The sequence below is a fragment of the Stegostoma tigrinum genome, chromosome 14 (assembly GCF_030684315.1).
Source record: "Stegostoma tigrinum isolate sSteTig4 chromosome 14, sSteTig4.hap1, whole genome shotgun sequence".
Taxonomy (NCBI): Eukaryota; Metazoa; Chordata; class Chondrichthyes; order Orectolobiformes; family Stegostomatidae; genus Stegostoma; species Stegostoma tigrinum.
In genome coordinates this window covers 43,373,800-43,493,136 of record NC_081367.1, presented here as the reverse complement: position 1 = coordinate 43,493,136, position 119,337 = coordinate 43,373,800, and the positions used below count along the sequence as shown (strand labels likewise).

The following is a 119,337-nucleotide window of genomic DNA, read 5'->3' as shown; positions in this document are numbered from 1 at the left end:
GGGACGAATCGAAGGAGAAGTTGTTGAGGGTGAGGACGAGTTTGGCTAGGTGGATGAGGGTGTCGGTGGAGGGGACTGGTCGGGCCTGCGGGACAGGAAGAAGCGGAGGGCCTTGAGGCCATCTGCATGTGGAATACAGGTGTACAGGGACTGGACGTCCATGGTGAAAATGAGGTGTTGGGGGCCAGGGAATTGGAAGTTCTGGAGGAGGTGGAGGGTGTGGGTGGTGTCACGGACATAGGTAGGGAGTTCCTGGACCAAAGGGGAGAAAATGGAGTCCAGATAGGTGGAGATGAGTTCGGTGGGGCAGGAACAGGCTGAGACATTGGGTCGACCAGGGCAGGCAGGTTTCTGGATTTTGGGAAGGAGATAGAAACGGGCCATGCGGGGTTGGGGAATAGTAAGGTTGGAGGCTGTGGATGGGAGGTCCCCTGAGGTGATGAGGTCACCTCCAGTTACAACACCACACACACCACCCTCACCGTCACATCCACCACCGCCGGGCACACCACTTCGGGGACTGCGGACGCGACCGCTGCTGCAGTCACCGTCTCCACTTCCAGTTACAACACCACACACACCACCCTCACCGCTGCGGCTGCCACCCACCCCGCTCCTCCCACCGCCGGCGGAACCCCAACCACGGCCGATGCCAATGGAACCCTGCCCACAGCCGACAACCTCATCGCTCCGCCCACAACCTCCACAGCCAGCAACCCCAGAGGAGACAGCCGCACTGAGCCCTGCCAAATCGTCACCATCCCTCCAGACCTCCCACTGACTGAGGATGAACGGTCAGTCCTAAGCAAGGGGCTCACCTTTGTCCCCCTACAACCACACATCAACGAATACCAGTCACATTTGGACATAGAGCAATTTTTCCGCCGCCTTCGCCTCCACGCTTACGTCTTCAACTGGGAACCTAACCCTCCCTCCATTGACCCCTTCATCCGCTTCCAACACAAGTCCTCATCCTGGACACCACCCCCAGGCCTCCTACCCTCCCTCGACCTCTTCATCTCCAACTGCCGTCAAGACATTAACTGCCTCAACCTCTCCATCCCTCTCACCCACTCCAACCTCTTCCCTGCAGAACGGGCAGCCCTGCGCTCCAACCCCAACCTCACCATCAAACTCGCAGACAAGGGTGGCGCAGTGGTAGTATGGCGCACTGACCTCTACATCGCCCAGGCCAAACGCCAACTCTACGACACCACCTCCTACCGCCCCCTTGATCATGACCCCACCCCCGAGCAGCAAACCTTCATCTCCAACACCATTCATGACCTCATCACCTCAGGGGTCCTCCCAACCACAGCCTCCAACCTTATTATTCCCAAACGCCGCACGGCCCGTTTCTAACTCCTTCCCAAAATCCACAAACCTGCCTGCCCTGGTCGACCCATCGTCTCAGCCTGTTCCTGCCCCACCGAACTCATCTCCATCTATCTGGACTCCATTTTCTCCCCTTTGGTCCAGGAACTCCCTACCTACGTCTGTGACACCACCCACGCCCTCCACCTCCTCCAGGACTTCCAATTCCCTGGCCCCCAACACCTCATTTTTACCATGGACATCCAGTCCCTATACACCTGTATTCCGCATGCAGATGGCCTCAAGGCCCTCTGCTTCTTCCTGTCCCGCAGGCCTGACCAGTCACCTCCACCGACACCCTCATCCGCCTAGCCGAACTCATCCTCACCCTCAACAACTTCTCTTTTGATTCCTCCCACTTCCTACAGACAAAGGGGGTGGCCATGGGCACCCGCATGGGCCCCAGCTATGCCTGCCTCTTTGTAGGTTACGTGGAACAGTCCCTCTTCCGCACCTATACAGGGCCCAAACCCCACCTCTTCCTCCGTTACATTGATTACTTTATCGGCGCCGCCTCTTGCTCCCCAGAGGAGCTCGAACAGTTCATCCACTTCACCAATACCTTCCACCCCAACTTCAAGTTCACCTGGGCCATCTCCAACATATCCCTCACCTTCCTGGACCTCTCAGTCTCCATCTCAGGCAACCAACTTGTAACTGATGTCCATTTCAAGCCCACCGACTCCCACAGCTACCTAGAATACACCTCCTCCCACCCACCATCCTGCAAAAATTCCATCCCCTTGTCTGCTTTCCCGAGAGAGCATTCTCTCCGTGACTCCCTTGTTTGCTCCACACTGCCCTCCAACCCCACCACACCCGGCACCTTCCCCTGCAACCGCAGGAAGTGCTACACTTGCCCCCACACCTCCTGGCTCATCCCTATCCCAGGCCCCAAGATGACTTTCCATATCAAGCAGAGGTTCACCTGTACATCCGCCAATGTGGTATACTGTATCCATTGTACCCAGTGTGGCTTCCTCTACATTGGGGAAACCAAGTGGAGGCTTGGGGACCGCTTTGCAGAACACCTCCGCTCGGTTCACAATAAACAACAGCACCTCCCAGTCGCTAACCAGTTCAACTCCCCCTCTTATTCTTTAGATGACATGTCCACCATGGGCCTCCTGCAGTGCCACAATGATGCCACCCGAAGGTTGCAGGAACAGCAACTCATATTCCGCTTGGGAACCCTGCAGCCCAATGGTATCAATGTGGACTTCACCAGCTTCTAAATCTCCCCTTCCCCCACCGCATCCCAAAACCAGCCCAGTTCGTCCCCTCCCCCCACTGCATCACACAACCAGCCCAGCCTGTCTCTGCCTCCCTAACCTCTTCTTCCTCTCACCCATCCCTTCGTCCCACCCCAAGCCGCACCTCCATTTCCTACCTACTAACCTCATCCCACCTCCTTGACCTGTCCGTCTTCCCTGGACTGGCCTATCCCCTCCCTACCTCCCCACCTATTCTCTCCTCTCCACCTATCTTCTTTTCTCTCCATCTTCGGTCCGCCTCACCCTCTCTCCCTATTTATTCCAGAACCCTCACCCCATCCCCCTCTCTAATGAAGGGTCTAGGCTTGAAACGTCAGCTTTTGTGCTCCTGAGATGCTGCTTGGCCTGATATCAAGGTCAGTATATGCTTCAGATAGTAAGAAGATACTTATTGACTTAGGTAGAGAAAGGCAAATTATCAGCAAAATTCAGAAAATAAAATATTTGGAGCTTGGTGTAATGGTCGAAAGAATTTCTAAAAGTGAGAGAAGGAACAGTTAAGTCTTCACTTAATTGGGGGGAGGGGAACTTTTGAAGCTGGTTAAATATTCCACTTGGGAACCCTGCAGCCCAATGGTATCAATGTGGATTTCACCAGCTTCAAAAATCTCCCCCCCCCCACCCAATGCATCCCAAAACCAGCCCAGCTCATCCCTGCCTGCCTAACCTGCTCTTCTTCTCACCTATCCCCTCCTCCCACCTCAAGCCACACTTCCATTAGCTACCTACTAACCTCATCCCGCCCCCTTTACCCATCTGTCCTTCCTGGACTGACCTAACCTCTCCCCCTTCTATCCCCGCCCACCCCCGCCACCCACACTCTCCTCTCCACCTATCTTCTCCTCTATCCATCTCCAGTCCGCCTTCCCCCTCTCCCTATGATCTCCCCATCCCCCTTTTTCTGATGAAGGGTCTAGGCACGAAACGACAGCTTTTGTGCTCCTAAAGATGCTGCTTGGCCTGCTGTGTTCATCCAGCTCCACACTTTGTTATCTCTGTGCCTGCTGAGACCCTGGTTCCCTTAGAACATCATCTCCAAAGCACTATGGCTCTACAATTTTCCTCCTTCCCATCCATCTATTATGTCCCATGCCAGCACCATCATCACATTTTTGCTGCACAAAAGTCACCTTTGTACAAGGACTTTATCCAGCAAAATATCCATTAATGCAAACGAAACAGAGATACTCATCCTTCTGTATTCATTTGCAGCCTCTCTTCTGTGTTGTTCTCCATCGTTGTATCCTTCGACAGTGGTAACCCAATGACGAGCTGGTTAAAAGCTGCTGACTTTGGAGTTTTTCTAGCCTTTTTACAATGGTATGAATTTGTATGTGAATTGCATGACTCTTGCTATGCTAAGAAGCAACAAGAGTACTGACGGAGTGGCAGTGATGTGAAACTGAATGCTGATATTCTGAGAGGAATGAAGCTGGCACACAAATGATCTTTTCCATCTGGCTTGGTTGAAACCCACTTGTTGCTGGTGATAAGTGATGATTCTGACTTTCTATGACCCTCCAAGGTATATACTAAACATCTTAACTTGTGGCTGTAAATATGAGACCAAGCGATGGTGCTTCATTCTCAAAGACCTGTGGCAGTTCCTGCATTTCCTTGTGAGGCTGCAGTGCCCGATCAGGAATAGTTCTTGAGAATTTGGAAGCAGAAAATCACAAGTGGAGGAAGGTGGGTGGGTAAAAATCAACTGATCCATGATCACATGATTTTTAGCTTACAAATCATGGCAGAGTGCAGTAATGACAGGGTGTTCTGATATGAGATGAATTTCAAGTGAACCTGAATCTTACCAGGTGCAACAGCTTCAGTCACAGTCTGATCCAAAACTTTGAGCTCAGTCTCTTTCACTAGGCTTGGGTGATGTAGGTTCAAATGTCCCATCCAGTTTCACTCCACTTTGGCAGTTTTCGGCCATCTTAACTCCCAAGAATGTCAGTGATTGTGTTACACTGTTAGGGGATCTGTCTGACAAATGAATAGCTAGAGTATGTGTAAGCCGAGGGAGATGGGTATGAGGTTGCCTCATTGGCTTTTGGACATGGGTGAGGAAAATCTGAATTATAGTACAGAATTCTAACAGTAAGGCACTGCTGATGGTTGAATGATGGGGAAGAGTGGTATATTAAGCAGTGCAACAGGCTAGTGGTGCAGTGAACTTGAGATATCATTTGACTACCTGTGTGAGATTAGAGAATTTCTTGAGGCACTGTTGCTAGGTCCTTGGATGAACTCACTGTGAATTGGAAACTCCATGCACAAAGAAAGGGAGTGAACCAGTTTTTAACCTCTTTTCAGCACATTTAGCTGAAATGGTTTGATTTGATCTGATTTGACATATAGTCACACGTACCTAAGTACAGTGAAACATTTGGTTTGTGATCAGTACAGGCAGATCATAGTAGCAAGGACTTAGATTATAGGGTGAAAATGAATTGGACAGTGTAAGGCATACAGGTTACACTGCACAGGACGTAGGCAGGGCAAGATCAACATGAAACAAGATCAGCATTATTTGATGTTAGAGAGTCCATTCACCTCTAATAATGACAGAAGAAGCTGTTCTTGAACCTGCTGGTGTGTGTGTTCAGGTTTTTGCATCTTCTGTCCAATGGAAAAGGTTGTAGGACAGCATTACTGGGGTGGGATGGGCCTTCAAAGATGTTGGCAGCCTTTCTGCAGCAACAGGACATGTGAATGGAGTCCATGGATGGAAGGTTGGCTTCCATGATGGTCTGGGTTGTCCACACAACCTTGTGTAGTTTCTTGTGGTCCTGGGAACAGCAGTTCCCATGCTAGGCCATTATGCACACAGTCAGTATGCTTTCTGTGGTGCATCCATAAAAGGTGGTGAAGGTCCTTATGGAAATGACAAATTTCCTGAGTCACCTGAGGAAGAAGAGGTGTTATTGTGCCTTCTTGACCATCACATTTATATGGGAAGTCCAGGACAGGTTGTTAGTTATCGTCACTCCTAGGAACTGGACGCTCTCAAACCTCACAACCTCAGCTCCATTGATGTAGATGGGGGTGTGTTCTCCTCCTTACTTTCTGAAGCCATTTATCAGTTCTTTAGATTTCCGGACATTGAGACAGAGATTGTTATCATTGCACCACATCACCAAGTCCTCTGTCTTGCTTGTCATTGTTTGATATCCACCCCACAGTGTTGTCAGCAAATTTATAGGTGGCATTCATTTGGAATTTGGCATCACAGTCATAGGTGTGCAGGGAGAAGAGTAAGGGGCTGACAACACATCCTTGGGGAGCTCCAGTGTTGAATGTTATCATGGAGAAGGTACAGTTTCCTACCCTCACTGACTGCAGCTTATGGTTTAGGAAGCTGAGGATCTAGTTGCAGAGGGTGGAGCTGAGACCTAGGTAGCATAGTTTTGAGATTGGACTGAAGAGGGTTATGGTGTTGAAGGTGGAGCTGTCGTCAGTGAGCAGGAGCTTGACATAGGTGTCATTGTTGTCCAGATGTTTCATGTTTTGAGATCATAATTGATACCTGCATGGTATCTTGGCTGCGGATACCCAAGAATCAACATTACAGTTTGTGGACTATGATAATATTAATGATGAAGGGCCTCATTGACTCTAATACACGATTATAGCACACTGCAACCAGCAAGTGTGGATTCTGGAGATAGGCCATAAGCTACATGTAAAAATAAAACAGATCTAGACTACAACTAGTTGCTTTGCAGGGACAAAGGGAGGAGATTGTCATAATATAAAAGAAAAATGATGATAGTCCAAAAGCTAACAGTCACAAACCATGTGGCGGGTTTCTGTATAAGTAACCAAGAACAGATTAATGGACCAAAAACTGTTGTATTCTTTAAGGCAATAAGAATCCATGAATTCTGATAACATATGCCAAGTCTCTGACTCCAGCATCTGCAGCTCTTGCTATCTCCAAAAGGTAGTATAGTGAGATGCACTGCTGGCAAATGATGCTACCTGGCCAGACAGAAGTGTGGACCTACTTCTGTTCTGTGAGTTGCTTAAAAGTGACAGCTGTCAGAGAACAATATACTTTGTAACTGAAGTGAACAAGGACCCACAGTATTTATCTCCAATGATTCTTTTGTACCCTGATTGCTACACAATTCATTCGAGAGCAAAACAATCCCCCGTATGAACCACCTGTTTTGATTGACAATCTACAAGGTGAGGTTTAAAAAAGTACTCTTCTACCAAGCAGTAGATTGTAGATTAACTGTGAAACTGAGTAAAACATGAAGTGGTTTCTAGTACTTTACCGCTTCTGCAGGAACGATTTAGTCAGCAATTCACAGCCCCAATAATATCGTCATTGCCTGAGAGAATGGGAGGTAGTCATATGACCAGTCACATGACCCAGACTGGCTCTCTCCCTGTGTAGCAGCCTGAGTTGCTTTTGTTACGGTGTATGTCCTGACGGTTCTGCCCAGGGTTGTACGCTCTTCCTTATGTGTGACAGCTATGGCTGAGCGGACACCCTTGCTCAATTATAGGCTGTGCGCTGTGCCCGAACCCGGCGGCAGCAACCCCAGCGCTGGCCGGACCAGGAAGGAAGTTCAGCATCCCGCGCCCAAAAAGCTGTCAACTTTCTTTGGAGTGGTTATCCCCACCCTGCTGTCGATGTTCAGTGTGGTGGTGTTCCTACGGATAGGTGAGTGCTCATTTCTCTTGGGATCGAACGTTCTTTCTTGAGTTTGTTGCAGTTTGATCTAGGTTAATATCCCGAAATTGGGAATTCCTTCCTGACGTCAGCTGTTGCCTGAGACTTGAGTTTGAACAGTGTTGATTCAATGTGCTCCTGAGATGCTGCTGGGCCTGCTGTGTTCATCCGGCCTCACATTTTATTATCTTGAAATCTCCAGCATCTGCAGTTCCCATTATCTTTGATTCAAATACTGTCAGGCTTCACTTCAGACTGCCCCAAAATGGTGACTTTGAGCCATGTATTGAATTAAAAAGCGATGTAAGTACACCGTCATAAGTAGAATAGGATATCTGAGGTGACAGCCTCAGATACCACGGAAGTTGGAAATCTGTAACAAACATAGAGATTGCTGGTGAAAAAGAATAGTCTGGCAGGCACTAAACTTGAAATGAAAACTGTTTCTGTTTCCACACATGCTACCAAATTTGCAGTTTCTTCGTATTCTGTTTGATTCAGGATATCTAAGTTATGGATTCTCTAGGAAGCAACGTGTTTATTTATTCTGCTCTCTGGTCCTCATTAAAAGACCACTAGACCCACTCACTTAGTTTTCTTACTACCATGCAGAATGCTTCTTTTCAAGTGTTTGTCTGATTCCCATTTGAAAATTGATTGAATCAGCTTTAACCAAACTTTGAAGTCTAGATCATCGCAATGTTCAGATTACTGATCTTACTGTCATTAGAAATACTTTCTCCCTACCTGCTTTATCAAAACTTATCATTTTGAACACTTACTAAACCTCTGTTTGACATTCTGCCTTGAGAACAGCTGCCTTGAGGACTCTCCTGTCTTCTGTTCATACTAGGTGAGGAGAGGTGAATTGACTTCCCTTTTGATTTGCTTCTCCCTTAGTCTGTTGCAGTTAATATCTTTATTCCCATTTAGCACTCAACTATCACGCTTCAATTAAAACATAGTGTGAGTCAAAATTCAGAAACCAGTTACAAAGTTTTCTTGTGAAATACAGAAGAATCTTGATACCCACAAATAAAAATGACATCTATCATAGCACACAAACACAAGTTTGAAGTTTTTAAAAAGGGTGTCTCTTGTACAGACAAAAAGATTAAAAGCTGATTCAAAGATAGTAGAAACTGCCGACGCTGGAGAATCTGAGACAACAAGGTGTAGAGCTGGATGAACACAGCAGGCCAAGCAGCATCAGAGGAGTAGGAAAGCCGTCGTTTTGGGTTTGGAGCCTTCTTCCAGAAGAAGGGTCCAGACAGGAAACATTAGCTTTCCTGCTCCTCTGATGCTGCTTGGCCTGCTGTGTTCATCCAGCTCTACACCTTGTTATCTAAGAATAAAAGCTGCATAGTTTAAAGACGTCAGACTCCTGGTGATGTTAACTTAAGGTAGTTTTATTTTTCAATAGTTGACTTTTCTCCAACAGTGGTGTTGTCTGTGGATGTCTTTGAATTCTCAATGCATGGTTATTTTTACACTTTTTAGTTTTCACCAGGTGCTGTTTTTAAGAGGCTAAGAGAAACAATTGGAGCAGAAGACTTTCTATTACATACCTCTTTTTTTTTCTTATGCTGCTCAAAAATCAGCTGCTGAAATGTCATTCCTTTGTGTAACCCTGAGTCCGATTTCATGTTTCTTGCAAATTGCTCCCCCCCCCCCCGGCTTTCATCTTCCAATAAGTGAATTTGTCTTAGGTGAAGTAGAACAAGAGATACAGATCTGACGATGTTAATTTTGGCTCAGATGGATTGGTCTATTTCACATTGAGGCAAACTTTGTAAAGTCAATCTCTAGTGAGGCCAACTCGGAAAGTTGTAAGGATATAGCTATAGGAATGTAGCCTTGTCACCTTCAAAGATTTTTGTGAAAATTCCAAGACCTCTTTGTTCCTGCTCCCCTTTGAGCTGCTGGTGACCTCATTCTTAAACTAATCACATCACCAGTCTGTGTCCTTAAGAGGTTTGCTACTGTCTTACTCACTGTATTAGCTTTCCAAGTTTGTCATTGCATTTAATACAAAAGGATTGAAAGATTTATCATGTTCATTGTTTACACCTTCACTAGATCAGTGAGGTCAGACTGGTATTTTCCTCCAACACAGTAGGCACTGATGCTGTCACAAGTATGTGTTTCTCATTCGTCTTGAACAAAATATTTATCACCTCTGCTGCTATCACAGTTGATTTATCTGATTGCTAGATTAAATCCTGCAATTTAAAGAATATCTAAGTTCAATCTTGTCCAGTTACTTGCAGTTTATAATTTCTTCTATTTCTTTCAGTGGCATTGGAGGTGACGAATGCAAAGTGCATTTTAGATATCTCGACTAAGCCTGTCGTAGGCATTCACACTGGCAGAACTTGTCTATAGAGTGATCACTCTTGCATTGGTGTACAGCTTAAAAATTCCTTGTTTCAACACAAATTTGGTTGTAAAAAGGCAGCTAAGTGCTACTTGAAGTTTAATGATTTCAAATAGCATTGCCCTGACAAACTTTAAAAATACATATCAAGAAGTGAAAATAACGAAAAAAATCACTCCACCTTGTGGTGACTGAAGTGTGAGTAGTGGTTATGGGGAAACACTGTTCAAATCTCATTGCTGTGGTGGTGTGAGAGATGTAAAATGATAGACTAAGTGGTAGATCCTTCCATAATAAATGCTGTAACTCGGACCTACACAACAAAACAAACAAACGGTGAGAGATATGGTATCAGGGATAATGGGAACTGCAGATGCTGGAGAATCCAAGATAATAAAATGTGAGGCTGGATGAACACAGCAGGCCCAGCAGCATCTCAGGAGCTCCTGAGATGCTGCTGGGCCTGCTGTGTTCATCCAGGCTCACATTTTATTATCGTGAGAGATATGGTAGTTGACTTCAAAAGGCATGACCGGACTAGTGAAATAGTACATGCACATGGCAGAAGGCAGTCACTGCAGAGAAATAATGCTTTTAAAAATGAGATGAATGATAGATGACATTGTTAAATCGTGCAAAACTAGAGAACCTTAAGCGTTTATAAAAGCGAATTCAGCTTGTCAAGCAATGTTCTATTTTAGCTGAAACAGAAAATAGAAATTGCAGGAGAAACTCAGCAGGTCAAATGGCATCTGTGCCATGTTCAGGGGCTCCGCTTTCTCTCCACAGATGCTGCCAGACCACCTGAGTTTCTCCGGCAGCTTGTTTTGGTTTCAGATTTCCAGCTTCCACAGTCTTTTGTTTATCATTCTGTTATAGTGATTGCTGATGATAAATCTACAAGAAATTGAATTTACTTCAGTTGTAGGGTCAAGTGGTTGTTGATCCATTGATCCCGCTGTGGACAGCCATTTGGTTAACTGTCTAGGCTCAAAAGTTTGCTTTTGATTTATTCATTTAAGGGAATGGGGCTTTTCTGGCTGGGCCAGCATTTATTACCCATCCCTAATTTCCCACAGGGCAGTTAAGAGTGAAGCACATTGCTGTGTGTCTAGAGTCACATGTAGGTCACATAAGGTCAGCAGTTTCCTTCCCTAAAAGATGTTGGTGAACTGGATGGGGACTTCTGACAATCAGCAATGGTTTCATAGTCATCATTAGACTTTTAATTATTGAATTTTATAATATTTAAACATGACGGGATTCAAACCCATCGATCACGCCTAGCACACACCCTGTGCCTGAGAGTCTTTTTGATCTGTACGTCCTTGTTTACTGTTATCTGCCCATACTGTTCATCAACAAAGCTTTTCACTGTACGTCGGTACATGTGACAATCAATCAGAACATTACCTGCATCTCTGGATTAATGACCTAGTTAGTATTATCACTAGATTATCCACTAGTCTAGATTTCCCTTCCAAATTTCTTCAACTGTCCCTTAAATCCTGGCTGAACAGGCAAGTTTTTGGTAATTTACCTTTGTAAATCCTTTGGTGATTTGTTGCCAAACTCTTTGAAAATGCTACTGTAACACAGCCTTGAACCGTTTATTTTGTTAAAGATGCGATATAGAAGCAAGTTGTTATATCTGAATTCTCCTTCAGTGGCTCTGGCATGTTTTAAATGTCCTCTTGCTTGTACAAAATTATAATTCTTCTCAGAGCTTCTGACTGGCTGTTCCAAACCAGATGTCAGTGGACATTCCAGGGTGTACACTCACCTGGATACCAGCCTGTGAGTTCTCATACTTAGGCCAAGTGGGACTCTTGCCGTCTTGAGTCTGCATTCTGACAACAACTAGAATGGCTTGCTGGCCAGAATCCTCGAACATTTTAACTGTTTGGCTGACGTTTGACTTTGATTTAGTGTTTTGCTGAGGGTTGACCTGGAACTCCTCTGTTCAAGCTATGTCCTGAGTGAGGCTATGCAATTGCTTTCACTCAGTTGGTGCTTCCCAAACTCAGTTGGCCTGGCAAGGGTGTCCACTTCCTTAGGAATTCACTGTGACTCCATTTTCTAATGATAAATCTAGTTGTCATGTCTGCTTGATGTTCAGCTGGGCATCAGCTAGTGGAGGTTTTTGCACAGTCACATCATTAGTCCCACATACCAAATGGTGTCTTGGCATCTCACTTACGGTTCAGCCAAAATCACATGCCTCTGGCAGTCTTCTTAACCTCATCAAAAATCCTGATGCAGCTACCCCAGGTTCCAAAACAGCCAAGTAAAACCAATAGAATTAGAGGAGGCTTGGAATCATAATATAATATTCTTTAATTAAATCTGTCACTTCTTTAAAGGGTTTAATATCTGGTGCCTGAGGAATACTTAGTCTCCTAATAACTGAAAAAGCTGCAGGCTCACAAGCTGTCAGGAGAATTACTCGTTGCTTTTTGCCTGCCCTGATGTCATTTGCCTGGGAAGAAATTATGCATTCTTTCCACATACTGGGTCCAATCTTCAGTGGTAGGGTCAAATGAGTCAGGCTTCCGAAATAACTGCATGATGCCAGAAATGCTTACCCCAACTCAAACACTCTTGAAGAGATTTGTTTGCAGCAGTCACTTTGGAGTTTTTTGTTTGTTTGTTTTCATTGCCCCTGAAATAACTCCATGAAGGCTAGTATTCTGTTATTGAATCACACATGCCTAGTACATGACACTGACTCAATTAACTAAGAGCCAGCTTCTAGAATCAACAGAACCCGACACTTGTCTTTATATTGTTCAGCGAGGACACTCTGACCCAGGTTGGCAACCACTGCCACAGTCAGGGACCTCCGATTCTGAGGTCCACCCGGCTGACCTCATTCCAATCGCTTGACAGGGAGCTCCCTCAGCAACCGAGTGAAGATTTCTCAGGCATTTATATAATTTATTCCTCATGAGTGCTTTATGTTGCTGTTTTCTTTGGCTATAAGGCAATGACTCCAAATTTTTAAAGCAGTGAGGTGAAGATGTAAATTGTGTTTAATAGCTTCTGTTCCTTGCATCCATAATTACTAGTCTTGAAACAATTTAAATATGACTCCTTTCAGTCAGAAGCTTCCTCATTTTCAACAAGTATTCACTGTGTGGTGCTATTTGCTTGCTACTTTGTCCTTTCCATCTGGACCTTCTTAAATAAACAAGGATAAAGAATGTTTATGAACTATTTGATTTTAAGGTGCATTGTAAACTCAACTAGTTTATATTGGGATCATTAGTGACTTTAAACTATTAACTGGGTGATTTGAGCCAGTTGTAGTATGCCTACTCCCATCCTTATTGAGATCAGTGGCCTGGATTGAACTCCTGTTTATTTTAGGAGGCAATAAACATTGGAAGTTATCAGAAAATTATGAGTCATTTCATTTGTGAAGACTTACTTACTTTGTTTTGTTAACTTGATACGTGGTCAATGTTGCAGTTCATCTTCCTCTTTCAGTTTGAGTCAGTGAGTAGATTTGTTCTGAGATTATTTCCTCTACATCTGACAGTTATTTTTGTGTAGTACAAATGTATTTCTTTTATAAAATGAGTTTTTTCATTTGAAGGTTTTGTTGTTGGCCAAGCGGGATTATACCAGAGTATACTCATGTTCGTTGTGGCATATTTCATCATAAGCATGACTGTACTGTCAGTGTGTGCTATATCCACTAATGGAGCATTGGATGCTGGTGGTGCCTACTGTATCTTTTTGTGTTTTGATTTCAAGTTAATTAGCTCTTGTGTGTTAATTTTGAGCAAATCTAGAATCAATGTATTGACATTTAAATCGTAAAATAAATCAATTGCAAATACATAACAGGATGACGATAATGTTTCCAATGGCTGGTACTAATCGAGTGATGATCTGATCAAAAACATGAGCAGTGTTTTTTTTTTAATGCAGAGAGTGGTTTATGTGTGGAATGAAGTTCCAGAGGAAAAGATGGATTTTAGTAAAGTTAGAATGTTTAAAACTTAAATAAGGACATGAATAAGAAACCTTTAAAGGAACATTGGCCAAGTATAGGCAGGTGGGACTAGTTGGTTTGGAATTGTGGCTGGCTTGGACTGGTTCGATCGGACAGCCTGTTTCCATGTTGTATGACTGAGTAAATTTGGGTCAAGGAACATCTTTGATTAGACTAATAGTCTGTTGATCAATTCTACTTTATTGGTCTTTCAGTATCTACTTGGCGGATATTTCTTGTAGCATTTCCATTGATTTAAATTGGGAAGTTTGTACAGTATAATTATTGGTAGCAGATGTGGTACAAGAAGTTCAGAAGAGAATGTTGGTAGGAAAAGGAAGCTGGAGTAGGTTATTCAACCGCTCAACTCTGTTTTATTGTTATTTTTATCATGGTTGTTGTGTGCCTTTAATTAAATTTGCCTGCTAATGATTTTTTTATATCTTGATTCTTTTACCTTGTTTAAAACAAAAATCAATTCATTCCTGAAAATGTGGATTGACCCAGGAGAGAGATTTTTACTTCTGTACAATTTTGGGTGAAAGTTTTGTACCCCTAACCGAGGAAAAAGCTTCTCTGTCTACTCTGTGGAGATGTTTTGTTCCCTTAAATCTTTAAACTAATCATCTCTTGTTTAAAACTCCAAATTTGAATTAAGTAAATATTTTGGTTTGTTCTTTTTAAAAGGAAATCCACTACATTTGTGTGCTTCCGTCTCAGTGAGAGACCATCTCAATAATAACAAAACAGAACGAACTATAGTCTAGCAAGCCAGATTTAAGTCTGGCATCTGACTTGTCTAATAATAACATCAGCTGAGATCATCACTAATGGGCAAATCATGCATCTTCCCTTGAGACATTTCTCTGTATTTTTTTTTGTGTTTATTGTTGATTATCATAGCATTTCAAGGTAAAGCGAAAGATTTGTACTGCCATGATCTATTAGAATTCTACTGGAATTCTACATCTTTTACTGCTCAGATTTGAATGACATAATCATCGCTGTAAACTCTCCCAAATGTTCACAAAATCTGTAATCCTCATAATGTGCAAATACAAAATTACAGAACATGCACATATGCAACATGAAATTCCAATGTTGATGTAAAGTACATGTCATCAATATAATTTTCCTGTATTTATGGTACTTTTTGGCTAAGAAAGCAATTTTTTCATCATCATTTCAAACAACACAGCTTTTTCAAGATGTTGGAGATAATGGGAACTGCAGATGCTGGAGAATCCAAGACAACAAAATGTGAGGCTGGATAAACACCGCAGGCCAAGCAGCATCTCAGGAGCACAAAAGCTGAAGTCCCGGGCCCAGACCCTTCATCAGAGAGGCCTCTGATGAAGGGTCTGGGCCCGGGACGTCAGCTTTTGTGCTCTTGAGATGCTGCTTGGCCTGCTGTGTTCATCTAGCCTCACATTTTGTTGTCTTTTTCAAGATGTTTCTACTTTCCAAAACAAAAACTGATCACCTAGAATTTCCAGAATGAAACACAATAATTTGCCAAATGGATAATGGCGAAACACTAGTACAGTGTGCTGAGCACTTATCCTGCTTTGATCAATTAACTTGTATAACTCGGAGTTGAAGTAAGAAGGAGCAAATAGTTTAATTGAGGTGTGAAATTGACCTAAGATTGAAAGGTAAGGAACATGGGCCTCAATTTGCTGAAAACTTATGTCATAGGAAATGTGCATTTATGATATAATGGTGCAAAGATTGCAGAAGTTATGGAATGAGTGACTTATATTGGGACATGCACCACACCATTGTTTACAGGGAATTTTGCATTGCTGCACAGATACCTTTTAGACAATTATTACAGCATTATTTCCAAATAAAAGCAAGGGTGAAATCAAGTTTGCTGAATAAATACCAAATCATGATAGTCTCAGCCACTTTAAATGGAAAACATGAAATCTTGTGAAATGTTCATTCGATTCACATGTTTGCAAAATTTACACAAAGCTTCCTTCAAATGATATTCCCTGGACTTGGTGTTGCAAGGGAATAGAATTAAAATGAAGCTATTTTTAAACAACAATTGCAACCGAAGGACAGTACAATTTCATTAAAAACATAATGAGTCATAAAGGGACAAGAAGTTGCCTAACTTTATTGGTTACAGGTTAAACCAACCTCCATTTTCATTTCAGTTTACCTTAGGGAATTAGAAGCAGTTTTGTCAAAGAGTTATAGAGTCACATAGCATGGAAACAGATTTGTTTCGTCCAACCTGTCCATGCCGACTGTAATTCCAAACTAAATTAGTCCCGCCTGTCGGCCCCTGGCCCATGTTCCCTTCAAACCTTTCCTATTCATGTACTTATCCAAATGTCTTTTAAACATTGTAATTGTACCCGCATCCCCCACTTCTTAAGGAATTCAGTGAACCACCCTCTGTGTTTTTTAAAAAATTGCCTCGTGTCTTTTTTTAAATCCCTCTCTGCTTGTCTTAAAATTGTGCCCCCTAGTGTTGAAATCTCCCATCTAAGGGAAAAGACGACTGCCATCAACTCTATCTATACTTCTCATTATTTTATAAACTTCCGTCAGGTGGTGTCTCAACCTCTGACTCTCCAGTGAAAAAATTCCCAGCTTATCCAGCCTTTCTTTACAACTCAAACCTTCTATAGCTGGCAACATCCTGGTAAATCTCTTCTGAACCCTCTCCAGCTTGATAATATCTTTCCTATAACTAGATGACCAGAACTGGATGCAGTATTCCAGAAGTAGCCTTACCAATGTCCTGCACAACCACATGACTTCCCAGCTCCTATAGTCAAAGGACACATCAATGAAGGCAAGCGTGTCAAATAGGTTTTTAAACCACCCTGTTTATATCTGATGCAAAATTCATAGAATTATGAACCTACACCCCCAGGTCCTTCTGTTCTACAACACTGTCCAAGGCCCTACTGTTAATTGTGTAAGCCCTACCCCTGTGTTTTGGTACAGCAAACAATACCTTGCATTTTTCAGCTCAATGATCCATTTGATCAAGATCCCCCTGTAATCATGGAAAACCTTTTTGACTATCTACTATGCCACCAACAATCGTGTTGTCCGCAAACTTACTATCCATACCTTCTACATTCTCATCCAAATCCCTTAAATAAGTGACAAATAAAAGAGGAGTCAAAACCAATTCCTGTGGAACACCGCTGGTCACAGGCCTCCAGTCCAAAAAGCAACCCTCCACCATTACTCTGTTTCCTCCCGTTCAGCCAATTATGTACCCAAACTGAATCCCATGTGAGCCAACTTTACTAATTAGTCTACCATGTGGAACCTCGTCAAAGGCTTTACTAAAATCCAAGTAAATAATCTCTACCGCTCTGCCAACATCAGTCTTTTTGGTAACTTCCTCAAAAAACTCCAAGTTTGTGAGACACTACTTACAAAACCATGCTGGTGATCCTCAATCAATTGTTGGCTTTCTAAATGTCCATATAGCCTACTTTTTTACAATCACCTCTAACAATTTAACCATAACCAAAGTCAGACTGACAGATCTGTAGGTCCCTGGTTTCTCCTTAGAACTTTTCTTAAATAAAAGTACAATATTAGCCACCGTCCAGTCATCAGGCAACTCACCTGATGATAGATGATGCAAATATTTCTGTGCGATGTCTTATAATTTCCTCTCTTACTTCCCTGCAATGTTAGGTCCCAGAGATGAATCCACCTTTATGTTCTGTAAGATCTTCTGAACTTCCTTGTCTGTATTGTGAACTGTTGTTAAAACTTCAAAATTTATTTCTCTGCGTTCTCTAGACTCCATTTCTTTCTCCACAGTAAAAGCTGATGCAAAATATTCATTTAATGCCTCTCCTATTTCCTGGGATTCAACACAAAGATGGCCTCCTTGATCTTTTACGAAGTCCTACCCACTCTCTAATTACCCTCTTGCTCTTAATGTATTTGTAGAATCTCTTTGGATTATCCTTAACACAATCTCCTATATCCCCTCTTTGCCTTCCTGATTTCTCTCTCAAGAATGCCACCACACTCTTTATATTGACTAAGAGATTCAGTTGAACCAAGCTGCCTATATCTAAAATAGGATTCTCTTTTGATCTTGAATAGAACCTCGGTGTCTTTATTCATCCATTGTTCCTTCATCTTAGCAGCTTTACCCTTCAATCTAACAGGAACATAATACCTCTGAACTCTCGTCATCACACTCTTGAATGCCTCCCCCACTTGTCAAACATCCTTTTACCTGCGAGCAGTCTACTCAAATCAACTTTTGAAAGTTCTTGTCTCAATTCAAATTTGCCTTACTCCAAATAAAAACTTTAACTTTTTCGCAAGGCTTATCTGTTAGACCCAAAGCGTTCTCCCACTTTTACCTCAGTCGTCTGCCCTGCCTTATTGCCCAAAACAAGGTCTAGTTTTGCTCCTTCTCTATTAGGAGCATCCACACATTGAAGAAAATTTTCTTGAACACACTTGCCAAATTCTTCACCGTCCAAACCTTTAACACTATGGTATCTCCAATCAATATTTGGAAAATTAAAATCCCCTATTATTACAACCTTATAATGCTTGTGTATATGTAAGACCTCCCTACATTTTTATTTTCTCAATTTCCCTCTTACTGTTGGGGGCCTATAGTACAATCCCATCAGTCCCGTGTTGTTAAGGATGCCATGAGTTCATCAGCGTTACCTGTAAGAGGACTTGCAATGCAACAAATGCAGTTTAGCTCTTCAGATTTATTACATACTCTGACTCTCTCTGTCTTTCTTTTCTAATTGACCTGTTGTCCTCATATTCAGAACCTTCCCCAATAATCCTCCTTACTTAAAATGCTACTTAGAATTCCTTCACTCCCCCTCTATCTTAGAATAAAGCCTCCCTTCATGGAACGAGAAAATCTCCTTGCCAAGATATTGGTGCCTTTCCAGTTCAGGTTAGACGCATTCTTTTTGAACAGGTATTTTCTATCGGAAAAGATATTCCAATTGACCAAAAACATGAATCCCTGAACAATACGCCAGCTCTTCAGCCATTGATTTATCCCCTTTAACCTTTTTCTCCCTCCCTAATTTGATTTTGGCATTGGGAGTAAACTAAAGATTACTACTTTTAGGTTTTTTTTAATCTTCTACCAAATCTCTTAAATTCACTCTGTATTGCTTTAATCTTTTGTTTAAAGATATCATTCCTACCATGTGTGGAATAATTTCTGCCTTCTCAATCTCTCCTTTTAACAATATGCTTGTAATGTTTAGAGGCGTTCTTAATCCTAGCACAAGGAAAGCAGCAAACCAACCTAAATTTATGATCACTGCCAAAGAAACTCCTTTTATATGGCTCTGACAGAAGAGTCCCATATAACAATAATTCTATTAAATCTTCTCAAATACTGACTAACATAAGAATCATTCCAGGTGTCCAATAACTGGTTCTTCCATTTTCCTCAGAGACTATCCCTTTCGACAGTTCCAAAAACGGAATATCTATTTGATAGAGGGGTAGCCACTGGAAGCTTTTGAGCTATCTTCTTATCTTTCCCAATAGTCACCCTTTTTTTACTGATCCTGCTGTGTAATCAGTTTTCCAAATCTACGAGTCATTTCTCTCTGTACCTCATATGCTCTTAATAACATTAAACCTGAAAAAAGTTTCAATAATATGCTATTTAAAAAAAAACACCTTTCATTACCTACATAAAATAATATTAAAATGGAAAAAGTTTAAAAATATATATATTGCTTATATGAAACTTAAATAAAATCAACCTCTTAGCTGATTAATTGAATTAAAAAAATTCTTCAATAAATTCCTTGAAGGAAGAAAAATCTTCTCCAGAGTCAACCACATGTAGAATTCCCTGAAACAAAAACACAATTTCATATTGAAAACAGTTTGGTTTTCTCAATGTTTTTTAAAAAAAGCCCTCTTAAAAATGCTTACAATGTGAATTAACCCTCTAAAACACACACAGACTTTTAGAATTTGAAAAAGATTCAGCTGGTCACTGTCGTCGCTTAAACGCTCATTCAGAAAAAGTCTGTTTTTAAAAAATGTGGTTTTTTTTGAATGAAACAAAATGATTAAAAACCTTAAGTAAAATATAATGACTTGTTTGTTTGTTAAACAATCTATAATAAATCTTTAACTAAGCCTGCAATCCCGGGTGCGACGCATTTAATGTGTCAACTGCAGTTTGTAAATATTGGAACTTATCATCACTTGACCAATAAACCAGTTTGAACACCCAAGTAATGTCAGCACAACAATACTGTTTGAATATGGGAGTGAAGTAGGCAATAAACAAATGGGCACGTCAACTTTGAGCATTAAATGTTCAATGACATCACTACCATACTTCATTAAACCAGTCATCTTATTGCATTAAACATGAGTGGGCTGGGCAGCACAAGAACAAAACTTATAGTACCTTTCACCAATATTACCATTGCAGCAAATGCATGCCCCATGTTTTTGAAATGGTAAATTTCTCTTAATACCCCAAATTCACCATTTCCAGTAACAAGCCAGTTTAGAACAAGAAAATGATTGGTAAATAAGCTTCATCTCAAAATGTGAAATGACAGACTTAATCAAGTTTCTTCCCTGTACAGTTACTGTCTTTGTGTATATGTACTGTGGAGAATGTGAGCTTTCATTTGTGGATTTCTACTAGCGTATAAGTATTTACATTTTGATGTTCGTAGATGGCGATGCCAAACTTGCAAAGATTCCAAATTATTTTGTAAAATTCTTGAGTACTCATTTCAATTGGAACTTGGCTTTCAATAACATCATTTTGTGAAACAATTTCTTGCATGCAGTTATGTGAATTATGTAGATTATGAATAATCACTCAACTCCAAAAAGTGTTGCACTTTTTTCCTTTACCGATGCTTGTGGTCAGATATGATCAGTCGAGCTTTGGGTCCTGAATTCGGAGGCAGTATTGGAATCATGTTCTTCTTTGCTAATATATGTGGAAGTGCTCTCTATGTTTTGGGACTTGTTGAGTCTATTGTTGACATTTTTGGGTTGTCACCAACAGGTAAGTAGTAACTTTTAAATCAATGATCTAAATTCTATTTGTGACTTTGCATTTTCTTTTGGTTAAACATTACACACTTAATCATGGGGGCTGGTACTCATGTTACAATGATACATTTTGGCAAATGAGGTTGAAAAAATGAGAATTAGTCAGCTAATATAACAGTAAGGCTCTGCTTCCATGCTCTTAGTTTATACTGAAACCACAATTGAATTGAGTTACAGATGGAGCAGGGAAGCTTGTGTACCACAGGCTATTCTTATGTATCTTCTGAAATGAGACCATGAGTAGGGAAAAAAAAAGTCTTAGTATAGAAACAACTCATTCACAGAATTGGTAATGTTTTTGAAAGCTCCAGAATGAAGGGTCTATTTTTATCTGGGAAGCGCACGTTCATGACGAAGAATACAATGAGCTCTTCACTTTAACATGAGGGTGGAAAAGGCATCAGAGTGATGTAATGAATTGGTTACTATTGGAGAGAAGCGCATCCTATATGCAATGAAATTATCTGGGAGTAGTAGCTAGTTCTAGTAGAGAGCATTTTGGCAAGATGTATTATACTGGATGCTATTCAACCAGATCTGACAATGGGTGCTTAAGCTGGTAGTTGCCAAGTATGCTTAAATTTGTACTCTGTGATCTGAGGGACAAAAACGGGCTAGCCAGATTGACTAGGTGGATGAGAGAGTTGGCTGAGGTCAAGGGACAAAAGGGGGAAATAAAGGGAATTGCTGAATAAATCAAAAATGTCCACAGCACAATTGGACAAGGTGGTTGAAAAAGGCATATGGCATGCTTGCCTTCATCAGTCAGCGCACTGATGATCAAAGTTGGCAATTAGTATATTGCAGCTGTATAAATTTAGTTTGGCCACATTTGGAGTATTGTCCGCAGATCTGGCCACCACATTATAAGAAAGATGTGAAGGCTTTGGAGATGGTGCAAAAGAGATTAACCAGGATGTTGTCTGGATTGGAGGGTATTAGCTATCAAGAAGAGGTTGCATTTAATTGGATTGTTTTGACAAGAGTGTCAAAGGCTAAGGGGCAACCAGATTAGAAGTATATAAAATCGAGGCATAGATAGGGTGGATATTTTGGAGTTTTTTTTCCAGACAGCGAATGTCAAATACCACGGGGTGTCAAACACTAGGTTTAAGGTGAGTGGAAAAGTATGTCACAGGTTTTTTACACAGGGTGGTTGATGCCTGGAATGCACTGCCGGGGGTGGTGGTAGAAACAGATATGTTAGCCAAATTTGAAGCATTCTGACAGATACAGAAACAGGCAGGGAAAAGACAGATACAGTCCTTGTACAGGCAGATTCAATTAATTTAGAATGGCATCATGATCAGCACAGGCACGGTGGGCTGAACGGCCTGTTCCACATCTGTTGTGGCAGATACAAGTTGAAAGGCCAAGTGGTTATAACTGACATGTGATTGACAATCCTTATCTCAGCAACATTGCAGCAACACTTCTGCTAGTACCCTGTACTGCTGACAAACCAGTCATTCAGGACAGCTTTCATGTACCTGACTTCTATGGAAAGGCCTGTGACAGCCAGAAAAACGTTTCTTTTAAACTGTGGGGAAGAACAATTATTTTTGGGCCATTTCTGCATCGAAATGGGCTGGATGAATTCACTGGTAGATTGTGAATGCAATACACATCTTGCCACTCCATGTTTCGCTGCTGGCAAAGCCTGGAACGTCTTCCCAGATGGAAGTGTGAAGCCCATGGCATTCAAGTCCTGCCCTCAACAATGACGGCATGTGACAGCAATAACTCAAGAGTTGCATGTCTCTGTAGACAAGTTTCACATTTGCAGTGAAACATATGTTCATATTGATTGGGACAATAATGTCATTTTGTAAATTTTTACAAATGTTCATGCCATAGATGTCAAAGTACAAGTACAAATTTTACAGGAAAAAGGGCTGAATGTTGTATATTGCTAATTGAACCATTGTCTTTTTCAGGGCTAAGCACGAGCAGTATTCAGGTTCTCCCTCAGTCCTACTGGTATGAACTTCTCTACGGCACAGTGATACTTATTTTCTGCCTTCTTGTGTGCTTAGTTGGAGCTGACATCTATGCAAAAGCGTCCTTCATAATTTTCCTCATTGTCATTCTGGTACTTGGCACAATATTCATCAGCTTTTTTGCAGTGTCACCAAAGTCTATTAACATCACAATATCCTTGGGGAATATCTCAGAGGCTTCATTCACTGGATTTAAACTGTCTACTCTGAAGAGTAATCTTCCACGTAAGTTAATCTTAAAAATAAGTACACAGTCGTAACTTCATGCAAATGCACATAGGCTGAAGTCATGTTAGGGCAACAAAGGTTAGTGACTACTTATTGTGTCTGTTTCAGCTTCATTACAATTAAAATGATTAATCAAAACTTATAGCCCAACAGTTTATATATTCAGTCTAATTACTGAAAATAACCATCCACATTGATCTTCTGCTGGCTGCTGCAGAAAACAAATTGAAATTTTTCTTCAGTATATTACTGAAAAGTGTGTGCTGCCAATGCTTTTTACATTGGACATATCAAGGTGAAGGCAAATTACAAATTTTTGAACTATCACAATTTGAACTGCAAGAGGAAAGGATGCTGTTGGGTTATTGGTTCCCTGGGCTTCTAGATAATATATAAAAAAACGCACAAGGTTTGAACACATTCTCTGCAAACAAAAGTTCTCTGCATGCAAAGGTATAGCGCCCTTAGCAAATGTAAATGAGCCATGTTGTGAGTTCGACTGGTCCTAATTAGTTGTTAGAATAGCTATTAGCCAATGTGTGTGAGACAAAAAGCTATGGCTATGTGGCTCTCATCAACAGTCTTCAAGTTCTGTGCTATCAGTAAAATTTTTTCTTCACACCACTCAAGTAGTAATTTTTCCTTCTATCTGACTAATTTTAATTCTCATGTTACGGAATAAAATGTGATTAAAATTACTCACATCAGGATGAACAGACCCAAACCTTTTTGCAAAGATTGATAAAGTAATGTTTTTTTTTCTGGAAATTCATGTTATAGCGGTCAGCTAACTTGCAAGTTTGAAATGAGGTAAGCATACAAGCTGATACAGATTAGTTATATTGTTATTAATTTCTCCCAAGTGTAGCCATGTTATGCTGCATACTTCTATTCAGGATGTGAAATCATGTATTGTTATTCAATCATTATTTTTCGATTAGTATCCCTGAGTGTACTTGAGCAACATTCCCAGATTGGTCACGAACTACAAAATTGTAGCTGCAAGCTCATTCCAATTAGTGTCAAGCTAGTCTTGGATGAATCTGATTTCTTTGTTCATACTGAACCTGAAACCATTTACTTTTAGCTCGGGTGATTTCTTGAGGAACGGGAGTGGAATCTATTTGTGCGTTCTTTGTCATTCTAAATATGTAGAACTAGGCTGTGAAGGAGGGGAAAAGCATAGATGGCATTTGCTATTTTTCACCCATCATATGTGATTATACAAGTATTTTTTCTCTTCTGAAAAAAAGCTATGGTTTTGCCTTCAATCTCTTTCTGTAGCTCAATATGTAGAAGACTACACAACTGGCAAGGTGATGAGTTTCGCTGCTGTCTTTGCAGTAATGTTCAATGGGTGCACTGGTATCATGGCTGGATCCAACATGTCAGGTAAAGCCCAAACAAATACTTGAAGTGCAATATAGGTATAAATGTATCCATAAATTTGCTAACTACACATTGCATGCACATCAATATAAATGAATTTTGAAGATTTTGGAACATAGTCTCCTGCTCCGTGCCTCCATTCTGAAAGCATCAAGTTTCGAATGCCTTGCTGATGCCATATTGCATGGACCATAAGATTTATTACACAGTAGTTTGTAAAGATTGTGTTCTCAGTATATATTACCATGTTTATTATGGTTCTAAATCTATAGTGGCACATTTGTTGCTAAATCATTTGTTAATGATACTTGGTGTTTGCAGATATCTGCTTTCTATGCATCATGAAAAATTCAATGAAGTTTAGGTAACAAAAATGTTAACTGAAGCTGTAAATCCTTACTTTAATGTCATTTTCAGGTGATCTAAAGAACCCCAGCTATTCTATTCCCCGAGGCACTATTACAGCAGTAATTTTTACATACATCGTATATAATATTTTATGTCTCATGATCAGCTGCACTTGTGAGAGGTGAGTCTAATTTTAGTTACTATAGCTTAAACCCTTAATGATAAATAAAGTATTCCTTGGTGAGGCTAGTACAATAGGCACTGACACTCTGCCATTTTACATTTATAGTTAAGTGGAATTATGATTTCAAAGCAAAAGTGTTGCGAGTATGTTGACATTCGATGGTGTTACTATCACTGAATTTTCTCCCCACTATGAACATCCTGTGTGTGATCATTGACCAGAAACTCAAAGGATTCACTGCACAAACACAGTGGCTACAAGAGCCGGCCAGAAGTTAGGAATACTGTGGCGAGTAACTCACCTCCTCATTCCTCTAAGCCTGTCCACCATCTGCAAGGCACAAGCCAGGAGTGTGATGGAATACTCCCGACTTGCCTGGATGAGTACAGCCCCAACAACACTCTAGAAGTTTGACACCATCCAGGACAAAGCAACCTGCTTGATTGGCACCACATGCACAAGCATTCACTCCCTCCGTCACCAACGCTCAGTATTGGCTACAAGATGCACTGCAGAAATTCACCAAAGATCCTCAGACAGCACCTTCCAAACCCATGACCACTTCCATCTAGAAAAACAAGGGCAGCAGATATAAGGGAACATCATCCTCACTTGAAAGTATATTGAAAGTATCTTTCACCATGACTGGGTCAAACTCCTAGAATTCCCTCCCTAATAGCATTGAGTCAACCCACAACAAGAGGACTGTAGCGGTTCAGGAAGGCAGCTCACCACCACCAAGGGCAACTAAGGATGGGCAAGAAATGCTGGCCAGCCACCAACATCACATCCCACAAATGAGTGGAAAAAAAAGGCTCCATTGTTGCTGTGCTTGCTTTAAAAAAAATTATTGTAATAGCCACCTTTTTTAAATGTGTTCTTGAGACAGTGTGCTTAATTTTGAGGCACTCAAATTAATGTTGAAATGTGTCTAAGCGCTTTGATGTAAACCTAGATCCCCTGCAATGTTCTGTTGCATTTACTCCCAAACAATTCAGTTGATGTTGTACACAGGTCAGCAAATCAGACCCGCTAATGTTGGATTCACAAAACCGTGACATTAAAACATTCAATGGCCCTCAAAATTGCCCCGTTTGTTCTGAACCAGATTTTAAGAATAGGAAAATCAGATACCAAGGTAAGACTTGAAAAGAAATTAACAATTTATTAAGACTAACTGTAACAGAGTGAAGCTAAACAACATGGTGATCTAAATGGCCTCTCTGATTGTAACCCCCACAGACTGACACAGTTAAGAGATAAATTAAAAATAAAATAAGAGTTGTCATTTGCCAGTTGGGTAACTGTTTCAATGAGATCCTTGAAAGATGTGTTGTATTCCAGGCACATGGGATTGTATTTTGCTTGATTTCTAAGTCACCAGTCAATGCAGACAACATCTAGCAGGCTCTGAGGAATATTTGACTCATTTCTTATAAACTGGTGGCCTTTCCTCAGAACATTCAACAATTCTTGAACTGAATATGCGTAGATATAGTAAAATGGAAATACAGCTTCCCAGTCCAATAGCTTCTGAGCACATACCCTTCTGCCCCAAAAAACCCAGTCAAACTCAGTTCAATTTACAGTTTGTTTTTGCCACATTGTCTGTGGTTGCATGTCCAACACCGGCCTCCTATTGCTTGTCCAATGCAACATGCAAGCAGCTGCCAGTCCTTGAGAGTAACATGTCCTGGTGTTGAAATATCTGCAATATTCTTCGAGCAATAATAACCTGCAGTTATCTTTCCAGTCCAGTTCCGAAAAATATCAGTTTGTTTGTGCTCTCCTCCCTTCAAAAACAAGCTGCTGCCCAAAATTAGAATCTCAATGGCAACTCTCAATTCCAACCAAAAGTGGAACAAAAACCGGTGATGGTCACAACAACGTTGACAATGTAAGATTGCCAATTATTTTTAAATTTAAAAAAAAACAAAATAATGATATTTGGAATGAGCTGCTGTGTTCAAAGATTATTGATGTCCAGGTCCTCTGCAAAGATTCATTACCCAGCATATTCCCTTTTTAAAATGTGCGTGAGTGCGTGCGTGTGTGAGCACATGTGCGCGCGCGCGCACGCACGCGCACACGGAAAGAACCCACTGCTTTAATATTTATTGTGTTACAAAAAATTGTCATTTTAAACGGAGGTTGTTCAGTAATATTTTATATTGTTAACTCCTGTTATAGTGTTATCAAAAAAGGCATTGCATTGCAAAACTTTGTATATTTGGAAAGAATATTACAGATGTAACCATTTTGTGTTAATGTAATAACCTGAAAACCTTTGTGCAGCAGTGCACGTGGATGGATAGCTTGAGCAATGCTTGCACCCTAAAGCAAAGCAGTTCTACAACTATAAATATGTTGTGCAAAGATTATTGTTAGGACATGGCTAGATGTATGCACCAGTTTTATTGTGTTTTTTGTTTTTGTTTTGGCAAGTGAGTATCTCTGACAAGGCCAACACTTGTTTTACTGGCACCTTGAACCTATGTAGTTCATGTGGTGTGGGTATTCCCGCAGTGCTGTTAGGGAAGGAATTTTCAGATTTTGACCCAGTGCCATTAAAGGAACATGGATTGTGTTTCTGAATCAAGATGTTGAATGGCTAGGAGATAAACTTACAGATTGCAGTGTTCCCACGTATCTGTTGCTTTTGTCCTTCTGGGTGGTAGTGGTCATGAATTTGGAAGATGCTGTCTGAGGAAGGTTGGTGAATTTTGTAGATGGTATACAGTACTACTGAGCGTTGGTGGAGCGAGTGCATGTTTTGTGGATGTGGCATCAAACAAGTATACTGCTTTGTTCTGTTTGGAGTCAAGCTGCTTATGTTGTTGGAGCTGTACCCATCCAGGCAAGGGGAGATTATTCCACCACACTCCTGACTTATGCCTTGTAGATGGCAGATAGGATTTGGGAGGTGGAAGCCAAGCTACCTGCTGCACAATTATCGTCTGACCTATTCTTGTAGCCACAATATTTAGATGACTGAGTTTCTGGTCAACGGTATTCTCCCAGGATATTGCTGGTTTGGAGGAGTACTTATAGGTGATGATATTGCCTTGTCTGTTGCTCTTCTAGATGGTAGAGGTCACAGGTTTGGAAAATGTGTTTATGAAGGAGCCTTCTAGAATTTCAGCAGTACGTTTTTGAAGATGGTATGCCCTGTTAATTCTGGTGAAAGGGAGGGAATGTGAAAGAGCAGAGAGCCCTATTCACATGAGTTGCTTTGTCCCAGATGGCGTCAAGCTTCCTGACTCTTGTTGGAGCTACACTCACCCAGGCAAGTAGGGAGTATTCTTTCACACCCCTGACTTGTGCCTTGTAGGTAGTGAACAGGCCTTGGCAGGTCAGAAATGTGAGTTGCTCCTGACTTTCTTTTGCAACCACAGCATTTATGTGGCTGATATAGTTCAGTTTATGATCCATGGCAATCCACAGGATGCTGATGGTAAAAGATTTGGTGACAAAATATGTCAAGACGAGATGGTTAAAATTCTCATTTGTTTTTGCTCGAGATCGTCATTGCCTGGCACTTGTGGCATGCATGTTACTTGCCACTTCAGCACAGGTCTTAACTTTTTGTTCAGGTCTTGCAGCACAAGGGCATAGACTGCTTCATTAGCTGTGGAGTCCTGAAGGGAACTGAAAACTTCGATCATCCAGGAGTATTCCCACATTGAATCATAGAATCCCTACAGTGTGGAAACAGGCCATTTGGCCCATAAAGTCTGTACCAAACCTCCCAAAGAGCATCTCACCGAGACCTACCCTTATCTTTCCCAGTAACCCTGCACTTCCCATGGCCAATCCACCTAGCCTGCACATCCCTGGACACTATGGGGAAATTTAGTGTGGTCAACCCACAGAACTTGCACATCTTTGTCTGTGCGAGAAGACTGGAGTACCAGAGGAAACCCGCACACACATGGAGAATATGCAGACTCCACACAGACAGTCGCCTGAGGGTGGAATCAAACCTGGGTGCTAACCATTGAGCTACCATGCTGCCCATCTGACCTTTAACTTGTTTAGTGCCTTTTGTGTAAAACCTATCCCAAAGCATTACTCACATAGAGAGAAACAAACATTTCCAGGTTTGACTCCTAGCAAAGATTCACATGGGGTTTAATTTTAGGAAAATAGGGTTTGAAATGTGGAAAGTATTTTATTTTGCCAAAGACTGTTGAGGCAGAAAAAATGTCAAAATAGAAATATCCTCTTTGTAATTAAATAATACTTTTTTTTTAAACCAACACAGTGTGGAGCTGGAGGAACACAGCAGACCAGGCAGCATCAGAGGAGCAGTAAAGTTGATCCTTCAGGTCAGGACCCTTCTTCAGAAATAGGGAGGGAGAAGGGAGCTGGGAAATAAACAGAGGGAGGAGGGGGTGGAGCTGGAGGATGGTGATTGGTGAATGCAGGTACGGAGTGGTGGGGATTGGTCAGTGGAATGGGTGGGGCAGTTAGGTAGGAGAGAAGACGGACAGATTGTGTCAGGTCAAGGAGGCAGGGATGAGAGGGAGGGTTGGACCTGGGATGAGGCCGGGGGAGGGGAGATATTTAAAACTGGTAAATTTCATGTTTAGGCCATTGGGCTGTGGGCTGCTGAGGTGGAATAGGAGGCGTTGCTCGTCCAGTTTGCAGGTGGTGTCATTGTGACGTTGGAGAAGGCGCAAGATGGACATGTCACCCAGGGAGTGGGAGGGGGAATTAAAATGATTGGCAACCAGAAGGTGGTGTTGTGTCACAGAGAGCACAGATGCCAGACAAAATGGTCTCCGAGTAGACACTTGATCTCACCAATGTCGAAGAAACCACACTAGGAGCAGCAGATAAAGTGGACCAAGTTGACAGATATACAAGTGAACCACTGTCTGATTTTGAAAGGTTTGTTTTGGGCCTTGAATGGAGGTGAGGGCTGAGGTGTAGGGCCAGGTGTAGCACACTGTGGTTGCAGGGAAAGGTGCCAGGTGTGGTGGGGTTAGTGCGAAATGTGGAGCGGATAAGAGATTCAGGGCAGAGGAGGTTACCAGAGGATTGCAGTGGGAGAGAGATCCACTGAGATCTTTCTGGAGGGAGGAGGGTAAGTTCTTCAAGGTGGGCATTCATCACCCAAAACAAACTTTTCATATCAGACAGGGGTTCACCTGTACATCCGTCAACTTAGTCTGTTGTGTCCACTGCTCCTGATGTGGCTGCCTCTTCATCGATGAGATTAAGTGGAGACAGTTTTGTAGAGCGTCTGCGCTCCGCACTCAAACGACAACACCTTCCAGTTGCCAACCATTTTAACTCCCTCTCCCAATCCCTGGGTGACATATCCATCCTGGACCTCCTCCAGTGTCACAATGACATTACCGCACAAACTGGAGGAGCAGCACCTCATATTCTACCTCGGGAGCCTCGATGGCATGAACATATAATTCACCAATTTTAAAATCCCCCCCCACCCTGGCCCCATCCCATGACTAACCTTCCCTCTCATCCCCACCTCCTTGGCCTGACACAACCTGTCGATCTTCTGTCCCACCTATTTGCCCCACCCATCACTCTGACCTACGCCCACCACTCCCTACCTGCACTCTCCTATCACCATCCCAAGTACCTTCCCCAGCACTGCCCTTCCTGGGAAATAGACAGCTCCTTTCCCCCTCCCCATTTCTGAAGAAGGGTCCTGACCTGAAACGTCAACTTTCCTGCTCCTCTAATGCTGCCTGGCTTGCTGTGATCCTCCAGGTTGGACTGTGTGTTGTCTGTGACTCTAGCATCTGCAGTTCTTGCTGTCTCTAATTTTTTAAACTCACAGGTTTTCCCTTTAGAAATAGAGTAAGTTATTCGGGGCTAAAATAATTATTTTAGGGTAAATAGAAACTTTTTTCATTCCTTTTGTTTTCTTCTTGTTTTGCTTTGTATAGACAGTGAATCATCCTAGGCTAGAGCTCGAAAGGTGTTTCTCCAAGGGAAAAGGCTTCAGAAATCTGACATGACAAACAGACTTAGGAGTCACAGTTCAGGATTCATTTGAGGTTAACATGAAGGTTCAGTTGGCAGTTACAAAGTCAAATGCAATGTTAGCATTCACTTCAAGAAGGCTAGAATACAAAAGCAGTGCTGTATTGCTAAGGCTGTGCTTGGACTGCATTTGGAATATTGTGATCAGTTTTAGGCTTGTGTAAGGAAGGATCTAGAGGAGCTATACAAAAATGAGCTGAGGAATGAAGGGCTTGTCACATGAGGGGTAGTTTAGAAGGGTGAGGTTGGGATGGGTCGTAGTGGGGGTGGGGGTTGGGGGGGGGTAGGTGGGGATTGTGGGATCTGATTGAAGCTTGCGGAATGCTGAGAGGCCTGGATAGAGTGGACATGGAAAAGATGCTTCCACAGCTTGAAGAGACTGAGAATTAGAGTGAAGGGACCAGCATTTAGAACAGAGATAGGAGGAATTTCGTTAGCCAGAGGCTTGTTAATTTTTGGAACTCATTATCACCCAGGCCAAATCATTGAGTGTATTTTGGACAGAAAGGTTCTTGATTTGTAAGGGGATCAAGAGTAGAGAAGTTAGGAGACTAGCGCGTCAGCCCTGTTCTCCTAATTTAACTCTCGATCCCCTTAGCTGTTACTGAATGGTAGAGCATACTTAATGGGCTGAATGTCATAATTCTCTGCCTATATCTTCTAGTCTTATGGTTGGCTTATTTCAAGGACTCCACTGAATTACTCATTTGTAAGTGAACTTTTAGTGGAGTATAAAAGCAAGCTGTTCCCTGGTGTCGGGGAAGAATTGATTTAAAGTTTTTTTGGCAAAGATCTGTAGCTCAGGTTTTGGGTGAGGTTTTTGATTTGCTTGCCAAGCTGGCTTGTTCAGACAATTTGCCACCATGCTAGGTGACATCATTAGTGGAGCCTCCAATGAAGCCATGTTATTATACTCCCCTTGGAATTTATACTGTTTGGTCCGTGATGGTGAGTAGTGTTGTTTCCAGTTTTGATCTGTATGCGTTTGTACATGTTTGTTGATTTGCGCTATGGGTGGAGAACCATGCCTCTAGGAATTCCTGTGCATGACTACATAGCTTGGGCTACTGTAGGTTACCTTGTCCCAGTAGTTAAACTGAAGGCCTTCAGTGTCCGTGTATCGATATTAAGGAGAGCTTGTCATGTTGTTTTGTGGGTCGCTGATGTTGGTGTATTCTGATGGCTGGTTTCCTTCCTGTCTGTCCAATGTAATGTCTGTGGTAGTCATTGCGTGGTGTTTTGTAAACCACATTGGCTCTGCAAGTTGTGGGAATGGGGTCTTTAATCCTTGTAGGCGTTTGTCATAGAGTGGCTGTGGGCTTGTGGGCCACCATGATTCCTAGTGGTCTTAGAAGTCTTATTGTCAGTTCCATTATGTTCTTGATGTCGGGCAGTGTGGCCAATGTGTTAGGGCATGCAGTGTCCTCCCGTTGTCTGTTTAATCGGCATCTGTGGATGAAGTTGCGGGGATACACATTTATATCAAGGATTTTGTATAGCTGTTCTTCCTCTTTCCTGCAGAGTTCCAGAGTGTTGCAGTGTGTCCTGTCTCATTTAAGTAGTGTCCTAGTGCAGCTTTGTTTGTGAAGAACTGATACTATACTCCATTCTATACTGCACTGATATCTACTCAGCTGTTCTTCTCAGTAGCTACAGCTATTAACTGAAGTTTTCCATTACCCGGCCCAGGAATACTGTAATGTAGTTGTGTGTACCCCCCTAACAGCCCTTCACCTAAGTTGACAAAGACTACTTTAACCATTCGCCTCAGGCCATTATTCAGCTGCTTGTTTTCAGCTCTCATCTGATGTCTTTCTCCAGTTTCGCTCTCATCTATATTCCTGCCTATTTTTGATTGGATTGCATTTCGCAGCTCAAAAATCACAGCAATGATTTTCTATGTGAATTGCGCTCTGCAAATACAAGGTGTTTTTTAGTTGGAAACTGGGACCAGGTTTTTCCTGATCTATTTGACTCCATGTTGTAACATATAACACTGAGCCAATGGAAGTCAAATCATGCATTTCTCGAAATGGGCAGGCACTTTCTCCAGATCGCAGCAATCCTAATGTATAAATTAATGGTTGAGCAAATTTGCACAGTACTTTTTTATGACTTGAAATGTGCTTTTAGTGAAACTGAACTAAAATGCATTCTGTTAAGTTGAATTTATTTCCAGTGTGTGACTAACAGCAGGTTATTTTTGTTCCAAGCTTTTACCCATTAGAGACTAAATGTTATTCAGTCTGCACATCAGTCATTTTACTAAAATGCAGTCAGCTCATTACACTCCGTTAAAAGAAAGCATTTAACTTCCATTCTTTTATACACCACCTTCCAGTGCAATTATATACTGCTGTAGCAACGCAGAATTCCCAAATTGATGTATTTTACATTTTTACATACTAGTCTAAATCTCATGTGGGTTACCTTTGTTTGTCATGTAATAAATTCTGCTAAACTGCTGTACATTTGGATAATTCAGTTGATCTCTGGAAAAGCAAAATACATGTACTTCATAAAATATTTTAGAAGAAATGATTATTTTGTATTAAATAAGTCACATACATTTTAGTGAATTGAAATAACTAATGAAAATCAGTTAAACGTGGTTATTCCCCTTCCAAGTCAAAAGCATTGTTTTGCTAAAACGTTTGTGCAACCTTTCCACTTTGTAAAACACGCTGAGACAAAGGGTTCCACTTGCAATATTGAGGAGCTTTTTCTGTTTCGGCTACTTACTGATCATAATTGTTTTATTTATTCACGAGATGCTAGTGACATTGGCAAAGCCAGCATTTTTTTCTTTGGTTTCATAATTGCCATTGAGAAGTCTCTGGTGAGCTCCTTCCTTGAACTGCTGCAGCCCACTTTTAGTTTAACCGCAGTGCTGAATGGGAAGGTATTCTATGATATCGACGAGGAATGTTGAAGGTTGGTTATTATAGATATGTATTACATATTTATTTATTTTATATATGTGTGTGTGTATGTATGGTGGAGTTATCATCTGCCTGCCTGCTGTTCTATTCTTCACGGCAATAGAAATAACAAATTTGGAATTTGGTGTGTTGCTATAGTGCACCCTGTGGATGATGCATGCTCTTTTTCAGCCATTATGTGTCAGGGAATGTGGAGGGAATGCATGTTTAAAATGCTGAATAGGGTGCCAATGCTATTTTCTTTCCTGGACGATATGTCACACTCCTTGAGTGTTATTGGGGGTGCACTCCTCCAAAGGCAGACTCAAGTATTTCAGCTCATTCCTGACGTTATTTTGATATGTTCATGAAATGTGAGTCTCATTGGCCAGACCAGCATTTATTGCCTATTCCTGAGCACCCTGCTAAGACTCAGCCATGTTGGTGTAGGTCTAGAATCACATGTAGGTCAGGCCTGGTAAGGCTAGCAGATTTCCTTCCCTAATGGGCATTAATAAACCAGATGGATTTTAATGACAATTGACAGTGGTGCATGGTCATCATTACACGAGCTTTTGTGTTTATTTTTAAATTCCAGACTTTTTTGTTTGGTATTGAATTCGCATTGTACATTCAGTTATTGGCAGGATTGAAACCCATATTCTCAGAATTTAATACTATGTTATCACGACATCCCCAGCTCTCTGGACTTCTAGTTGGTGAATAGGTTCTGAGAAGTTAGAAGGGGGAATACTTAGTGGAGAATTTCTAGCTTCTGTCCTACTCTTGTAACCGTAGTATTTAAACAGCTGGTTCAGCATTGTTTCTAGTCACCGCCCACACCCTGCCTGATACACTGGCAGTCAGGGTCAGCAATGGTCATGCCATTGAATGGTGACAGAAGGTGGTTAAACATTCCGTTGTTGTAGATCATCCTTGCCTGGCATTTGAGCAATGGGAATGTTCCTGTTATTTATCAGCTCAAACCTGGATGTTTACCAGGTTTTCCAGTATTTGCAGCAGACTGCATCAATACCTGAAGAGTTGTCAATGGTGCTGAGCATTGTACAGTCATCAGCGAGCACTAACACTTCAATCCTTGTGATGGGGAGAAGGTTATTGATGAAACTGTTGAAAGTGGTTGGGCCCCGGACACTACCCTGAGGAACTCCTGCAGTGATGTTTTGGAACTGAGATGACTGACCTTTAACAAACACAACTATCTTTCTTTTTTTCCAAGGCATGACTCTAACCAGCTGTGAGTTTTTTCCCTTGATTCACATTAACTGAAATCTTGGTCAAATTTCTTTTAATAGCTTGAATCCAAAATTGAGTTTCCAACACTGTACGCTCTCCATCACAAAGATTATATAGTTCATCACTAAAATGATGCAGCTCTACTCCTTTGTTACTTGCAGGCTTAGTTAAACAACTACTCTCCTGAGCAGGCTCGTTATTATCCTTGAACATTTACAAGTGTTCTACATTGAAGGTGCGTTATAAATGCATGCCTTCTCCATGGTCATTTTCCCCCCCTATTCATTATGGAATGGACTGAAAATAATTTCTGTCGTGGCTTTCTGAAATTCAGTGAGCATTGTGACAAAAATGAAGTAATTCAATAGCGTGTTGTAGATAAATTATCGTGCTACATTGGAAATTTATTACTAACTTCACTTTCAAAATCATGTCTTATTAAAGATCAATACAGTATTGTGAAGGTTAAGTTAAGTTTCTTTTCAGGCAATTTACTTAAGTGCCAAGTCATATGGTGTAAATACGGGTCTGCTTTGGGGTTTGTTAATGTCAATAACAGACTTTTTTAAAAAATTAACACCTGTTATTTAATTAATGATGTGCTTCCACTTAGGAACTTGAGGGCCATTATTGGTTTGTGCTCATCAGAACGTTCAGACAGAAATTGATATGATCTGCTGTATGACTTGAATATCAGAAAAGGAGATAGCCAGAAAACACTTCTGTAGTTGATGAGGGACAATTTTCTAAAATGACCACATTCGAGTAGAATGTATTTAATGTTCTCAACTCTGCCAAAATGTATGATTTTCTACTGCTCAGAGTTAGCAAAATGAAGCAACTAATCAAAGTGTAATGTTTTCTGCTATAATTTTCTAGTTAGTGGGTTTATTTTTCATGAAAGATGATGAAAAATTTTGATGTTAGCATTGATTTACTGCCAAAGATCAGAACAGTTCCTTTCAGGTCTATGATTGACGAGCAGTCCAAGGGGTACTCTCCTTTTTGGTCTGATTTGCAGTAGAATGTGATATCAAGATAGGTGAATGTAATTCCACAAAATAATTATTTATTTAATTAGAACACACGAAGGATGGTGGAACAGGTGATGTGTCACAGCATCAACAAGAGGATCCTTCTGGATCCCAGTTTGATTCAAGGCAAACATGCCAGCAGTCAATACTGGAAGTTTGAGCAGCTTTGACTCCAACTTTATCAGCTGCAAGCTAGACACACAGATATTGTGACGTATCAAGGAAGGGGTAAGCTACCTGGATTTATTGCAGGAGGCTGTCACATCTCTTAGCACAGGGGCTTCTAATTCGGTCAGCGTTCATGGAAGGGCGAGTGTGACTGTGAGAGTGAGGCAGGTAAAGGGATCCAGAGATCAGGAGCACAGAAGTTCCAGCCTTTTGCAATTGTCCAACAAGTTTGAGATTCTTTCAGCTTGTCTAGTTGAGAGTGGGGCTGCAGAATGGATGAGGTGAATGATTTGACACTAGTTCAGGAAGCTACTCAAATACAGTGAGATAAAAGGAATATAATGATGGAGCAGAGTGTATAGTGAGGGAGAAACTAATACTGTTCTCTGCAGCAAGGAGCATAAGTTAAGACAAATCATCCGGGGACGAGTTGGACCAATGGATCTGTTTCTGTATTGTGCGACCCGAATTCTGTAACTCGGCTGCCTGCCCAGTTCCAGGGTTCAAGACTGCCATTCAAGGCTGGAGAAGAGCTTGTAGTTGTAGTGGCTGCATTTTCACTGTAATATTCAGTGAAACGTTTACCATCTGGTTTTGTATTCCTGGCCAGCTTTCTTTCATATTCCTTATTAATTTTAATCATTCTTTGGACAGCACCTAAAAACCAATCTTCTGGGCTGCTACCTGTCTTTGCAGTTAAATGCTTTTCCTTTAAGTTTGATATTGTCTTTTTAACCTTTTCTAGTTAACCATTAGGGGTGGGTTTGGGATAGTGTGGGGGTGTCCTAGCATGAAAGGCTAGCATTCAGGAACAGAAAGTAATCAGGGAAGTCGGCAGAATGTGAATAATTACTGTAAGCGGAATTGAAAGTAAGTGGTGGGTAAGTTATGTTTGGTTTAAACAGGGTATTTGTGAGACCACATCTCGAGTCCTGCATACAATAATGATCACCTTATTTCATGAAAGATGTAAATATGTTGGAAGTAGTTCAGAGAAGGGTTACCAGACCAAATTTGGAAATGGGCTGTTGTCTTATGAGGAGATGCTGGACAGGCAAGGATGAAAAGAGGCAAATTGATTTGAAATATAAGATCTTGAAGGCTTTTGATAGATTGAATTTAGAAAAGGTGTTTCTTCTTGTGGAAGAATCAAGAGCTGGGGATCAATACTTAAAAATAAGAGGTGGTCCATTTAAACCAGATGAGGTGAAATGTTTTCTTTTGAGGTTCTTGCGCCTTTGGTTCCATCACCTTTCCAGGAAGAAAGTTCAAGAGTCCGTGAATATTTCTGAGCAGAGAGTGGTTAGATTTCAGTTTGGTAATGGGATGAGAAGTTATGAGGGGTAGTTGGAAATGTGGAATTGTTTTGCGGGCAGAATAGCCATGATTAATTGAGTGAGCAATTCAAATCAATAGATACAGGAGCAGGAGGCTGCTCTGCCGTTCAATACGATCATGGCTAATCATCCAACTCCGTACCCCGTTCCCACTTGCTCCCCACCCTCTTTGATCCCTTTAGCCCTAAGAACTACGTCTATCTCTTTTTGAAAACATTCACTGTCTGGCCTCAACCACTCTCATGGTGGGGACATCCCTTCAGCATTTGCCCTGTTGGAGATTTAGAAGTTTTTGAGATCGCTCTTCATTCTTTTAAAGTTCAGTGAATACAGCCTTAACTAATCCAGTCTCTCTTCTTATAAGTCAGACCTGCCATTCCAGAAATCAGTCTAGTAAACCTCTGTTTCACTTCCTCCACAGCCAGAACATCCTTCCTCAGATAAGGAGACCAAAATTGCATTTAATTATACCCATGTGGTCTCACCAAGGCCCTACACAATTGCAGCAGGACATCCCTGCTCCTGTACTCCAATCCTTTCACTACGAAGACCAGAAACCACTTGCCATGTTCACTGCCTGCTGTACCTGTGTGTTTATCTTGAGTGGCTTGTGTGTGAGGACACCCAGGTCTCGTTGCACCCACTCTCTTTCCAATCTGTCACCATTTAAATAATCTACCTTCCAGTTTTTGCAGCCAATGTGGACAACCTCTCAGTTATCCACACTACACTGCATCTGCCATGCATTTGTCCACTCGCTCAGCTTGATTAAATCTCACTGAAGCATCTCTGCATCCTCTTCACCCTCCAACCCACATTTTTTGTATTGTCTGCACACTTGGAGATGTTGCAAGTGGTTCCCTCATCTAAATCATTAATATTGTGAGCAGCTGGGTCTAAGCACTGAATCTGTGGTACCTCACTAGAAAATTCTTGCCCCTTGGGAAAAAAAGATCCATTTATTCCTACTTTGTCTCCTATCTGCTAACCAGTTCTCAAGCCACGTCAGTACACAATCCCCAGTCCCATAAGCTTTAATTTTGGTCTCTTATATGGGATGTTATTGAAAGCCTTCTGAAAGTCCAAGTAAACAACATTCACTGGCTCCCTCTTATCGACTCTACGCTATACTCTCAAAAATACCAATAGATCTGTAAAGTATCTTTTCTCTTTTGTAAGTTCATGCTGATGCTAGCTGGTCCTGTAACTGTTTACCAAGTGCTGTGATGTTACATCTTTCATAGTGAACTTTAGCTTTTTCCTTACCACCAATATCAGGCCAATCCATCGATAATTTCCTGTTTTATCTCTACATGTGTTTTTTTTTAAATAGAACAGTTACATTACCTACTCACCAATCAATAAAAAGTGTTCTGTTGTCAATAGAATCTTAAAAGATGACCACCAATACACCCACTATTTCTCAGGCCACTTGCGTAAATCCTCTGGAATGTCTATTATTAAGTCATGAGGATTAATTGGCCTTTGATCCCATCAGTTTTCCCACTACCATATTTCTACCAATACAGATTTCTTTCAGTTCCTCTCTTTCACTAGATCTTGTGTTCTCCAGAACAAATGTGTCCTCCTTGGTAAAGACAGAGCCAAAATATGGATTTAATTTGTCTGCCATGTCTTTTTTCCTAATTATAAATTTCTCTATTTCTGACTCTAAAGGACCTATCTTTTTCTTCACTGTTTTCCTTTCTTTTTGCATACCTTTTAGAAGCTTTTACACTTAGTCTGTATGTTTTCTGGAAGCTTATTGCTGTACTGTATTTTTCTCCTCTAAATTAATCACTTGGTGAAATCTAAACCACTTCCAATCCTCACATGTGCTGCTCTTAATTTTTGGCTAATTTTCACCTCCCTTCCTCGATTCTAAAATTAACCTTAATTTCCTTTGTCAGCCATGATTTGGCCACCTTTTTTACTGGTTTTCTTTTTGTGCCAGACAGCACTGAATGTTTATTGCTCCACCGTGCACTCTAAGTGTTTGCTATTGCCCATCCTGTCATGTTCCACAACACATTTCCGAATGAACTCTCACCTCATACAATTGTGACTTTCTTTTATTTGGATTCAGGATTCCCTGGTCTCTGAATCAACTATGTCAATCTCAATTTAGTGCAGAATTCCATCTCATTATGATCACTCCCCCCACAGGAGCCTCTGAAAGCCAGAATGCCAATTGTTCCTTTCAGATTAGTATTTGGTCTAGAATGACCAAAATATTGATCCACAAAACCATTCCATATGCACTCTAAGAATTCTTCCTGTGGTATTGTTACAGATTAATTTGCCCAATATTTATGCAGATTAAAGTCATCCATATGTATAGATGTACCTTTTTTTTAATGGCTTGTATCTTCCCCTACATGACCACTTCAGTTCAGGGGTCTACATGCAACCCTCACCTATTGTTCTCTACTGTTGGTGTTTCTGACCTCTACCTATACAGATCCACTTGACCAGAGTTAATATCTTCTTTACCATTGGGTCAATTTAAGTCTTAACTAGCAATGCTACTCGACCTCCTTTTTCCATATTGCCTGTCTTTTGTAAAAACTGGATGCCCAGTTCCTATCCCTGGTCGCTCTGCAACCACGTGCTCATAATGCCAGCTAGAATCCCAACTACATCATACCTACTTTTACTTAATTATGTGGCGGTTTTATCCAGTTGATTGTGAATAGTCTATGCATTAAGTCACAACAGTTTAATGCTTGTCATTTTCTTTTTGTTTCCATTCATATTATTTTACACTGTGGACCATGCACCTTGCTCTTAATCACACTGTCTACAACATTTCTTATTTCATAGTCTGTCATTTGATTTTTGTCCTTACTTCTGTCTCTTCTCTGTTTCTGCATAGGCTCCCGTTCTCTTGTCATTTTAGTTCAAAACTCCCCATCAACACTAGGCTCCTTGTTTGTATGTAAGCACAAAATTTGCTCAAAGGCACAGAAAATGGTTCACTTTCAAGAGCAGCCTGAGACATACCAAATGTGTACCTCAATGTTCTACTTGTTCTCTAATTGGCACTGAATTTGAGTTACAGAAGTTTATTCATTCTGATTATTTCCATTTTCTATAAAGTATTGTGTCACAGTTACCCAAATTGACTACTTTGTCCATTTAATATTGGCTATTATAAATTTGGCCTATAGTTTTGCAGGGATTAATATCAAATAGATTTTATTAAAATCTAGAAAACTCTCTTTGACCCTTGTGGAATTCCCACTTAAGCACTATGACTCCTCTTGCTTCAGGAAACCTCTAGAAAGTAAAATATATTGAAGCTGTAATGCATTTTTTTGCTATGCTCTTGACAATACCCATACATTAGGAGCTTTAAATTATATCGTTAAATCCTTGGCTGGCTGAACATTTATGGTGCGAGACGCTTTCAAGTTTGAAAGTTCTAAACTAAATAATAACATCTAGTACAGCCACCTAGAATACACCTTCTCCCACCCACCCTCCTGCAAAAATTCCATCCCCTATTCCCAATTCCTCCTCCTCCGCCGCATCTGCTCCCAGGATGAGGCATTCCACTCCCGCGCATCCCAGATGTCCAAGTTCTTCAAGGACTGCAACTTTCCCCCCACAGTGGTCGAGAACGCCCTTGACCGCGTCTCCCGCATTTCCCGCAACACATCCCTCACACCCCGCCCCCGCCACAACCGCCCAAAGAGGATACCCCTCGTTCTCACACACCACCCCACCAACCGCCGGATACAACGCATCATCCTCCGACACTTGCGCCATCTACAATCTGACCCCACCACCCAAGATATTTTTCCATCCCCACCCTTGTCTGCCTTCCAGAGAGACCACTCTCTCCGTGACTCCCTTGTTTGCTCCACACTGCCCTCCAACCCCACCACACCCGGCACCTTCCCCTGCAACCACAGGAAGTGCTACACCTCCTCCCTCACCCCCATCCCAGGCCCCAAGATGACTTTCCATATTAAGCAGAGGTTCACCTGCACATCCGCCAATGTGGTATACTGTATCCGTTGTACCCCGTGTGGCTACCTCTACATTGGGGAAACCAAGCGGAGACTTGGGGACCGCTTTGCAGAACCCCTCCGCTCGGTTCACAATAAATAACTGCACCTCCCGGTCGCGAACCATTTTAACTCCCCCTCCCATTCTTCAGATGACATGTCCATCATGGGCCTCCTGCAGTGCCACAAGGATGCCACCCGAAGATTGCAGGAACAGCAGCTCATATTCCGCTTGGGAACCCTGCAGCCCAATCGTATCAATGTGGACTTCACCAGCTTCAAAATCTCCCCTTCCCCCACTGCATCGCAAAACCAGCCCAGCTCATCCCCTCCCCCCACTGCATCCCAAAACCAGCTCAGCCTGTCTCTGCCTCCCTAACGTGTTCTTCCTCTCACCCATCCCTTCCTCCCACCCCAAGCTGCACCTTAATTTCCTACCTACTAACCTCATCCCACCCCCTTGACCTGTCCGTCTTCCCTGGATTGACCTGTCCCCTCCCTACGTCCTCACCTATACTCTCTTCTCCACCTATCTTCTTTTCTCTCCATCTTCGGTCTGCCTCCCCCTCTCTCCCTATTTATTCCAGAACCCTCACCCCATCCCCCTCTCTGATGAAGGGTCTAGGCCCGAAACGTCAGCTTTTGTGCTCCTGAGATGCTGCTTGGCCTGTTGTGTTCATCCAGCTTCACACTTTGTTATCCTAGTACTTGAGAAAACCTGGCTTGTTATTTTGGCTAAACTTGCTTTATGTTTGTACCTTGAGAAAAGTATGGATGTGATTTTATTTTGTCTTGTACATTTTAAGAGTCCTGAAACCTGATGGTTCTATTTGTGATTTTATTTGTCCTGTGCAATGAGAGCACAGATTTCTGTTGGAGGGATTGAATTCGGTATTATTTGAACTGACCAGAAGAGGGCATGCAAGATGAACTTTCCTTCCTTGGCCAATTTGTTCTTTCCCAGACAGCAGGATTTAGTTCAAGTAGTGACAATATGTAGGAAAATGTAAAGGTGAGATTGCTACTTTATTGAATTTAATTCCTCTATGAAGTGCTGAAACAAGAGACATTTTGCTGACTGTAGTGGAGCCTAACGGTCCCCTTTGCTTTCTCTGTGACAACACTTCTGCCAATCAGTGTTGACTTGCCATCCAATCAGCACCCCTGTTTTTCTTGAAAATTCTTGTAAATCCTTGAAGTTTGGCATTCTTGGACCTGTCTGAGTGTAAGACAAAAAGTTTTTCATAATGTTTTGTTTTCAGCAATATTAATGTCCTGAATTGCCAAGAGCCCCTGTGAGAATACTTTACCCTAGCAAATAACTATAACGTTTGCAGCTCTTTTCCCACTGGAGATCTGTAACTGAATTCCTGTGAAAGCACTTCAGGGTGGACTGTCCTGTTTTTTTAATATGGAGCAATTCTTTCTTCCCACTTAGCAGTTTTCCTGTCTCTTTCCAAATCTACCTTGCAAAGTCATGTTACAGCAAATGGTGGACAACAGTCTTTTCCTCATCACAGCCACCTCAAAAGTAGGTGTATGTCTGTCTCAGGCTTACTGCAGTGGAAGCTGGAAGAAAAGCATCTCTTTTTCTGCCTAGAGACCCTGTAACCTTGATACTCAATATAGAGTTCAATAACTCTAGGACCTGATCACCTTATCCCATCTTCTTACGCCAACCCCCACACCCTAGGTCTTCTCATCACATGGACTGCAACTACTAACAACCCATTGTCAGCTGCTAATAATCACCATTAGCAGTTATTGATTCTCTCAGGCTGACCTTTACCCGTTTCCTTGTCTATCCAACTGTAACTTTCTCCCTGGGCAGCATTTCCATCTATGGTCTTCTCCTCCCTCTTCCCAGACCACCCCCCCCCACCCCGTTCAGTACATAAACTAATCTTTTCCCAACTGCAAATGGTTTTGAAGAAGGGTCACTGCGCCTGAAACGTTAACTCTGCTTTCTGTCCACAGATGCTGCCAGACCTGCTGAGTCTCTCGCAATTTCTGTTTTTGTCCCTGATTTCCAGCATCCACACTTGTTTGGTTTTTTTTTGTTTAGTGGTTATCCCTAATGTTCCAGCCAATGGTCAGCCTTAAGTCTGTACTAGGGAAAGACATATTACTTTGTTATTATCACATTGCTGTTTGTGGGATTTGACAAATTTGCGGAGAATGGTAAAGCAGAGAAGAAGTGTTTTTAAAGCATGATACATTTCCTTTTCCAAATAAGGATAAAGCTATTGCTGAATCTATTCTTGGTGAGTGAAGTGAATCAAGTGGATGATAGTTGGTAAACATCTTGAATAGTAAGGTATGATTATTTATGGGGTAGCTTGATGAGTAGAAAATGAAGAAGACCTGAGTTTATTAAGTGACTTTTATGATTAATGTATAAATATTGAGAACTCTCCTATTCTTCAAAATAATGCCATAAAACCCTTTACATCTGTCTGAGTAAATAGAACTTCTCATCTGCAAGACAGCACTTCCCTCAGTCACAGTTTTACAGTTTCCTTGTGATTTTGTGCTCTGTTCTTGAATGAAATTTGAGCCCAGGGTCTTTTGTACTGGTGTGCTATCTACTGAGATGTGATTTGAGGTAAGAATAATCTGAAATAGAAGTACACAACTGGGGGACATCTAACGATAATGAAGAGCCGTCTAGAGTCTAGAAGTTAGCTTGCTGCCTCTCCATGGATGCTGTGATCTTCAGCATTTGTTGTTTTCACTATTATTAATTGAGCAGAGATTTGATCCGAGCAAGTAGGATTCAAAGATCGACAGGCAGAAATATAATTGAGTAGTGAGTGACCTTTAAAAAGGAAATGGTTTGGGCATATCTTGGTACATTCATGTAAAGGGAAACCAAAGGCACAGGTCCCTGTCTGACAAAGGAGTCAGACAATCGGATCAAGACAAAAGTTGTGGGATAGGATGGCATTGGTGTGATGGAAGTCCACTTAATGGAGAGATGCATAAGGAAATTGGTTACTCAGAGATGGAAATTTAAAGCTAATATATAGGCATATTAACAGTAAAAGTGTTGACAGAGATGTGGGAGTGATTACGGTGCCGATGTATTAGTGGTGCAAAAGGCATGGCTGAGATTATAAATATTGCCCATTAGTTCTACCAAGGAAAGGCATGCTGGACAATGCGTTGGCTACTGATGAAGCTGCTGGAATATTGAATGACATAAAGATAATCAAAAGGCTTGTAATATTTTTAGTGGATCAGTCACCCTGTTTAGCATCCAAAGTTGCTGGGCAAAGCATGTGTAGGAATTGCACAAGTACCAGCTACAATCTTCCCATTCTCCTTGTCGCGAGAAGTAGTACCAGAGGCCTGAAGGATTGCAAATACTACACCTTTGTTCAAAAATAGAGGATTAAAAAATAAACCTTTTAATGACGAGCCAGTTTGATATTGGTTGGAGAAACATTGTGAAGTCTGGAAAATCCAATAAAAGATTAGCAATCATTTGCATGCTAGAAAAGCGCAACTCGAAGGACAGCTAGCATATGCAATCCAAGGCAAATTGTGTTTGACTAACTTGGCAGAAGGCAGCTGAGAGTAGTGCGATTGATGTACATATTGTCGTTTGATAAACCAGTTTGTGAACAAAATTGCAATCCATGGTGCACAGGAGGCAGTAGCAGCACGGATAGAAAACTGGCCAAACGGTATGAAACAGTGGTGAATGGTGGTTTTTGGAAGAGGGATTGGCGGGGTGCGGTGGTGCATACATACAGTGGTGCACTCCATAGTTCAATACAAAGTCCACTGCTGGTTTTGATACACCGACAACTTGAACTTGGAAATATAAAGCACGACTTCGAAATTTGAAAACTATACAAAACTTGAAATGTAATAAATTATGAGGAACATGGTAATGGACTTGGAAGACTGGGTTAATAAGGAGAGACAATATATGTTAAATGGCACAATTTTGTAGGAGTTGGAAAAGAAGAGGCACTAGCTATATTGAGGTGCAAGTTTTGCAGGTGGCAGGACTGGTTAACCAAAGTAAACTGGATTCTGGGGTTTTATAGACAGGCATAGATACAAAAGGAAGTTTATACAAAATGTGTGTAAACTGAAGTCTTATCACCAGTTCTGGGCCCCACACTTTAAGCAGTCTGTGAAGGCTTTTAGTAGGAGGTGGTGCTTGCAGAAAAATCATCATGAGAGGTGATGAAGGATTTGGATAGACTGAATAGCTGAGGTTTTACTTCCTAGAGCAGATACAGCTGAGAGGATTGTTAGTTGAAGTATTTATAGTCATGATGGAATTTAGGTAGAGGAAATAAAGGGAAATGGGTAAATGGTTGACAGCACAAAATTTCAATTTATCGGACATGAGGGAAAACAGTTTACTCAATGAGTAGTTAGAACATAGAACATTACAGCACAGTACAGGGCCTTCGGCCCTCGATGTTGTGCCGACCTGTCATACCAATCTCAAGCCCATCTAACCTACACTATTCCATGTATGTCCATATGCTTATCCAATGATGACTTAAATGTACTTTAAAGTTGGCGAATCTACTACCGTTGCAGGCAAAGCATTCCATTCCCTTACTACTGTCTGAGTAAAGAAACTACCTCTGACATCTGTCCTATATCTTTCACCCCTCAATTTAAAGCCATGCCCCCTCGTGCTAGCCGTCACCATCCTAGGAAAAAGGCTCTCCCTATCCACCCTATCTAACCCTCTGATTATTTTGTGTCTCAATTAAGTCACCTCTCAACCTTCTTCTCTCTAACGAAAACAGCCTCAAGTCCCTCAGCCTTTCCTTGTAAGACCTTCCCTCCATACCAGGCAACATCCTAGTAAATCTCCTCTGCACCCTTTCCAAAGCTTCGACATCCTTCTTATAATGTGGTGCCCAGAACTGTAAACAATACTCCGAGTGCAGCCGCACCAGAGTTTTGTACAACTTCACCATAACCTCTTGGTTCCGGAACTCGATCCCACTATTTATAAAAGCTAAAACACTGTATGCCTTCTTAACAGCCCTGTCAATCTGGGTGGCAACTTTCAAGGATCTGTGTACATGGACATCGAGATCTCTCTGCTCATCTACACTACCAAGAATCTTGCCATTCGCCCAGTACTTTGCCTTCCGGTTACTCCTACCAAAGTGCATCACCTCACGCTTGTCTGCGTTAAACTCCATTTGCCACCTCTCAGCCCAGCTCTGCAGCTTATCTATGTCTCTCTGCAACCTACAGCATCCTTTGTCACTATCCACAACTCCACCGACCTTAGTGTCGTCTGCAAATTTACTAACCCATCCTTCTACGCCCTCATCCAGGTCATTTATAAAAATGATAAACAGCAGTGGACCCAACACCGACCCTTGCGGTACACCACTAGTAACTGGTCTCCAGGATGAACCTTTCCCATCAACTACCACCCTCTGTCTTCTTTCAGCAAGCCAATTTCCGATCCAAACCGCTATATCTCCCACAATTCCATTCCTCCACATTTTGTACAATAGCCTACTGTGGGGAACCTTATCGAATGCCTTGCTGAAATCCATATACACCACATCAACCGGTTTACTCTCATCTACCTGTTTGGTCACCTTCTCAAAGAACTCAATAAGGTTTGTGAGGCACGACCTTCCCTTCAAAACCGTGCTGACTATCCCTAATCAATTTATTCTTTTCTAGATGACTATAAATCCTATCCCTTATAACCTTTTCCAACACTTTACCAACAACTGAGGTAAGGCTCATTGGTCTATAATTACCAGGATTGTCTCTACTCCCCTTCTTGAACAGGGGAACCACATTTGCTATCCTCCAGTCATCTGGCACCATTCCAGTAGACAATGACGAGTTGAAGATCAATGCCAAAGGCTCGGCAATCTCCTCCCTGGCTTCCCAGAGGATCCTAGGATAAATCCCATTCGGCCCAGGGACTTATCTATCTACACCCTCTGTAGGATTTCCAATACCTCTTCCCTGTGAACCTCAATCCCACCTAGTCTAGCCTGTATCTCAGCATTTGATTTGGAATGCACTGCTTGATGAGATAGTGGATACCCATTCGGTTGTCGACTTCAAAAAAGAACTGGATAAATTCTGAAGTAGAAAAACAATTGCAGGGATATGAGGGATGAATGGAGGACTGACTGGATTTTTCTTAAAAGGAACCTGCATGTCCCTGGGTGGGCATGAATTGCTTCCTCCAGTAATATAAACAGAAACTGAATATCGCTCTGTTTCTCCACAGGCGCTGCCTGATTTACTGAATATGTTCAGCATTTTCTGTTTACACATTAGATTTCCATACTCTACTGTATTTGGCCTTCCTGCATCCTGTGATCTTCTACTCTGCCTCCTGTCAGTTGCAGGCATGCCGATCAATTGTTGACCATTAAAATATTCCATGTTGGGTTGTATACAGCAATCTTTTGGATTTGACATGGACATTTATTAAAACAAAACTGCAACATTTTTAATTTTAATAATTGGTCTGAATTGGGCCTACAAAGTTGGATGCATCAAATTCAGACTTTACAAGTAAGCTTTCTATCTGAAACATTAGATGCTGTTGCCTTGAGCCAGATAAAACAGAAGGCTATTACTGCTGACCACATTGTGCTGCAAATGGTTAGTTTAATAGTTAAACGATTTCCATTTGTAAAATGGTTCTGTTTTGCTCCCAGATAAATTTATAAACTTTGGTTATTTTGGTAATAGTAATTTATTGTTACATGTATTTATGAAAATACAGTAAAATGGGAATGCATTGCTTTAAGCTGGTGCCATTTTAATAGGGTAAATTGCACTAAGAAATAAATCCTACAAAACTGGGACAAACTTTTCATTCCACACATGGCTTCTTGATTTCTGAAGTAGCTACAGATGCCACCTCACACCGTAGCTGCCACACCATTCCTTGAAGCTGCAACACCAAGGAGGGAATACCCTGAAGCAGCCCTCGCTGCCACTGAACCAAACCACAATGTTGCCTCTGCTAAAGCTGCCTCATCACTGCTGATGCTCCAGCTGTCATGACAGCCAGGAGGCTGTACCAACTCTCGAGGAACAGGGCCTATCTATACTTCTGAGATCCAATTGACCAACCAAAATAACTCCTGAGGATCAAGAAATCATTCGCTCACTCCACCACTGCTGCAGATGCCGTCAAAACATCAAAGGAAAAGATTGGACCTCCAATCCATTGATGCTGGAACAGTTGCTCAATCTGTGGCCATGAGGAATCGACTGGATCTGCTCCTCAACAGCTCCCTGCAACCCCTCTCCATCACAGCCACAGAAAGAAAACGTGAATTTGATTCAAAAGTTATATGATGAAAAGTTTGTATTAAAAAGAAGGATGCATTTGGGCATGAGAGGGAATGGTTGGGCCAGGAGCCTAAATGCCATCAACCCTGCAGCGTCCTCCATCTTTAAGTATCAATCTTAAAGTATCACTAACGAGGGAGGATACTGTATTAACCAGCCTGTGGGAAGGGTAACAAATTACACTTGTTTGCAATTGATTTCATTTCTAATCAATGCTTATTTTCTTTCTCCCTTGAGAGTCAAAATGTTATGTGGCTTTTGCATCTGAGAGCCAGTGACTGCTGTCAGTTCGTGCTTTGCACACCAAGCAACTGACTTCAATTTTATGAAAAATAAATTAAAGAGGAAATCCATCAGTGTCATTTCAGACAAATAGGTATTGATTTCAATTGCAGAAATAAAATGAGATCATGCCTCACCTTGGATATTTGACCACATTTTTCCTGTACAAACTGTGTAGGGCTTGATGATTTCATGCTAAAATGAAATTAGCATTTACTCCATCTTTGCATTTCATTTGGCTGAAAAGCATGTTTAGGGACTCTTTTTGACTCCTAATTGATTTCCCTCTCACCCTTACCTTCTCTGTGCATCATGATGCCCTCTCTCTTCCACTCGACACCCCCTGTGACTATTGCAATTCCCATACTCCAGCTCTTTTCATTTCTCATGCCACCTACGTTTCTCCATTCTCTGCCTTGCTCTACCCCGCCCCAACGTCCCCCTGGCTGTTTCTCTGCCTGTCTGTGACGCAATCCCTAAATGTGTCTTGAGTGTAATTAATCCCAGTTATTAAAGGCTATGTCAGTATTATGTGGTTTTGATCCACTCGATTTTCTGCATAATGTTTCTGGTAATTTTGATACATACTCGTTGAAACTTTTTCATTTATGTATCGTTGGTCAGTGGGGAAAATGTTAAGAATTTGTACAGGTTATTGGTTCAGGGTCAAATCGTGAACAAGTAAAAAGTATGAAGCTATTTTCAATTTCTAGTAGCATATTTAGAATAAATACATTGGAACCTTAGTCATAATTCTCTTTACAAATCCAATTTTTTTTTCATATGGTCTGGGAAGAGATTTCACTATTAGATGGTATACGACGTAGAATCTTGGTTTGCTTTTTTAAATGTAAACTGCTGTATTTCTTCCCAAGAATTGTTGTCATTTTGTTGCGTTCAGTTTCTCATAGGTCTTTAGGAAATAGTTTGTCTGACTTCTTTGTTTAACTGAGCCTTGTTTCCAATAGCATAAAACTAGATTCAGTTTGAAATACTGCACTCCAGTAAACTTAAGTGAATTTGCTCTGAAGACAAATGCAAGTTAAGCTGGTACAAGTCCATGGGAATGTTTTCTGCAAAATAACCATTTGGAATCCATCTAGCTATTTAGTCACAGGTGAGCTCCAGAAGACTGGAGATTAACAAATGAATTTAATCATTGAACAGGTTTTTACATTTTCCTGTGGGCCACATAACTATAATTATTCTGTGGCTTGGCATCTCCAAACGAGTAACCCATTTTTCTAATAGACTTGTGACTTAGTGAAATATTTGGCCTTAAAGATGGGCTGGGGGTGCATAGGTACTTAGAATTCTATTTGATACTGAAGGTGTCTGAATCTTGGAGATGGTGATTTATGTACATGTTCCATTGGCAAGTTATTTCATCCAAAAGTAAATATGTTAACAATACTAACTGGATAATTTGTTGATTGTAATGATTTTACATATTTCCAGCATTATACAATAAACCTGTGATGTTGATGTAACAGCGGCCCTTGAAGTATCCCACCAGACCCATCCCCCTATAACCCACACACCCCTGAACACCACAGGCAATTTAGCATGGCCGATCCATCTAGCCTGCACATCTTTGGACTGTGGGAGGAAACCGGAGCACCCAGAGGAAACCCACACAGACACTGGGAGAATGTGCAAACTCCCCACAGGTAGTCGCCCAAGGCTGGGATCGAACCCAGGTCCCTGGCGCTGTGGGGCTGCAGTGCTAACCACTGAGCCACTGTGCCTGCCACACACCTAATGCTGGACTGTTAATCTAGGGATCAACATAACATCTGGAGAGCAGGTTTCAATTGCGGCCATGGCAGATGATTGGATTTGAATCCAATAAAAATCTAGAATTAAGAGTCTAATGATGAATACAAAACCATTGTAAATTGTCAGGAAAAATGCACCTGATTCATTAATTGCCATCCTGACTGGTCTGGCTTACATGTGACTCTAAGCCCACAACAATGTAGTTGACTCCTTACTGCCCTCTGGGTTATTCAGGGCTGGGTAATAAATGCTTGCCTAACCAATGATGCCAACTTCCTATGAACAAATAAAAGAAAAATTGTTCCTTTAGTTGTGGACAGGCTTTGGAAACAGGTGGTGAATTACTCTCTGCAGAAGCCCTAGCCTCTAATATGCTGTTGTATCTTGTGGCTACTGTACCATTATATGTAAGTGGCATAGATTTATATGGCTATTCTGAAAAAGGGTTATTGGACCTGAAATGCTAACTTTGCTTTCTCTCCACAAATGTTGCCAGACGTGCTGAGTTTCTCCAGCAAACGTTTCATCCACAATTCTAGCATTACTTTTTTGTTTTCTGGAATTCCATTTGATTACTCAGAATAATTTTGAAGATTTTGCTTATGGCATTTTTTTGCACACTTAATAAATTGTAATGCAGTGCTGCAGTGAATCAATAACTGTACAAGGATCTGCAAATGGTGAGAATGAACAAGTGGCCAGAAGATCTGCTTTTGCTGGTTCCAATTCACGGAAATATTGACAACATTGTCATGGAATCTTGTATGTTGTCTAAAAATGGCAATAAATGTTGGATTTTAATCTGTCACAAATACAGCATATCCAACAAAGGTGCACTCTCCTTAATATGAAGCACCTGTCTGTATTACGTGTTTAAATTTATAATGGGGCTTGAACCAATAATCACCTGACCTGAAATGAGAGGAGAACATTCACCACTGGGTTAGAAGGGATCAATATTGTGTCATAGTTTCAGGATTAGACTACTTTTGATTATTACAGAATGGTAATTAAATATCAAAGCTTAGTTCCAATGGAACTATTTTCTAAGGGCCATTAAGGTTTGTCAGAAATTTATGATATTACTGTAATGTATTTTTGGAATTTATAATGTGTTTTTGTGTTGTAATGCAAGGAGCGGCCAGAGGAAGCGATAGAGGCTGGTACAATGACAACATTCAAAAAGCATCAGGATGGGTATATGAGAGGAAGGATCTAGAGGGATATGGACCAAATGCTGGTAAATGGGACTAGATGTTTGTGTAGGATATCTAGTTGCCATGGATGAGCTGGATGGAAGGCTCTGTTTCCTTGCTGTACAGCTCTGACTGTATGAATACTTGTAGTAAATAGTTCATGCAGATAGATAACATTTTATGTAAAACAAAAAAAGTGGCTTAGATCTTATGGAGTCAGGAGCATGGTGACAGACAATCTACCCCTTGGTACTGAACTTAATCCATGCATGGGGATAGCAGATACTGTTATCTATGTCATTGGGTGTGCTTGCTACCCCTTTGAGAGTGGGTCAGGTGACCTAGAGCTGGAGCTTTGTGCCCGTCTACGACTAGTTGTGTAACCGTACAGTTGTTGTGTAATTTTTTTTCCCCTGGTGCTATGAAGTTGGGCAGAGTATTTGTGGACTGGGAGGCAGGACATTAGAATTTAGTGTTTGTAAAATATTGGTGTTTAGATTAAATGCTAGAGGGGGAAAGCAATGTGTGTGGTCCCTTTAAAAGATGACGAGCTCTTTCTACGTTTGGAGATTCAAAAAGGATGTCTGTGGGCAGCAGCTTATGCACAGAGCTCCTGAGTTGGAACATTTTGTGTCAAAAGGCTGTACAGTCAGCAAACCAAGGAGCAGTTTGGTTTCGTTATCAAGACAAGAAGCTTTGAATTAATTAAACTAACTTGAACTCGGCTCCCAGATAGTAAAAAAACAATTAAATTTAAATCTGATGGTTTTGACAACATAGGACCAATCCTATTGAAAGGAATATTGATATGTCATCAAAGGTATAAAAGAAGGGACAGTTGGGCAAAGACGGGAGAGTGGACTGCCCTCCAAGAGTTAACAGCTCTCAGCTCTCTAAACTGAATAATTAGTTCTGTCTTCTCTAAGTTTTAGAAAAACACCATCGAAATCAAAGGTACCTACAGCACAACTGGTTAATATTCCTGATGGAATATTCAGCAGAGGAGGCACAGAACATTCAGGAAGACACGTAACCTGGTTGTAATTTTGAGAGATTAAATTCTATTTTTATTAGTTTTGTTTTAAGTAAGTGGGACTTGTGTATTGGAAAAACGTACCACTAGAATCTTGTTTCAGAGGTAGTAGGAATTGCAGATGTTGGAGAATCTGAGATAACAAGTTTTGGAGCTGGATGAATACGGCAGGCCAAGCAGCATCAGAGGAGCAGGAAGACCATTGTTTTGGGCCTAGACCTTCTGGGTCTTCTGATGCTGCTTGGCCTGCTGTGTTCATCCAGCTCTACACCTTGTTATCCTGTTAGAATCTTGTTTTATTTGCAAATAGTTGTAGTTAGGGGTTTATTGAGTTTGTTAATTTTTTCGTTAATGTGTTCACCGAGAGTTAGATAAATAATTTGTTACTTGTTGATTATAAAGTGAGTATCAAGGGTTTATTTTACTTAACCACTAGATGTTGCTACAAAAGTGAATTTACATCCCTTCTCTCAATCCTTTTAACAGACGAGAGGGTGAGGTGCTCCTCTCTGGGTGTCTTGGTTTTAGTTACCAGAGTGGGGTCAGCCTCTGCTTTATAACACTGATTTAAGTAATAGTGGGCCTACATCACAGATAATGGGAACTGCAGATGCTGGAGAATCCAAGATAACAGTGTGGAGCTGGATGAACACAGCAGGCCAAGCAGCATCTCAGGAGCACAAAAGCTGACGTTTCGGGCCTAGACCCTTCTTCAGAGAGGAGGAGGCGGACTGAAGATGGGTGGGGAGGTAGGGAGGACTGACAGGTCAAGGAGGCGGATAAGGTTGCTCCCAACAGGAGCTCAAACAGTTCATCTACTTCACTTCCACCCCAACCTCAAGTTCACCCGGGCCATCTCCAACACATCCCTCACACTCCGCCCCCGCAATAACCACCCAAAGAGAATCCCCCCCCTAGTCCTCGCATACCACCCCACCAACCTCCGCATACAATGCATCATCCTCCAACACTTCTGCCATCTACAATCCGACCCCACCACCCAAGACATTTTACTATTTTAACCCTTGTCTGCCTTCCGGAGAGACCACTCTCTCCGGGACTCCCATGTCTGCTCCACACTCCCTCCAACCCCACCACACCCAGCACTTTGCCCTGCAACCACAGGAAGTGCTACACTTGCCCCCACACTTCCACCCTCACCCCCATCCCAGGCCCCAAGATGACTTTCCATATCAAGCACATGTTCACCTGCACATATGCCAATGTGGTATACTGTATCCTCTGTACCCGGTGTGGCTGCTTCTACACTGGGGAAACCAAGTGGAGGCTTGGGGACCGCTTTGCAGAACACCTCCACTCGGTTCACAATAAACAACTGCACCTCCCAGTCGCGAACCGTTTTAACTCCCCCTCCAATTCCTTAGACAACATGTCCATCCTGGGCCCCCTGCAGTGCCATAATGATGCCATCTGAAAGTTGCACGAACAGGAACTCATATTCCACTTGGGAACCCTGCAGCCCAATGGTATCAATGTGGATTTCACAAGCTTCTAAATCTCCCTCCCACCACTGCATCCCAAAACCAGCCCAGCTCATCCCCGCCTCCCTAATCTGTTCTTCCTCCCACCCCAAGCCGCACCTCCATTTCCTACCTACTAACCTCATCCCGCCTCCTTGACCTGTCCGTCCTCCCCGGACTGACCTGTCCCCTCCCCTTCTCCCCACCTATACTCTCCTCTCCACCTATCTTGTTTTCTCTCCATCTTCGGTACGCCTCCCCCTCTCTCCCTATTTATTTCAGAACCCTCTACCCATTCCCCCTCTCTGATGAAGGGTCTAGGCCCGAAACATCAGCTTTTGTGCTCCTGAGATGCTGCTTGGCCTGCTGTGCTCATCCAGCTTCACACTTTATCTGGCTTACATCATGATCTAGTTATAAAATGATCATAAACTCAATAGATGCAACCTCCAGGAAACTTTCAAGTTGGTGATGGAGTAACATTAAGCTGACCCTTAGGATCAAGCTGAGAGGTTTGATGGCTGTCTTCCTGGCATCTAGCTGCAAACCACAATTGATTTATAGTTATTAAAATAAGCTTAACAGTTTCTTCAGAGTCTGTGGTGCACTATCGGCATATACTGACAAGACACAACATCAAATGTAGCAGCTGTGTTCCTAAGATGCTGCTTGGCCTGCTGTGTACATTCAGCTGCACACTTTGTTATCTCAAATGTAGCAGTTGTCTCCAAGGCGGAATTCCCAAGTTTGTTTGTACTCATCCAACAGTGGTGGCTTAAGATGACCAGGAACAATCACAGGATTGAAGACCGGCAGTGAAGGATTTTCTGTTTGACTCAGACTGCCTTACCATACAATCTGTAGGATGCCTAAAATTCATTTCCTGAATGTTTGCAAACACAACATGGAGACTATAAACATGATTAATCGTGTGCAGTGGGCTCACTATGTGACAACAATATCACCTGTGTTTTAGCATTCGCCATCAGCGTGACCAGCAGCTTAGTAAAATACACCAATGCTAAACCAACAACCCACAACAACTTTTGACAGCTTCAGTTGCAGCAGGATCACCCTCTCTAGGATTCCAGCAAAGCTGTAAAAGAGGCCCCACCTTGTATGGATTTGTTTGCTGTGTCTCAATCCCTGTTCGTCGATGGAAATATATTGCAGAAATCTCAGTGAGTCCTGTGATGTGGAACATCAATTAAACTTCCTGTACCATTAAGTTCAGAAAAGTTTGTTTTGTAACTTGCTAGAAATGTGAGCTGATAATGGTATTTGAAACCAGTGATGTATTTCTCTTAATCAAAGAGGTAAGGAGCAAGACTAATCAGCATGGCTGTGTAGGGGAGCAATTTGCTTGAATTTTTCAAGGAGGTAAATGTATAGATGAGGGTAGCACAGTTGACACTATCTACGTGGATTTCAGTAAGGTTTTTTTGACAATATCTTGCATTGGCAGACTGGTTAAGAAATTAAGGGCCTATGGGATCCAGGGCACTTTGACAAATTAATTCCAAAATTGGCTTAGTGACAGGAAGCAGTTTTTATGACTAGAAGTCTGTGTTCTATGGCATACCACAGGGTTTGATGCTGGGTCCCTTGCTGTTTGTTGTGTACATTAAACGATCTTGACATGAATGTCGGGGACATTAAATCAGAAAATTGGTGTCATAAATAATGAAAAAGAAAGCCTTAGACTAAAGGAGAATGTAGGTGGGCTGGTCAGTTGGGCTAAACAGTGGCAGTGAAATGTAATACTTAAAAATGAGATGTGCATTTTAGAAGGGCTGGCAGGGCAAGGGAGTACATGTTAAATGGTAGGACTCTAGAAAGTACAGAGGATCAAAGGGACCTTTTGTGAGCATGTCCATAGATCTTTGAAGGCAGTAGGATAGGTAGATAAAGTTAAGGTAGCATTCTGGATATTTTCTTTTTATAATCAAGACATTTGAATACAAGATCAAGGAGGTTATGGTGGAGCTGTGTGTAATGTTATTTAGACCACAGCTGGATGAGCACAGCAGGCCAAGCAGCATCAGATGAGCAGGAAAGCTGACGTTTCAGGCCTCGACCCTTCTTTAGAAATTTGCGGGTCTAGGCCTAACACATCAGCTTTTCTGCTTCTCTGATGTTGCTTGGCCTGCTGTGTTCATCCAACTCTACACCTTGTTATCTCAGATTCTCCAGCATCTGCAGTTCCTACTATCGCTGGAATATGGTGTCCAGTTCTGGTTACCGTACTCAGGATGTGCTTTCACTGGAAAGATCATTCAGAAAATGTTCTGAAGGACATAGACCAAAAAGATGGGTAAATAACCAGGGGGCACAGTTTTAAGTTTATAGGGGATGTGAGGAAAGTTCTTCTTTTCACCAGGAGTATGGTGGGTGTTTTTAAACTTAGTGCCTAAAAGGCAGGTACTGCAGGAACATTCAAAACATGGAAGTATTTAGATAAGCACTTGATATGCCATAACATAAAGCTGAGGGCCAAATACTTGTGAATGGAATTAGAAATGGATGCTATTTTCTAATTGACTTGCTCAGGAATCTTAAAGTGAAATAGGTAAAGGACAGAAAGATTGTGAGAGAAAGGGCAAAGCAAGAAAAAAATCTGTCATCTTGCGTTTCTAACAATCTCTCTCAGAACAATTTAGCAACTGAAGGAATGAAGCTCCACAATTAATTGTTTGGGATTCTAGGGGAGCGGCAGTTAGCTTAAAAAAAAGCCAATCACCCCAATAAAAAAGGATATGTATTGATTGCCAAATACAATTTACTGTGACAAAGTTAATGAGCAATTAATGTGCAAATCCAGCAAGTTATTAAAAATAATGGCTAAGGGCAAGATACCCTTTTGTTCATCAATAACAGCATGCCTCACTAAGGTGCTGTTATTTGAGCAAGATGTGGTCCAATCAGTTTGAGATTGTGTGCTAAAATAGAAATTTATTTTGGATCTAGTTACCCAAATTACCTTTTGTAATTAGGAATGAAACATCCTTTTTAATTGATAGATATGTCAGAAAACCTGTCATCACAAGGTTGTCTTAACTGGGGTCTTGTTCCTTCATTTAGTTTAAAGTTCCATTGTTCATTGATTCATTACACAAGGTGGCATTTCATTCAGTAGTATCTTTTATTTTGTGGGAACCCTGGTGAGATTGTATTTGGTGTTATTCCTTGTTGCTGTTAGAAGGTTCTTTGGTTCTTCCATGATGGTATTGAGTAGGAAATTTTGTCCCAGCGTCGTAAAGCCTTGTCTGAATCAATGATTTGTGATTTTGGAGTGGAATTTGCTGATGATAATATTCTGATGTTGCGAATCTTTCTTTTGATGCTAGAGACTGTGTGACAAGCTTTCAAGTAGCCTTGGTCAGTTGCTGTACTGGATTCCAGTTAAAGACCTTGTACATCACAACCATTGTGTCCCAGTATGGAGGGAAGTCTATATTGAGCCCAGAAGTAGGAATGCAAATCAAACCTATTTTGGTGCTGATCTGCTGCAGTTTTGAACTGTACCCAATAAAGGGGATGATGAGTACTCATTAAGGGGGATGATCAATAAACCACATTTCTTTCCTGAACCTTTGTAGACAAGATGTTTTGAATGGACAAAAGATGAGTTACTCATCATATATCCCAGGCTCTGTCCTGCTTTGCTAGTCAGCTTTGTGATGACTAGATCACTTAAACATCTTGTTACTGATTTGGGCTCACGTTATGATTTGGGCTTTTTTTTTTTGGAAAGTGATCATTACATAATATTTTTGAAAACACAGCCTGCTAATTTTCAATAAGGTATATTCTCCATTTTAATTTTACTGTTGTAAATTCAAGCCCAACTTGCAATCCAAGTACACGCTTCTATTTCAGCAAAAAGCTTTAAAACAACCCATTTGTTTCAGAAAGTGTCTTTTTTTAAAAAGAAAACGCAAAAGCTTCCATTTGCTTAGTGATTTTCAGTTTCAGGCTCCAAAGCAATTCATATTGAAATGTCTCTCCTTTGTAGCTTAAATATTACATGAGCAAATGAAGCAGGCACTGTTTTGGTAACTTTTTCAACCTAGCCTCTAAAAATAAATGTTATTCGAGCTGATTGGTTTTAATAAAGTTTGAAAAAAATAGCATTTTTTATTTGTATGGTCAAACAGGTTTCAAGGTTGTGCAAAAGGATTGAGAAATGTTGCTTTTGAGTTGTAGTCATATATTATTGAGAATCCTAGTTGCAGACATTAACACAGGAAGCGCTGTGCTGAATAATATGTTGCATTATAAATAAAATCTCAAATTAAAGTATAGAATGCATTTTTGTTAAACAAGGAACTTTCTAAAATCATATTTTGCTTCAAGCTATAGTCCAGTTAGGAAACCAATTTACAGGACACATGCAGAATGAATGTGTACAGTAATTGTGAATCATCTTTTAGATGGCCTGTTACGAAAACCTTTTTGTTCATAAGTATGCATGCCACGTGGCAGACTGGATACATGAAATTTTAGATGCACAAATAGGATAATGAAAATTGAATGGCACACTTCCACTTTCCTGGATGTGCATTGTGTGCCTCATTAGTTTTATTAGTTGCACTTTAGAAATGCTGACCTGTAGCATTTCAGAATCAAGTTGGAAAATGCAATTATTTTAAGCTCTTTTGATGGCTTGTTAAGCCACTCAGGTTAAGAGTGGTGTATTTACATTTCAAATATCTTACCTCAAAAGGTTTGCTAAAGTAAAGTAACTGAGCTGCAGTTACCAATCAAAAAATGCCATTCCACGCACAATGTGCATTATAGCTAAGTGGTTTATGATGGCAAGATTAGGTGCTTTGTAAACATCATTACTCATACATCATGTAATTCAGTGCTGCATGATTTTCTTCAGTCAAAATTTTAAGTTTGTTCCTAAATTAGATAATTAGTTCCCAAGTGGATTGTTCCTACAACCGTGACAGCTAATCCTTACAAACCAGCAGTTAGTGAGTTGTTTTTTTTGTTTGTTTGGTCTGTTGAGGGTTCTAATTGTAACTGAGGTGGTAGCTAGAAGTGATACGGTTGAGCTTAGAAACCCCACATTTAGCAAAGGGAAAAATTACTGGTGGTTCCTATTTCTAATTATGACCCACACCACTACCAACCCTCTTGCGGAGTACTTTGAGTGAGGGCAAACTGGGATTTGTACGTTCTTCAGCGGATTACATGCAAATGGTGGCCACATGGACAACATATGAAGGTTAATTGGTGTCTGTGGAATTGTATTTCTTAGATAAGAATACTAGGGAAAGCAATTTGTCAAAGCATTGTGATAGGATGTCAGTTCAAAATATCTCGTGTTATATCAGGCTGTGCAACAAGTCTCCACATTGCGTTTCTCTGTATACAAAATTCTGTATAAATTTAACATCTGTCTTTGGAACTCTTCAGAAGCTGTCTAAATTTAACTGTGTATACCAGGAATGCTCCTGCCTATTTGTTTATAACTTTGCATTCCACTGGTCAAGTTTGTTTCTTTTGACTATCTAGGTATGATTTTTCTTTCTTTTTTTTGAATCTATAGATTGCTTCTTCAAAAGGATTATGATTTCCTCAAAGACATTAATGTCTGGCATCCCTTTGTCATAATTGGAGTCTACTCTTCAACTATATCAGCTGCAATGAGCAATTTGATTGGAGCTTCTAGAATTCTCTATGCACTTGCAAAGGACGATATATTTGGCAAGTTATTTTCTTTCCTCTTCAGTAAACTTTTGATTCAAGTAAAATTTGTAGCAAATAGATTTATATTGCATTGCATGGTACTGTAATGCAGGACCTTGTCTCTCGGTAAATAACTTATTGACACTGTGGTAAAAAGCAATTTTTTTTGAAAAAAACATCAATTTTCAAAGGCTGGACATTTCTTCATCATTTTCATGGATTCCCTATAGTGTGGAAATAGGCCCTTTGGCCCAAAAAACCCACACTGACCCCCAGAGCATCCCACCCAGACTCATCCCCCTAGAACTTGCACATCCCTGAACGCTCTGGGCAATTTAGCACGGTCAATCCGCCTAGCCTGCACACCTTTGGACTCCGGACTTGGGAGGAAACCGGAGCACTCAGAAGAAACCCATGCAAACACAAGGAGAATGTGCAAACTCCACAGACAGTGACCCAAGGTCGCAATCGAACCCAGGTTTCTGGTGCTGTGAGGCAGCAATGCGAACCACTGAGCCATTGTGCCATCCTATTGAATTTTCTTGTAAGTGTCCATGTGAAAAATGACAGGAGGGTATCAATATGCTCGCAGAATTGTCAGAGGTAGGAAATGTTGTTTCTTGTAAGGGAAAAAAGTGTAGTGCATTTTGAAATTAAGAATGAAGAAAGCATCGTGCATTAAATATTTCACTATTTTTTAAAACCAGAAAACATGAATAAGTATTTAGTTATTTATGTAAGTCTTTATTTATAAAGATGGTATGAAGGATAAAGGATTACACTAATGGAAAGGCATATCAGAAATATGGGCATTTTCGAAAAACAAATGTGAAGAGTTCAAAAGGTAAATTGATGATCTTCAGGAATAGTTGAATGGAGGTTAATTATTTCCTCTAGTCAACAAGATTGTCGCAAATGACAAATTTAAGATAATCACAGAATTAAAAAGCAAGTTTAAAAAGACATCTTCAGTGATCTGAGCTGGAATTGTATGCCACAAGCCATTATTAAAGCAGCACCCATAAATGATTTTAAGATGAAATTGGATTGTTGTATGATAAAGGGAAATAATGAGAATTTGCAGATTAGTCAAATTGCATTTAACTAGCTGACCCATCTGGAGAAGTAGAACATCACAGAGCAGACTCTAATGTTATTTAGTATTTAAAATGTAAACAGATAAAATTGAAGCTGTTAGACGTTCTAAAAAATGAAAGATTGGAGCTACAAACCATCATGAAAAGATTTAATGGCATAAGACTGGAGCAAGAATCCGTTCAAAAAATTGAGGTGCGAAGAGGCGGAGAGAAAGAGATGACCTTTAACACGTTCAAGTGAATAAACTAGAGGAATGTTCAACACATTTTAAAAGGACATGCGTGACAGGCAGTCAATCCACTCTCTGGAATGAATAATTATCTCATCAGATGGATAACATTGGACTTGACCTGCTTTATTCCCCAGTCTTGTTTTCCACATCTGGAACTCCAGAAGAAAGGTAGGGAGGTGGAAAATCTATTTGACACTATTGTTCATAGGTCAGGAGCAGCAGGCATATTTTCCTGCTGGATCATGTTCCCCACCCTGGATTTGGTGTAGGGGATCAACATACAGACTTGTTTCCAGTAACACTTACGGCTTCCTAACTTGTCCCTTGGCATGTTCTGGAGTCCTCCACATCTGATTTGTGGGCAGGAAATCCTGCCAAAGAGAGAGAGAGAGAGAGAGAGAGAGAGAGAGTCTCTCACTGGAGTTGATATGAAAGGGAACCATCCTTCCTTTGTGAAATTCTGCACCCAGCACTTACTCAGTATCCTACTAAGGCTCACATGAAAGAATTTGCAACATTAAAAGGGTAAAATATTTTTATTTCCTTGAATTGCACCCCCAAACCTTCCTACCAGCTTTCTCTGAAGGTGATTTTATTTACTATGGAATGATTTTTGCCAGGCATCCTCCTGTCATCCTTGTAGGAACACGAATGGTGAGATAATTGATCAGTTGGTGAGAGAGCAAACATACCCAAACCTTGACCCAATATTCCCAATTTGTGCTCTTGAGTCTGAGTATAATGCTTTCTGCAATCTTTTGCTTAAAAGGGGAACCATACAAACGTGGAAGTAGCGTGAAGATGTTTAATGCTAATCAGTCTGCAATTGCAGAGCTATGGCAGATGGACTTTAATCTTGTTAAGAGTGAGGTGATGTGTTTTGGGAGGTCTAATAGGGTAAAGATTTACACAATGAATGTTTGGGCTCTAGGGAGTACTGAGTAATGAAGGGACCTTTTTGTACAAGCCCATAGATGCCTAAACGTTTCAATGTGGATAGATAGGGTGGTGAAGAAGGCATACGGGATGCTCGCCTTCATTAGAGAGGCATAGAATGTATGAGCAGGTAAGTTTTTTTTTGTACAACGTTCGAGTATTGATTATGACACAGATAAAATACTGTGTGTATTTCGGTGCGCCAAACAGCGAAAGGATGCGATTACACTGAGGATGTTGCAGAGGAGATTTGTCAGGATGGGATGGAAAGCGTTGGTTATGAGGAGAGACTGGATAGGCTGGGTTTATTTTCCCTGGGACTGAGGGGAGTGGTGTTCTGATTGAGGCATGCACAATCAAGAGGTAGATTGTGAGACTCTTCTTGCCCATTGCAAAAGTGGCTAAGACCAGACAGCATAAGTTTAAGGTGAGGAATAAGACGGGATCTGAGGAAGTATTTCTTCACCCAGAGGGTGGTAAAATATGGAACATGCTGTCTGAGAGGGTGATGGAGGTAGATACACTCGCAACAGTTTAAGAAATATCTGGACAAGGACTTAAGTGCCAGGACGTAGTTGACTATGTACCAAGTGCAGGTAAATGGGATTGATATAATTTCCACAGAAGGGTCACTGGTTTTATTTCCTGACGGATTAAGAATTACCTTGTTGATGTGATATAAGAATATGCAAAAGACAAGGCAGCCATGTTTCCATGAAACTGTGGAATTTGTCTATTGCATACCATGAAGATTGTTATAGTTTGAAGTTTGGTCAGCATAGCCATGGTGAACTAAGGGCCTATACTTAGCTGTATGATTCTAATTTTCTCCAGTTCTTATCAGTTAGCTTCCTGGAGGGTGCAGTTATTAGGAAAACAGGATTTTTTTATTTTAAAGTTGTCTGACAGATAAATCCTACAGATTTTATGTGAATGTGCGTGCCTTGTCTCTTGCATATTCTTGAATCTGCCGAGATAATCCTTAACCCATCAGGAGATAATAAAACCAAAATTCGGCAGATGCTAGAGATCTGAAATAAAAATAAAGTACTGAAAAACTCAACAAGTCTGGCAAGATATGTGAAGTGGTGAAAAATACTTAACAATTTGACTTGCTCAGACCTTGAGTGTAGCAGGTGGAACGCCATGTTGAGGCTGCGCAGGTTGTTAGTGAGGCCTCTTCTAGATTACTGTGTCCAGTTCTGGTCGCCCTGTTATAGGAAGGATATTATTAAGCTCGGGAGGGTTCAGAAAAGATTTACCAGGGTGTGGCTGGGACCCTCCCAGAGGAAGCAGTGAACGCGGGTACAGTTACAACATTTAAAAGACATTTAGTTAAGTACATGAATAAGAAAGGTTTTGAGGGATACGAGGCAAGCGGGACTAGTTTAGTTTGGGATTATGGTTGGCATGAACTGGTAAGACTGAAGGGTCTGTTTCCATGCTGTATGACTCCATGGCTCTAATTCAATTGACTCAAAGCATTGATTCCGTTTTTCTCTCCACAGATAATACGAGACCTCCTGAATTCACCCAGTGTTTTGTTTTTATATTGGGAGATATCTGTAAGGTCCTCGGGCAGCACAGATTAGCACTGTTGTTTCAGTGTCAGGGACCTCGGGTGAATTCCAGCCTTGGATGACTGTCTGTCTATGTGACGTTTGCACATTCTCCCCATGTCAGTGTTGGTTCCTGCCGGGTGCTCTGGTTTCTTGCCACAGTTCAAAAATGTGTAGGTTAGGTGGATTGGCCGTGCTAAATTGCCCTGTGATATACATGGGTTTATGGAGACGGGATAGGGAGGCTGGATCTGGATGGGATGCTCTTTGGAAAGTCAGTGCTGGCTTGATGGGCTAAATGGCCTCTTTTCCACACTAGGGATTGTATGACACTTAGAACAGAACGGTTAAATGTTTCATGTCACTTCTAGTCCACTTCCCAATTAATTTTCAGCTTTTTTTGGTTGCTTGTATGTGCCGCTAATTGTTAATCCTATTTGGAATCTCTGAATACATCTTAATCCTGGAACTACCGTGCGCTCTATTTGAAACATGCCTTCGTTCATGCAGATTCTATTGCCCCACTCAGCCAACATCAGTGTGCCAAAACACAACATTTCACAAAATAGTAAACAAATGATTGGACAAACCCAGCTTTGCCATGTGATTTTTGTAACCTCCCCTCGCCATTGTCTGCCTAAAAATTAATTGTGATCCTGGAGATTTTCTCAGTTTTCTCTTTCTTGGAATTACTTTCAACTCCGTTTGAATAGTTCAAGTTATTTGTTTCAGTCAGACTACAGCTGTAATTACTTTGGACACAGTCTCTGTAAGTTGGCAATGTTAGAAAAATAACAGCTGCATCTTCATTATCCTGTTCCCAGTAAAATTGTTCACTGGTCATTAAATTTTTTTTCAACGAGAAATGCATTTTTACAGATTGAAAAGCATTTATAAATTGCCTGTGACTTTTCCTAGTATTTGAAATGAATATGGTCAGCCCTAAATTGTGACTAAATCACACAGGAGGGGGAGGCAATAATAACTGTTCAATCATCTCCATTATTATATGCAAAATATATGCTAAGAATGGTGGTAAAGTGGATCAAGCATAAAACCTTTTACAGGACACAGATATTATTAAAGTGTAAATCATTTAGAGAGTTGCAAAGGATGAAAATTCTGCGAAACATCAACAAGGAACATAGTTTTTTTTTGGCTTGCATTAAATAAAGGTTTCATTTTGGACATTACATGCGATGACATTATTACTTTCTTCAGCATCTGGAGGAGGTTCTGAACCAGCTGTGATTACTTTTGGTTCTAATTCCAGTCATTAACAATGATTATTTGCACTGTAACCTTATTTCTGAATACTGTTCATTAGCTTTTAGCTTCACATTGACTGTTTCCTCTTGCAGTTAGTGGTTTAATTACTGATAATAAATAACCATGAAGCTTTCAAAAATGCTTTTAACATTTACAATAAAGTTTCTAAATTAGAGGGTGAAAAAATATTGTGAAAATGACTTTGCCAAATTAATCCTGTAAAAGCTATTTCTGGAACTCTCTTTTTTTAAAATTTGATGCACCTTATTTTAACCCATTTTTAACCCGGTGTATTTTCAAAAATCTGCATTTATTGAACTGAATGGAGTCCTGAAAAGTAATGGCTTTTCAGTATATCTCTGGATGAACAGAAACCATCTTCAAATATTGTGTATTTAATACTATCATTCTCAAAGCAAACTGTAGTTATGGAATTGGTTCTCTTTACTCATCTTGAAGATGTAATCAGCCATTTAGTGGGACCATGAACTGTATGTACTCATCTATCACATGTTTTGTCATTTATTCTTTAAAATTCTTTGCTTAAACACTGACCTACAAAGATATTTAAGTGAATGAAGTATTGGTAATCCTAATTTGATTACTCTACTGACTGGATTTTTAAAATTTTCAATAATTTAGGAAAGCTTCTCATCCCTGCAAAGAAAACCTCACGTGGTGGAAATCCTTGGGCTGCTGTGTTGATTTCATGGGTGTTAGTACAGGTATGCTTATGGTTTCCGAGCCATCTAAACTGATTTTTAAAAAAAAATTGACAGATTTTGGAACAGTTCTGTTATTCTTCATAGAACATGAGAATTCAAAATGCCGTGCAGCTATATGTTGTTTTATCATATAATCAGAAATAACTTCATATTTTGCTGATCATAGACAGTTTTAGATAAAAACATACCAGTGTAATTTTGACGAAGTTGTTTTACCTCCAGGGCTACCTAAAACGTTGGATCAAGCAACTTTACTAAATCTAGTGGAAAGAAACTAAAGCTTTTCAGACCAGTGTTACCTCATTCCTGAAACATTTTTTTGTGGCCATTTGTAGCATTTTGGGCAACACAGATGAACTAGTCTGAAAACTTGGTATTGTGGAACACACCTTGTGCACTCAAAGTGCCAAAGTTGTTAAAAACATTTAAACATGTAGAAACTATTAGCAGGAGTAAACCATTTGGCCTTTTGAGCCTGCTCTGTATTTCAATATCATGGTGACTGATCATCGAGCTTAGTACTCCATTCCCCATTTTTGCTGTACTTTTGATCCCTCTAGACCTAAGAACTACATCTGTCTCCATCTTGAAATCATTCAATGTTTTGGCCTCAACTGTTTTTCTGTAGCAGAGAATTCCTCCGCTTACCACTCTGTGTGAAGACAGTTCTCTTCATCTCAGGCCTAAATGGCCTGAGCTGAATTTTTAGACTGTGACCCCTGGTTCTGGACTCCCCCAGTCATCAGGAACATCCTTCCTATGTTTACCCTGTCTATCCCTGTTAGAAAGTTTCTGTGAGACTCCTCACCTCCCCCACCTTCAATTCTTCAGTATGGCAGCTGATACACCTTCAAACTTCAAATCACACCAACATCCCAATCCTACCACCCAGTGGGCAAGCACAAGTCCTCGATCCTGCAATCTGATGTGTTTTCAATCAAGACATCAGCCGTGTAGGAGACAAACGTACATTGAATAGCCTCATGGAGGGCAATCGCTTAATCCTACTTAGTTAGGATCAAATCATGAAGATCTGAACAAATCAGCTCTTTGTTTATGTATGACAGAACTGTCATGGTGCTTAGGAGATCATTGAACACATTATGTAAGTGCAGTTTGTGTAATGCCATGTGTCAAAAATAGTCAAAGTAGATATTTTCTAATCCTGCTGTTCAGAGGTGTGATGTAAAAGTAGATATTTTCTAATCCTGCTGTTCAGAGGTGTGATGTTACACCTCCAGAGCAAGTGAGACAGGAACCCATGCCTCCTAGCCCAGAGGTAGGGATGCTACCACTGCACAACAAACCCACTGAAAATAGAATTTGTATGCTTTCTCAGTTCAAAGATGCTCATCTTTTCCTTATAAATATCTAGAAAAGTAATTGAAATAAATAGTTAAAATCAATTTTGTGAGTAAGTAAAGATTATAGTAGTTCAATACTGATGGAAGTTTTATATTGCCAAAAATCAATAGAATGTGTGGTGAAGTTAGATAGCAGAGGGTTAATGAAGTAACTAGCTTCAAGAGAGTTGTGTTGGTTCAAGGATCTACGTGACATTGCTCCTTTAGTGATCTGTGGTGAAAGACACATCCCATGTATTGAATGATTAAAATACATTTGGTCATTTTAGTTATGATGGCATCAATAATTATCAAAGTGAGCAAGTTAACATTAATAACATTGCAGGTCATTACTTAAATCAAATTTTACATTTTATTGAAGGTTAATTGTCTTGGCAGGATGAAGGCACAGACTGCAAACCAGCATACATGATACTAAAAACAGTAACATTAGCTTTAAAGCACTTTATTTATCAAGAACCTTTTAAGAGTATTCAGTGTAGATTCTCTCAAACAATATTAAGAAGTGTAAACAATAATTATGATGTAGGAATTGAGATACTGTGAACCTTTCCACTAGGCAAAGATAATAACCAGGTATTAAATTTTTTTACTAGGGAAAAATAGTTCATCTGGAATTTGGTTATATGGAATCATCAACTTGAAATTATCACTAAGCATAAGATTGAGAGAAATCTACTTGGAGTATTGTGGAGCATGAAATTCATTGTCAGAATGTCTGGAGCGGCAATCATTGCTGTTATACAGGAAATATGAACAAACATACAGAGCTAGTGAGAGAGAACAATTCAGTGGGATTAATTTTGAATTTCTACAAAGAGCCAGCACAGACATAATGACTTGGTGTCTTCCTGTGATATAAAATTCTTGTGGTTTAATCATGCTGCATGTTAAAGGTTGAATGTAACTGTGGATGTTCAAAACCAAAAGTCAATAGATTTTTAGGCAGTAAACAGATGGAGAAATACTGGATGATGAGAGATGTGTGGGTGAGTTAGATAATCAACCATCATCTTACTGATTGCCAGAGCAAACATCAAAAGGCTGAATAGCATACCATTGCTCCTTTTATATTTTTAAACAAGTTAAGCATGGTAGTTTAGTAATTGTTCCTCTACTCAAATCACAACACTGAAGATAAAATTTGGCTGCATTCAGTAATCCTTTTCTTGGCCTAAATGAATCCACATGCTGGAAGGGCTAATATTTGAGAACTGTACATGATTGCACCTGGATCTCCTGGAAAATAAGACCCCAAGTCTACTTCTCAATTTCTCTGTTATCCATGTATTAATTCTCGAACCAGAGGATACTTTAATGATTCACCTCCATATTTTCAGACTAACACGTGCGTTATTTCTTGCAGTTTGCTGTTATACTTTTGGAGCACTGTCATTTGTGTTCCTTCAGAATCTAGATGTAAATGTATTACAGCAAAATACACGTCAAAGGTTTTAAAATCAGAGGGTACAATAATTTTGCCGTGTATTTCAGTCTACATTGTGCGCTTGGAAGATTAAAATGAACTGAAATTCACCTGCTTAAATGGTAGAACAAAAAGCACTAGAAGGAATTGCTCCTCACAGCAGTGAATTGGCAATCAGTTTCAGAACCTAATAAGTTGTTCTAAGCCACCTGAGATTTGAAAGCCTCATGTCACTCATTTGTTCCTGTGCTGCTAGGTAATGCATTGAATGATAAATGTAGAAGCTGACACACAGAAAAAATTGTGGTCTAGCCAAGTAAAGATAACCATTCCAAATGTTACCGTGGGGGTCTGGAGTAATTTCATTATGTTGGACTAATGATTAATGTGTCTGGTAATATTAATTTGTCTCTCCTTTGACATCTCCTTCCAGTCCTCCTGGTTTAACTATATCATGGCTGGACAATTGTTTTCTTTCTTGAAAATATCTTAGTGGCTCAGGCTGCAATGGTTGTTTGTAGACATTATAAGGATGTGATTAGAGCTTTCTTGGCTAGTTGCCCATTATTGCAGTCAATTAGATAATTATTTATTTTAGCATCTAGGTCACCCGCAGACCATAAGTTCATATGGAACTTAATTCAGACGCTTTTTTTGTTTTCGTTTGTTTCTTGAAAGCTTGAAAAGATCACGAATGCTCAAGGGGTCAATATGACCTTTAGCAAAATTGTCTTTCTCTTGATGTTGTGCACATTTCACGTTAAAATTCATTAATTTGATTTTGCTGCCATTTGTGATCAAATTGCACTTGTCAGTATAATAAAAGCAAAAATTTCAGAAATAAAATCCAAGTGCTGGAAAAACTCTTCATTTGTGGAAAGGGAAACAGTTGATGTTTCAAGTCTTACATAACCCTTCTCTGGAACTGAAGGGAGATGAAAATGTGATGTCTTGTGGGGGAATTAAATCCCAAAGATGCCTTGGAACAAAGGGCAAAGGGAGTGGTAAAGCAACAAAGCATTGATCTAAAGTAAGTTTGAATAGTAGAATAAAGGTCAACTCTGTCTAGAAAAGTCAAGGCATGAAAAGAACCACTACCATCTAGAAGGGTGGGAGCAGTGGACTCTTTAAATTTCCCTCCATGCCATTTGCCATCCTGGCTTGAAAATTTAATACCCTTCTGGATCCATCCATATCCTCTTCATCCTCTGGTACCTCTACATAGTCTTGATACATTGTGCACTCCGACGTACATTGGATCTCAGTTCCTCAGCTTTGACATCAGTAGTTTGAGAAATCCAAATGACATCATCCCCTTGAGGCTTGTTGCCCTTCCTCATGCATTTTTCTAGTAATGGGTAAAGATGTTGATGGTAAATCCACACATCAAACACATTGGTAGGAAAAGGATTGGTCATGTAATTTCACTTAAAGTTAGTTCTCAGAATCGGTGATAGGAAAGTTGGATGGGTTGGAAAACTTTAAAACTGTAGCTAGAACAATCCAAATAAATTGCAATATTTGGAAAGAAGGTTTCTGGTGGTCCAAGAACATGTTAATATTCTCAGTTCCCACATTCAAGTTTTAGTCTTCCTTCAAGTAAGAGTCCAGTAAAGATTTGAATTATGTTTTGCTAGGATTTATTTTTAAACTCAAACTTGTATCACTTTCCCAGTTTTAGAAAATTTTAAATCTTCACTTACTGAGGCAAAAGCTAGAAATGTCTAGATTAGAATCTCTTTTCGTTGCAAGTGTGCAACCATAACTGGATGTATGAGAAAATGCACACCAGATTAAGCTCACATTTGGTCATGTTTCAGTGAGCTGAGAATGCTATTCTCTGATTCTTCACTGAATCACAGGTTTAATAAAACAACCCGTACAGATTAATAATTCAGTGTGGTTACATCTAAAATCGCTTTGTGATACAAGCCTTTAAGCTCGAGGTGATAAGTGTATCTTTCTTTAGTAATTTGTACTGAAAATGTCAGATGTATTCCTGCAGGTGAGAGTCAGTTACTTTCCTGAGCAATATGTGTGCTTAATGGCTGCCAATTTTTTTATTTTGCACAAAAATCCACATGCAGCAGAGGTTATGACCAAAAGTTGGCAGTACACTAAGCACGATTGAATTGATCCTAACATCATCCTTTCATTTTTTTTTTAAAAGGCATGCACTGCCAAGCGTAATTACAAGTTCCTCACATACATGGTTAAATGCAGATTATCTTTCATCACAAAAGCGTGTTAACTGCAGTCAGTTCTGCTTTCATGAATCTCTGCACATGCACTACACACAGACTTTAAATTGTGCTGGCCTCCATATGGTACTTGTGTGTTATTATTGGGTTTTCCTCTAGGTTGCAGGTTATTGTTTCTTCTCCAGGGATTGTGCTCCAGTGGAGAATGATGTTCCATGGTCACTGTTTTAATCGATTAATTGCTGGAGAACAGTGAACCTTTTGGAACTAATGGTCATCTGGTGAGATCACTTCTTCCTAATTTGCTGTCTACATTGAAGACACAGCTTTATGGTCGTATGGAGATATCTGCAGTTGCAACAACGTATCTGATTATTCATTTTACTGCGTATGATAAAGTGATCACTACTCCACTGATCACAAGCTGCCATGGAGGCTAAGTTTAGAAAGTGGTGTTTGCTTACACTCTGCCAGAACTGAGCATTAGACAGCCAATGACTTGGCAGTTTTATCAAAGTGAAGTTTGGCTTTGCCTCTTCACCATAGGTTTGTCACTCATGCCTACTACTAGCTCTGCATTTAGTAGTCCAATGCTATTGGAAGAGTAGCTTGACTCTTTTTTTTTGGATTGGATTATTTTCCATGCCTTCATTTAGGTGTATGTCACCGCTCAAGAATTCCCTATTCAATGCTGAGAGAGATTTGGTTGAATTTTTAAAAAATAATCCTTTTGATTTTTGCTGCCACCTTGGCCTTTCCATTTGATTGCGGCAAGTATGGAGGGTATGGTGTTGAATTTCTTCACACTACGTCAAAAATGCTACAGCCCCTGTAAAAGAACTGAGAAAACAGTCCTGACATCTTTGTTTCAAGATTGTTGGATTGTTTTTTGCTGATTGTTTCATTTCCAAATCATTCCATTGGTTTGCAAGAGGCATGGAGTGGCTGTTTCACATCAAAAAATGTCTGACTTCTCCAATCAAAGTCACAATTTGCAACATCAACTGTTGGAAAGATGAGTTGGTTTTCTTCTATTTTAAAGTGACTTACTGCAGAGAACTAAGAGTTTGTTTTTTGTTGGTTGCCACACACCTTGTGTTTTTTTGTGGTTCGAACTAACTTCTCTCTATCTTGTTCAAGCACAAGCTGCTCCAGTTGAAATCACAGTTGTTGGCTGGTAGATGAGTTTTGTTGTGGGTTTGTGGACTAGGGACCAGGCATCGATCAGCTTGATTTGTGAACAACCACTTGGCTCGAGTTCATCTGCACATTACAGGAACTTGCAGCTTACACAAACAGGGCTTTCAGTAGATATTAAGTTCCTTACTTCCAAAGCATGCAGCCATCCATATAAAGCCCCTAGGTTTTAAAACAGTTCTTTCTCAGTCTATAGTTTAAGAACCTAAAAATAAAAGGACTCTGATCTTTGCACATCGTTGCCTACTCTATATAATTTCAAGATGTGTTAAAGCTTGTTTGTTTGGTGTGGGGTAGTGAGATTTCATCAAAGCTTTACGATCATTCAGATTAAAGTATTATCTCTTTTATTTCCAGGATTTTTCATGGCTACTAATCATGTTTGTGTGAGTTTTAACTTACCTGATTACATCCTCCTCCTTCTAATCGTCTGTCATATCTTTTAGATAGTACTTGAGGCAGCTGGCTCTCTCTTTAGCAGATGGATGCTGTGTTGATCTCTCACTTTCATCTGTTTCAAGATGATAGTCACCGGGAGGACGTTCAAGACACACAAAAGCATTGTAATGTTATAGAGTCTGTACTATAGTCAATGACTCATTAGCTGCAGTTTGCATACCACTGTTTTTCTGAACATATTTAGGGTTACTGATACTTACTTTCTAATCAACTTGTTTGGAAGAATCCTGGTCAGTTATCTCCACCTTACTCAAAAAAAAACTGACACTGATCTTACTGCCAATGCAAACTATTGCCCCATCTCCAACTTTGTTTCCTCCTTGTAAGTTCACCATGTGTTGCCACCTAAATCAATGCTGTTTTTTTTTTTGAAGAGTTACATGAACACCACACTCTGATTTCTGCTGTTGCTACAGCACTGATTATAAACATGATTCAAAGAAACAGCCCATGTAATTGAAAGTCGCACATTACCCCCGCTTCTCTTTCCTAATCTGTCTGCAATGTTTGACATGATCAACCTCACCACCTTCATTCAGTGCTCCCCTCTGATGCCCAGTTTATCCTAGTAACGATATATGCCTTTGTTGCTTTGCTTCTCACAATCTAAAGAAATATGCTGACCAGAATTGCAGATTTTATAAAAAATTTATTCATGAAATGAGGGCATCACTAACCAGGCAGCATTTATTGCCCAAAGGGCAGTTCAGAGTCAACTACATTGCTGTGGTTCTAGGGTCACACGTCGGCCTGATCAGGTAAGGATGGCAGCTTCCTTCCCTACAGGGCATTAGTGAACCAGATGGGTTTTTCCAACAATGGGCTCATGGTAATCATTAGATTCTTAATTCCCGATTTATTTTTATTGAATTCAAATTCCACCATCCGTGTGGCAAGATTCCAACCTGGATCCTCGGAGCATTATCTGGGTCTCTGGATTTATAGTCCAGCGACAATACCACAAAGCCATTGTGTCCCCTATTGATGCAAAAAGAAGCAGTTCATCCATTGTGCCTGTACTAGCTCTCAGCGTTGAGTTAATGCTATTCTTCCATTTCCCAGTAACCCTGAATAATATTTCCACTTTAAGTTATTAATGCTCTTTTGAATACTTTATCCCCATTGTCTTGCTTTCTCCCCATTATCCTTGATCCCCCTTACCAATCAACAACCCTTCCAGAAGAATGTCCTGTAGCTCTGTGACATCTTTGACCCTAGCATCCCAGAAGTAACATACCTTCCTGGTGGCACATGTGGGCATTTCTATGGTCATATACGTGCACCTAACTAATGATCACCTACCATAACTGTGCTACATTCATCTTCCTAACCTCCTGTAGAATTGGACTACAGGAAGCACCACAAGCTTGGCTGCAGTTGCACTCCTCAAGGAACTGTCACCTTCTAATGTCTTTGGAACAGAAAACAGATTAGTGAGTGGAACTCCTGTTATCTGCCTGCCTGTCTGTCTGAAGGTTAACCCTTTTTGTTATCTGTCTGCTTGCCCCTTTCCTTGAGATGTGACCAGCTTTCAGTATGTGTGATTCATACAGCTCTCTGCATCACAGATGTATCACAGTGACCCTGGCTGTTGCTTGAGCTCTGAAGCCCATAGCTCAGGCTTGTGCAACCGGTGACACTTGCTGCACATGTGCTGTTCCAGATCACAGGAAGTATCTATTACTCCCCTACATGCCAGAGGATGGGTATTTTACTTAATCAGTCTGGTCTGCTGTACCTTAATCTATCTTCTGTTATATTTATCATAACCTTGTATTAGATTGATTTAAGAGCTTACAATTTCCAAAATTACCTGACTTTGAAATATAGCAGCCGCTTGCACATCTTCCTCACTCTCCTGAGCTCACCACGCTGCAAGTTTAACTTCTTGTGATTAATCTCCTCATTTGAGGCACCTTTACCTCCTTATGTAGTTAAACTTCCCAGATACTCACTGTCTTGTAGCACTCCGCCATTCCTTCCTGATCTTGTGGTTTAAATATCCCTTTCTTTGATTAGAGGGGCTTGGATTTATTAGCTAGCTGAGCTATCTGCAATAATGACTAGCATCAGTTGAATAAAGGCTGATTGATAGATAACTGCCAGTACCAGTCTGGCCCATATTTATTGAGGCAATTTAACTTGCATCAAGATTGGTTCATTCTGGATTCTAATCCAAAGTCTGATGCCTAATCTAAAATTAATCTTGAGAGACATGGTACAGTTACATCTGAGTCAAATTTTCCAAACAGTCACTCTGTCTTGTTTCAGTCCAGAGTTGACTGACCATTAGAATTGATTCATAATGCACAAAGAAAGTCCATCAAGTCTGCATCAACATAACTGCCACTAAAGGTGCACAAATCCCAATTTCCTGTTCAAGTCCAATATCCTTGAAAGTTATGATATTTGAAGGGCTCATCCAAATATTTTTTTTTCAAAGTTGTAAGGTTTCTGGCTTCCACTATCTTCCCGTGCAGTACATTCCAGATTCCCACCACATACTGAGTGGAAAAGATTTTTCCCAGATCCCCCTCTCTGAATCTCCTGCCCCTTGCCCTAAAACTGTGCTAACTCATAATTGACCCCTCAACCCAGGGGAACAGCTGCTCTCTATTCACTAGAACCCAAGTTGTCTGGGGAAGCAGGTTCATATCCCACCATTAGTCTTCTGCTAAAATTCAGAGTTGTTCCACAAACTAGTCAAGCAACAGTTCTGACACAGTTATACTGAAGGATTTGTGCACAAGCAATGACCCCAACAACATGATCACCATCCCAGGATGCATCCAGCCACACCACAGTGGTGCACGGTGGTAGAAAGTCAAGTGGGATTTTCTCTGAAAGCTGCCAACATTAAATTTGGATTCAAAGAAGGCTCATGACACCAGGTCAAACACAGGCAAGGAAACCCCCTGATTACCAGCTATCACTCTGACCTCAGCTGATTACGCAGTCCTCCTCCATCTGGACTAGCGCTTTCTCACTCTGGATGGAAGACTTCAATGTGCACATGTTCAACCCAGGCAATAATTAGTCCATTGGTGTGCACTTGACCATCACTGAAGTGGTGGGAAGTGTTATTGACAGCAGTATCAAGCAGCACTTACTCAACAATAACATGCTCACCAACACTGTGTTCTGCCTGTGCCAATCTGCTCTTGATCTCATTAGAGCTTTGGTCCAAGCATGGACAAGTGAGCCTGAACTCCAGATGGGAGGTGAGGGTTGACTGTCCTTGAGCATCAGGACAGCAATGGCATTTCATGTGTGGCGTCAAGGATTCTGAGCAAACCTAGAGTCAGTGGGAATTAGGAGTACACATTCTTCTGGTTAGAGTCATGCTGGCACAGGTAGAAGAGCATGATTGTTTTGGATATCTTTCATCTCAATCATAAGACCTCATTGCAGGACCTCGTGGTTATATCCTAGGCACAGCCATCTTCAATTGCTTCAACGATCTTCTGTCTTTTTTTGTATAAAGTCAGAATTCAGGTTGTTCACTAACGACTGTACTTTCATGCCAAAGCCAGAGTGATCTGCATTCAAATGTAGTTAGACCTGGTTGGCATTGAGATTTGAGCTGATAAGTGACAACGTTCATGCCATACACATGTCAGGTAATGACCGTCTACAATAGGAGAGACCTTTAACCATCTACCCTTTGAAATTCAATAGCTTTGCCATCCCAGAGTATACCACTATTTTAAAGTAAAATTGTGGGATATCATTGACCGGAAACTGAACTGGGTTTGCCTTCTAAAACTGCAGCTACAAGAGCAGGTCAGAGGTTAGGAATTCAGTGATTAACTTGCCTCCTGATTCCCTAAAGTTGGCCCACTGTCTATGAGGTCACAATTCAGGAATGTGATATAATATTCCCCACTTGTTTGTGCAGTTTCAGTAGCACTCAAGTGGCTCAGTACTAAACGGAACGAAGGACCCGTTCTCATTGATATCTCACCTAACACCTTTGCGTCTATTTCCTCCATGACCAATGGTAGCAGCAGATACCATCTACAGATTGGACTGCAACAACTGATGCAGGATCCTTCAGCGTAACCACTATCATCCAGTAGGACAGCGGCTGCAGATCTATAGGAACACTACCGTGTACAAATTCTTCTGCAAGCCAAGCCCACTCTAACTTGGAAATATGTTACAGTTCCCCCACAGTCCCTTGGTTAAAATTCTGGAACTCCCTCCTTCACAGTGTTGTGTGTGTACCCACATCAATTGGACTGCAGTGAGTCAAAAAAGTAGCTCACCACCATCTTAAGGGCAACGAAGGATGGGCATTAAATGCTGACTTAGCCAGTGATACAACATCTCGTGAAAGAACAAAACAAAATGGTATTTGAGATATTGTTTGCAGAAGAGAAACCTCTAATCTAAATTGCCAAAATTATTGAAGGCCATGCAACAGTAAACTTCACTTGTGTACTTCAGATGCTTTTGACTCTTCCTTAAACAGCCTGTTGGAATTGTAAGATTAGAAATGATAAAATCACTTGAGTTTCTTCAATTTGAACATTTTGGAGGAGATGGGGATGTAGGCTTTAAGATTATGAGAGTAAACCGGTTGATGTGGTGTATATGGATTTCAGCAAGGCGTTCGATAAGGTTCCCCACAATAGGCTATTGTACAAAATGCGGAGGAATGGAATCGTGGGAGATGTAGCAGTTTGGATCAGAAATTGGCTTGCTGAAAGAAGACAGAGGGTGGTAGTTGATGGGAAATGTTCATCCTGGAGAGCAGTTACTCGTGGTGTACCGCAAGGATTGGTGTTGGGTCCACTGCTGTTTATCATTTTTGTAAATGACCTGGATGAGGGCGTAGAAGGATTGATTAGTAAATTTGCAGATGACACCAAGGTCAGTGGAGTTGTGGATAGCGACAAAGGATGCTATAGGTTGCAGAGAGACATAGATAAGCTGCAGAGCTGGGCTGAGAGGTGGCAAATGGAGTTTAATGCAGACAAGTGTGAGGTGATGCACTTTGGTAGGAGTAGCCGGAAGGCAAAGCACAGGGCTAATGGTAAGATTCTTGGTAGTGTAGATGAGCAGAGAGATCTCGGTGTCCATGTACACAGATCCTTGAAAGTTGCCACCCAGGTTGACAGGGCTGTTAAGAAGGCATACAGTGTTTTAGCTTTTATTAATAGAGGGATCGAGCTCCGGAACCAAGAGGTTATGGTGAAGCTGTACAAAACTCTGGTGTGGCCGCACTCGGAGTATTGTGTACAGTTCTGGTCACCGCATTATAGGAAGGATGTGAAAGCTTTGGAAAGGGTGCAGAGGAGATTTACTAGGATGTTGCCTGGTATGGAGGGAAGATCTTACGAGGAAAGGCTGAGGGACTTGAGGCTGTTTTTGTTAGAGAGAAGAAGGTTGAAAAGTGACTTAATTGAGACATATAAAATAATCAGAGGGTTAGATAGGGAGAGCCTTTTTCCTAGGATGGTGATGGCTAGCACGAGGGGGCATATCTTTAAATTGAGGGGTGAAAGATATAGGACAGATGTGAGAGGTAGTTTCTTTACTCAGAGTAGTAAGGGAATGGAACACTTTGCCTGCAACGGTAGTAGATTCGCCAACTTTGGGTACATTTAAGGCGTCATTGGATAAGCATATGGACGTACATGGAATAGTGTAGGTTAGATGGGCTTGAGATCGGTATGACAGGCTGGCACAACGAGGGCCAAAGGGCCTGTACTGTGCTGTTATGTTCTATGTTCTATGTTCTACACAGCATTAATTTCACTTTAGCCCCTGTTCTCAGAGGATCGTCGTCAAAGATCTGGAAGGACATTGTCAATGCAATTATAAAAATACTGAAACAAGTTAAGAAAAAATGAGAAGGAATAAGTCCTCCACTTGTCAGACAGATGTCTAACTCAGTATTATCCAGACAAGGAACTCAGTTTGAAATTGAATTTATGGAAGTGAAATCATATTCTATTCAATCATGGGTATAACCTAAAATCATATTGAAGACAAGTATAAATCCTTTTAGATATAATGGACGCTTGTCCCTCGGGGATACCTAATACAATGCACCAGGTGCTGAGCATTTAATGGTTTTGTGGGTAAATTTATGTATTCAGGTGCTGAGAAGAGTCATGGTCCTATTGAGAAATTCCCAATGTTAAACTTCTTATTGGCTCTTTCTAAGCAAACTCCAAATGAAAGGTGGTCTCTGTATTATATTTTAAAAGGGAATCCAGTTGTATTTGCAACAGATTATTTACTAATTTATATTCTTTTCATTCCTCAGTGCTGTGGGTTAGACCCCACTCAATTAGGTTTTCCCTACTCGAAAATAAGTCAGCAAACTGTACAAGCTTCTAGTCTGATGCAAAACTAGTGCAAATTGGCAGCATGATTTCAAACCTGCTTTGAGTAGTAATTGGCACAATAATTCTACTGAGATCTTCAAACCAATTCCCTTATTTTTGAATAAAATTTATATTCAAACTAGCTAAACTCAAGTTGCTTTGATCCTATTACACAAGGTAGTTTGGGGAAAATTGGATACAGTTAGAATTATATGAAACATACTCCTTTTAACCAACCTATTGATATTCCCGGATCAACATGCATATTATCTGTGAATGAAGGCTGCCTGGGACAGAAAGGGCAATCTTCTGAATCTATCCTATTCAAGTAGTGTGACTATGAATGAAGGTACTAAATGATAGATGTGCTTTGGAGAGAAAATTTGTCACCAAGTTAAGTGTATCTCCTGTAATGACTTTTCTTAAAAAAAAAAAGGACAGCATGAGCAATTCGTTCTTATGGCATTCCAACCTTTGCATAGTCCTGAGTTGCTGGGGGTAATTGTAATATCTTTAACACACTGCCCTACTGAAAGTAGCTAACTGGCAGAGATCATAGATTGCGTGCGTGTGGCATAGTTTTGGGTTGGCTTTATAAAGTAGATAATTGAAGCGAACTATACATACAGGGAGGTTTCTTTTGGTTCTTTCATGGAGTTGGTTAAGTATGTAGAGTCCATTTTTTTTTAGAACATTGAAAGCAAGCAGTGTATAGTCTGACTTCTCATTTGTACTCCTCTTATCAGGCTTGTACAATCTAACCCCTACTGCTGATGAAAGTGGAGTTGATACCTTTCTAATTCTGCCAATGTTATATTTGAGCACATATTTTATCTAGCCACAATTGGAGAATTATTTGTGGTTTTAGCCACTCTATTATGGGAGTAATGAAAGTCAAAGGGAAAAGAACAATATAGCTACACATGTAGGAGAAAATAGCAGATGCTGGAATCTGTACTGAAAACAGCCTAAAACCGCCAATGCTGGAGATCATAGCGAGTCAGACAGCATCCATGGAGAGACAGCAAGCTAAGGTTTTGAGTCTAGATGACTCTTCAGCTCTGAAGAGTAATCTAGATTTGAAACATTAGCTTGTCTTCAGTATAGCTACTCATGGTTTGGAGGATTATGGTTACAAGAGGTCATTTAAAGGTTGAGGCAATTTTCACTTGAGATGATGAGATTAGGAAGTAATCTGACAGAAATTTTCAATATAACTAATTATCCCAAGCTGTTGCTTATGATTGTCTGCACTAATCCATGGGATGTTAAAAAGCAGCATGTGTTTAAGATGATCAAAAATAGAATTGTAGAGAAGATTTGAAGGATATTTTTATGTTGAGGATTGCCACAAAGTGGAATTTTATGCTGCAATCAGTTGTTGCTGCATACTCCATTAGGTGGTTTAAGATGATCAATAGGTGTTCGGAAAAGAATAACATTAAAGAAGAAAGAAGAGTGTGGTATTAAATCGATCTTTCATGAGAAAACTGCAGATTGTTTTACAACATGGAACTAACCATTTTGCTCATCAGTGATGGAAGTATTGCTATTTATTACTGGAGATCATGCAATATGTTATTCTGTGCTTCGTGTCAACAGTTTCAGCATTATATTTTAAAATCATCTGTTTTACATTGCTTATGAAGGTAGTCTGAATACTAGTACAACTTGACACCCCATTTGTGTAAAATGATATATTTGTATTTTATATAATGACTTATGACAGAACTCCTTCACTCATGTTAGCACCTGATACCCTTTGGCAGATGGTGTGTTATTAAGATTACAGGAACTGTTTATTATACTCTTGATCTACATTCAACTCCAAAGGGAAATCTTGACCTTTTTAAGGTAGCTTTGACAAGAAATGGGTTTTGCGTTGTCGGAAGGCAAAAAAAATTAGCAGCTACTTTCCACTGAATTTGAATTATGTTGTCTGGTGTTGTAGGGATTCTGAGGTCTGCAATTTCAATAGAAAATTGCATGCACGCTTGTTAACTTCGTGGCATTAAAGTTGTGTATTTTTTTGCTTTCGCAGCTTGTGTTGTTTACTGGAAAGTTGAATACTATTGCTGGAATAGTGACCATCTTTTTTCTCTTGGTCTATGCTGCTGTGGATCTAGCATGCCTGGCATTGGAGTGGGCTTCTGCACCAAATTTCAGGTATGAGAGATTTCAGAAATTCAAATATTGCAAATAAATTGATTAAAATATAACCAAATTTTAAACCACTTGAATTTCTGTGCCTGGAAGAAAAAGGTTACATTTTATGTATCTGGAGTTTCAGTGCTTCCCAACCATAAGCAATTTAGTGAAAATAATTCAGCAACTCTGTATCTTATGCCTATCTATTCTGTATAAGCTTAAGCATAATGCCTCTGAAATGATTGAGACCAGATAGATCTCATTCCATAATGATAAATCTCTTTCTATAAAGTGAAATTTTGTGATGATTTCCCATATAGTCTTCCATCAGCCGCCATAACGTTTGTTTTACTGTGTGTTTTATGTTTAGGAATCAATCTTTACTCATTTTGGGGAAATAAAAATTAAATCCTAGACATTTTCACCGATTGTGGACTTTTAAAGTCCACAACATGCAAACAAAATGCAGAGGTAATGATTTTGTTCAACCGTTCAAAAAATTCCTGGCCACCTGTGTGGTTATTGTTATATTCTAGCATCTGATTATAAAGACGAGGACCTCACAGATTTCTTGTTCACCAAGTGGGGAACCACCTATTCACGTACTTCTAGTGCTTCCATTTCTTCCGTATGCCTTCCAAACTAAATCACTTGCAGGCTTTATTCCTAACCATCAATTTTTTTTTTCCCAGTTTCTGTCCTGTCACCACCTATGTTCATCCCTACAATCTGCTTCCTTGACCTTCCCACTGGACAATCTGGTGTGGCCTGCTGCCTTTCAAAATGGCAGTCATCCTACACAAGAATGCACCCCTTCATTGCCTATTTGTTTAATAATGCCAGAGCAGTGTAGAGAAAATGTGGAACCACTGTCCAAGTTGCACAGAGTGGAAAGCTGTAACAAGATTGGCGGGGGGGGGAAATGCTGGGGGAATATTTTGGCAGTATCACAGTCTGGATTCCCTCCCACCCCCTAACAACAGGTTTGAAGGATGAAATATTTGTAAAGTCCAGCACACGGCCCTCTGGCTGCCCACTTCTGCCCATTTAAGGGACCCATCCTGCCCCTGCCACTATTGCTGACACATGGCAGAATGGCCGACACCGTGCAGGTAGCTTCTCGGGCTGGTGTCAAGCCAGCAGGAATGGAGTCTCCTTTATAACTGTCAGCACCCTCAGCGACACCATCTCCCCATGATCACCTCTTTCCCCCTCTACCTATCCACCTAGCTCCCTCTCCCAGCCAATCTAATGACCCCATAACAAAAACAAAGTTGCTGGAGAAGCTCAGCAGGTCTGGCAACATCTGCTTTGGAAAAAACAGTTAACGCTAACAGTGACCCTTCTCACCAGACCCGAAACGTTAACTTTTTTTTTCCTTCGCAGATGCTGCCAGACCTGCTGAGCGTTTCCAGCAACTTTGTTTTTGTTCCTGATTTACAGCATCCACAGTTCTTTTGGTTTTTCTTTAATGACCCCATAACCCCCCATAAGCCTATTGCTGTGGGCAGCCAGTCTGTGGGCAGCTGGAGAAATCTAGGCTGTGGCCCCAACTCCCAACATTATCTTTCTGTATCTTGCTTTACGAACAATCTCCACTGGGGCCTGCCTGGATTGTTGATGGTGGCAATTGCTCCCATCTGACACTGCTAGGCTGAGACTTCCTGTCTGACAGGGAGAAATCCAGTCTTCAGCCTATTTATGGCCTGTTAACAACTTTTAAATGACAGTGAACTAGTTGTTCCTCTGAGTGGACTTCCCACTGAAAGGTAGCCGTGCAGGGGCCAAAAGGATCCATAAAATCCAGTCCTAGGTATTTGAATAAAAACAGAATGTTCACAGATGGGCCGGATAGTTCATGAGAATGCAGCAGGTTTAAACTTGATTTCTTGAAGGGAGAGGTAATGGTTTTACGAGAGGCATACAGTGCTTTGCAAGGTACGTTACTAACAATCCTCATAATGGAAGTGAGAAATGACGGTGGTAGTTCAGATTGAGGTGGGCAATGTTTAGAAATACTAAATCTGGATTTTGTGAATGTAAAAGTAGTAGGAATAGATGATGAGAGAATAAACTACAAAGAAGAAAAGAGAAAGGGTCTACTTCACTACAATGGGATCTTGGGCTAAGGAGTGGCAGATGCAGTTTAATTTAGATAAATGTGAGGGGCAGCATTTTGGAAAGGCAAATCAGTGCAGGACTTATGCACTTAATGGTAAGGTCCTGGGGAACAGTGCTGACCAAAGAGACCTTGGAGTACAGGTTCATAGTTCTTTGAAAGTAGAATTGCAGGTAGATACGATAGTGACGAAGATGTTTGGCATGCTTGTCTTCATTGGTCAGTCATTGAGTTTAGGAATTGGGAGGTCGTGTTGCAGCCGTACAGGACATTGGTTAGGCAACTTTTGGAATACTGCGTGCAAAAGTATTCTGATCTCCCTGCTGCGGGAAGAATGTTGTGGAACTTGAAAGGGTTCAGAAATGATCTACAAGAATATTGCCAGGGTTGGGGGTTTAAGCTATAGGGAAAGGCTGAATTGGGTGGGGCTATTTTCCCTGGAGCGTTGGAGGCTGAGGAGTGTCCTTACAAAGTTTATAAAATCATGAGGGGCAAGGACAGAGTAAATAAACCAGGTCGTTTCCCTGTGTTGGGGGGAGTCCAAAAGTAGAGGGTGTAGTTTTAAGCTGAGAGGGGAAAGATTTAAAAGGGATCTAAGGAGCAACATTTTCACACAGGGTGGTGTGTGTATGGAATGAGCTTCCAGAGGAAATGGTGGAAGGTGGTACAATTACAACAGTTAAAAGGCAAATGGTTGGGTACGTGAATAGGAGGGTATAAAAGGATGTGGGCCGAATACTAGCAAATGGGACTAGATTTAATAGGAAATCTGGCTGGCATGGACGAGTTGGACCAAAGGGTCTGCTTCTGTGCTGTACATCTCTTTAACACTGACGTAATTTGGAGCTGGGAGTCTGGGAAAATAAGATGATTGTTCTCAATGCAAATAGCTCATTGTGGGCACAGCAACATTTCTGAGCTCACCATCTGTACAGCTGTGTTCATGAAAGAAGTTTACATTTGATTTATTTTTTGGGGGTTATTGTCTTGCTCAGTGTTTTCTAACAGTTTTTTTTTCTGTGTCAGTTTGCAAAATTTGTTCCAGTTTTAAATTGAATTTGATCAGATCAAATGTAGCTGACTCCTAGGTGACTGGAGGCAATTGTCAGATTATGCAGTTGCTTTTAAAACTACTTTATATTTTCTTTCTCTTTTCCTGGGTGCCTCCTGCTGATTCTTTCCAACCGTCCTGCTTCTGCTTTTGACTTGCAAATCTGTCCCAACTTTGAAATCTGGCTTAATCAAATAGCATCTCATCCTGTCCACGTATACACATTTTTACTTCTTAATCGATATTTTGTTTTTTGCTTTGATCCTTTTTTCTTTTCCAACTGTGTTGCTTGTGGCTTGAATATAAAGTAAGGGATTTGTTCTGTTTATATCTCCAGCCAACACCCTGCTATTATTTTGGAGCAGTTACATTGTTCAAAATGATTTTTTTTTGCTCTTCTTTCGGTCAGAAGTTTTTAAGTTGTTCTTCTAACAATTGCCACAAGTTCAAATTTTACTTGGTATTTTAATATCACCTCTGTCTCGCTCTCTTGCACTCTCTCTTGTGGCTCTCTCTGTTGCGCGTGTCTCCCTCACCACCCCTATCAAAAATTTGAGCTATGTGATCCCCGGGGTTAGTTGCTGCCTTTAATTTTTTTTTATTATGCGGAAGTCGTCAACATCGGTCCTGGGTAGAAAGTCACATTTGAGCTGAAGCTCAAATATTTAGTGAGAAACGTTTCTGCTAATTTACCCCCTACCACCTTCCCTCAACAAATCAATCAATGCTTTTCTCCCCGCCCCCCCCCCCCCCCCCCCCGCCCCTGCATGTTCAATGCCACTTGGAAGAAGCACCAAGGGTAACAAGAGATGGAATATACTCCAGGTGGCAGTCTTCTATGTACACCACAAAGAGAAGTTTGTTAGTATCACTACTGGCAGGGTTCTGAAGAACAAAGTCATTGACTATGATAATACAATGTGAGGCTGGATGAACACAGCAGGCCAAGCAGCATCTCAGGAGCACAAAAGCTGACGTTTCGGGCCTAGACCCTTCATCAGAGAGGGGGATGGGGGGAGGGAACTGGAATAAATAGGGAGAGAGGGGGAGGCGGACAAGAGAGTTGCAATGGGAGAGAGATTCCCTGAGGTTGGTCCGGAGGGAGGAGGGTAACTTCTTCAGGTTAGGCATCCCTGGAAGAGGCTTCGCAGTGAGGTTAAAATAGTATCAGAGATAATGGGAACTGCAGATGCTGGAGATTCCAAGATAATAAAATGTGAGGCTGGATGAACACAGCAGGCCAAGCAGCATCTCAGGAGCACAAAAGCTGACGTTTCGGGCCTAGACCCTTCATCAGAGACGAGTTACACCTACCACCTCATACTGCAGACGGAATGCTATATTCGAGCAACAGGAACGGTGGTCTAGGCGTCCCAAAACTCGAAGTGCAAATACCATCCGCGATTATCCGCAAACGCGAAGCACTAGACATGTCAAGCGATGTAGTCATTCGGGCCTCCTTTCAATATAAAGGAGAAAGCAACACAGAGACAGTTGCGGGACTGCGTGAACTCAAAGTCCTAAAGGAAATTGAAAATTTCCAACCCAACAGCCGCGGCAACGGTGAGGGGGAGATAGACCTGATGACTGACATCCAGGACATGATGCCGGTAGCACAAAAGGCAAACGCGGGGCGACCGAAACCACCCAATAGGTATGCAGGCTGGAGGGAGTGGGAATTCGAGAAGTGGCAAAAGCTGGAATGTCAGGGAACGGGCATCCAGTACTTTAGAGATAACAAGATCTCTAACTCTTGGATTAAGGCTGGAGTACAACAAAAATCCTCTAGATTCATTAACAGCGTGCTCTTGCGGTGTAATCTGTACCCGACGAGAACCACAATATCTAGAGGTAGGCCGTACAGAAACAAACTATGCCGTAGATGTGAGATGGCAAATGAGACCCTACCACACATCTCAGGATACTGCCCATTCGTTAAGAACGCTCGAATCAAACGCCATAACAAGATCGCTGACCAGTTGCAGAAACACGTCAGTAAGTACGGCTGGACATCGTACGTGGAGCCCAGACTATTCGACAGACACGGCTCCCTATGGAAACCCGATCTCATATTTAAGAAAGACAAGACCCTTCCTCAGAACTTGTTCTGCAGAGCCAGACCCGAAATGTTAACTGTTTTCTCCTTCTCAGATGCTGCCAGACCTGCTGATCTTTTCCAGCAACTTTGTTTTTGTTGAAGAAAAAGGTTGATGTTTCTGAGGCATCCCTGTGGAAGGCGACATTATTGGAACAGAAGCAACAAAAATCGTAAAACTGAGAGAATAGGATTGAGCCCTTAAGGTTAGGGATGGGGTTGCAGAGGGAGTGGCGATGACAAGCGTATGTTTCCTTCTTCAGCTACCAGTTTGCCTGTATCAGTTCATAGTTCAAGTGAATCATCAATGAATACCAACCATCTACATACAATTAAAGACAATAATACATAATTTGCACTCTGTTAAATGAAGTGATAGCTGAATGTACCAAAGAGAGACAAAATAACTATGTCGCCCAAAAATATCCTGACTGTGGTGTTTTTTGGATCCTCCCCCATGCTGATCCAGTATAGCCTCCACACTGGCGTCTATCAGATGATCTTATAAATTGTTTTTAACCTGTCCAGTAAAATTAAACTCAGGCCAGTCCTATTGATATACTCTATCAACAGCACCATGATTGAAGGGATTGCCAACAGTCTTTTGAAATTGCTTGCCAATACTCAGGGCTTTAATTATTGCAAAATAAAAAACCAAAAGAACTGCGGATGCAGGAAATCAGAAACAAAAACATAAATTACTACATGGTCTCAACAGGTCTGGCAATGTCTGTGAAGAGAAGTCAGTTAACATTTTGGGTCCAGTGACCCTTCTTCAGAACAGTTCATACTGCTAGACCTGCTGAGATTTTCCAATAATTTCTGTTGTTGAGTCATTAATTATTGCACGGTGTTCAACAATATTTAAACATTCTCAGATAACGAAAACTGAAATTTGTGGCCTAGTTGCAGTAAGATCTGGGCAACATATAATTGTAGCAAATAATACATGTGCCCTACAAGTGCTACCGAATGACCATTTCCAACAGGAAGCAATCTTGATACTTCCTCAAATCATTAGGCACCATTTTAATTGTACCTCTGATCAATATTATCTTATATGGGGTTGAGAAAGATGTCACCATTGCTCTAGTTGCATTTCTAGCCTGTCGTGCAAATTGCCTGCTTCCCAGAGCAGTCAACTTCTTTCTGCTGGCAGAGAACTGATGTCCTACCTTTCCAAACATAACTTTGATGCATTTATGCAGCACATTATGTAAGTGGAACACACTACTGCTACTGAAGGTCAGTGGCACGGGGAGTAAATGTTTGTGGATGAAGTGTGAATCAAGTGGGCTACTTTGTCCAGTGGTGGAAAGTTTGGTGTCAAGCTTCTTGACTGCTGTTGGATCTACACCCATCCAGGCAAGTGAGGAGCATTCTATCACGCTTTTAACTTGTGCCCTGTAGATAGAGGACAGGCTTCAGTAAATCAGGAGGTGAGTTTTGCTACAGGATTCCTAGTCTCTGAACTGCTGTTGTGATTGTAGCATTTATGTGGCTAGTCCAGTTGAGTTTCAGATCAATGGTAGTCCAGGGGGTTTGATTGTGGGGTGTTCGGTGATGGTAATGCAATTGAATGTAAAGGGGCAATGGTGAGATATTCTCTTTCTGTTTGGTCAAAGTGTGGTATTTGTGTGGAATGAATGTTCCTTTCCACTTGTCAGCCCAAACCTAGATATTGTTTCCGTCTTGTTGTATTTAAACATGGACTGCTTCAGTATCTGAGCAGTTTTGAATGGTGTTGAGCATTATTCAATATTTATTCAAGTGGTGAGCATCCCCACTTCTGACCTGATAATGGAGGGAAGGTCATTGAAGCAGCTGAAGATGGTTGGGCGTGGGACACACTCTGAACAACTGCTGCAGAGATGCCCTGAAGCTGAGATGACTGACCTCCAACAACCACAACCATCTTCCTATCTGCTAGGTATGACTCCAACCAGCAGATGGTCTGCTCCTGATTGCCATTGATTCCAGCTTTGCGAAGGCTCCCTAATGCTACACTAAGGTCATATGTGACCTTAATATCAATGGGAAGTCATTCTTAGCTCAGTTCTAGAACTCAGCTCTTGGCCATGTTTGAACCAGTGCTGCAATGAGATCTGGAACTGAGTGGCCCTGGCAGGACCCAAACTGAGCATAAATAAGTGAGTGCTGTTAAGCAAGTGCTGCTTGAGAGCGCTATGGATGACACCTTCTGTTACTCACTTCGCTGGTGATCAGCAATCGGCTGATGGAGCAGTAATTGATTGGGTTGGATTTGTCCTGCTTTTTGTGTGCCGGACATGCCTGGACAATTTTTCACATTTACAGGTAGATGTCAGTATTGTAGTTATAGTAGAACAGAATGGTTAGGGATGAAGCAAGTTCTGAAGCACAAATTTTCAGTGCTCTTGCTAGAATGTTGTAGGGGCCCATAGCCTTAGTGATCTCATAGGGTAGAAACAGAGAATCCCTACCAAGTGGAAACAGGCCATTCGGCCCATCAAGTCTGTTCTTATCCTCCAAAGAGCATTTCACCTAGACCCACTCGCCTACCCTATCCTTGCAACTGCATTTCCCATGGCTAATGCTATTAACCTACAAATTCCTGGACACTTTGGGAAATTTAGTTTGGCCAGTCCATATAACCTACATATTTTTGGACTATGTGAAGAAACCAGGGCCCCCGCAGGAAACCCACAGACACTGGAAGGATGGGCAAACTCCCCACAAGACAGTCGTTCACATCAGTCAGTCTTTGTTCCACGACATACAGAAAACATCATCAGTTCCTTCGCAAAGAGCTCTGTTCATCACCTCCATCAATTGCTGCCCTCGTTTTAAATTGTCATACTGCATTTGTTCAACATCTAAACTTGACTGCCTGTTCTTTAAGACCAACATTAAATCTAAACTTTGACCATCTGTCATAGTATTAAAATATCAGTGGACTTTGACAAGCGTCCCCATACTAAGCCCTCTGATGTTCATCGTTTACAAAAATAACTTGAATTCTGAATTCCGAAGAACAGTTGCAAGTTTTGCACTAAATTAGGAGATCTGGTTAAATGTTGACAGTTTGTGATTAAATAACAGAAAACATCACAGCATTTGCAGAATGGGCGAGAAATTAGCAAATAAATGTCAATATGGATGAGTGAGAGGTAACACATTTCAGTAGGAAGCTTAAGGAGACTACACAATACTTTGACCCCATTTAGATACTTATAAGATCATATGACTATAAGACATAGAAGTGGAAGCCATTCAGCCCATTGAGTCCACTCTGCCATTTAAATCATGGCTGGGCATTTCAACTCCACTTCCCTGCACTCTCCCGGTAGCCCTTGATTCCTTGTGAGATCAAGAATTTATCGATCTCTGCCTTGAAGGCATTCAACGTTCCGGCCTCCACTGCACTCTGTGGCAATGCTCATATATTCTATGAGCAGGGGAATCTGGTAGTGACAATAAACTGATCACAAAAAGTAGAAGTACAGATTAATATGGCTATTTCAATAAAAGAAACCAAACCGTGGTTTTATGTTAAAATTGTACAAATCCCAGGAAACCATGCTTGGAGTGCTCTGCATAGATTAGGAATCCATATCATGAAGGAGAATTAAAGGTCCAAGCGGAGATATGAAGGATAAAGTACAAGTGTGATATAGGAACAGAGGCGCTAGACCCAGCAGGAAGGATTGAACAAGCTGAAGTTATTCTGTTCAGAGCAAAAGGGAATCAGAATATTTTACTGCGTTAATAGTTTACTTGTAAGTTGTTGGATAACTAGATAAAGATGTTTAAGATTACAGAAGAGGTTTTATAGAACATCAGTAGAGAAAATACTTCTCCATTAGGCTTGAACCTGATTGGAATTGTTACAAATGGCCAACAGAAAATTCAGCAATCTCTCCATCCAGAGAGTGGCTACAATGTGAAATGATTAATCACAAGGAGGTGACTAGTTATGGATACATTTTAGGGAAATTAGATTAGCACATGAGCGTGAAAGGAATTTAAAAGTATGATAATGGCTTTAAATGAAGAAGGGGGAGGGACGTCTCGCACCAAACATACACTGAAATGGAACTCTTTGGCTGATGACCTGTTTCAATGCTGTCAATCCTGTGTGAAACGATGTGTTGATAATTATGATACAGAAATCACAGTGGTCAAGCAACGTAGTGTTTTCCACAGAAAAAAATAGTTAATCAAAAGTAATAGAGCCACTTTAAGTTTATAGATATGAAAGATATGAAGTGATCTGAGGATATTACAGGAAATTAGCATTGAGATAGAAAATCAGTCATCACATAATATAGTGGTTTGCCAGACTCGAGCGGCCAGATGACCACCTTCTGCTTCCCTTTCCTATGTTCCCATCTTCAGCAGAAGCAGGTCACGCCAGATGTGTTTTAAAAACCCACTGCTGCAGCAACAGCATTGAATATGCTGCTTGTTTAACTTGTATTACAAGTAATAGAACTTGTGCAAGTCATACCTTGATTCATTTTGGAACCTTTGGATGCATAAGCCTAGAACAGTTCGATTTTGCAATTCTTTGAAATTGTGCTGTTTGATTTATTTTGCCCAACTTGAGTGTTAGATGAGCAGAATGCTCACAAAATCAGTGCATGTGCTTGAGTATCACTTAGTCAGCTACTCGAGCAGTGGAGGTGAACTGCATATTGGAATTTTTCAGGTTCTGAAATAAATTGTTCCTCTGTTCCTCGTGAAAGTAGTGTGAGCAGGAGCTGGAAAAGCTCACTGCTGCAGTGAAAAGCAAATGATAATCTATGCTGTCCCTTCTGTACACAATCCATACATTCAAGCTGAAGAGATAACGTATTAGTGTGATGTAGCATTGCTTCATAAGCTCACTTGTAACAGATATTATGGCACAGAACATCTTTTTGACTGATTATTAGATTAGGATCATAGTTTTGTATGGTAAGTGAAACAAGATTATTCCAAGTCAGCTGGCATTTTCAACTAGAAGCTTACAATTGGGAGACAGGAAAGAAGTGGGAGAGGAGAATGATAGATAATAAAGTGTGAAGCTGGATGAACACAGCAGACCAAGCAGCATCTCGGAAGCACAAAAGCTGATGTTTCGGGCCTAGACCCTTCATCAGAGAGCTTTTTCCGGAGGGAGGAGGGTAACTTCTTCAGGTTAGGCTCTCTGATGAAGGGTCTAGGCCTGAAACGTCAGCTTTTGTGCTCCTGAGATGCTGCTTGGCCTGCCGTGTTCATCCAGCTTCACACTTTATTATCATCTTGGATTCTCCAGCATCTGCAGTTCCCATTATCACGGAGAGGAGAATAATTGTGTTTTTGTAAACAAATTAATAAACACTTGGCTTAACATAATGAAGTCTCAAGTAACTTGCTTTCTGTAAATGGTGAACAAAGAATAAAGAAAAGAGCAAAGAAAATTGCAGCACAGGAACAGGCCCTTCGACCCTCCAAGCCTGCTCCGGTCGAGATCCTCTGTCTAAACCTGTCATCTGTTTTCTAAGGGCCTGTATCCCTTTGCTCCTTGCCCATCCATGGACCTGTCCAGATACATCTTAAAAGACACTGTCGTGTCTGCGTCTAACACCTCTGCTGGCAACGCGTTCCAGGTACTCACCACCCTCTATGTAAAGAACTTTCCACACACATCTCCCATAAGCTTTCCTCCTCTCACTTTGAACTCATGACCCCACTCTGGGGGGGGAAAAAGCTTCTTGCTATCCACCTTGTCTATACCCCTCATGATTTTGCAGACCTCAATCAGGTCCCCCCTCAATCTCCGTCTTTCTAATCTAAATAATCCTAATCTACTCAACCTCTCTTCATAGCTAGCACCCTCCATTCCAGGCGACAGCCTGGTGGACCTCCTCTGCACCCTCTCCAAAGCATCCATGTCCTTTTGGTAATGTGGCAACCAGAACTGAACGCAGTACTCCAAATGTGGCTGAACCAAAGTCCTATACAACTGCAACATGACCTGCCAACTCTTTTACTCAATACCCCGTCCAATGAAGGAAAGCATGCCATATGCCTCCTTGACCACCTGCGCTACCACCTTCAGGGAACAATGGACCTGAACACCCAGATCTCTCTGTACATCAATTTTCTCCAGGAGTTTTCCATTTACTGTATAGTTTGTTCTTGAATTAGATCTTGAAAAATGCATCACCTCACATTTGCCCAGATTGAACTCCATCTGCCGAGCTCTTCAATTCTGCTGTGAGCTCCGACAGTCCCTTTCACTATCTACTATTCTACCAATCTTTGTGTCATCTGCAAACTTGCTCATCAGACCAACTATACCTTCCTCCAAATCATTTGCATATATCACAAACAACAGGGGTCCCAGCACAGATCCCTGTGGAACACCATTGGTCACAGGTCTCCAATTTGAGAAAGCCCCTTCCACTACTACTCTCTCTCCTGTGGCCTATCCAGTTTTTTTATCAATCTAGCTAACACACCCTGAACCCATGCGACTTCACTTTCTCCATCAGCCTGCCATGGGGAACCTCATCAAACACCTTACTAAAGCCCATGTATATGACATCTACAGCCTTTCCCTCATCAATCAACTTTGTCATGTCCTCAAAGAAGTATATTAAATTGGTAAGACATGACCCTCCCTGCACAAAACCATGTTGTCTATCACTGATAAGCCCATTTTCTTCCAAGTGGGAATAGATCCTACCCCTCAGTATCTTCTCCAGCATCTTCCCTACCACTGATGTCAGGCTCACTGGTCAATAATTACCTGGATTATCCCTGCTACCCTTCTTAAACAAGGGGACAATGTTAGCAATTCTCCAGTCCTCCGGGACCTCGCCTATGTTTAAGGATGCTGCAAAGATATCTGTTAAGGACCTGGCTAGTTTTTCTCGCGTGTCCCTCAATAATCTGGGATAGATCCGATCCGGACCTGGGGACTTGTCCACCTTAACGCCTTTAGGATACCTAACAGTTCCTCCTACCTTATGCCGACTTGACCTGGAGTAATTAAACATCTATCCCTAACCTCAACATCCGTCATGTCCCTCTCCTTGGTGAATATCAATGCAAAGTAATTGTAAAGAATGTCACCCATTTTCTCTGACTCAATACATAACTTTGCTGCTTTGTCCTTAAGTGGGCCAATCTTTTTCTAGTTACCCTCTTGCTCTTTATGTATGAATAAAAGGCTTTGGCATTTTTCTTAACCATGTTTGCTGAAGATATCTCATGTCCCCTTTTGGCTCTCTTAATGCCTCATTTCAGATTCTCCCTACATTCCTGCTATTCTTCGAAAGCTTCGTCTGTCTTCAGTCACCTAGACCTTATGTATGCTTCCTTTTTCCTCTTAGCTAGTCGCACAATTTCACCTGTCATCCATGGTTCCCTAATCTTGCCATTTCTATTCCTTATTCTCACAGAACATGTCACTCCTGCACGCTAATCAACCTCTCTTTTAAAGGCCTCCCATTTATCAAATGTGGATTTACCTTCAAACTTTCTCCCAATCTACATTCCCCAGATCCTGCTGAATTTTGGTAGAGTTGGCCTTCCCCCAGTTTAGAACTCTTCCTTTAGAACCACTCTCATCTTTGTCCATGAGTATTGTAAAACAAAGAGAATCAAGACATTCTCCAATTTTCTAGTGAATGCAAAACAATGCAGCAGAGTTAATGCAACTTTTTTGAAATAAATCAATGCCTTTAGTGTACCAAAGTTATGCCTGTTGAATGCACACATAAATTAAATGTAAATTTAATGTTCTACTTGTCACACATATCTAGCGTCGACACCAAAATTATCACACTTTGGAGACACTTTAATGGTGAGTGACCCTATTTTGCCTTAGCCCAGCACCTTTCATAGCCTACAAAAATAAGAACAGAGCAACTAGCAACTTTAAGTGGCTTTCTAAATAATTGTTTTTGACCCAGGAAAGGGTAATATCCTCAAGGAACACATCATGTGCAAATTACTGTTAGTTGTTACAATTTGAATGCACTAAGCATCTTTAAGGAACTAGCCACTGTAAAGGTTATAATAAAAGTACCATGAATGATAAAAGCTACTTTGTGTGGAGAAGCACCTAAGAGATATTTCAGCTTTCATTTTTACTGCAATTTTCTTGGCTGGATGCTTTGATTATGGCAAGTAGATTGTAAGATAATGGCATCAAGTGAGATTATGTTTCAAGCAAGAGGGGGCTGAGGGAGAGAATGTAGGGATTGAATGGATAGAAATCTGCAAGAAATATTTTTATTTTAAACTGATCAGTGGCAAGTTATGTTTTTAATGAGCTTCAGGTTTACAGCATAAGCTATTACGATGACATTGCAATGACAAAATTAGTTTTCTTTATTTGTCAAAACTGCTTCAAGAATACTGTTTGTGCTGAAAATACAGAACTGCACTGCTTAATTTGCTAGTTTCTGCTATCTTTGACATTTTTTGAAAGCATTGTATAAATATTACAGTTAAAAGCTCCATGAAATGTGTCACTGCTACATCATAATTCTTGTAGGACTGTGCTGTAAAGCAAAATCCATTGTAATATCTTTTCAGTAATGGTTTAATTATTGCATTGATGCAAACAACTTTAATTAAATTCACCAGAGCTCTTCAGCTTATAGATACATTCCAGACTTTGTTAAAAATCGGGACTTGCTGACTCCTGCTAGTTATCTTCAATCTAGAAGATGTGCTGAATCAGCAGTAATACAATAATGCCCCAGCATGATGTAAGCATATGTATGTTACAAATGCAGTGGTGTCATTGATCAACCTGTATAGGCCTGTTCACATTTGCTTACTATCCCACCCACTTTGCAGTATGTTCACAAGCAAACTGGCTACAAAGCTAGGGCAATTATGTGCACTTGGTTCTGTATAAGATATAACCTACAAAAGAAATGTCTGATAACATTTAGACTAGCAATGACTATTAGTGATCACCACGCTTTAGTTGTCATAAACAGATATCATCTGCAGATAAGAGGAATGTAATCGGAACTCTGAAACAATAACTTGGAAAACAGTTATCTGTTTGAGGTTAACACCTGCACATTACGAGTTCATTTAAAATAATATAGAGGGGTGTCAGTGCCTGGACTGTAAAATAGCTGTGATTAAATCCTCAGAGCACGTTCTTTCACTATATTATCTCTAAGAATGTTTCGTTAGGTGGTTTCTTGGAGTGGGGCTGGGAAAGAACCCGCCTTCGAAAAGTTAGTGCCCTGTCAAGGGAGGTAGTGTTAAACTGACTGCTAAAAACCAACCCCTCCCTTTCTTCTGACCTTTTTCTGATAAATTCTACTCCACACTCATTCAACTGAGGCCAGGATCTCCCTTGTCCAGCCCTACGTTTTTCCCTGGGTGCTAACTGGCAGCAACCACTGCTCCTATTGTGCTCGAAACAAAAACTGCTGGAAATTAAGGAAGGCCAGGCAGCATCCATGGAGAGAGATCAAGCTAACATTTCAAGTCTGGATGACTCTTCTTCAGACCTCTGAAGAGTCATCTAGACTCAAAACATTAGCTTGCTCTCTTGCCCATGAATGCTGCCTGACCTGTAATTTCCAGCAGTTTGTGTTTTCAGTATAGATTATAGCATCTGAAGTAATTTGCTTCAACTTCCATTGTGCTATCTTTTAAAGGTAAGCTACTGGCCTACAGCCAATCCCAGATTTCTTCTCTGAACTCTGAATCCTGAGAAAGACCCAATAATGCGGAGGCTTGGGGACCGCTTTGTGGAACACCTACGCTCAGTTCGCAACAAACAACTACACCTCCCAGCCGTGAACCATTTCAACTCCACTCCCCTCAACTCCTCGGATGACATGTCCATCCTGGGCCTCCTGCCTGATGACACCACCTGAAAGATGCAGGACCAGCACCTCATATTTCGCTTGGAAACCCTGCAGCCCAATGTGGATTTTGCAAGCCTCAAAATCTCCCCTCCCCTGATGGCATCCCAAAACCAGCCCAGCTAGTCCCTGCCTCCCTCACCATGCCTCCCATCTCAAGCCCCGCCCCCATCTCCACCCACTAACCTCAGCATGCCTCCTTGACTTGTCCATCCTTGCTGGACTGACCTATCTCCTCCCTAACTCCCCACCTACATTCACCGTCACTGGCTCTAACCCCACCTCGTTGATCTGTCTGTGCCTCTCACCCTATCTTCTCCATTATCCATCTTCTATCTGCCTCCCCGTCTCCCTATTTATTTCAGAATCCTCTTCCCCTCCCCCATGTCTGAAGAAGCATCTCGACTTGAAACGTCAAACTTTCCTGCTCCTCTGCTGCTTGTCCTGCTGTGTTCATCCAGCTTCACACCGTGTTATCAAAGACCCAACGTTGTCCAGTCACAGATAACAAAGTGTGAAGCTGGATGAACACAGACCAAGCAGCATCTCAGGAGCACAAAAGCTGACGTTTCGGGCCCAGACCCTTCGTCAGAGAGGGGGATGGGGAGAGGGTTCTGGAATAAATAGGGAGAGAGGGGAGGCGGACCAAAGGTGGAGAGGACAGTATAGGTAGGAAGGGGATAGGTCAGTCAAGGAGGCGGGATGAGGTTAGTAGGTAGGAAATGGAGGTGCAGCTTGAGGTGGGAGGAAGGGATGGATGAGAGGAAGAACAGGTTAGGGAGGCAGAGACAAGCTGGGTTGGTTTTGCGATGCAGTGGGGGGAGGGGACGAGCTGGGCTGGTTTTGGGATGCAGTGGGGGAAGGGGAGATTTTGTCCAGTCACGTGTCTGTTTGGCACTTAGCCCTGTCAGGCCTCCCCCTTGGCCAGTTTCTCACCTGGTTCTAGAGCGATCGACCAATCCTAAGTTTGCAATTACATGTTTTACCTCTGTCCTGTAGAGAACATAGAACAGCACAGCACAGAACAGGCCCTTCAACCCATGATGTTGTGCCAACCATTGATCCTCATGTATGCACCCTCAAATTTCTGTGACCATATGCATGTCCAGCAGTCTCTTAAATGTCCCCAATGACCTTGCTTCCACAACTGCTGCTGGCAACGCATTCCATGCTCTCTCAACTCTGTGTAAAGAACCCGCCTCTGACATCCCCTCTATACTTTCCTCCAACCAGCTTAAAACTATGACCCCTCGTGTTAGCCTTTTCTAACCTAAATTTTCTACATCCATTAACATTGAGCTACTTTGGGTAGCTTTGGATGTAAGGCCATTATTATTTTTAATTACATTCTTATTTTCACTTCCTCCTCCCATCTTCCTTCACTTGATTATGTAATCCTAACCTATCCCTACTCATGTCCATCAACTCTGAGCCTGTTAAGGGCGTAAAATCTTGCTTTGAACCATACATGGCTACCCTTTTTGTTGGACAATTTTGACATCCAAGATGTCTCCCTACTATCAGTAATTCCAGCTGCCTCATCTTTACTCCCAATTTACTGAAAACTCAAGATATAATTCTTATCTTTGTGTTTAGGCCCATCCTTGAACTCATTTGCTATTTTTGACCTGCAACTCTTCCTCACCAAAACTCTCCTTTCCTGTAGCTCATGCTTATTGTACATTTACACCATTTCTCCTCACTACCTCGTGCTGTTCCAAACTCACTCCTTCTGCGCTTTTTGCTGTACCACTGCCAATAATAGTTTCAGCTCTGACTTCTCCTGTGGATCTCTCTCCTTTAAGCCTCTGCAACTATCTTTAAGTATTTTTAAGAGCATCATTAAAACTCATGCCTTTGCCCAAATTTTTGACCATTGTCTCTAGTTGCTTCTAGTTAAGGAGCAATAATAGGAACTTAACAACTTTGAAAATTTGCTTATATTGTTATTTGCTAAATTAATAAATAGCAGCTATTTTCCTGAAATGTTATGAACAGCCTTTCCATGATGAAGGCCTGATATGTTGGTAAGTTTTTGGTGATGGATAGATTTTGTAACAATGTGTCAAAACTCTGCATATTGAGTTGTTACTTTGTTGACTTTTTTCCTAGGGTAAACGTGCAATTTCTGTCAAGTTGATGAAAAACCACCCTCTTAATTTTTGTTCTCATTAGTTGCACATATTGTGCTGCATTTTCCCTGTACCATCCAACATCTTTGTTTTTATTGAATAAATAATGAGGGGAAGGGTCACTGGACCCAAAACGTTAATTGAATTTTATTTTTCTCTCTCTTTCTTTCTTTTCTCCACAGATGCTGCCAGACCTGCTGAGATTTTTCAGCACTTCTGATTTTGTTCTTGCTCTGGTTTTATTGACTTTATTTTGTACAATGATTTTGACTTGGCAAAAAAAATTCCTTGCCACGTTACATTCTGAAAGATAGATGTATGAACAACTTCTAATACACAATATACATATAACAGGCAGTATACTTGTGAACTTGACTTGCGCCTATCTTGGGGACATAGTCATTCATATCTTAATTTTTGTTTTGTAAATTTGTACCTTTAGGTTACTCTTTATGATATTGGCATGAAGCTACAAATGTGTGTCTGAAGATATTGGCTTAGGACATAGGTAACAAACGAGTTTTGAGAAGATTTGTAGCTCAGGTTGAGGTTCTGGATGTGAGTTTGCTCGCTGAGCTGGAAGGTTAGTTTTCAGACGTTTCGTCACCATTCTAGGTAACATCATCAGTGAGCCTCCAACGAAGCGCTGGTGTTATGTCCCGCTTTCTATTTATCTGGTTAGGTTTCCTTGGGTTGGTGATGTCATTTCCTATTCTTTTTCTCAGGGGATGGTAGATTGGCTCCAAATCAATGTATTTGTTGATGGAGTTCCGGTTGGAATGCCATGCTTCTAGGAATTCTCATGCATGTCTCTGTTTGGCTTGTCCTAGGATGGATGTGTTGTCCCAATCAAAGTGGTGTCCTTCCTTATCTGTAGGTAAGGATACGAGTGATAGTGGGTCATGTAGGTAACAAAATAGTAAATGTTGAAAATCATCAAGATTTCTCAATAGACATGAGGGAGACTGTACATGCCATAATTCCAACGTTTCTGATTCTTAAGTACATCTGTAGCTATTTCGGTTTAAACATTTTCAATTCTGCTAGTTGTAATTTTGTTAATTCAATGCCTGGATAATTCTAAAATTATCCAGTTATTTGAAATAAGCAATTTAAATCAAAAAGCACTGTAGGCTTTTTATGCCAAAAGGAATTCAAATTAATAGATAGTTCGAATGAAATGACTTTGAATTAAAGGATTAGACTGACTTCAAATGCAGTAGCAAGACAATCAGTTACCATTCTGTTCTAATGATATGGGATAAATTTATTTGCTTTTGAAACAAAAGGCTGAATAAAGTAAAAGCAGTTTTTTTAACAAGTCAAGTGAGACGGTCCTGTGGTACTTGCAAGTGACATCCTGGTCTGTAAGATTTGGGTGCTTGCTAACTTCAGTTGGATAGCTCAGTTGGCTGAACTGCTGGTTTGTGATGTCGAGCAATAGGAACAGTGTGGGTTAAATTTCTGTACTGGGTGTCATTACCACAAAGGAATCTCCTCAACCTCTTCCCATCACCTGAGGCATTGACTGTCAGGTGAAACCACCACCAATGTATCCCTCTGATTCCAGTCCTCTAGGATTATGGTGACTTTACTGTATCTTTTAAATTGTAAGACCCAAGTCAGTCATAATTAGTGACCTGAGTTGAGGGAGCGAACCTAAAAGTTTTTACTAGTTTTCATTTGATCAAAGGCCCATTCTAGATATAACTATGTTTTCATGAGTTTTGCAGAAGTTATTAAATTTATCAGAGGTACAGAAGAAATGACACTCAATAGAAGCAGTGATTTTTCAATTGATCCACTTCAGCATACCAGTTTTTTTTTCCAACTGACAGGACGCATGTCTGTTGTTCTCTTTCGTTGATCAAGGTTGTCCCCCTGTCATTAGCCTTGTCTGAACCAAACCACTAAAAATCACTGCTTACTACTCCTGGTTAGCCATACCTCTGGTCAAAGGGATCCTGAACTCTAACTGCCTTGGCAACACAGACAGCACGTGATCAGTCTTAGACTGTCTGGGTAACATGTGCCCAACTCATGGTTGATTTGCTTGAAAGTGAAGGCCATTGTACTTCTGATGCATTCGTTCAAGTGTCAATTGAATCCTCTTTTTGACAGCTGGTCCCTCTTAACTTGCTAACTCCATAGATTCTTGCCTAAACAATGTGACACCAGCAGAATTTGTGCTTCTGCTTGATTACATAGAGTCATTAGGGCGGCACGGTGGCTCAGTGGTTAGCACTGCAGCCTCACAGCACCAGGGACCTGGGTTCGATCCCAACCCCGGGTAACTGTCTGTGCGGAGTTTGCACATTCTCCCCGTGTCTGCGTGGGTTTTCACCAGGTGCTCTGGTTTCCTCCCACAGTCCAAAGATGTGCAGGCTAGGTGGATTGGCCGTGCTAAATTGCCCGTAGTGTTCAGGGGTGTGTGGGTTATAGGGGGATGGGTCTGGGTGGGATGCTACAAGGGGCGGTGTGGACTTTTTGGGCTGAAGGGCCTGTTTCCACACCGTAGGGAATCTAATCTAATCCCTCAGTGATTCTGATATCATCAGAGATAATGGGAACTGCAGATGCTGGAGAGTCCGAGATACCAAAGTGTGGAGCAGGATGAACACAGCCGGCCAAGCAGCATCATCACAACTGTCTGAATTGAAACCTATAGGCACTTACCAAAATCTATCCACATCTTTTCATGAAAAGAGTCATGTTTGACTCTATAATAACAGCTGATGCCCAAGTATATTAACTAAAATTGCTTTCAAAGACTGTATTGCTCATGTGCTTAATGAAGTCCAAATCGTTGAAAAATGACTGCACCCTACAGGACAGTAACCTGCCTGCAACCAATGCAACGATATTTCTGAAAAACATAATTGGTCCTTCATTCCGAGGATAAAGTAGTTAACCTCTATACTGCTTCCTAATGGTATCAATCTGAGGTTTGTAATATAGTGGGGATAACAATGGAAATGTGCCATCTCACATTCCAGGAACAGCATGTTTGTGCATTAATCCAAATGTTGTTATACATTCTTTATTCAAAATGTATTTGAATTGTGAACCACAAGACAAAGGGTAGTCTTTAGCATGCATGTTACTATTCAAATATATTTCTCCTGTTTTTAGGCCAACCTTTCGCTACTTCACCTGGCATACTTGTGTGTTAGGCATCATTGGCTGTGGGATTATGATGTTCCTGATTAGCCCAATATATGCATCATGCAGTGTTGCATTCATGCTGATACTGTTGCTGGTCCTTCATTATGTATCACCTTCAAGCAGCTGGGGTTACATCAGCCAAGCTCTAATCTTTCACCAGGTACAGTAGAACATCAGGAAACTGTTCCAAGATGGTGCTAATTATGTGTTGGAAACATCTGTTAAATTGTCCTGTTGGAAGGTCACTGACCTGAGGCATTAACCGTTCCTTCACTGATGTGAAGGGAGTACCTGTTGAGTACTTTCAGGATTTTGTCTTTTATTTCAGACCTCCACAACGTCAAAGTTTTGCTATTTGTTTAATTCATTCATTAACAAGCCATCACCATAGCAATAATAGCTGTGATCAAATCTTTTATTCATGGAGCTAACTGTAAAACACATGATAGTCTATTGCAAACCTCTTAAAATTTGCAGCGCTGTGCATTTATAATTTTTGCTCCTTATACAATCAATATTGGTTCGGAAAGACTTCCATATACGTACCAAATTTGTAGGCATCAGGTTTGACAGTATACTGTTACATTGCTACCTGTATTACTTTACAATTTCTCAGAACAATGCCAGTGTGCTTTTAATTTGTTCGTGACCTTGGTGTTCCCTTGGTTTGTAAATCAGCTCTAACATGGGGGATGGAGAAAAATTCTTGGCAAAATCATTTAGTTCATCAGAGGTCATCCTTCTTACGTTCTACCTCTGCCAACCAAACATTTAATCATAGTTTGAATGCCTACATGGTCTATGGATACACACTTCTTAAAAAAAATCTACAAATCCTGGAAATGTTTTGTAACGTTTTATTGCACAAAAAGTAGCTTGTGAATATTAATAACTTAGTTTTACAGCAAGAGTAATTACTGTTGAAGAGAAGATTATTTGACCAAACTTTGTTATTCATGTGTTATTCATATGTTATTCATATGTTATTCATATTGTAGTGATTGTAACAACATCAGCCAGATGGATTTCACAGAATATGAGCTCCCTGATTGGGGCTGTTAATCTGATCCAATATGGGAGCCCTGAACGACAGATATAAACAGGAGTCTCAGACATTCTGTTCACTCTGAGAATGGCTCTGAGGGAGCTGGATTAGTGTCAAGGACTCTCCACATTTTAAATAAAGAGGGAATTGGTGACGCGATACAAGTCTCTGTCGACTTCTTTCAAATAACTGTTTGCTTGCTTGCTTTAGCAAAGAAGTGAATTTCAGTACTGTAATAGTAGGTTATTGATACATATTCTTTAGCTGTGAGATGAATAGGATTTGTAGTGATGTAGCTTTCAACAGGCTTTGTTATTGATTTAAAAATCCATTGTGTGCCAACGATGTTGGCAGTGTTACAATCAACTACAAAGTAATGTTGCTCAGAGAGGATTTCACTGAATTTTGACTCTGTCATGTGAATTCAGGATCACTAAAACACGAGATTCACATACACAGTACAACTATAAGAATGTAATAATATTATAAATTTAATTTAATGGATAAATAGGTACATTTTATAATTTTTAGCTGAAATTTGAGAAATGCTCAGTGGTTTCACTGTCGTAGATTCACCATTTCTAACTCCTTTATTTAATATTTTCCAATAAACAGCTTTTTTTTTGCATCACAACTAGTAAAACAGTAAGTTAGTGTATGCTGCAAGTATACAGTAGGTAAATTAATCTTTTTTTACTTCAGAATCCTGTATCGATGCTTGTGTTTGCAGGTTAGAAAGTATCTTCTGATGCTAGATGTTCGTAAAGATCATGTCAAATTCTGGCGCCCACAAATTCTGCTGATGGTTGCCAATCCCAGAACATGTACTCAACTGATCAGTTTCACCAATGACCTAAAGAAGAGTGGACTGTATGTGCTGGGTCATGTACAAAAAGGAAATTTGGGTAAGAATTGTTTTTTAAATGTCTTCATTGCTACATGTGAATCCCAAATTGTTACAGTGTTTAAAAGTTCTTTTTTGTCTTAAACCCTTTTACTGTATTTTTGTGCTTGTAAGGGCAACATAGTTTCATGGATCCATACATTTGGAGGCCATTTAGCCCACTGTGCCTTAATAAATATGTTTATCTTTTGAAAGTCAAATACCCTTTTACCATTTTTCTCTGTCAGTGCGCTCCAGATCATCATCGCTGGATTAAAAGAGTTTTCTCTGGGACAACCACTCTCCTACTTATTTTGTCCAGTCGTGTAAAACTGTCTTCTGTTCCTGCCTGCTTATTTGCTCAATCAAATCTCCTCAACTTTCCACATCTCTCTCAAATCATTGCTGTCACCTTGTCTACTCCAAAGCGAACAATCTCATCTACCATTGTCTGTTAACATAATACTGGGAATAGAAAAGTTCCTCAGTAATTCTTGGGAGGGAATATTACAAGATTATACAATCTGTTTTAACATTGAGGTTGACGCCAACCAAAGTGTTGAATAATCTCGACTCAATTTATGTGACATTTTTCATGTCTCAATTTTTTTGCCTTTTTCTAAATGTTAAGTAGAATTTATTTTATTTAACCTTTGGTGACTTCACATGTCTCCATTGCCATTACATCACTGAATTATTGTACTCCTCTTACTGTAATCCATAAAATCACCCAATTCCGCAATGAAAGTTTCTTCGTGCATTTCACTTGAATTCTAACGTGTTCTACAAAATGCCTTAATATTGATATATTCCTGTCTAGCATATTTTCTAATAATTTCACACTCTTTACTATAACATGTTCTGTTGTTCATGATTGATTCTGGTCAAAAATTCCCAAAAACATTTGACCTGTATTGGCTGTAATGATTCAGTTTACATTTTGAGTGCTTAAACAACTAAACTCTTGCTTAATCCATTTTGTTGATGCCTTTTCCTCATTGTTTGTCTGACACGATGCAAATATACTAAATACACTTCTTGTTTGTTTTCAATGCATACAATATTCTACTGCGGTAAACTTCTAATGTTTAGTCTAAACTGTTGTCTTACTTTATTGACAGCAATTTATAGCACAGGAGGAGATGATATAACCCATCGTGCCTATTAGCATTGATCTTCATTGATTTCCCTGCACTTTATATATATTTTTGTTTTGCAAATGCTCAGTTCCCGCTTTTGATAGGTGCTACAATTTCACATCAATGATAACTGTATGAAACACAGACAAGCCTTTCAGCGCCACCAGTTTATGACCAAGCAGATCAATGTTCACTTTTTAAATGTCAGTTTGCTGCATGTGTTTTTAAAGCCATTCATTATAACCATTTTCTGTCTTTGAGTCAACTTCCTTAATGCTATGTGACACCTTGTTAGCTGCTTTTTGCAAATCAAAATGTACTATGTTCTTTTCACTTCACTTCCTTTATCAATGTTCCACCATTTCCTCAAGAACTTATAATTTATCAAACATGATTTATCTTCTGCAAAATCAGATTGACTATCCTGAAGCAACTTGACTTTAGAAAGAAAAAATATTTTTGACTTAATCTCTAGAGCCTAATTTGATTGGCCAGTAATTATTCAATTTACCACTTTGTCTTTTCGCTGAAGCTGGCATGTTACATCTGGGATCTCTTTTTATTCACTTGTAAGACATGAGCATCGCTGGCCTGGCCCTAGTTGCCTATGAGAAGGTGGTGATGAGCTGCCTTCTTGGATAGTTGCAGTCATGTGCTGTACGTTGACCCACAGTGCCCTTAGGAAGGGATTTCAACCCAGTGTTGGAATGCTGAGTGGCTTGGAGGGGAACTTGCAAGTGGTGGTGTTCTCATATGGGGAGCATTTCATCGCACTCCTGACTTGTGCTTTGGTAGATAACGGACAGGATTTGGACAGTCAGGTGTAAGTTCTTCTCTATAGTATTCCAACCCTTTGACCTGCTGAAGATGCTTGGGCCGAGGACACTATCCTGAGGAACTCCTGCAGAGATGTCTTGGAGCTGAGATGACCAACCTCAAATAAACACGACCATCTCAACTCCAACCACTGAAGAGTTTGTCCCTGCTACCCATTGATTCTGGTTTTCCGAGAACTTCTTGATGCTACACTCGGTTGAATGTTGCCTTGATGTCAAGGGCTGTCACTCTCACCTCATCTCTGGTATTGAGCTGTTTTGTCCATATTTGAACCAAGACTGTAATGAAGTCAGGAGCTGAATGACCCAGGCAGACACCAAATTGGGCATCACTGAGCAGGTTATTGCTGAACAGGTGCTGCTTGGGGTCGGTTTAGCTTGGCTGACTGCACGGTTGGTTTCCGAAGCAGTGTGATGCCAACAGTATGGTTTCAATTCCTATCAGATGAGGTTACCATGAACGACTCTCCTGAACCTTTCGTCTTGCCTGAGGTATGCTGGCCTTCAGGTTTAATCACCATTAGTCCTGTTTTTGAGATGAGAGAGCGGACCTTTTGGTGTGGTAACACTATGGTGACAGAAAAGAGCTGCTTGATAGCACTATTATACCTTCCATCACTTTGATGCTTGAGCATAGACTGATAGAGCAGTAATTGACCAGGTTGAATTTGTTGTTTTTGTGTACAGGACATAGCTGAGCAATTTTCTGAATGTTGTTTGGATGCCTGTGTACTAGAAGAGCTTGGCTAATGGAGCGGCAGTCTTCGGGACAATTGTTGGAATGTTATCAGGGCCCATTGCCTTTACAATATCAAGTGTCTCCAACTGTTTGATTTCATGTGGTTTGGCTGAAAATTGATATCTGTAATGCTGGGAATCACTGGAGGACGCCAAGATAGTTCAACCTCATCGCACTTCCAGCTGAAAATTGCTGCGAATACTTTGATTTTGTATTTTGCACTGATGTGTTCGGCTCTTCCATTGGTGAAGATAGGGTTTGAAGGGCCCAGCTACATTTGGGATCCTTGTCATTGTCTTTATTTCTGAATTCAAGGATGCTTTGATTGTGGTGAGTCAGTTTTATTTCTTGCCTTTACACCAAACTCAATGGCTTGGACTACCTTCTAGTTCTATTTTATTTCAGTGCTGCTATTTTACCTATTCTTAATGATGTTCCTTGTTCTGCCTCATTGATTTGATACGCCTCCGCTCCCGCTGTCATGTTTTTCAGTGAATACAGAGGGAAAGAACTCATTTAGTATTTTGGTCTTGCTTATTCAATATATGTTCAGAGGGTTGCCGCAAACTCAGTGGGCTGAATGGCCTCTTTCTGCACCGTAGGCGTTCTATGATTTTTAAAATGTGCATCTTTAACTAGGTTTCTGGTCATTTGAGTTAATACTTCCTCCTGTATTTAAGTGTCGTACTTTGTTTTATGCTCCTATGGAATGCTTAGAATACTGTTCACTTTAGAGGCAGTACATATAAGCCATTGTTATTGTTGAGTGTTTCCAACATTTCATGTTTTTATTTCAGTTTTCTAGCGTCAATAGCATTTTGCTTTCTTTGTTTTAATTTTTTTTAAAATGTGCACACACGTATAAATCTATGGGGTGAATTTGCATTTGTCAATTTATAATTGCAGATACATTCTATTTTGTTCAAAAAGCATGCAATTTATAGACGGTCAATGTGGCATTTTATAAATTCCTACTTTGGAAATAAAGCCAGTCTGACTCCACGTTTAATACACAGCCAGATTCTATACAAGGAGTGAGACTCTGAAAGCTTGTGTTTACAAATAAATATGTTGAACTACAACCTGGTGTCATGTGATTTTTGTCCTTTCTCACCAGTGATAGAACTTCCTTTTTTTAAAAAACCTACTGTGTCAGAAAAAATCTCAGATTCACCATTTTGCTAAGAGTCAGTTCTCATCCATTTTATAGACTTGTGCTGTAATAAATTCAAAGTAAGCAACATAAATAGCACTTCAACTCACGTGCTTGTAGATGTTATTAAAATACCAAGCTTCATAAAATTGCAATGTTTCATAAATACAAAATGTTAACTTTATTGTAATATGTAATCCACAATGATATTTTAAAGGTCAAAATTTGCAGTATTTCCTACTGCAATATGTCATGCAGCACTTAGCAGAAGCTTTGGATGTCTACTTTTACATTTTTATTAATGACCCACCCTAGGCTCAGTATGACCTTGAAGTGGTCTATTATAATAGTTTTAAGAGTCATTGTGAAATGGTCCACTAAGTGTTATGAAGGCTTTTTCCTTAACAGTATTCAGTTATTAAGAAAAATACCCTCCATAAACCAAAATGCAATAACTCACCTCTTGCTTTTAAGGCAGTTGCATTTTATGCCAAAATCTACCAGAAATTTTAAATGGAATATATGGAGGAGGATATTCTGATACTGCTGTAACCTGACACACCCAATTCATTTGAAAAGCCTTCATAAGTTGAAATGGAGTAATTTACATTTTGATTTCTATAGTTGTAGGAGTTCCTTAGACAAATGTGGAATTTTCCAGTTTTGAATGTGTCTGTCCCTAATATAGAGTTATGCGGCAGAGAAGGTACCTATTTAGTCCATCATGCTGCCACTGCCTCTTTGTTAAAAATACTTTTCCATTCTTCCAAATGTTCTCCTCTTTTCCTTTTAAAGTATGTATCCACTTTCCTTTTGAAATTTGATATTGAATCTACTCTCACCACCCTTTCAGACTATATACTCCAGACTGGCAAACTGATGAGTAAATAGATTTCCCTTCATTTTCCCTTTGGCATTATTTTTATCGTTATCCTAAATACATGGCCTCTGAATACCACCAATCTTTGAGTCCACACAATTTTGAACACTCTGAAACTCCCTTTAAACTTCTCATGCAGGCAAACAATCAGACTTCTCCCATGTCTCCATGCCTCTGAACTACTCCACCCTAATATCATTCTCTCCAAGCCAGTGACATCCTTTTTAAGAGCTGTGCCCAGATTCAGACACTAGCTGAGATTTAATGATTGATTCAAGATACGTTAGCATCACTTTGTACTCTGATTTTATTTGCATAGCGAAATATCCTATATATTTTCATTGCTTTATCAATGTGCCCTACTAAGAAAGTTGAGCCTTGATCTCTCTTGGTTCTACGTTAAAAATCTTCCATCTATATTGCCTCTCCTTGTTTTCCTTCCAAAATGCATCAGCTCTCTGCAATTTTCATTTGTGTTTTGACAACAGTGTAGGTCTTCCTGCTGACTAAAAATATCCTTCTTCTCACTTCTTTCTTTATTTCCAAACTTTGAAATTATTTCAATTATAAATCATTAACATGTATTAAAACTAGCAGTGATTCCAATAATCTGTGGGGTCACCACTTCATTTTAGTGTAGAAAACAACCACGCACTCTGCTTTTTGCTCTCAGCTAATTTTGTATCCATTCTGCCAATGACCATGCAATATAGTGATTCTCAATTTTGCAACATCTCAATGATGTTGCACTTAATTAAATGGTTTTTGGAGGTCCATTATCAAAACATAAACTCCACTACCACCTTCAACCTCTATGCACCTTGCCTTCAACAATTTTTGTTAGTTGTCATTTATAAACCATGATCTTCTTTCAAATGGTTACTGATGTTTACCTGTCTTATTCTGATCTTCACTTAATGCTTGAAATACTCCCTCCTGTCATCTATCACTGTTCTAGTATCAGGAATGGGGGTCATAGGGAATACAAGAACAGGAGTAGACCATTCAGGCCCTCCAATTCAATGAGATCATGGCTGATGTGTGGTCCAATTCCAGATACCTGCCTTTGTCCCATACGTCCCTTAATACCTTTGCTTAACAAAAGCTAATCTCGGATTTTAAAATTAATAACTGATCCAGCATCCACTGCTATTTGTGGGAATGGTTTCCAAACACCCACCACCTTTTGCATTTAGAAATGCTTCCCAACATTTTCCTGAATGGTCTAGCTTTAAGTGTTAGACTATGTCCCCTAGTTCTAGAATCCCTGACCAGTGGAAATATTTTATCTTACTTGCTCTGTCATTTCCTAATAATCTCTTGAAGACTTTGATAAGATCAACCCTTAACCTTCTAACTTCTGAGAAAATGGGCCTAATTTGTATAATTTCTTCTAAAACTTATCCCTTGAAGTCCAGGTATCATACTTTGTAAATCTGTGTTGTAATCCCTCCAAGGCCAATATTTCCTTCGTAGGATGTGTGATGCCCAGATCTGCTCACATTACAGTTGTATAAGACTTTGGTTTGGCCACATTTAGAGTACTGTGTACAGTTCTGGTCACCACATTACCAAAAGGATGTGGATGCTTTGGAGAGGGTGCAGATGAGGTTCACCAGGATGTTGCCTGGTATGGAAGGTGCTAGCTATGAAGAGAGGTTGAGGAGATTAGGATTATTTTCATTAGAAAGACGGAGATTGAGGGGGGACCTGATTGAGGTCTACAAAATCATGAGGGTTGGATAGCAAGAAGTTTTTCCCCAGAGTGGGGGACTCAATTACTAGGGGTCATGAGTTCAAAGTGAGAGGAGGAGGAAAGTTTAAGGGAGATATGTGTGGAAAGTCTTTACGCAGAGAGTGGTAGGTGCCTGGAACGCGTTGCCAGTGGAGGTGGTAGACGCAGACTCTTTATTGTCTTTTAAGATATATCTGGACAGGTACATGGATGGGCGGGGAGCAAATGGACACAGACCCTTAGAAAATAGATGACAGATTAGACAGAGGATCTCTATCGGCACAGGCTTGGAAGGCCGAAGGGCCTGTTCTTGTGCTGTAATTTTCTTTGTTCTTTTTCTTTGTTGTTGTATTACTCCAAGTGGGGACTAACCATAGTTTTGTGTAACTGCACCATAACTTTTAGATCCTTGTACTCAATTCTGTAGATGTAAAGGCCAGCATTCCATTAGCTTTCTTGATTTTTCTGCACCTGTTTGTGACATGTTAAATATCTGTGCACTTCAACCCCCAAATCCATTTTGGACAACCACTGTATTTAAGTTCATACAATCTAGAAAGTAACCTGATCTATCCTTTCTCAGTCTAAAATGAATAACCTGACACATGTTTGCATTGAACTGCAGCTGCCATAGCTTTGTCCATTCACCTAGTCTATCAGTATCCCTTTTTAGTTTTATGTTGTCACTAACATTAACAATTAACTGCCACCTAATTTTGTGTCAGCAGTAAATTTGGATATATGATTTTCTGTGCCATTATCCAAGTAATTAATAACATGAATAACTGGGGCCCAAACACTGATCTTGGTTAAAAACAACTGGTCACATGCCTCCAATTTCAGTACCTACCCATTATCCCTACTTTCTGTTGCTTGCCACTCAACCAATTTCCCAGCATGTCAGTGCTTTGTCTTTAATTCTGTGGGCTTCTACTGCTGTTGGCTGGATGGTTGGTTTGCAATGTTTTGGATAGACTTCCTCTCTTCCTTTTAGGAAGGTGTCTCATTTGTCCCTGAATTGTGCCTCCTTTCTGAAACTTGCCTATTCTTACTTGTTGTTTATCTGCCAATATTTATTTCCCATCACCTTTTTGAACTCACTGAAATGAGCCTTCTTCATTGGAGCATTATCATCTTAGTTTGTCCTTATCCTTTTCCAAAACTATTCTAAACTTACTAGAATTTTGATTTCAGCTATCAAATAGTCTTTTGCTAAAACACTTGCCCACTTTATTCCGTGGGTCTGGATCCAACACTGCTTCTTCCTTTCTCCTTGGGGCAGAAACAAGCTGAGAAATTAAGTTTGTTTTGCTCAAATATTTGGGGACCTCCCCTTTTCTTTCCTCTTTTCTTTCTCCTCAGTCAATAAATGAAGTTTCCCATAACTTCTATTGTTTACATCTTTCCAAAATTTCCCTAAACTTGGCTTTCAATTTCTTTTCCTGCTCTTTGCCTACCTGTAAAATGCAACTGCTTCTCTTTTCCTTGTCTCTAACTAAATAGACACAGTCTTTAGAAACCTTAAGCGCAACATCCCTTTTGAGAGACGTAATGGTCAGCCTGTATATCCTCCACTCTGTATACATTTCCCTCATCTATACCTGCTGAAAATAGATGTTACTCCTTTATCTCACAACTGTTTGACGTTGAGCTAATTTCTTCATTATTTTTAAGGATTACCTCAATAATAAGCATCTGTTTTATCTGGAATGACCAGAGGGCAAATAACTAATCATTTCCAAAACAAGAAATGTACTTTTATTACGACATTGCATTTTATACATAATCTCGCTGCATATGAAACTGTCTGTGCAGATTTATTGTGACAACATGATATACGCCGTTTATAATGCTGAGCCAGGTTCTACAAAATTGCATTTGTTTAAAATATATTTCATCATGCAGCTGACATTTGATAACTTGATTTGTGAAGAAATATAAATCTTTCCAGAACTGTTGCTATTGCATGTATGAATCCAGCAAACCACATGGATGGTGGTCAGTCGAGTTTGAGAATTGTAGGACAAACCACAGGCCACATGGTGTCTGGATTGAACTGGTATCCTTTAATGGAAAGTTCTTGGTGCAGAGGCCAGATGGAAGGAGATTGAGCATTGCTGAGCTGGGGTATCTGACATCGAACAACTCATTTGCTTTCAGAGCATTTGTAACCACCATGTAGAAATGCAAACACAGGTCACTGAATATTTTAGTACAATTACTTAATACTAAAGAAAACAAATAATACTGCATGGTTTGGTCATGGTGTTTAAGCCCTGTTGTCAGCTCAGTGCCTTGCAGTGGCCACGAACTGTGATCATTAATCTTGCTGGGAATACCAATAATTCAGCAGTAGCCAGGAAGGCGAAGTCATTCCATTACAATGTTTCACATTCTACAAAAAAATTGACATCATTTTAAAAATAGTTATCTGAAATCTGGTGTGACTTCAATTTGCGTTTCACCAAATATTCAAAACATTTCCAACTGTTAGCTTCTTTTGGTATAAATATAAAGCATGTAAAGATCTTTATAAAATCCAGTGATATTGTCACTAACTTTCATCCATATATTCTGTTCCTTTATAGATGAGATGCCTTCTGACCCTCTTCAAGCACAATATGATTCCTGGCTAAGTTTAGTTGATGCACTGAATGTAAAATCATTTGTCAGCCTTACGCTGTCTGACTCAGTACGTCATGGAGTTCAACATCTTTTATTCATCTCTGGTCTAGGTAAATAAGCCATAAAGTAGCAATTCATTTTAGACAAATGTTCATTTGAATTTAGTTTGTTTGTTAATAGCCAGTGAGAATGAACTTGTATCAATACTTGTTATTGTGGTACAGTAAGATACTGTCTCTTCTGCTCTGTTTTATAGGTGGAATGAGACCGAATACTCTCATCCTCGGTTTTTATGATGACTGCGTTCCTGAGGATGGTTTAGAACAAATTCCAGCATTTTCATGTAGTAGGTCTTCTATCACAAGTGGACAAGATGGCAACTTGCAGCCTAATTTTCCTCCAGCCAGAGATGCTTCTTCATCAAAGGCACTGTCAGGCAAAGAGTATGTGGCCATTATTTCTGATTCCATCAAAATGTTAAAAAATGTTTGTTTAGCCCGATACTTCTGCCAGTTAAACAAAGCACAACTGTTTGGTTGCAAGAACTATGAGGTCTCCATTGATGTGTGGCCACTCAATCCACTTCGCCCTGACAGTGCTAATTATGTTGATACTTGCAGCCTGTTTCTGTTACAAATGGCATGTATTCTTAACATGGTGCGCTCCTGGAGGTCAGCCAAACTACGTATTTTTCTGTGTGTTGAATCTGGAAATAGTGTCGGAGAGCAGGAGAAAAAGCTAAAACAACTTTTACGTCAGCTGCGTATCAAAGGTTCGATTAAAACTCTGCACTGGGATAGTGTTACTGCCCTTCACTGGCACAAACAGATGGTTCATGAAGATGGCTGTGATGGTAGTTTTGCAAATAACTTCCCATCAAATGCAATGAAAATCTCTGATGACTATCTGAAGGCTGTAAACAGGATGATTTTAGAGCACGGTGCCCATCCAGCTATCCGATTTCTCTACCTGCCACGACCTCCTGCTAATATTGCATTGCATGAAAGATACCTGGAGCAGCTTGACATAATGACCAAAAACCTGGGTCCTACTCTGTTAATTCATGGAATTAGTGCAGTCACCAGTATAGATCTTTAGATCCATTGATTGTGGAAATTAAGAACACTAACATATGTAGTAGTTAAGTTGCTCATAAAGGGGAGGATAGGAAATGTTTGTTACAACAAAAACAGCCAAATTTTACAATAGCTCACACTTAGCTTGAGCAAAAGCATTGAGATTATGCTCAGTTTTGGTGCAGTTTTTCTTTTTCCCTTATTTTTCCCTACTACTCTCAACGTAAGACAAAGGTGTTATGTTGTTGCTCTATTCATCTGCATTCTTTCTTTACTTTGACAGGATGTCAATATATCAGCAAGGTGAGCATTTGTTGCCCTTCCCTAATTGCTCCTTGCCATGCTATTTCAGAGGGCATTTGAGGGTTAGCCGCATGGTTGTGGCACTGAAGTTACATGTAGTACAGACTATGTAAGGACTGTAGATTTCCTTCCCTAAAGGATATTAGTGAACCAGTTTTTTTAAAAAAAAAGACAATTAACAATAGTTTCACAATTACAATTACTGAGCCTAACTTTCTTCTGGATTTATTAGTTGAATTTAAATTGCGCCAGCTACCATGATGCACCCATGTCCTCAGAGCATGAGCAGGTTGAGTCCAGTAACATTACAATGACACTTGTCATTTAAGTAATGCTCCACCAAATTTGGTGAGCCTGAGAAGCATTGAGTTTTGAAAATGGGCACTGAGAACTGTCGGCACATCGGAGTCATGAAGAAAAGGTTCTGTTCCATCTCCTAAATATGTAGCAAAAGAAAAATCATCGACTTTTATTCGGTTTTCTCAAGTACTTTCATTCATCAAATATTGGGCTCATATATAAACTTATATAAATGTCTGATCGCAGCAACAATAATCTGAAATAATTAATTGGATTTTTGCTACATATACAGGTAACTCGATGCATTCTGGCAGGATGTATGATAGAAATCATGAAAGGAACATTTTATGATATGAGAAATGCTAAATTTATGATTTGGAAAATGGACAAATAATTGGTATGGATTCAAAGTACATGTTTAACTGTGAACAAATAGTGCTCACTTTGAGGATGATGCCTCTTTGTTTCCATTTTAATGGTATTTTATATGCTTACATTTTGTCACAATATTTTTGCTTATGTTTGCTTCCTTTTTTGTATGCTGGTTCCATGACAAACATCTCAAATGAGAAGTCATACATTTTAATTGGTTCTCCTAAAACCTGGGGCTGGATTTAACGTTAGTGACAGGATTCTGGAAATCTATATCAACTCCCTGGAGTAGGACTGGCCAAACACGAGAGCCGTTACTCAATCAGGTGTGGCAGCTTTTCACCAGGAGCAGGGATTTCACTGGAGGACATTGTTGAATCCCAGGACTTGAATAAGTGAGGGCAAGATTTTAGTCATAGGGAGGGAGACCCAGAAGCAAGGAGCAGAGGAGCAGTTTCCAGTTTGACCTATTTACCAATACTGGGGGCTTAACATCAAAGGGACATGACAGTTGACCACTGGCCAGCCACCGGGGTCTTTGGGGTCTCCATTAGAGGGCACAGGAAAGTCATGTGGCTCTCGTTTTAAACCCTGAGCCTAACTGATGTCTACTATGGAAGAGTTTCTCAAATCAGTGCTTTCCTGTGCCATTTCAGTCAGCTTTCCTGCTGCTTAGAGACAGATTGTGGGCCTAGCTGTCACAGCTGACATCAAATGCCATCCTTAGTTTTACTGGTTATATATTGTCGAAACGACAATTCATTTCCATGCATCACAGTAAAGTTAGTGATTGTAGCTCATTTTCTAATGACTTTTAAAGCCATTTCTACTGCCTGAAAGATTACAGATGAGGATGTCCAAGATACCATGGAGCTTTGAGAGCACTTGTAGAATTTTAATTAATATACATGGTAATTTGTATGGATTTCATCTTGCAGACGTCAAAGATCCCATTTTCTGATTCAGAATGACATCAACAATAATGCAAACACCCAGCTCCTCAAACTGGGGAAGTTGCACATGAACAAATCTTAAAGTACAACCACCAACTGACCTGAGCTAACTTGGTCATGCTCTGGGCCACATACCACTGACTATTTATAATTTCCCCAAGTGTGAACTCAAACCAAGTGCAAGATACAATCTGTTCCCTGGTGTAAAAGGAACAAATGCTGACAATAAGCTTGGGGTTTTTTTTTTTAAAAAACCTGCTTTTAATTGTTCATGGGAAGAAATTGATTTTCTAAAGATTGGAGCACTGTTACATGGCTAATGTGTTGCTATGTCAATGCTTCAACTGGTTTTTGACAAATTGTATCTCACAGTGCTAGTGTGTCAGGTAGGTTGAAAAGTTAGCAAAGGAATTTCTTGTTGTATTAAGCAATAGACTAAGGTTGTCATACTGAAATTGCTGGAGAAACTTGGCAGATCTGACAGCATCTATGGAGAGAGAGAGAGAGAGAAAGATAGTTAATATTTTAAGCCCTGTAACCCTCCTTTAGCAGTTTGGATATGGTTTTTCCAGCAATTTCTGTTTGTTTCAGATCTCCAGCATTTGCAGTTCTTTGTTTCATTTAGAGTTTGTAACAGTCTGATCACACCCCTTAATACATCTGGCTGGTTATATATCCACAAACTTTGGCTTTCATCTGGAAAAATTGTGTTTTTAAGTCCAGCTAGACAAGTTCATACTGTGGAATTATTGACCTTATTTCTCCCTTTAAAATTTACAGTTCAAGCCTAAATACAACCAGACTTCTTGTTTGGTCCATCACCATGAATGTATTTAGTTTCAATTTGCCAAATTTCTCAATAGGAATAACTGTTTTAGGGTCAAACAGACAGGCTTCTAAGGTGGTTGGTGTCGTTTCAGTAGTGCACACTTGCTGTTCTTTTGCTTTTATTTAATTTGAAACAAAAGCAGTTTAAGTGGGGATGTGTTGGTGAGATGGAATAACAAAAGTAGAGTAAATAATGAGCAATGGGCATTATTGCACATTTACCACTGACACTATTATAGGATACCTAAATGTAGAAATCTTCCCAATCAACATAGCATGAGCAAAACTTAATAAAATATAAATACCTGTCCTTTATGTATTTTTATTCATTTAAATGTAAATATTTATTTGTAATTAGCATGAACAATAAGAAATCCATGGATATAGATGATAATACTGTTTTCGGGCTAGTGCACCAGAGCTATTTTCAGGGTCTAGACATAGTTTGGTTATAAGGTTCCCCTGTATTTTCCAAATAGCATGTAGGACAGTAATTCAAAATAAATAAAAAAATTGAAGGGGGAGAAATTTTATTTTTGTAACAACGACAAATTAATGAATAGGCTTGGCAGTTCTGGCACGTGTCCATGGAGAGGAGTCTGGTTCAGTGACCCTTCCTTAGAACTGATAGTAGCTAGGAAAAAATGCTATGCTTGTGTTTGTTAAGAGAAAACAAATTTCAGAATGTTCTGTTGGTTTTAAGTGTTAATTTCTTTTCAACGATGTACTATCATTTTCACTCATTCAGTCGCCCACCCATCCCATCCCATCCCAATCACCACCTCTTGCTTCTCCATGTTCCTCCATGCACTTGCACTTTGGTCCTGCCCCATGGTGCCATAGTGCCTGTATTTATCTTGGATCTTGCCATGCATCCTCTATATTGTTTCACTTAGTTTCCAGTGTGGACAGAACTCCTCAACCCTGTAGTAACACTGGAAAATCTTTGAATTTTTCATGAAGCTGCCAGAATAAACAGACATCCAAAAACCTGTTCAAAATGCTTTAATCCTATTATAAACTCTCAAAATTGTCAAAAGATAATCCATTCGAGCTCCCTTGCTAAATGTCTCCTTTTTTAGTGCCCATAGCTCTGTTAAAATAAGAAATAAAAATTTCTTCCAAACACTTCAGTTTTATTGTTTGGTCATTAAGCTGTCAAACAAGACAGTCCCCTTCACAGCTATGTCAACAACACCTGCTAAGCTAAATCATTAGTAGGGCTTGGAACTCATCCAAGCAGTCATAACAAGATTCCATTTCTCAACTAAACGAACAAACCCAGTAGAGCGCAATCGCAATGTGATACAGTCTTTGAAGTTGCATAAGCTGGTGGCCATCTGTTCATTTCAAAAAATGTTCAAATGAACCTCAGTGTAAAAATAAAAGCATAAGATCCAGATATTAAATAAGCATTCTAAGTTTGATACAGTTGAATGAAGAATACTTTATCCATGCATACTTGTATGTGTGTATCCAAATGCATGAGGAAAAATGCCTCAGTCCATTCAGCCTGTCCCTATAGCTCAAACCCTGCCGTCACAGCAACATCCTTGTAAAAGTGGCCTCGCTAGTGTCCTGTACAGCTATAACATAACATCCTAGCTCTTATAGTCAATGCACTGACCAGTGAAGGCAAACATGCCAAATGTTTCCTTCACTACCCTGTCTACTTGTGACTCCACTTTCAAGGAACTATGTAACTGTACCTGTAGGTCTCTTTGTTCAGAAAAACTCCCTGGGGTCCTACCATTAGCTGTATAAGCCCCGCCCTGGTTTGCCTTACCAAAATGCAACACCTCACATTTATCTAATTTAAACTCCATCTACCACTCTGTGGCCTATTGGCCCATCTGATCAAGATCATGTTGTGCTGAGATGACAGTTTGCAAACTTACTAACTGTACTTCCTATATTCACATCTAAATTGTTTATATGAATAATGAAAAGCACCAATCTTTGTGGTGCACCACTGGTCACAGGCCTTTATCATCTCCCTTAGTCTCCTACCTTCAAGCCAATTTTGTGTCCAGTTAGCTAGCTCCCTTGGATCTCATGTGATCTAACCTTACTAACTAGTCTATTATTGCATAGCCTTGTTGAATGCTATGCTGAAGTCCACATAGACAACTTCTACCACTCAATCTTTCTTGCCACCTCTTCAAAACACTTAATCAAGTTAATGAGACAATTTATCATACACAAAGCCATCCCTAATCAGTCCTTGCCTTTCCAAATGAATGAAAATTCTGACCCTCAATCCCTCCAAGAGCTTACTCACCACTGATGCGAGGGTTAATGGGAACTGCAGATGCTGGAGAATCCAAGATAATAAGGTGTGAAGCTGGATGAACACAGCAGGCCAAGCAGCATCTCGGGAGCTCCTGAGATGCTGCTTGGCCTGCTGTGTTCATCCAGCTTCACACTTTATTATCACTGATGCAAGGGTCACTGGTCTTTAGTTCCCTGGCTTTTCCTTAGCACCTTTCTTAAATAATGGCCCCACATTAGTCAACCTCCAGTCTAACAGCATCTCTCACATGACTGTCGATAATACAAATATCTTGGCAAGGAGACCAGCAGTCACTTCCCACAAAGTTCTGG

General features: G+C 40.6%; 1 protein-coding gene across 1 annotated transcript; it reads left to right on the top strand.

Moving 5' to 3' along the window:
- The first annotated feature begins 7,034 nt into the window (after positions 1–7,034).
- Positions 7,035–119,074, top strand: zgc:153039 (uncharacterized protein LOC767698 homolog). Its single transcript, XM_048542879.2, has 13 exons — positions 7,035–7,326; positions 13,311–13,445; positions 20,614–20,754; positions 22,739–23,026; positions 24,314–24,421; positions 24,836–24,947; positions 60,359–60,516; positions 66,235–66,317; positions 81,344–81,468; positions 101,834–102,026; positions 103,642–103,816; positions 112,865–113,011; positions 113,158–119,074. The coding sequence occupies exons 1-13, from the start codon at positions 7,137–7,139 to the stop codon at positions 113,997–113,999; spliced, it is 2,697 nt and encodes an 898-aa protein (XP_048398836.1). The 5' UTR covers positions 7,035–7,136; the 3' UTR covers positions 114,000–119,074.
- The last annotated feature ends 263 nt before the right edge of the window (positions 119,075–119,337 follow it).

Coding starts and splice junctions, on each gene's coding strand:
- zgc:153039 (XM_048542879.2), top strand. CDS start 7,137: ATGGCTGAGCGGACACCCTTGCTCAATTATAGGCTGTGCGCTGTGCCC. Junction 7,327..13,310: donor GGTGGTGTTCCTACGGATAG/GTGAGTGCTCAT, acceptor TTTCATTTGAAG/GTTTTGTTGTTGGCCAAGCG. Junction 20,755..22,738: donor TTTTGGGTTGTCACCAACAG/GTAAGTAGTAAC, acceptor TGTCTTTTTCAG/GGCTAAGCACGAGCAGTATT.